At 39.9% G+C, this 144,179-nt stretch overlaps 2 protein-coding genes across 5 annotated transcripts in view; one reads left to right on the top strand and one right to left on the bottom strand.

The window, feature by feature from the left end:
• MERTK (MER proto-oncogene, tyrosine kinase) overlaps positions 1–43,791 on the bottom strand; it is a 59,973-nt gene extending 16,182 nt beyond the window's left edge. The window contains exons 1-11 of the mRNA XM_063302224.1: positions 43,354–43,791; positions 41,932–42,032; positions 39,904–40,077; positions 31,420–31,506; positions 28,365–28,480; positions 23,199–23,382; positions 22,189–22,340; positions 13,414–13,567; positions 9,642–9,798; positions 5,574–5,659; positions 3,694–3,789 (exon numbers count right to left, since the gene is read on the bottom strand). Coding sequence (XP_063158294.1) covers positions 3,694–3,789; positions 5,574–5,659; positions 9,642–9,798; positions 13,414–13,567; positions 22,189–22,340; positions 23,199–23,382; positions 28,365–28,480; positions 31,420–31,506; positions 39,904–40,077; positions 41,932–42,032; positions 43,354–43,730 — 1,684 coding nt within the window. The 5' untranslated portion in view covers positions 43,731–43,791. The remainder of the gene's footprint in view (positions 1–3,693; positions 3,790–5,573; positions 5,660–9,641; positions 9,799–13,413; positions 13,568–22,188; positions 22,341–23,198; positions 23,383–28,364; positions 28,481–31,419; positions 31,507–39,903; positions 40,078–41,931; positions 42,033–43,353) is intronic.
• Positions 43,792–77,722: 33,931 nt separating this feature from the next.
• Positions 77,723–136,443, top strand: ANAPC1 (anaphase promoting complex subunit 1). 4 transcript variants are annotated; one of them, XM_063302214.1, is made up of 48 exons: positions 77,723–77,861; positions 78,854–79,090; positions 79,527–79,688; positions 81,034–81,085; positions 81,251–81,354; positions 81,577–81,659; positions 82,442–82,515; positions 84,947–85,092; positions 85,443–85,663; positions 86,362–86,565; positions 87,805–87,900; positions 88,420–88,510; positions 88,611–88,680; positions 90,053–90,186; positions 91,545–91,685; positions 93,343–93,403; positions 93,816–94,003; positions 95,330–95,404; positions 97,426–97,691; positions 99,248–99,339; positions 100,171–100,319; positions 101,254–101,332; positions 101,457–101,493; positions 102,257–102,327; positions 102,771–102,949; positions 103,436–103,662; positions 106,901–107,019; positions 108,327–108,598; positions 110,014–110,248; positions 111,426–111,517; positions 111,717–111,851; positions 112,781–112,863; positions 113,624–113,702; positions 115,811–115,885; positions 117,068–117,144; positions 121,788–121,878; positions 123,790–123,843; positions 125,142–125,335; positions 126,462–126,548; positions 127,452–127,569; positions 128,801–128,878; positions 129,145–129,212; positions 129,888–130,026; positions 130,973–131,059; positions 134,224–134,319; positions 134,652–134,850; positions 135,314–135,448; positions 136,076–136,443. In XM_063302214.1, the coding sequence occupies exons 2-48, from the start codon at positions 78,878–78,880 to the stop codon at positions 136,189–136,191; spliced, it is 5,844 nt and encodes a 1,947-aa protein (XP_063158284.1). In that variant the 5' UTR covers positions 77,723–77,861; positions 78,854–78,877; the 3' UTR covers positions 136,192–136,443. The 4 variants fall into 4 exon arrangements, with proteins under 4 accessions (XP_063158284.1, XP_063158269.1, XP_063158277.1 ...); XM_063302199.1 differs by having other exon boundaries at positions 102,254–102,327; XM_063302207.1 differs by having other exon boundaries at positions 84,944–85,092.
• Positions 136,444–144,179: the final 7,736 nt, after the last annotated feature.

Genomic DNA, 144,179 nt, shown 5'->3' with positions numbered 1-144,179 from the left:
GCTGATAGTGATCTTTTGCCTAGTGAGGACATTAAGCCAGAAAAGCAAACTGAAGATCTGTCTGATGAGACAGATGCTTCTCAAGAAAGTGATAGGAGTCACAATTTAAGCCCTGTATTACCTTGCAGATCTCAGAGGAGTAATAAAGGCATTCCTCCATCATGTTTTCAGGCTGAAACAGTAAAGGCTTTTCACATATTCACAGAACCTAAGTCCTTAGAACAAGTGAATGATTTACTACCTGAGAATGCACAAAATTGGCATTCTGCCATGCAACAGGAGTTAGCATCCTTGAAAGAAAACAAAACATGGAAACTGGTAAATCTACCTCCCAGTGAACACTGTCTAGGTTGTAGGTAGGTTTTCAAACTGAAAAGGAATGCTGAAGGCAAAATCCAAAAATATAAAGCAAGGTTGATTGCAAAAGGGTTCACTCAAAGGAAAGATTTAGACTTTGATAAGGCTTTTGCACCACTTACTAAAGGTGAATCAATTAGATTTCTGTTAAAAATTGCTGCACTCAAAAGAATGTCAGTTCATCACTATGACATTCAAACTGCATTTCTCTATGGTGATTTAGACCACAAATTATACATGCAGTAACCACCTGGCTATGAGGGGAGAGTCTGGTCTGTGAACTGCAGAAATCAATCTATGGGTTAAAACAGGCTGCTAGATCCTGGAACCAAAAATTAGATGAAAAACTGCAGAATTTTGGTTTTGAAAAAGGAAAAGCAGATCCATGTGTATATGTGAAGAAAGACAAACAAGACTGTATCTGTGCATTTATGTTGATGATTTGCTGCTGTTCACATCAACAGAAAAACAAAAACTTGATTTTGAAGCCTGCATGAAAAGCCATTTCACATTAAAAAGCCTTGGAACAGTAACAAATTACCTAGGCTTGGAAATACACAGGGAGAAGGATGGTAGCTTTTTGTTCAGCCAAAGGGGAAATAATGTTAAAATATTGTGAATCAAAATACATGATTGCTGATATTTTAACCAAGCCTCTTGCTCTACCAAGACATACAGAGTTGACAGAGAAAATTGGTTTTGTGTCTTTTGTTGTTTATTCATTTAGTCGCTTCCGACTCTTTGTGACTTCATGGACCAGCCCACGCCAGAGCTTCCTGTCGGTCGTCAACACCCCCAGCTCCCCCAGGGATGAGTCCGTCACCTCTAGAATATCATCCATCCACCTTGCCCTAGGTCGGCCCCTCTTCCTTTTGCCCTCCACTCTCCCTAGCATCAGCATCTTCTCCAGGGTGTCCTGACTTCTCATTATGTGGCCAAAGTATTTCAGTTTTGCCTTTAATATCATTTGTGTCTTACTCCTTAGCAAAACAAAGGGGAGTGTTGGCATTTCTTTGTTTTTGCTCGGACCAAGCCATTAGGTTACCATGGTAATTGAGTACTTCCTTAAGTATCGGCACAGTGAAGAGGTCGAACTTAATTGTCCTCAGTGTTAAAAGCTGCATTGCCTGGGGAAGGAACCTGCCTGGACTTGTTTACTTTCCCTTTTGTAGCTTTCCAGCACAGCCTCCTCCCAGTCCTCTCTGAGCACATGTGAATACACAGCTTGTAAAATATGTTTTTGTGCTTTCTGTAAATAAATTTATTTTTATAGAAATGCCTGGTGTGTGATTTTTCTAATCTCTTGGGCCAAACACTTACTAGCACTCTGACAGAAATCACTTAATTGCAACCTAAGGTATTGTGGACTTTCATCTAATGTGTAATCTCAATGGGTTTTGAACAGGCCATGTCAACATGCTAGAGATACTGACCTCCAAAATAATTTCAACCAGTCCTCATTTTACTTTATCCCAGTGAGACCAGAAAAAAGCACTACACTTGCCCATTATTTGTTTAATATTTTCTTCAAAGATACCAGGAGAGATTTTACATTGGCCTGCTGTAATTCCCTTCCCCTTGCTTGTTTGGAGGGCAGGTTTTGCAACATTTTTTTAAATATAAATTTTATTAAGTTTGAAACAAAGATAAAAACTACAAAAAAGCAAAAAAAAAACTATAAAAGAACTAAAACTATTAACTCCTATCTTTGTGAGTCAAGTATCTAGAGGGCACCATAAACTACTGTCTGAAACATAGAGGATTTCAAGGAGACTTTTTCAGAGTCCCATTGTGAGCTTAAGCAGACCTTCAAAGAGATCTTTTCAGATTTCTGTCAGGCTATTCTGCAGAATATTCGGGACACTGGGGAAGATATTATTTCTAAAGTGTGTCATCTGGCTGAAGACATTATGGAAGAAGATGAAGATTTTGGCAAGGATGGAGATGTTTCTACTGACAGCGAGATTGAAGTAATGCCAGGCAAAGATCACATTTTGGGGTGAAGGTGTTAAAGCAACAGTCTGAGCTGCAAATTACAAAGGGAGTTGCTTTTCTGAGGGAATGTTATGGGAAAGAAGAGGTTCTGTTCTGTGGGAGGTTTTCTGCTGAGAAGTCTGAGTTTTTAAGTGGGGCAGTTGGGTTGTTTGGTTCTTGTAAGAAAAATGCCTTGTGTGTAATAGGGAGATATGTAAATGTTTTGGTATATTTCAAAGTGGGGTAAAAAGTTAAAAATGTTTAATTGGATTAACAGTGAGGCTATTATGATTTCATTTCTCTTTAATTATTTGGATTAAGATTTATTGGATTCTTTTTAAGGTTTGTTTGATTTGTAAGATTTATAAGATATCTATAAGGTATAATAATAATTGTTTGGTTTTTAGGTTTAATAGGGTTAAGATTGTTGTAGTATTATTAATTATAAAAGTAGGCAATTTATGTGTTTTTATAATTTGATTTTTATTACAGTGGACAGAAATAGACTAGTGATAGGAAATAATTAAATAAATGTTGCTTTTTGTGGGAAGTTGATTTTGAGATTTATCTCTTTTTTTTATAAAGGGAAAGAGCAATTGCATTTAGTGATTTGTATGTGTGCTAATGGAATGATTTATAGAAATAATGAGATCTTGGTTTGATATAGAGTAAGGGATTGATTAGGGAAATTGCTGTATATTCTTGTGGTTGAAAGTTGGAAGTCACTTCTTTATATAATCTTCAAAATTATTTTTTTCTTGGGTTTTGCAACATTTCTAAAGAACAGCATCTCTACCATGTGGTAAGAAGGAAATTGAAACCATAGGTCAAGTACTGCTGCACTGCTTATTTTATAGAGATATTTGGGTGGGACTGAAGATAACTATATCAACCTCCTGTCATCTGATCATGTAGTGAAGATCTCAGGTAGTGCAGCCAGAGTCTGAATACTGGCTACAATGGAACATAAATTATTGTTTCAAATGGGGAAAGTCTGAATGTTGTTTTATGTTAAGATAATTTTCTGTGTTCTGCTATATTTTTAAGTAATGTTTCAATTTTGAAGTCTCTGTTTTATTATCTTTATTTTATTTTTAAGCTGCTCTGGGCCATGACTGTAATAAACTAACAAGCTAAGTCATATAATAAAAGTTGATTTTTTAATTTGTAAGGCACTCATCTATTTTAATACAAGCTACAATTCTTTGGAGTCTATCTGGTCAGTAATGGTCTAGAGGAGTTAGTTTGCAATTGACATGCTTTTTCAAACTGAATTTCAGTTTGCTTGACCCAGCTTACGCAGGGCAAGGAAAGATGTCTTGCTTGGCACTTGTGACAGCTGCATAGATGGACAGTACTCACCTTCTCCCAAGATCTTTCCCAGGGCCAAGTTGTTCCGGATAATCATAACATCCTGAAGTTTCTCCTGAAGTTCTTCACTTACTCCTAGGCTACCCACTGGGAAAGTGATACAAATGAGATAGAAGTTTAGTGCATGAGTTTCCTGATTGCATGCTTGATACAGGAAGACCCCATCAAATCATGGGGTGATTAATTTAGAGCTATTCAACATATGGGCACAAATGCACTCAGTACCGTACAAGTTTTCTTTGTATCACTTTAGATTGCCTGTTTACTAAATATTTATCTTTAGAGGATGGGAAGCTTTCCTTCTTATAGAAAGCCTGATTATTAATGAAGAAATATTCCTTCCAGTGTGTTATGTGTGGTAAATTTTCCTGTGGCAATTCATTCAAAGAAGTGTTTCCCACCTGCAGTGTGAAGAGATACAGTCTCTCTAGCTACGATCTGTTTTGCGGGAGAAAATCACATCTGGAAACCATGAACCATTTCCTTTTTTGGAAGATTTACTTCTGGAAAACTGTTGGATCATCTCCAGAAAAATTGAATCCAGAAAAGAAATGGAATGTTCTGGTGTTTCTTAGAACATTCCATTCCTGGAATGGGGAATTTTGCATATCTATAATTATATAGCATGCATAGGCTTGCTCTTTAACAGCATGAGTTAGGGATATGAGTCCATACAAATGTCACAGAAAATGCCTGATCCAGAAGCGAGGGAAAGAATTCTGAATTTCCTCATGTTTAGAAAACAGATTGCAGTCAATAACTTTTGTATATTATTCTGTCCTACTATGAGACACCTAATCCTCCTCTCTCTTATCAAGGGAGAGCCTAAAAGCAGCCATCTCTTACCTGGGTGCCCTTCAAGTATGTGACTTTAACTCCCAGAATTCCTCTGCCAAGATCGTATTGCTCAAAATTCTGAGATTTGAAGTCCAAATATCTGGAGGGTAAATAGGTTGAAGAGGACTGTCTCCATGCACAGAGGGCAATCATCTTCAGGATGTTTCAGGAAAGATTTAACTAACTTCCATTTCATACCAAAGGAGCATAAAAAACTGCCAGTTCTAGAATTACAGGCTGAAATGTTTCCTCAAGTAAAAAATTTCTGAATACTGGAATAGTCTACCCATCTTGGCTAGCCATAGGCTTTCCTTGTCAGGTAGGAGATATAATTATAGTCTTATAAATCCATCTAATTGTGGTTTATTTAATAATTAATCATGGTTTAATATGAGGTACAAACAGACAGTGATTGGGTTTATACACTGTACTACAAGTGGCTGATTTACACATACAGTATGGATCTCTGCAGGGGGAAAGCTGAGGCAAGTGATGAATGAGTTGTGATGTCATTTGCAAAGTCATGCAAGTATGTAATTTACATCATGAAGTCATGACACATACAACATTGTTTTGTTATCATTATTTTTATTTTATTTTATTTGCATTTCTATTACCATCCATCTCCCCCCCAAAGGATTATGGCTTCTAGCAGATACCTATGACTGCTAGCCAAAATGAAACAGATCACATTATAGCTTAGTACAGGTGTGTACCCATCCTTTGTCTGAGAAATAAGCTTTTATTAGTTCTTGGTTTTTTCATGGTTCTGTCTGACAACTCTCCAGCAGAGAAAACTTCCCCTGCCATTTAGTTTGATCCAAGAAAGCTGCTTACATTGCTGAACTGCTGAGTTAATAGATCATTCAACTGATGATTAACTGGTTATTTTATATGTGCATGTAGTGTGTGTGTATGAATACGCATTTGTCCATAATCCTCCTATCATCCTAGAAATGCTGTTTTGTAAGTGGTCTCCCTCCCTTCCCCCCTTCCCATAAAAGAGAAGATTGTAATGCCAGTCTAAAACTTACATGTGAGTTCTACAGCTCTGCGGCAGTAAGATTTCTTGGCTCTGTAATCTACAGCCAGTTCTGTCTCTTCCCTGCTAAAAGCATACCTGGGGGATCAAAGAAATACAACATGTTAATGCCACTATCACTTTATTCCTGTGAATTCTCTGGGAAGCACGGGGATTGCAGCTGCATTAGGAGCAAATTATTGTCTCCCTTTGGGTTTGTTATGGGCAGGTGTTTGGCTCACGTTGAATCAAAACAATGAAAAAGGAAAGGAAATTCCAGCCTTCCCAGTCATGTTTCATTTTTTCCCCTGAGTTATATGATACACTCATTTCCATTCATTTACCTCTACAAATGCTCAATAAATAAACTTAACTTCCATATAAGAGAAAGGATGAGTCATTCAACTATTTTGGTGAGGTGGGAAATTATTCTAAATACTCATTTAGAAAATGGTGTTCATTAACAGCAATGCAGTACCTAACATTTTCATGTTCATACATTTACTTAATTTCCCTCACATGACTTACAGTTCCAACATTTGAAAAAGAAATCAGAACTTCTGAAAGAGAAAGAGGCCAAGACAATAAATGTGTATGCAATTAAGATTCTATTTTAAAAACTGCCAGCGGAGAAGTAGCTTCAGGACTACAGTTCACAAAAAGCACAATCTCCTCCCTTCTTCCTCTGTCCACAGTCCCATGAAACTCACCCCTCTCCCCAGCTACTTCTAGCCCCATGAAGGAAATGCCCGTATAAACTGAGATTACCATCCATTGGGTCAGCATATCCAGTTGACTCAAAAGGCACTTCCTCTAATGGACTAAGAAAGCTTAGTCCAGCAAACAGAACTTAAAAACACCCTCATTTCACAATTTCAATCTACTAAATGGAAGGGAAATATATAACTAACATATAGATAGCATGTCAGTAGGTTATATCCCTTTAAAGGCGCCTCCTGTTAACAAAACAGCTTCAGCACTGGAGAACCGGCTTGGTCTAGTGGTTAAGGTGCTGCGCTAGAAACCAGGAGACTGAGAGTTCTAGTCCCGCCTCAGGCATGAAAGCCGGCTGGGTGACCTTGGGCCAGTCACTCTCTCTCAGTCCAACTCACAGGGTGGTGGTTGTGGGTAAACTAGGAGGAGGAAGGAGTATTTGGTATGTTCACCACCTTGAGTTATTTATAAAAATAATAAAGGTAGGATACAATTAAATAAACAAATAGGGAGGAAGAGCCATTTCCTCTGCCTACATTTAGGGTCTTTGCCCTCAAATCTTCTTCAGGGCACAGTTTGGGAAACAAAATGCTCTGGGATGAGAGAAGAAGAAAAAAGAAAGTTCAGCTGCATGAGTTAAAGTTTGTTCACTTGATAGGAGATTGTGCCCACTATCTTTCTCATTAGAGAATCATGCTGCTAAAAAGAGCTGCAGTTATACTTTAATAAGGTAACCTACGGTAGGATTTAAAATATGACAATGTACAATTTTCTAACAAAGGAAGAAGTACCTACAGTCTGTTTCATAACTCTAAAGGAATAAAAATGGTTTTCAAATAAGATCTCAGCAGAGCTGAATTCCCAGAAGCATGCTATGAAAAAATATTGTTGGTACATTTAGAACAGCTAGTTATTTCAAAAGTTTAAAAAGAAAAGGGCAAGAGCTGATCACAAGGTTTGTGAACTGAGAGTACAATAAGTCTTTGTTGCTCATATAAAACAATCTTCACATAACATAACCGAAAGTGGCTCTCCCAGTTTGGAAAAAATTAGAGATCAAAAACTTACGTGCTGAAAACAGGATATAACCCATCATATTTTTAAGCTGATGTACCACATTAGTTTATCAATACCAGGATGTTTGTCAAGGATTATTTTTTGAGTGATCTCTGTAATTATTTTACATGCATCTACATTTTAATATAATTATCAACTTCTGTATTTTATGTAATGCATCCTGGTCTCAGTGCTGATACTTCTTTCATCTATGTGTACATTGCCCTGAAAATGCAGATGTACTTGAAATAGCAGAATCAGGTCCCATAAAGGTAATGTGAAAATAAATTATTAAAGGAGCACAAGTCTCTTTGGTTGGCTAAGCTAAATGCAGACACATTACTTTATGGTTTAGCGCAATCTGTGAATTCAGTAACTCAGGCTCATTCAACAAACCATGGTTTTAAAAAGCATACCATAGCATGATATGCAAATCTGGCTTTGTTGCTTCAGTCTGTATCTGACCCTCATTTGCAGAATTTCTTTCACAATTCAGTTAGAAATGATGTTCCCAAACCACAAAACTCTAGAAATCTTAAAATATTAGCATGTTAAAAACACTTAACTGTCCTAGAATTTTAGCAGCTATATAATAAAAAATTTCCCCAAAACTTTCCACATGTCAAGTTGGAAAAGGAAAGAATCTCAACAAGCTACTAGAGAACTCTTTCCTCTACATAATCTTTTGATTTCCTTCATGGAATGCTGTGTAGAAAAGCCCACAAGACCCAAGACTGTCAGCTTGCAAAATCTGGCAACATATAGCAGGAGATGAGGTCGCAACAGGTTCTCCCACTCCTTCCTTCTCCGCACTATTACTCTTTCCTTACTTTCTGAACTAAGAACTCCCATGGGAAGGAAATAGTAGAAAAAGGAGTGGGCGGCTGAAGGAGCAGAAGAAGAACCAACAGGTGATTTTGGAACTGCCTTACTTCCTGATGCATGGAAGTACATTTAATGGTACAGTTGGATTTCTGGATTGCAACATAGCAATCCTTTTCTAGGACTGCAATGGCAACCTTTTGTGTGTGCGTGTGCATGTGTGCACATGCACCTTCAAGTCATTCTTGACCCCTGGTGACCGTCTGGACTAGTCCCTGCAGTTTTCTTGTCAAGATTTTTGGAAGTGGTTTGCTATGGTTTGCTTCCTATGGCTGAGGGAGAGTGACTGGCCCAAGGTCACCCAACTGGCTTCGTGTTCAAAGCAGGACTAGAACTCGGAGTTTCTAGTCTGGTGCCTTAACCACTACACCAAACTGGCTCTCAAAGGCAAATACCCATCTTACCAATTTACTGAAGGAGTCATCAGTTTGAGAAAATGGAATAGAAAGGTCAAGAGTTTACAGAGTTTGTATGGAGTATTTTGCAGTGAAAGTACGAAAGAGAGATTAAGTTACTTAGTGTGTACAAAGCTGTTTCTAATCCCATGCACAAATGAATCATGCTTCACAAACATTCTGCACAGCAGGACCTCTGTTATCTAAACCTCCTGATTATATGAATTCCCACTCTCTATTTTCTCTTATTACTTTTTCAAACATTATTAAAGCAACATTTTTCTTATTCTAATCTTAACGATTTTAGTACAAGAAAAGAAATTCAGTGCTCACAACCTGCAGTTGTTACTATATTAATCTGAAATGTACTTTTGAACAGACATGCTGCCGCCTTCCATTTTAAGAGCATCTAACTTTGGCTAAATCAGATCTTTTTACCACACTTAACATTCAAAGAACTTTGGCCCCACAAGAACAACCTTTGAGTTAGATTGTTCAGCTTGGTTAGTTGTGTCATTGTTATTTCCAATACACAGATGAAGAATTAAGCATACTAGCATAACACTCTTATGTGTGATTACTCAGAAGTAAGTTCCACTCTATTCAAAACAGAACTTACATTGGACTGCAGCCCAATATTTAGTCTTAGTCCACACCTGGATTTTAAACCAAATTCAACATAATAATACACTACACTGTCCTTTATTCAAAGATCCTGTTTAGTATAGAGTTCAGAAGTAGCTTTTGCCATTGGGAATTGCAAACACTGAAGATCAGCCACCTTCTAATTCTAACTCTCTAAATGTGTTAGATTTCCATTCCTGTATTCTCTGGCTAGGAAATGCAACTCTACATGGAATTGGATCCATTTGATCATGTAAGGTAAACATGAACGTCAGCTGTCTGGAGGAGTGTTTCTGCAATTAGTGCCCCATCACCCATCAAAGAACTGCAGATAAACATGTGAATAAAATTTTAGAAACCACATTTCAAGGATTGAGTTACTAACCTTACGTTTTTGTTTAGGCACTTACCCAAATTTGGTCTCCTCTGTAATTTTTTTCCTGATAATCACAGATATGTACAGGATTAGTCCAATGACAACAACTCCACATATAACTCCAAGGATTATTGTAAGTGAATCTGTATTTCTAGATGCTAGTGTCGTAGAAGATGCAACAGATATCAAACCTATAAGAATAAGACAAGTTACAGAGAAAAGGAGACTGCCATCTTGTTATAGCTAGGGGGCATTATTTGCAGATTTGAATGAATGAATGAATGAATGAATCTTTATTATAGCTAAAGGTCACAGACAAAAGGTACAACTGAAAACAACTAAAAACAATGCAAAATAGAGCACTATAGGCAATTATGATAGTTGATATGAAAAGTATGTTACAGTTGTGGGAGACCTTTCAGCAACTGATGCCTGATTTTCATGACTGCTGCACAGTAATTTGCTATGGTCTGAGTTATAAATGATTTACAATCTTAAAAAAGGTTGACTATATAAGTATTGTCAGGTTGCCCAGGGTACTGATGTAAAAGAGGCAGAATACAGACATTACAAAAATCCCTATAGATAGTACAATAAAATAACATGGATCGGATGGTTTCAACATCTCTAGTTTCACATGGGCAAACACACTTCTCAAATGGGATTTTAGAATATCTTCTCTGTAGTAATGCTGAAGACAAAACATTGTGCTTTGCCCAGAAAAAAGCTCTGCTTAATTTGGGGAATATCAGTAAGGAGAGATAATTGACTATTTCCCAAAAGCCCTTTGTCACCCAAATCCTATTTCTCTGTGACAAGCTATTTATTGCTGCTTGAAATTCAGGGCTGTTGAGTTTTTGAAGAAGTGTGTGTTTGGTATGGTCATAGCCCAAGGTTCATACAAACTCTGTGATAACCCACAAAATATTAGTTTTGTACAATGGCATTGTTCCAGCTTAAGGGGAAATCATCAGTCATTATTAATTATAGTAATCCTGAGAGGAAGAATTGGACCTTCAGCCAGGAGTTTAAAATCAATCTCCATGCCCTAACCTCAATATTAGGCATCTCTGTTTCTAACAGGCATTGGCATCTCCTCTGGATGCTGCAAGTACAGATCTTAGAAATTTAGTTTGGAGGACCTCAGGGGCATTATTCCTAGCATAGAGGCCCACCTGGACTCCATACAATACTTGGGCTAAGATTTTAGCTTGCAAAGTTTCAAAGCAGCCGATAGTAATTTGCCTCCTATAGTAAAATAGAATCATTTGCTGGCATTTGCAGATCTTAATGCCAACTGAGAGACATAATCATGATGGGCCCTCCATGTTCCCTTGGAGTGGAAAACCCAGGTATTTGAAGAGGTGAACCTGTTCAGTTGGGGTCCCCTCTATGCTCCAGCTTTGAATTTTGATTACTTTGGAAAAGACTATAACTTCAGACTTTAGGAAATTTAGAACCAACCTACTGTATTTTCCTTACAAGACTGTACTGTAGCATTCATTGCCTTTTTAAGTCTTATGGGAGAATGAGAAATAAGGACTGCATTGTCTGCATACAATAATATTGAGGTTTTGTGGCCTACTAATTTGGGGACATGAGTTTTTCATTGATTCAGTCATAGAATTAATGAACGGGTTAATCAGGGAAGGGGCCAGCAGATTCACATAAACAAGTTTTACACACCTTGAACTGTTGTTTTTGTTGTTATGCCATCAGACTCCTAGCAATGCTGGGTTGACAGTTAGGTTACTTTACTAGATTTACATACTCTGAGCTAGTTGGATAAATGTTTCAAGATGTAACTGGGTTAACATAACATAACATCTCTCTTGATTTAGTAATTATTCCTGAAGTATGTTTCAGCCAATCAAGAGATCTTTCAGTTGTGATGCCCAGACTTCCTTCCCACAGATGGAGATGTACCTCATTTCTCTACCACTTACTTTTAAGTGGGCACTGAAGACAGCATTATTTCAGAAGCATTTTTAGTTAGAATAAAATGCCTCTGCTTTCAATATTTTTATATTTTTGTATTACTTAATTGCATTTAAAACAATTTATATATTGTTTATTTTAAACAGCCTAGAGAGATATTGATTTAATAATGTGACACACAGAAACAGACCCAGACACACACATGAATGTATAAATATATATATAAGCATGCACATATATACAGTTTCTTATGAGCCAGTTCATATGTTCTATTAGATAAATAATTTCCCCAGCCCCCAAATGCCCATGCAGATTTTTAAACTGTGGCAAGTGATAAGAATACCCAGGAAGATGGAGCAGCCATAAACTAAACATGCTGCTCATGTAGACTTCACATCTTGTGAAAGAGTTGTTCCAACTTCTGCTTATGAAAACAGATTGCTAATGCAGTGTTATTCGTGATAGATCTATAAATGGGTTGATGTAAATGGGAGTGCATGGGGTAAAAATATCTACTAAAAAAAATATTGTCCATTTTCTGTCCAAATTCCTCATATTTGGTCTACCTAGTGTATCCCACTCAAGATTTTTCCTGGTTCAGGATGATACTTCAAGAACACATCCCTATCAAGGCTTTAAATTTGGTAGAGTATTAAAGATGCTAAATATTAATTTAAGGAATATATTTAATATATTAACCATAAAAAGTAAATGGGTTTGAATTCAGAACACTGGTTCTTATAAGACACATGTGTTTCTAACAATATAGAGTTACTATCACCACAGTCCTATGTATGTTTACTAAAAGTAAACATACTAAATGCAGTAGAAACTTATACCAAATTTGCTATCTGAGGTCACAATGTTATACCCACTGCCTAGGAGAAAGTTCCATTAATCCACCTCCCAAAATACCCAGCCAGCAACATCTGGAGGGCCACAGATTATCTGTGCGGCCTAATATAAAAATCTCTGATGTCTGGCAACATACTTATAGGGGTTTACGTTGTTCATGAAAAAAATGCTGATTTACTCCTTTGAAATCCCATCTAAAAGCCTTTTTCTAGTAAGAAAGTCTGGCTCCAGTCCTGATGTTCAAGAATTAACCAGCTGACGAAGTATGTCTCTCTCTCTCTCTCTCTCTCTCTGCCAAGATGGAGAAATACAGAAAAGTCCCTATTTTTAGAGTGATGCTGAATTTTAAAGACTTGCATTGTAAGCAAAATGGACTTATGCAACAGCAGAACATTTTGACTTAGCTGGAAAAGCTATTAATTTTCTTCACATAACTTTTAATCCATGTTGCTAAGCAATATAAAGTGTTCTTTAATCCATGTTGCTAAGCAATATAAAGTGTTCTTGCTTAAAAAGACTCAGCTAAATCATAAGCCACATTTATTATCAAACACATCCATTAGAAAAGATTGCTGCAACATTGGGCTCTAGAATGTCCACATGTTTTCCTTCCTTCCTTCCTTCCTTCCTTCCTTCCTCCCTCCCTCCCTCCCTCCCTCCCTCCCTCCCACTCACCAAAGGCATGCGCGCACGTGTGCACACACACACCCACATTTTTCTTCCACAAAATTCAAGGCAATTCCTAGGCAGTCTCTCATTTCCTGGACCGAACCTGGCTGGCTTCTCTAACATGTGTCTTCTTGGAATCTCTCCTGTAAAACAGATCACTGACTACAGCAGTATAGATGCTGAGGACCTGAATTCATACTGAATTTGGAGCTTTTCATATAAAAAGCTAGTGCTCTATTGTTAAACTGTGGTCACATGGATGGATTGGTTTTCCTCCAACATCTTTATGTCGCATTACTTCTGTTCTCAGAGTTAACTCGTATCACTACATTAATCTGACTTACCATTGCCTGGAATGAAAAGTGCTACTGGGTCGCTGAAAGGCCCAACTCCACCATTAGTGACAGCAGCTACTTGCACTATGCAGGTGGCATTTATGGCCACAAATGGAATATGGATGACATTCACATCTTTACTGGTATGGGAAGAGAGATTCATCTGCGAAGAAGAAAAAAAATTCTCATTCTACCTAGTGGACAAATTTCATAGGAACCTGACAGATTGGTGCATGAAACTTTTGTCCTCATTTGCTTACATTAACAGATACTTGCTGATGCTAATACAGTAACTATATATTTATGTACAGTAACTGTCTCGGTAAATATAGCACTTCAAGCACCGGATGGGAACAATGAAAAGCTGACAATTTATTTAAATCCATTTAACTGCTGTATGGAACACAAGCTAAATTTTCTCCCATTGTAACAAAGTATATAGCTGTGGAGCATCAGAATAACTCATTACAAATCTGTCATCTGATTGGCAAAGACAAAATATTAAGACAGTATAACTTAATAACAAAAACAAACAAAGCATATTGTGGAAAACAGTTTGTACAATTTATTTCTTTTTCCATGCTCAGTCTTCTGTCCTCCCTACCCTCTCTTGCCTTTACAAAGACAGAAAACACCTTGTTTGCTTCCATCATGCTAATTCTGTAACCCTTGATGGTTTGGAACTGATGTGTCATTTAAACTGATTCCCGGTGTCTTACTTAAAAAAGAAGCAAAAAGCAACAGATCCAATTTTTACAAAATAGGAAAACAGGCAAAAAAAGAAAGAAAGAAAAGAAAAGAAAATGAGCAGGCAAATCTTTGGGGAGCCCCAAGATAGCTTAATATCATAATAAAAGTATTTGCCCATGGTCATGTGATAAAGCTCCTGGGATAGTGTGCAACCTCTGCCTACTTACTTGAGAGGAAGCCCAACTGAGCAAAATAGGATTTACAGTACTTCTATATAGACATGGACAAGATGAAAATGGCAAGAGCACTTATTAATGATCTGAAAATCTCAGATATTTAATACTGTATAACATATAGCCAATGAGGATATTATTTCAAATGACTAGTAGCTACTAAAATTGGGACTTGTATATATGCAAATGAATCAAAGAAATATTTAATTATATCCTTTTTCTGCCTTAAATGTCACCCTTACGGAACGCCTTTAGTGATGAAATGGGCATTTGGAGATTTCATCTACTTGGAGTTATAATAGAATCAAACAGAAGCAGTGTAAACTAATGTATCACCCTCCCAATTAGGTGTGGGTTCCATCTGATAGCATTAGCATACCCAGTTTGAAGTAAGAGATTTCCGTCCCTGTAAATTCACTATAATTTCCTGTAGAGCCTATGAATCAGCTGAAGACCTGGGGGGGAAAAAAAACCCAGTAGGCACCACCTACTAGTAAACTGTCTCCTAGTCCCCACCCTCCACATTTTCTGTGACTCACCATGCAGCTGACAGGCTAGCGTGTCAGTAGCTTAGTAGGGTAACATGCTCAAGGGACAGAGTTGGTACTGATTAAACCAGTATAAAAATTCTCTGTAAACAGGAACTCAGCAAAAAATGACTAAGGCTGCAGCCCTGAAAGGTTGAATTTGTCAGGGATATTTCAAAAAGGAAAATAAGTTAAAACAAAAAACAAAAGGAGAGGCCGTAACAAAAGCAGAGGCTGTCCATTATTAGGAAAAGTATGACAAAATGGGAGTAGTTAGGTTTTGTCAACTTAAATAATTGCATCTTTATTTAATGCATCCAGAATAACTTCATAAGTTATAGTGATAAAATACCCTTTTACGGTGGACGTTTATTCAAAATTAAATTCTGCTATGTTGAGTGGGTTCAGAAGTAAAGACATCAGTTTAAAAACAAAGGTGCATCTGATTCACGCCATGGTCTGCTCAATTGCCACATATGCCTGTGAAAGTTGGACATTTAAAAAGGAAGATAGAAGAAGAATTTATGCATTTGAATTGTGGTGTTGGCGAAGATTATTGAAAATACCATGGACTGTCAGAAGAACAAACAGATCAGTTTTAGAAGAAATACAACCAGAATGTTGCCTCGAGACAAAGATAACTAGGCTTAGACTCTCATACTTTGGGCACATCATCAGGAAAGACCGATCGCTTGAAAAGGACATCTTGTTTGGTAAAGTCGAGGGCCAGTGGAAAAGAGGAAGACCTTCAATGTGATGGATTGATACAATTATCGCAACAATGGATGCAAACATTGGAACAGTCAGGCATACGGCGCAAGACCGAACAGCATTTCGTTCTGTTATACAGAGGGTCACCATGAGTCATAAATGACTCAACGGCAACTAACAACAACAACAACATGTTGAGTGGGACATACTATAGCTATAGATCATTCCTTGACCAATAATTTGTTATAATTTTTTAATTAGAATGGACATGAAGACTTTTCTATTTTACCCAAATCCCACTGTGGTTACAGTACAGTAAATACCTTTATTCTGTGACTGGATTCACACATCATTCTAAACCATCATGTGATCTCTCTGGGTTTGGTTTCTTTCTTAGGAACAGTGGCTGCAGCTCAAAGCTCTATTTGGAACGCATCCGTCTATCCAGAAGACAATGGGAAACTGAATGAGTTGTGCATGCTTCAAAATGATTTGGAAGAGGTGCTTCAGAGCTCGCATGGGTTCTTCTGCACTAGTAGTCTGAAAGAAGGTGCCACTGCTTTAACAGTCACAAGACGTACTGGCTCCTTAAAGCAGACACACTTTTTTTCATTTCATATTGAAGCCTGAGAAAAGCTGGGCTGCTTTAAGGCATAGTAGCGAGATGCTAGGTCCAAAGCTCTTCTTCCAAATTAATTTTGAAATGTGCATAACCAAGATGACTCATATGGTAGAGAGAGGCTCCTGAGGGGCTAGAGTGAGTGGACAGCAAGGAGCAACTTCGCCAGTTTGTCTTCTGATAAATGTTTTGTGACCAGCCACACAGAATAGGACAACCATACTATGAGAGTATTCACAACATAATTTCAAAGTTGTGAATGTACCAAGCCAACACTAAAAAAAAAAGTGGAGATCACTGATTTGTGGCTTAGTATGACGTATAAAGGGGACGCGGTGGCGCTGCGGGTTAAACTGCTGAGCTGCTGAGCTTGCCGATCGGAAGGTCGGCGGTTCGAATCCGCGTGACCGGGTGAGCTCCCGTTGCTAGTCCCAGCTCCTGCAAACCTAGCAGTTCGAAAACATGCAAATGTGAGTAGATTAATAGGTACCGCTTCAGCGGGCAGGTAACGGCATTCCGTGTAGTCATGCCAGCCACATGACCACGGAAGCGTCTACGGACAAACGCCAGCTCTTGGCTTTGAAACGGAGATGAGCACCGCCCCCTAGAGTCGGACACGACTGGACTTCATGTCAAGGGAAACCTTTACCTTTACCTTATGACATATAAACCAAGCCAATTGTGGCTTATTCACAAATTATAATTAAGTAAACTATGAGTTACTCTGAGGTGTGACCCAGTAATTGTTAGAATTCATTTTGCTATGCTGGATGGAATTAAGATATGGTTACCACTTAATGACATTTAGAAGTTCTGAAGTGATAAATCAACAGCCTGTTCTGCTCTTGTGTAGGTGTTGCCTTAAGTTAGGAACCACTACCCCTCCAAACTTCTGGTAGGTAAATGACAAAGGGCATTATTAACACAACAGCAATCCAACCATCTGTAACCTGGCTGATGAACTCTAAATCCCTACTGCAGGGCAAAAGTGTCCTATGGGAAGTGCCTGCAGTCCATTCTTAAAGTTGCTATAGCATGTATCACAAAAAGTATGCGTAAAGGTGGGGGGATACTGTTTTTAAATGCTGTCTACATTAAGAAAAAATAAACCTAATTGAAAGCATGTAATTAGCAGAAAAACAGTATCATCTGGATTCCCCCCCCCCATATGCTGATTTTGTTGTTTGGAGGTAACTCTGATTCAACAATATGTAATCCCACTGGATTCAGAAATATTGTGTCCATTGTATTACCTCCTTGTCCCAACTGGCAGTTAACAGTCATGGACAATGAACAACTAAAACTGTGCCAAAATTCATCTGGGGTATTCAGGGCAAGCTTTCTCCAAACTATCAGTGCTACATAATAGGACATTAGTTTTGTAGCCAAACATTGTGCTGTTGCCTTTTTCTTATTTGTTTATTTTACTTTAATCACATTTATATAGCCACCCATCTCACACAGTGACTCTAGGCAGCATACATCATCTTTCTTGCTGCAAAATGACTATATTCTACCCCTATACTTATCCACAATTAATTGAACCACAATTGACTGATTTAACCCAGTTTTCTGATTTCATATAACACACTGAAACATAAATTAACCACATGGGTTTGGCTCACAAAATATCTAGGATAAAATGTAGCTGGCTAGTTTGCAGTCCAATATGCCATGCATACCCAACCAGGGTATTTTCTTTCCCAGTCTTTCACAGGGTAGCAGTGCTATGACATCATAACTTTCAGTTCCTTAAAGAGAGCCCAGACTGGCATTGAGGGTACATTGCCTCTTGGAGGAGGAAGGAACCTTCAAAATTAACTGTGGCAACATTTTTGCAGAAGTATGCTTCAGTCAAGTATTAGCAAGTCGATTAGCAAGTATTAGCTAATCAGCCATTGGCAAGCTGATTAAAAACGGTAGTCCTGAAATCACATAACTGTCCAACAGGCCGGTAGAAGTCTCAATCTGTAAACAGGAGAATAGATGGAAAGTAGATCACAGGACCACATGTTCCCCCCTCCCCAAGTCATCTATCTGCTCCAGTATCTCATTCTCTTGAAGGAATTTTAATCGTCACCCATCATTTAAACCATAGTTTTTTGAACCCAGTCATTATGGACTGTTTGCACACAATGAGCCACATATCATAATTTATAAATTAGAATGGTTAGTGTCGCATACCATGCTAAAATAAAACTAAACAAACCACATTATGATTCAGTTAATGTACAAACTCTCTTATAAGGATGTAAATTTGGTTTAGCATTAATTGGAGTTATATTAGTTCTGAAAAGGCTTAATCCAAATAAAAACAAGCAATATTACTTTTTAGAACAAGAGAAGATGGCTGGAAAAGTGAAACTGACATTACAGTATGTCCCATTTCCAGTATCTTAAAAATGTTAAGATTAGCAATACATATACAAATATACAATGCATACATCTGCATCTTGTCTAAAAGATTTTTCTCCTAATGCATTCCTCCTCTTCTTAAAAGCTAACTAAACCTTTGGAAAGGCTTACTTAAGAATGTTTCACCTGACACCTGACTTAATGTTCTTACATAAGGATGAAAAACAAATAACAGAGCTAACTTTATTACATCAAAGAACAGGCTGAGCCCAGAAGTCGCTGCAGAAGGGGTCAAGGCAGGGGCAAAGGACAAAATGAGTGTGACAACAGGACAATGCTTGTTTTCATCTTTTGACAAAAGCACTGGATCCTGTGGATGCTTCTGGCTGAGCCCCATCAGTTGGAGAATGGGGCAGCCTCTTCAGGCAGGGAAGTATTAGCGGCCAAAGCTCTGTGAACCACACAGCTGCCCAGAATTCCCTAAACTTGTATTTAAATGCCATAGAGTAGACTAAATTGTCACTAGTGTCCAAATCAGTTTCTGTTGCCAGTCCAGTTGACCTCGTTACCAGTTAATGTCTTACCCTTGGTCAGGCAACAAAAGGATTTGAGGCAGAACTCTATTAAAAATAATGCCATATATGAAGAAGTTTTGGCGTTGCACATTTTATTGGGAAAGCTAGACACATAAATTTATATCTTGTCCTGAGAATCAGGGCAGCAACCTTTGGCTTGTCATCTGTGACATAAGTTGATGAGTAAGCGTCTCTACTCTGTACTAGTCAGAAGACCGTAACACTCCTGTGCTGATTTCGGTGTCTTTGGGCCGTGATTTCTAAATCCGAAAAATAAACCACTTAAAAAGGGAACAGAAAGCTAAAGTCGTATAGAAACAAACATAAATCATCTTCTATGGAAAATGTATAGATATTTAAGTTGTTCAGTGTAATAATCTCTGAGTAGATATGTACAGAATGTGTAACGAATGTACAATATATCTTCTGTGCTACAACTTTGGATTAGAAAAGTCAATTTAAGATAAATAAAATTATTTGGAGTAGAGAGGTGGAAATTTAAAAAAGCAAGGTCAACTTTTTTTCCTGCTTACCCAGAAAACTTTGTTTTGCTAGCATAGCTGTTGTTTCTCTGTTGAATAGCCCATTTAACAGAACACTGAGAATGGCTACACTCAGAGGCAGTTTTTGGAGGAAGATTCCCAGCTATACAAGATTTTCAGGTTCAACTGGCTTTATACAGTGCTTTGAAAAGCACAGCGGCAAAACACATACAAAAGTGAACAGTAATTTATGCCCCTACTGTCCTGTGTTTGGATTACTGCATTATTATCTACATGGGGCTGCTTTTGAAGATAGTTTGGAAGCCACAGCTGGAACAGGATAGGCCAGCCAGGCTACTAGAGGAAGAAATTCACTATTGCAGAATTTACTACAGTACCTACACAAGAGATGAAGGGGGCATGATGAATCTCTACTAATAAGCAAGCACTATTGAACACCATATGAGTTATTCTTAGATACAGGACTGTAATCTTAATCTTGTGACCACAATCACAATGGCAAAGGGACTCGTTTCTCTTTAACCATAGTTAAAGGAGAGATCAGCACCACCTTAAATGTGATTAGTGCTAACAATTCCCTGTAAAACAAGGACTACTGTCACTTCCTAAATAGAATGAAAGAGAAGTTAATTACCATTCACCATGATATCCTTTATGGTGGCTAAGATATATCAGTTAGGAATTTGCTTCAGAAAATAGAGTTTATAAACCAGGCATGGGGAACATGTGTGACCAACCTACAGTAACTCAAAGAATTATACTGAAAAACTGCAAAAAAAAAAAAAGTACTTAGGCCTACATGTATATGAAATTACTTTTTCCAGCATCAATAAGACTGAGTTTTCAATGGCAGGAATGTGCTACAGGTTAGGAGGCAAAAGCCTTCAGTGTGTAACTGATTAAGGTCCTGTCAATTTCAGGCAGCAGCAGAAGCCCTGGGGAGGGTACTGATCAACTGCAGGTAGTCCTCAAGTTACTCATTCAGTAACCATTCAAAATTACGATGGTGCTGAACGAAGAGGACTTATGACTCGTCCATGAAGTTGCCACTGTTGCAGCATCTCCACAGTCACATGATCATAATCTGGTCACATGAACGCCAGTTGCAACCTTCCCTGCCAGCTTCCCACAAGTAAAGTCAATGGGGAAGCTGGCAGGGAAGGTCGCAAGTCACTCCCTTAAGTTGCTCCCGACACTTTTTCTCCTGAGGAGCCCCACTACGGAGCACAAGCTCCCAGCTGGCCCACCTGCACTTCTCAGCACCCTCTGCCTGCCTGTGCTCTCCAGTGCCCGCCTGCACCCTTGCCTGCCTGCAGCCCTCACTGGCCTACCTGCACTCCCTAGAGTCTCCCCACAGCACCCACGCCCACTCCTTACCTGGGGCTCCTACCTCTTCCCGCTTAACAACCCACATGTCCTGGGGTTACAACAGCAACCAGGACTGCTGGGATTGCCATCGCTAAGCAATGAAGTCACGTGATATCATGCTTTATGACCACGTTACTTAACAATGGCAATCCCAGTCCCAATTGCCATCATAACCCAGGGACTATTTGTAATTAAGGTCACAGAGCTGAGCTTGTTAACTTGCAGTTAGCACTTATTAGAGAAGTGCTGCACCACAGAGAAAAACTGCTCAGGAAGAGATACTCAAAAAACTGGACAATATTTGATTTTAAGGCATGCCTGCTGGACGGAGGACATGAGGACAAAAAGGAGGACATGTCCTTCTTTTTTGTGGGAAGTCTGGTTACCCTACAGAAGAGCCACCTGTTCTTTTCAAGGTAACTTGCTGTGTAAGGAAACAGGATCTGAGAGAGAGAGAGAGAGAGAGAGAGAGAGAGCGAGCAGAAAAGGAGGTACCAGGAACAGAGAGAATGGATGGCCCACTGTTCTTGACACTATCCCTCTATCACTTGCTTCAGCCCTGTGAACCACTGGCACACTATGTATCCCTTGACAGAAAGCAGAGTGTTTACATCTGCACTGTTCTCATTGCATTTTCCAAACTGAAAATAGATCCTTTGCAAAGTCAAATTACAATCATGGTGGGTTCTGTCGCACAGCTCTTCTGAACCCTGCTCTCATACATGTACATGAACTTCCACACAACTGTGTGTGAGGGTATGTGTGTGCATATATACACAGAACACTTTAATATTAAACAAAAATGCAATATTTTAAAAATTACGTATATCTATATCAATATTTTAAAAATTACATACTTTCCTGGAAGAACAACAATTAATATTCAAACACAATTTCTTATTGATCACTTTTCTTTTATATCATAGAGCAATATAAAGTGATCCACATTTGATTGCTTCTTGGCCTTTTGGCAAAGATCAAGTGTAGGGGAAGGAAAAAGATCTTTGCCTGAGATTCTGAAAAGCTGTTGCTAGTCATAGGATAGAAGGCATAATTAGATGGATATATCCTGATTCTTGATTAACCAGCTTCTCATGTTCATAATATATTTGTTATGCTACTTAAAATGCTGACAGTGGTGCAAGTTAAAATATCCTTTCTTTTGGATAGCCAGTATTGATTTACACATTAATTCATACTTACAGATTGTTCTGATGTCTGCCATACATGAGAGATCCTGTAGCTCTGCAGTTCACCATTCATCTGTGAAGCAGGGGGCTTTATCCACATGACTATTACAGAAGAACTGGAGTCATTGATAGAGATTGTGACATTCAAAGGGGGGGCAGATGGAGCTTAAGAACAAAATATAGATACAAACAAAAAGACTGATTAATCTTTTGGGTGGGAAACAGAAAAAAACAGACACCAGAAACAAAAACCATCTCTACTGGCTTAGTTCTCTAGATGAGGGGAATGATACCCTGGCTGCGACTGACAGGGATACAAATTTTAGCAGGCTGCCTTTTACAAAGAAGGCATTTTCCCACGTCCCTTTCCATATGCTCATTCCTCCCTAAATTATAGCTCTGTGAACGATAGCAGGATCAAAACATATATTTAGATTAAGAATTACTTGTACTAAAGATCTGAGGGAATGGAATAAATATCATTCAAAAAAGAAAAGCAAGTGAATGACAAGATAATTACTTGCAGATCATTATCTTGCTGAGTCCATAGCCTTATCAGTGCTTTTCATTGTAGAAAATGCTTTTAAAGAGTTATCTATCATGCTGCCTGCATGATACAGCTTGCAGATAGTCATACATCAACAGAATGGCACAGGCATGGGTGGGGCTCATTACTCATTGCCAGTGATGTCACTGGCATGAACCACCAATTGTAGTCAGATGTATAATTGTGGCTTAGGAAGGCAGATATTGAACTATGGGACAAAGTGCCTCTGAGCATTCAATCAGCCCAGGGATTTTTGGTACCACAACTGGAGCATGCATCTATCTCATTTCACACACATTTATTCTTGTTTGCCTCTACCTTTCTTGATTTTAGTAGACACATTTAAGGAAGAAAAGGTCTTACTGCTAAACCATAGAGCATCAGAAACTTTAGCTGACCTATAGCAAATCTCCTGGAGACTGACCTTCCACCCCTCTACCCACCACCATCATGCTGCATTTGTTCATCATTCTTACCTCCTTCAGTTGTACTGGCCATAATCCAAGGGCTGAAGCTAGACCAACCTACTTCATTCATACAAGAAACACTGATGTTATAATCCTTCATGGCTGATAGATTCTGAATATGATACTGATGAGGTGGTATGGGAGTGCTAAAAATCATCATAGAAGTGTTACTTGGTGCAGCAACATCCTTCACCTGGTTTTAAAAAAAATGTTAAGCAAAGATGGTTAAGGAAGGAATCCCTCTGAAAGTATGCCTGTCAATATCCATGCTTAATTTAAGTATGTCTGTCAATATCCATGAAAGTATGTCTGTCAATATCCATGCTGGCTGGGGACTTCAGGGAGTTGAAGTCCCCACATCTTAAAGTTGCCAAGGTTGTGAAACACTGATCTAAGCTTTGCTTATTTTTATAAAAGTTGTTTAGAACTAAAGTCAAAGAGACTTGTGTGGGATTGGGTTTATGACTGAATTTTTTTTTAGTAAGAGTTCTAAGTGGCCCCAAATGTTCATATATTCATGTTTTCTGACTATGACTCCCACAAAACTCATTGCCTTTAACTTGCTGTTTTACTCCATTCTGTTGCAGGTTTTGATGATTGGTTTTATAGAATTGTATCATAAAGGAGGCCCTTCTCTCAGGCTACACATCAAGGCCATCAGGGATAACATAACCAGCGAGGCAAGGTCATATCACTGTTTAGCCAACCAGATTTGACTGTATGACATCATCAGAGAGCAAAAGGATGGCACTGCCTCACACTCCCACTTGCAGTGGGAAACAGCTTTGCTCCATTTTATAGGCTTTTCAATGAATTAGTCTCAGTGAATAAGTGAAGATACATTTCACAGGGTTCCCATCCCATTCATTAGCATAGACACACATGCATTTAAGCATGCACAAAAATAAGCACCGTTTCAGTTCAGTCTCTTTTCAGCCTTTGCAGGATTCTATAAATAATAGCTTTAAATACTATTGTACTCTCTGTAAAGAAAAGCATAATAATTCAATAATGTTACAAGATGCTTTGGCAAGTAAATGGAGAGGTAATTATAACCAGCTGTTCCTATTTTTGGATTGTTTCATTTATAAGAGCCATAAATATACCTCTGGTTTTTAATTTCCCACATGTAGTAAAACAGAGGTGGGAGAAGCTACTTGATTTTAGCATAGTAACCAAACCATGATATCTTTTAAAATATCAACATTTCAGTAATTTTAGCCCAGTCTTTGAGTCTCACATACACTGCTCACATACACTGCTTTAAAAATAGATTAGCTTTGGAACTTAGATTCTTTCTGGGCCAGAAATCTATTCCTACAGTTTTCATTTATGCATGAAATAGTTAATACAGAATATTAACATTTAGAATGATGTTGATTTTTTAAACTCTTTAATTTATTTCCAGAGCTTCAGTAAGAATGCAGTATGAATACCATCAACGTGACACATCCGGAAAAGGAAGGCATTTCCCATCCGCTATTACAGTCCCTAAAAGCTGCTTATTCAGAATGGTTAAAAATTAGTGAGGATGGCTTAAATGGATTTTGTGCCTGTATCATAGGAAACTGAAAAGCCAGGCTCACCTGCCCGTAAATTTGCCAGGAGCTCTTTCCTTTCCTTTCATGTAGATGCTAAAAGAAAGGAATGCCTGTACTGAAAGAAGAAGTGAACATTTGCCCTGACCTTTCTATGGAATGAATCAAGCTTCAGGAAATCCTGATGCTGCCTGGCTATCCAGAGGAAAGACACTTCCTTGGCAGCATGAAGCAATTATTTAAAACCGTAGCATGATCTCAAAGGGTGAAGACTGCAAACCTACTGTGCGGAAGTGACCCTGTGCCCTTGCATTTTTTGAGGACTTTGGCTTTCTGTTTATATGCAGTCTTTACTTTGCCACCTCTTTGGGGTTTTCCATTTGTCAAGAAAATGAAACAAATAAGGAGCAGTAGTCTTAAGGCTCCAGTCCAACCTACCTACTCAATTGCAGTAAACCTCCAGATGTTTTAGACTCCACTTCCCACAGCATAACCAACACCATGAGATTGGAGATATTGCTGAGCTGATCCCAGTAGACATGGGAGGTCACCTTACAATATGTTGAATTAGACCACTAATCCAGCTAGTCAGCAGCAGTTCAGGCTTTCAGATAAGTCTCTTTCTCAGCCATATTTGAAGAAGTTAGGAACTGAATTCAGTGGTTTTGTATACCCAGCAATAGTGATTCTCAATGCATAACATCTTAATAAGCATTAGTCATACATTATGACAGCATATTTTAGGGAGTATTCATTTATTTTACACTTGCTGTTGTCTTTTTTGGTGGTAAAAAAAATCAAGCTCAGCTTAATGAGCCTTTCACAATCACAATAAACATAAAAGAAATATTTAGAAAATCTACCTTGTCTGGAATATACTTTCCATTTTTAAAAATGCTTCTTTCCCATTTTTAATTTATGCTAATACAATTAACATAAAAAAGACTCAAAGATATGTTGAAAACTATGAGAAAAAAAACTATTGTCATCTTGTCAAAATGCTGAAGAATCTCAATTCTTTTAAAACACAGCTGCTGCGAGGCAACTATATGTGCAAAAATGGAAAGATTCTGAAATACCCACAATGGAGGAATGGTTGGTGAACATGAAAGATCTAGCAGAGATGGCAAAATTATCTTGTTTGCTTAGAAAAAGATCAACTACTACATTTATTAGCGACTGAAAACCCCTTATGGACTTCTTTGCTGAAAAAAGAAAAAATGGACTGATGACTTATGGGTTTGACGATTAGAAAGGGTAATCATTTATATATTTATAGAGTTCATTTACCACTCATGAGCTATAGACAGACTAGGTCATCCTGACAGTAGGCCCAGTGAAATTATAGAATTAATTGCTATGAGTCTGCTGCACTACAAGTAGGATTAAGACTGAACCTAACTCTATGGCTGCAATCCTGTGCAATCTATAATTAGGCTACGTTCTCCAGAAGTCAATGGGATTCAAGGAGTTAACTGTGCAAAGGCTGGCCATCCTCACCTCCAGGAATGTCATGTTACTGCGAAGCCAGAAGTTTCAAAGAAGCCAAGAGAAAAGAAGAAGGAAGTCTCCCACTTTAGAAACGAAAATGATTGGGTAGCACTCATTTACACAGAAGAACATTTACACAGTTCTTCATCTGACATGACTGGACTGAAAACAAAAATTTACACAGCAGTGCTGTGAGATATTTAAATGTTAGGTGGCCACTGCCTAAGCTTATGCAACCTTTGATTATTTCTATGGTTTTTTTCCCTTGTTGATTAGAGGAATCCTGTGGGATAGAATACAAAAGCAAAATGGATAGATTTTCAAAAAGTTCATTGATTCATTTGTTGAGGAGCTTATGCAGCAAGCATTCCAGAATGTGGAATGCAGTTAAATCCAGCCTAATAAACACAATAGCAGTGGAAAAAGGACATGGCATTCAGAAGCCAGCGTATACAACATGCCCCCACAGACCATGTGGCAAATAAAGATTCTGATACAAGCAAAAGCATTTAAAGGGAAAGAAGGAAAATGGATTTCTTGAGTTAGAATGGGGCACAGTTGCAAAGAAATATAGAGACTTCATGAATGCTGACATCTATCTTCCTATTCAAATGCTCATTGCACTGGATGCTAAGAGGGATGGACCAAGATCATGATAGCTGCCCCTGACTTGACTTTCATGACTCCAACTGTGATTTTCAGAGGAACTCAGATCTATAAATCTGCATGGACTCCTTAGGGTAGATATGATTCAAGGCCAACATTCAAAGGCCCACACTTCGGGGTAGCAGTGTCACTATATACTCACCCTCTCTTGCACATTTTGAGAAATGGCACTGATTGGATTACAAAGAAGAGGCAAGTAAATAGGTAGCGTGCAACATCAGCAAAGAGCTGGACCTGTTCATATCTTGTCAAGTACTCCCTAAAACACAGAGGCACGGAAAATGCCCCTGCTTGAATTTTCCACAATGTCTTCATTTTTCCTTAAGCCTACCTCCTGTACCCCAGAGCCACTACAGCTAGCAGAGTCTTCCACCACATTCAAGAGACAGTTCTGGGTTTGGGGACAGTTCTACAGATTGGGAGTATAGAGAATAAAGGACTTTCTCCCATTCCCTTCTGCAAGCAGAAGCAGACAAAGGAATTCATCTCCACTTGACAGAAAGGATAAGGGAAGTAAGCCTCTCAGGGAATTTCATTCTTTTTGCTAAGATTTTGTTGTTGTTGTCATTATCCATCTTCATCTCAAACCTTCAGGATGAGGAGTTACTGACATTTACCAAGCCTTAAAACACATTTTAACAGTTTTTTAATGTAATTAAGTGTTAATATTTTACAAATATTATGTTTTTATTATGAACTATTGATTATGGAGTGGAGTTGACAGCACTTTTGCTAAAAAGTGGAGTTGACAGCACTTTTGTTCCCCTGCTGAAGGACTACTGTCTACAGTAGATGCACCATCCTCAATTATTACAGTGGAGAAACAGAAAGGATAAGTATAGGATTCCCAGCTCTGCGCAGGCAAATTTTCTCTTCACCTCTGAACTGGATCATCTCTGCTTCCTAAGGTGCTACAGGGTTCTTCTTTCCATTCAGGGCAGTGTTTCTCAACCTTGGCAACTTTAAGCTAGGTGGACTTCAATTCCCAGAGTTCCTGGTAAATTCTGGGAGTTTAAGTCCACCTATCTTAAAGTTGCCAAGGCTGAGAAATGCTGATTCAGGGTATCCATGATATTAAGATCACTCTTTTTCCCTGAGGCAAACCACACTGGTAACAACACATGACAAAAGGGAATGTTTTCCTTTTTTCATAACTTTCTATTTTCAAGCTTCCTTATGAGAAAAGGCAGCTATAAAACTGGGGATTTCCCCACCTCATCTCTCACTGGATCACAACTTGCATCATTCCAAGGCAACACAGCCATTGGCTTCACTGACTGGGGATGGTGGGATTGGAAGGCTGGTTTAGCAAAAAGAAGAGCTCAGTCCCAATTTTCAGTAATACACTCAGGAGAATCAGCACTTCACCCATCCCTTATTCTACAGCCTTGCTGCTGGAAACAGAAATAGCATCTAAGTATTATACAAAACTTCACATAAAATGGCACTACAAACATGTTAAATATAATTTGCTATTTACCAGAACACTGCAGGAGCTCAAAGGTGAATAACCGTCAAACCCTGGGACCCAGGATACCACCACTGTGTGGGCCCTTGCATTCAGAACCTGCACCTTCATAGGTGGGGATGGAATTCCTGCATTAGAAATAAAAACATATTCAGAAATAATTCATGATTTACAGCACAAAAAAATACATGACACTGAAAGACATTTTAAACACAGTGCAAAATCAGTAGGATCATACAGGGGATAAAGAAATGAGAATGAAACTGAGGCAAACTAAGTTGTCAGCTTGTCCAAATTGTGTTCTGGAGCCATTGGGATGGATGTTCACCAACTTAACAGCTATTTGAAAGCTTATTGTGTTCAGTGAATCTTAATTTCTTATCAAAGTATTTACTGTATCCATAAAAAAATTTTTTTGGTGCCTTCGAGTCATTGTTGACTCCTGATGATTGCCTAGACAAGTCCCTGCAGGTTTTTTGGCAAGAAGTGGTTTGCCCTTGCCTGCTTCCTAGGGCTGAGAGAGGGGGACTGGTCCAAGGTCACCCAGATGGATTCATGCCTAAGGTGGGACTCATGGTCTCCTGGTTTCTACCCTGATGCCTTAACCACTAGACTAAACTGGCTGTCAATATTCTTTTACTATACTGTATATTTATTTTCCTCCTGGCTTTTCTTCAAGGAGCTCAAGGTGATGAATGCAGTTTTCTCATTCACTGTTACTTTGCAACAAACTTGTGAGGTGGGTTGGGCTGAATGCCCAAACTTATCTAGTAAGCTTTGGGAGGATCTGAACGTAAGCTTATCTGACAAAAATCCAATATCCTAGCCCAGCCTTCCCCAAGCAAGCACTTCCCCTCAGCCAACATACTATCTGGGGATGATGGGAATTATAATGCACAACACATCTGATGAGAATCAAGTCTAAGAAATTTGCTCTAGCAACCCTACCAGATAGCCCAGTCAGGAAAAAAATGGGAAGTTCACACCACTGTTTGAGCACCAAATCTGAACTCTGCCCCTACCTGGGGCTTTGATTTTTATTTTAGACTTTTCTCCTGTGGTGAGCAGGAGAAACTATCCAACTAAAAATTTAAACAAATATTGAACAATGCAGTCCTGTACAGGTCTACTGAAAAGAAAGCTATTCTGAGTTCAGTCAGGTTTCCTCCTGATTAGCAGAATAGGATTGTAAACTGAAGATTTATTCTATATGACTACATCAAATAAGGCATTCTGAGAGTCTGTCAGGCCAGCCATTACACGGTCACACATTGTTAATGAATATGTCTCGACCTGGGGTGTTTTTCTTTTTTTTACATTTCTGTTACTTTCCTGAGAAGGCCAGAAAAGCCAGGCTTAACAAGTAAAATCATGAAAGCTGTTCTTTCCAAGCCAAAAGCGGCTCCTTCTAAGGCAAACACTGACAGAGAGTGGAATGTTTATTAGCTAGTCACAGAGTTCAAACAGTTTGCTCTCTATCCTTCAGATAAACCATTCCCAAAATGATGCCTTCCTGACATGTTAGGATTACAGTCCCAGAATTCCCAACTAGTATGGCCGAAATCCTAATGCATTTGTAGGACATGAGGTTGGGAGGGCTGCTTCAGGCAGAAGAGGAAGAGGAAGAAACCAGCAGCAGTTAACAGGTTTACAAGATCATACATTCCTACACATATATAAGTCCTGCTAACTTAGTAGAACTTATTCTTGGGTAGGTTCCATTGAATTTCATGGAATTTGCTTCTGCACAGACTTGCACAGGACTCAACATTATTGCATTAACCCCTTCCAGTGATCTTATCAGATTTCTAATAGTATTGGTACAGCCTTGCAAAATAAATCGGAAAAAATAACAGAAAAAAAACACTAGGATGGACAGTTTCGGGAATTACAGCATAATGAATGGCTTACGTAACATGCTGCTCTTTGCATAGCAAAATAGAATTTCTACACCGATATGGCCAAGAAGAACAATTTACCATAAGATCACATTCTTTCTTAACCTTTCTTAAGATCAAAGATGGAGAAAAAAGGGGAAAGGAATCTGTTTAGTCTACTGCTGAAAGAAGTTCTGTAACAAATCTGAGTGCATCTTAAAAGCCAAAAGCAACCGTCTCCTATGTAGTGTTGGAACTAGGAACTGGGGTGGGATGGTCTACTTTTATCCACGTTTGACTCTGGCCAATTAGCTACATTTGGAAAATATCTATCTTAGCCTTCTCCAACCTGTCACCTTCTTGTCATATTCTAAGAGTTCAAAATTCTTAGCATCTAGGCCTGCTGGCTAGGAATGTTGGGAGCCAAAAGCCCAACTCACCCGGAGTACAGTATACTAGGTTAGAGGAAGCTAGACTAAATCAATCCATTTAATACCCAGAACCATTCTAAACCAGCCAAGTCTACATACTCAGTCATGCTCGTAGTATCACTGAACATTCAGGAGAAACTTTAGTACGGCTCACACAGCAAATATACAGCACTGAGGAAGAATAAAATCTAACTGGGAAATCTCATCCAACAAGTGGACCTGCAACAAATTCTTGCAACATGAAACTTTCATTTAAGGTTTTCCAGCCAGTTATGCAACAGCCATGCCTTCTTTTTCCAACACATCTGAAAGGCAACAGTTTAGGAAAAGCTGGTCTAGGCTTAATTCACACAATAAACTAAGCCATAAACCACTTGCCTGCTTAATACATTTCATGAATCCACTGCTAGTATTTACTGAACTTTCCTGTACTTTCTGAGTCTGACTTGTGTCTTTCAGGTAGACCACAATCCGCTGGGAAATGCAAACTATTTAAAGAGGCAGGGCTTTTTCAGTACTGTTCCCACACTTATAGAACCCCCTCTCATAGAAAATACACATGTCTCCCTTCCCCATCAAAACACTGGAAGGTAGATTTAAATTTAAAAGGTTTTTTAAAGATTAAGTTATGAAACAATTATGGCCAGGAGTAATGGACCATGGTTGAACTCAGCAAGAAATGCAACTTGGTCTCTCCAGAATGTGTATTAACAAGACTTTAGCTAGAATAATAAAGATCATCTCACTCATAAGACTGACCCTTTATATTGATTCGGGCTTCAGACGATGTTGCTAATCCTTTCTTGTTATGTGCTTCACAGTGGAAAACAGCAGCTTCATTAAGACCTGCAAACCCAAATTAAAATAAACATACAAACTGAGAATGCAACAAAGTGAGAAAACATGATCATGGCACACAGTAAAATAATTTAAGACTTAGGTTGGCTTCCTTCCTGAACAAAGTCCATGAACAAAGATCCAAGTGTTATTTTACATTTTGAGCAAATCTGTCTTGAAGTACAGCATTTCTCTGACCGCAAGGGCAACATTTAAGGGAAAGCCTGACTTCTTTGGGTTTTTGGGTTTTTTTTTTCTTTTAAAAAGGAGACTTTCCTTTACCAAAAATGCAACTGAATTCTTTGACAGAGCTATTTTAATGCCTTATTCTACAGCTCTGGGCCACAACAGCAACGCCCGGGCATGGAAAAGTTCAGCAAACCAATTGCACTGAATAGTTCCAAAAGAAACCTACACAACAGAGGTAGGCAACCCATTGTGCACAGCCTGCATGCAATGCCACGAACCTTTTTTGAACCATAGAAATTTCAGCAGCAAACTGATGAGAAACAGAAGTGCAATTTTCCTGCTAGCTTTTGACAAAAAGAGGTATGTGTGGTGAAGTTAATAATTAATACACTAAATATACTAAAACCACACACTTTCCCAACTGCTAGAACTTGACTTTCACATTCCAGCCCTGCCTTTCTTCGATGACTTCACCATGGCCTTGTCCCAGATACAGTGGTTGTTTGCCACTCAGCTGGTACTAAAGCATGCTTCTTAGTTGTCAAAAGGTTACTCAGGACTGGGCTATAGTTGTGCTCTCAAAAATTACAATAGTTTTACTTGTGTCATGAATTAAAATGCAGTTGTAGGCTCTGTGTATATGTACAGCAATCAAGGTACAGAGTATAATTTCACACAATGTAACTCCTGAAGTATATTTTAACCCAAGGATGACCTAACAGGGGACAATCTAGGTTTTCCAAGTATACCTTCTTCATCCCAAATATCATCCTTCTTCTCGTCTATTCAGTCTAAAACCAATGATCTCCAACTATATCTAACAACAACAAAATAATAATCCCTGGTTTTTCCCAGACTGCTGCTCAGGAAGAGTGTAGCGCCTTGAGTGCAAAAGGTCTTTGGTTCAAAACCCTAGTAGATCCAGACAGAGCTGGAAAAGACCCTTGTCTGACAACCTGCTGTCAGTTGCTGGAATGTCTGACACTTTGCTGTGGGTTACCACATTTGGGAGACTAAACTGCTAATTGTGCCACAAACAAATTAACAAATTAACTATCCTAGCATCAGCCTCTATCCTTTCTGCAGCATTAATACTTCTTGTTTTGTTTTGGGGGGGTTTTCCCCTCTCAAATCAATGTTGACTCCTGGAGACTGCAGTTTGCTTGGCAAGATTTCCGAAGTGGTTTGCCCTGGCCTTCTTCCTAGGGCTGAGAGAGAGTGACTTGCCCAAGGTCACCCAGGTTTTATAGTATTATCATTTGTAAAAGAAACCAAGAACCTGTGGCCTGATCAGAATTAGATCCACCATGCTTGTGCTGGGGAAGGCTAATCTGTCCCTGAATCTCTTAGTTTCTCAAAAGGTGTGCACAGGTAATTGACAAACAAAAACAGAGCAGCAGAAACCCTGCTGCAGACAGCTCTGCTTTGTGGCTACTTTCCCACCTCATATCTTTTTTCTGGACTACAACTTTTCCTCAGAAGAAACCATGCGACTTACCCTGAGCCATTGTCCTCCTCTTCTATTTACTTTGCTGGAGCATTATACTATTCCTGCCTCACTGAAATGAATGGAAACTACACAGCAGCAACTCTTAGTACTCTTTATCCTGTGGTTGTGTACTGGTGGGAGATGCAAGGCATATTCACCTTGGTTGATGGGAGAAAAGAATTATCTGTGGACTATGGGAGAACTGGGCTTTTCACATAGCAACTTCCTTAAAAGAAATGCCATTCTTAAGCAGCAGTTTTAAAAATATCCTGCTGATTTAAGACTACTACAGTGGTTCCCAATCTCGGGTTACCAGATGTTGCTGGACTTCAACTTTCATAACGCAAGTTCTTCAGTGGACAGGGGTGCTCACAGTTATACTCCAACTACCTCTGGAGTCCAAAGTAAGGAAACGTTGTTCTGTAAGTTTTGCCAAAATATCTCAAGGACAGGCTTTTAACAAACATCAGTGTTGTGTATTTTTTTAATTGTGTGTTTGTTCTAGGACCATATACTTTAATAAACTACCCAAATATTTATCTGTATCTTCCTAAGACAACTTCCACATCACCAGAACTCTATGCTCGTAGTAATTGAAAAAGGCAAAGATGCGAATGCTGCAAAACTATTTTAGGCATGTTTCTTTGGAACAAAAATTTGGCAGGGCAGCAGCCTTCTGTTTAGGCACATGCCTGTAGTGACAACAAATGGCACAGCGGTCTATATCTATGCAGAAAAAAATTGAAGTGACCACCCGAAGGAAGGATAAAACTCTCCATTCCCCATCTTTAGTCCCCAACAAGTAAATAATTTTTCAGTGTTGGGATGAGCAGGCCATTACATAATTTCTAGGGAATTTCTCCAGGAGGAAGAACCAGACTCTTCATAGAACTGAGATATTGAAAAACGATGTCCCAATTTGCAACCTTGCTCATGAAAATCACATAAAGGGAGGGTATTATTTCCTGGGTTTTAGTAATGAAAGCATTTACTCATGTATCAACCCCCATTTAGTTTAGCTGTAGTTGTTTACAGAGCCACCAAGGCATTTTCAATCAACATTTATAGAGCTACTATATCTGGGCTGAAAAACCTCATATGAGCACTAGATGGCAACCATAAATCACAGAAAACTCAGCTCTTTGATGTCATCTGGTGATTGTCCAGATCTTTGCAGCCCAGTTATTGATAGCCCTTCATACTGTTGCTGAGTACTTCTTCTGCCTTCTTAGATTCGGTGAGGCTTCAAATACATTTTTGTTTTATAAAATGATTTTTTTATTGTTCTATAGAATGATTTACATTGAGAAGAACCAGCCACCCTCAGTTCATATCAAGGTGCCTTGTGGCTGATCTTACAACATTTAAAATTTTAATTATATGCCATATTTATGATCTTAAATTTATACAATAAAACATAATTTCAGCACAACAAATACAGCCATGTAAACTTATGTTGGGAACTCCAAATATGCAACTTCGACAATATGTACCCTTGGCTATGGAATGTGTTTAGCAATACTTCCTATTTCAGTAGGCAGTGTGATGGGTGGAGATAGGAGGAAAGTGAGTGAAATCTATTTGCATGCATTATACAGTATATGCTAACAATCATCAAAATGGAGACAAAAGAAGGTCTGAGATTTACAAAGGATGGATAGCAGGAAATAATGAGTATTCCTGGAAAAACTGGATGTCCCCAAAATGTACCTGCTGGTCTGTTGCACAGAAAGGTAAGTGTTGGTGGGCTAGCTATCATTTGAAGTATCTTGTCCTCCATTACCTTATACTGCAATGAAATATCTGTGGTTTTTCCCAGTGTTGTTGGTTCTCAGTTCTTGTCAGCTACAATCACTGGCCATTATGATTGGGGTTAATGAGCTGATTATTACTGAGATGATTAATATTAATATTTCTATGAAGATGTTTAGCCTATTCTTCATCCCCACAATGATATGAGTGACTTATATACCAGCCTCTGACTGAGACTTACAACTTAGAACACACACAATGGAAACAAGGGGAGCGACTGCAAAGTTCCTAAAACAATATTAATGGTTCAAGAAGAGGAAGAAAAATGGTTGGCCTCTCAGTAGAGTTGATAGCATGACTGTATTTTCCTTCCCTCCCTGACCTCAGACTGAATGCGGCTTTCTAATGTTGGCATACTCTCTAAGTATCATTTCAGGAAATACAAATATATAGCCATGTAATAACTTAGGATTTCATATCTGGAATAAAGAGAATTTAATATAACTAAGGTATCTGTAGAGCCTCGTGTGGCACAGAGTGGTAGGTGGCAGTATTGCAACTGAAACTCTCCCCACAACCCGAGTTTGATCCCAGCAGAAGCTGGATTCTTGGGTAGCCAGCTCAGGTCACTCAGCCTTCCATCCTTCCGAGGTCGGTAAAATGAGTACCAAGCTTGCTGGGGAAGGTGATGACTGGGGAAGGCAATGGCAAACCACCCCAATATAGTCTGCCAAGAAAACGTCGCGAAAGCGGCCTCCCTCCAAAGGGTCAGACATGACTCAGTGCTTGCACAGGGGACCTTTCACACACAAGGTATCTGTAGACTGCATTTTCCACAAATACACTGCACTCAAAGTAGTTAAAAAATAAAAAAATTATCAAATTATATTACATTAATTATACTTTATTTGAAATTACTGACAATTAAATAAGTATTAGACATGGCATTAAATTGATTACAATATCCAACTTCCGAAGAAACCCCACAATGTATACAAAGGCAATCCCTGGTGCCTGTCAAACTTTTGAATCAGGAATAATTTATTAAGAAACTAAACTTTAAAAAAAAATGGCAGTGGAAATGCTTGGCACATTATGTAATACTGAAACAACTTTCACAAAGGTTTTGGTTTAAAAAAACAACAAAGCCACTTGGAAGGATAACACCCTTTAAAACAATCCATCAAACCAAGGAAATTATATGATTCTCTGACATTATTTAAAAATACCTCAAGCCCCACATAAAAGCTTTCAGCAATAGCCCTGAGAAACCTCAAGTGTGGAACTACACATTTCCCAGTCCTGCCAGTTACTGACGATTCAGTTTGAAGGTGTGTTTTCTTAGGGTTCTGAGATCATTTCCCACAATACATGTTTATTGTTTCTTTCTTAGATTTATATTCTGCCTTTTTTCCAGGTACTCTCACTATTTTACATGAAGATCTCCCTTCATTTTACCCCACAACAACAATCCTGTCAGGCTGACAGACCCAAAATCACTCTCTGAGCTTCCAAAACTGTGGGTAGATTTGAACAGATCTCCAAGTCCAACACTCTATACTGGCTCTCTCTTAAATGCATCTTTAATTGATATGGGGTACAGATTATGTCAAACATGGAAGTCCATGGCAAATGGTAAGGTTAAATATCAATCTACTAATGCTCACTTTGTTAGTAGTAGCATCACTAGTTATTTTAAAGTATGTTATCTTCTAAGGGTATGTTATCTACTAAAGGATTTAGATTAAACAACATCAGGGCCAAGATACATCCTTGTCTGACACCTTTGTAGGTGGGTATGCTCTGTGTAAGAGAACCATTGACTCCAGTACAGACTTTCAGGCATGTGTTTGTATAGAGGGTCTTTATCAGGTATAAAAGTCTGGGACTGATTGACTGCTTGATTGATAACGTTTGTATAGCTGTCCATCTTAAAACAACTCTTTAATCTGATACAATAGTAAATATCCTACTTGTCTTTTTACTATGAGACATCACTAATTAAATCTAGGACCATCTTCATGGTCTATCTGTGGAGTCCTGGGTGCTCTCTGAGCCTTGTTGTTTTCTTACAGACATTTCATTGCCAGAGTAGGCAACATCTTCAGTGTGAACAGGGAGGGGGCCTTGCTCTCAGTTTATATACCATGGCTTGCCCTGCTTGTGTTGGTAGGGGTGTTGTTCTCTTCTTGGGAGTTCCTTGATTGGGCTGTTGTTTGCTGCTTGGTTGGTTGACTGAGTTAATAGTTCCTTGATTAGGGTGTATTGTGGTGTTTGGTTGTCCATCTGGTGTTAATCCTAGTGTTGATTTTTGCATATGTGGATGTTGATTGCTGGCGAGGTGGTGTTCTGGTCTTTTGGCTTTTCTATTGTCTCTTTTGAATGGTGTGTAAATGTTGTTTTCCTCTATGTGTCTGTTGATGGCTGCTTTGTCTGAGTGCCAAGCTTCCAGGAATTCTCTAGCGTTTTTGGATTTGGCTTGGTTTAGGATGCTCACAGTTTCCCAGTTGAAAGTATGGTTGAGTCTGTCCATGTGTTGTGAGATCAACACAACACCTAAAGATGGACCAAACTATCATCCTTCTCCCAGCAGACAAAGGTTACACCACTGTCATTATGGACAGATCACAATATATACAAAAGGCCAAAGAATTACTTGAGGACAAAGAAACCTACACCCCAGTAAACACCAATCCCACACAGAAACTGGACAACCAGGTCAAAAGAACTCTCAACAACCTCCCCAAGAAAGGCCAAATCACAAAAGAAGAACAGAGGTGGATGAAAAGCAGTGGACCCATCCTCCCATGCTTCTACAGATGCCCCAAAATGCACAAGCCAGGCATTCCACTTTGGCGAATTGTATAATTACCAGGGACTCCCACATACAACATAGCTAAAGAGCTTACAAAGGAACTTAGGCATCTGACAGAGGAGAGTGAATATTCTATCAACTCCCCACTACAGTGCCTCCAGAAAATCAAAAACCTAAAAATAGAAGAAGATGAGATCATAGTGTCATTCGACGTTACAGTGTCTTCACATCCATAGACCCAGCACTAGCAAAAGAATCCATGGCCGCAGTTCTGCACAACACACCTGACCTAGCCAAATACACCAAAATAGAAATACCCAGGATAATGGACCTCATCAACCTCTGCCTCACAACCTACTTTCAGTTTGATGGACAAATATACCAACAGATCAAAGGAACACCTGTGGGAACACCTATTTCAGGACTCATAGCAGAGATTGTAATGCAGCGTCTGGAAAGGATAGCACTCCCACACATACAACCCAAAGTATGGACCTGGTACATGGATGACACTTTCGTCATAATACAAAAGAAACAACTGGAAGAACTCATGAAACCATCAACAACATCTTTAATGGAATAAAATTCACAAGGAAGGAAGAAAACAACAACGCACTCCCCTTCCTGGATATCCTCATCAGTAGAGGAAATGATGGCAAGTTAGAAACACAAGTCCACCAGAAAGCTACCCACACCAACCAAGTGCTCCATTACCAAAGTAACAATCCAACCTCCCACAAGAGAAGCTGTGTAAGAACATTATTCAGATGAGCACTTACACACTGCAGCAACCCAGAACACCAGAAAAAGAAAACAGATCATCTGTACAGCATCTTCCAGCAAAATGGATACCCACTCAACTCTATCAAAAAGTGCCTCACCACCCAACCCACTACAACCCAACCAACAGAAGCTATGAAAAGGATAACACTGCCATACATCAGAAACATTTCAGAAACTACCAACAGACTGTTACAACCACATGGCATCACTGTAGCACATAAACCAACTAAAACTCTTCAAAACATCCTAAGTAACCCAAAAGACCCAGTAGCCCAAGAAGAAAGAACAGGAGTCATCTACAACATAAAGTGCAAGGACTGTAACAGCCACTATGTAGGACAGACAGGCAGAAGACTAGCAGTGTGCATCCATGAACACCAACTAGCAGTCAGAAGACATGATGAAAGCTCCTTAATCTCACAACACATGGACAGACGCAACCATACTTTCAACTGGGAAACTGTGAGCATCCTAAACCAAGCCAAATCCATAAACGTTAGAGAACTCCTGGAAGTTTGGCACTCAGACCAAGCAGCCATCAACAGACACATAGAGGTAAACAACATTTACATACCATTCAAAAGAGACAATAGAAAAGCCAAAAGACCAGAACACCTCCTCACCAGCAATCAACACCCAGATATGCAAAAATCAACACTAGGATTAACACCAGATGGACAACCAAACACCACAATATACCCTATCAAGGAACTATTAACTCAGTCAATCAACCAAGCAGCAAACAGCCCAATCAAAGAACTCCCAAGGAGAGAACAACACCTCCACTAACACAAACTGGACAAACCACGGTATATAAACAAAGAGCAAGGCCCCCTCCCTGTTCACACTGAAGATGTTGCCTACCCTGGCAATGAAACGTCCGCAAGAAAACAACAAGGCTCAGAGAACACCAAGGACCCCACAGTTCAACCCTGAGCTACAAATATTCACTTTGATAAATATCTAATAGGAGGAGGAATATTAAGTATGTTTGCTGCCTTGAGTTATTTATAAAAATAATAAAGGCAGGATAAAAATAAATAAATAAATATTTATCTGCATGCATGTGCATACACACACACACACACACACACACATGTATACTGCTGACTCTAAAAAAACTCAATTTTCTGTCACTAAATTATCCCATATAGCAGTCGGTAAAAGAAAATTAAATTGTTTTATTCCATTTGGGCTAATCCCTTTATAAAATAAATGTATAATTAATTTATCCCTTTATAAAATCAAGCCAGAATGTCCAGGATTCAAGTATACTATCAATTACATGCTTCTGTTATATTTAATGTTCCCCTGTTCCAATGCAGAACAGCAAATCATTCATGCTAGATTTGTGACAGAACAAATGGATTTAACTCACCTGGCATGGTCAGCACAGATGGAGAAATGTCAGTTTTCTTTGGGATTTGGCTGCTATTCCAATGCCAGCGAATCTCAACAGGCTCAGGAGGCCCCACAGCATGACACGTGAGATTGAATGGTTTATTTCGGGTAACATTCAGCCCCTGGGGCTGCTTAATGAAATGTGGCAGTCCTGCATGCAACAGAAGTAAAAGCACTACTAGAAAGTTGAAAACAAGAGACATGTAGAACTACAGTGGCCTCTCCAACCCATGATGGTCTCTTCATCATGAGACTGAGGGTAACAGGAGTTATAAGCCATAACATCTGGAGTTCCTTGGATTGGAAAGCCTGGACTAATAATGATCAAGTTTTACACCCAGTAGTGTGTCATTCATGACGGTGTCATTCAGAGGTATTGAACCTGAGATGGTGAATTCCATATTTCATAGCTTTCCAGCTTCAAAGCAGAGATAGGCAACCTTAATATGGTCAAGGGACAAACACAAGTGTTCCGTGTTTCTCAAACTTGGCAATTTTAAGTTGTATGGACTTCAACTCCCAGAATTCTCCAGCTAGCACACTGGAGTTGAAGTCCACACATCTTAAAGTTGCCAAGTTTGAGAAACATTGGCTACATTTTTTTCTCCAGCAGTGAGGGTTGCAGTGTACAAGGCCACATAATACAAGTGGATGAGATTGCATTTTTCTGGTCTTTTACCAGATCATTTTTGGTGGGGGTGGAGGAGGTGCAAGAAGTTATCATTTTAAGTCTGCTCTGATGCTTAAAACATTCATATTATTTTATTAAAATAGCAGAAAAATTATGCTGCCATTGGTACCAAATGGTGCCACTGGATGGCATTCTGATGCAGCAAAAAGCAATTTAAGGGCCACATGGAGCTTCACTATATAGTTTCAGCTATATATTTATGGAACAAGACAATTTAGAACTATCAGCAATCCAACCCATTACATTTGATCCTCAGAATTCTTAAGACATCAGATGAAGAAAAATGAAAGAAGATAATGGCTGCTGTGTCAGTGAATTTGTGGTGTCATAAAAATATTTTAAACAGTAGTAAACTTGCATTTACTTTGGAACACGTAATCAGTTTTGTCCTGTGCTCATAGCAGCTTAAGCAGTTTAAGATAAGTTAGCTAAAAAAAGTGGTGTCTTGTGGTTCAAGCCAACAGTGTCAAGGATCAGGCGTCAAATACTAGCTCTCGGCTTCTTATAATAAGCCGATTAAAAAAATGGTGTCTTGTGGTTCAAGCCAATAGTGTCATGGATCAGGCATCAAGTACTAGCTCTCGGCTTCTAGTAACAGCAGATCTGAAGAGGGAAGTTTGTGGATTGGTGGTAAATCTTCCTGCCCAATATTGGCAGCAAATCATCAAATGTCATACCATGATGTACCAATTTGAAGCTTCCCACAGCTTCAAACTGGTGCATTAGGAACTACAATTCCCAGTATTCCCAGCCAGTGAACTCTGAATAATCTGGCTGGGGGAATTGTGGGAGTGGAAGACCAAACATCTTAAAGTAGTCGAGGTTGAGAAACACTGTTCTAAGCCATTGCTTCCCTGGCAAAGGAGAATATGGGAAGGTAGACGGTGATACTATTTTGCATTTAAAAACAATAGTGCCTGCCTGTCTTTTTTTTTTCTTCCCCTTAGAACTGATGTGAGAAACCTGGGTTTTTCCCAGGTGTTGCTGAATTACAATTCCCTAGACAGCAGTGGCCAAAATGAGGGATGCTGGAAGTTGTAGTAAGTAGTGGATGGCTGGGTGGGTGAGTCAGTTTCCCACTTATTTTCTAGAAGATGATTGAAAAAAGAGAGAGATTTTCTCCCACAACTTCAAGGAATCAACCTGATGAGAAACACCTCAACCATGTACCTCTTTACTTATTCTATAAATAATTTCCCAGTTTGATCCATTTCTTCTCTATCTTCGGTTCTCTAGGGATTATCACTGTCATATTGTTCTGCAAAACCACCCCACACTTTAGCCAACAAGGACTTATTTCAAATCTAAACTTACCTTCTAACAAAACCAAAATAGGATCTGATTCAATTTCATCATTCTTAACTTTCAGTTTGCAGCTATAAGACCCATTATCAGAACGCTGAGCATTGGTTATACTGCAGGAGAAAAGAAAAAATGACTTATAAGGCCATCAGTGTTCACTCTGTGACTTAGCCAAGGCTCTGGAATTCCTTGTTCATATTGAAATAGATGCTGCAGTATTTTAAAGTTTATTAAAAATAAATAGGGCAGGAAGGCAATCCACAAGGGAAATAACCCTGGGATTTTTTTTTTGAAGAGCATTCTCAGCACTTAAAAATGTTTCCAAGTACTGAAAATACTTCAGTGTATCCCCTTCCTCATAGTCCCAAAATGGGTGCATGCAAAGGCAGCTCTCATTAGCTATGGTAAAGGAGCAGGTTTGGGGACAGGGTGGAGTTTTAAAGCTGTGGTCTTCAGAAGGGCCCCCTGGGCTAGATGTAGTAGCAAGCCAGATTATGCCCGTGGGTTGGAATGTCATTTTGCTTGGTATATAGAGAGGGAAAACATGTGTGTGTAGTAGGGGAGGGGTGTTAGCCTTGTGAGCGAGTCCAGACAAGAAGCACACCCAGGAGTACTAGCTCTATGCTTATTGTAAGGCATTAACAGAATCTTGAAAGTCTAAAAGTATCCCTCCCATCCTTCACTTTTACTCTCCCAAAAACTAGGGAGGGTCCCTTCTGAGAAGCATTCGCCACCCCTCCTCCTTCAGACTCAAATTTTGTTTATCAAACCATTGTCTAGGCTATGGTTCTTCCTCCTATCTCCCAAGGTCATTCCCACGTACCATTACAAGGGGGCATCTGCTCACACAATCCAAACTCAAAGTAATGCTGGGTTTAGTTAGAAGCTCTCTGAATGTTTTTTATGCAAACGCAATAATTACATTCATCACATAATGTACAGATATATTTTAGCAAGAGAACCCTTTCTGCTGTGTTGTAGCTTCTGAATCTCTTCATTCTTAAGGATGTTCAGAGAAATAAATGCTCCACAATCCAGGAAAAGGAGAGGATGAAAACAACTCACTCAGTGTCTCTATTTTGTTTCATCTTTGAACCTTTTACAATAGTTCTAAAATTAGATTTCTCAAACGTGGTGCCTTCCAGATGTGTTGCATGTGAACTCCCAGAATCCCTAGCCAGCAAGTGTGTGATAGTCTCAATATATCTGGAGGGCACTATGTAAGTTGATTTTAGGATCACTGAAGAAGACTCATGAGTACAACCAGTCGGAAGAAAGAAGGCAACAGGTTTGGAAAAATTGTCCCCCCGGGGGGAGGCTAAATAAATAAATAAATGTGAAAATTATCTGCAATCTTAGAGTACTAACATTCCATATATTCTTAACTGCAGAACATTTTAAATATCAAAATTAAACAGAATAAACATTAATTACCTGAAAGTCGATTTCATAGTGGTTACATCATTGTCATCAAACTGATAATAGTGGCTGGCTATTCTGTCAGCATCAAGAATTTCCTTCCCATTCTTCCACAAGGAAATAGGTGGGAAGTCTTGGTTGACCAGTGACTTGGGAACACTGATAGAGCAATTAAATCTGATGTCCATATGTTCAGCACTTAGTATAGTTCCTACTGTAGGATTAAATTTAATTGACTGGAGAAGGTGGCCTCCTTGATCTTCTGATGAATTGAGCTTATTGATCTTTACAAGACTGGAATCCATAGGAGGTGACAATGCACTGAGTGGAGAAGTATAATTTAATTGGTCCAAAAAGGACTGGGCTACCTGTTGTACACCGACTGAGTCCATCTCATATGAATGTGACTTTGTAGATGTTGACAAGCCGTATTCCTTTGTTTCTTGTTTTCCACTAGCAAGACCTGTAAATTAAAAGGTATGGTTTTGTCATTGTGTTTTGTTTCATGTTTAATTTCAGAAAACATTGCTGTCTCCATGTTCTCTTCAAAGTTTCTTATTGTCTCCATCATATTTCAGCAAAATAGTTTTGGCTTTGGATATGTTTGCTAGATTTATAATAATACCTTTTATAACAGCTCTTCATAAAAACTCTTTTACAATAGTTTTGTAACTATTCTTTTTACTGTATTGTTTTTCTTGATCATTTTCTGATCTGAAAAATTATTACTGAGCAATAGCTGGGGTATTTGTGTGTATGTGTGTGGAGGGTGTGAAGGTCTTTATTAGTCCTTTGTTAATCCATGGGTGCCTCTGGTGGTCCATATCCTACTGGGATATGGAGGAAGAAGTCATCTGCCAATTGTGGTAGGGGCTACGCACACACCCACACACACCACAGAGTCTTTGAGACATTTATTAACAATTTTTCTCACCAAAAATGTGCTTAGATTGCAGTGCATCTAAACATATGCATGTTGTGAAAACATAAACAGCAAATACTGTCTTCAGCCAAACTAAAGTGCCACATGACAAATACATAATGCGCTCTACATGGGGCTGCTCCAGAATTAATGTACAGCTTTATTGTTCTATTCTGTTTTTCACACATACACTATTTAAAAAAAGGGGGGGAGCTCATTCATTGTCTCTGCTCATTCCTAAGAAGATGTGAAGGCTGAGGCTGAACAAATGTAATGTGCAGAGATCATGTCCATGTGATCAGGAATCCTGCAGAGGTAGTGTGCCTAATCATGCACGTAGAGCCCAGTGCAAAGGTTTTATGTTCAAGAATTGACTGAATTAAGAGAAGTCAGGAATGGGGAAGTTGTTCTAATCCTATCCATGCTCTCCATCTACCGATCCCTTTCTTTCTTTTTCTTTCTTTCTTTCTTTCTTTCTTTCTTTCTTTCTTTCTTTCTTTCTTTCTTTCTTTCTTTCTTAATTATCTGTTCAGTCATGTCCAATTCTTGAAGACTACCTGGATGAGCCCCTGCAGTTTTCATGGCATGTTTTTCAGAAGTGGTTTGCCATTGCCTCCTTCCTAGGGCTGAGAGAGAGTGACTGACCCAAGGTCACCCAACTGGCTTTGTGCCGAAGGTGGGACTAGAACTCACAGTCTCCCAGTTTCTAGCCTGGTGCCTTAACCCCTACACCAAACTGATTCTCATCTCTTTATAATCCTGATTAAAAACTATAAGCAGGGCTGGATCTATACACCAAGATTACACCCAGTACCAAAGGCCTAGTGATTGTGAAAGCAATGTAAAATTCGGTTTCTGGGTACTTTAACTTCTGTGTTTTAATGTAGGTCTGGCAAACTTTTTGTGATTAGGGGAGGGGCAGCAGAAAAGGTCTAATTTTTTTTTTAAGTATGAAGTGGATCCTGATTTCTATAGCCCTAATTCTGCTCAATAAATGGGCAACAGGATTTGCTTGTTAATTTATCTCTATCCACAGTTCTATTTAGGTATTAGCTTATCTTTTTGGATCTTTGATTAAGATATCCAGAGCCTTTTCTGTTTAAAAATCCCTTCCTTTTTGATATAGAAAGAGCAGCTAAATAAGACCAAAGGCTACTTTCAGAAAGAGTTTATTAATGGCTGCTTGTCTAACCAACAGCCACAGAGTCTTTTCCCCAAATTAGAACTGTTTTTGCATTTGGGACAGACAGATTTCATATTCCCACTGGTCTGAAAAAAGCATTAAAAAAAAAACAGGATTCCTGCATTGCTTTATGGGTTTATTTTGCAAATCCAATCACGTCTATATTCTATTGGACTGTATGTGTGAAACCTTTAACTCACTGTTTTAAACACAAACATTGTGATTAATTAATCTTGCATATTTGCAAACTTCATCCAAGAAAAAGTTAATTGAACTTTCCATAGTCTACCCTCCAAAGTCACAAACTTCTGCTTTAAATGTTGCCAGAATGCAGAGAAGCCAGACAGGTGCTAGAGTGGGGCGTGTACCTTAGCCTTTTCCTTTGGAATTAACTGCATTTCTTCATTATTTATTCCTCAGAATCCATGATCTTCTGAACTGTTGTATTCCCAGAATTTGCCCCAGATATCTTATTTTTTTAGGAACTGTTGGTAGAGATTTTACAAGTTTCTGTCAAAACTTGACTGTATTTTCAGTTGAGTTCTGGAGTACAGTTAATGTCTCATCTTGTTTTGGAGATATGATGTGACTTATTCAATAATAGGTGGGATTAACTGCATGCATAGTGCATAAATTAATCCCACCTATCCCCATCACTATTTTGCCCTGCAGCAAGGCTGAGATCCAGTACTGTGTTTGGCATGTGCATTGGAAATGCATGCCAGCTCGTCCCATATCTGAAGAAAAATGTGCCAGAGAAAAATACAGACAGTGCTAAAAGGCTAATATAACCTATTCTGGGGATAGGAGGGAGCGATCCCTAGAGACCAAAGCTAATTTATTCCTTTGGTGCATGCTTTAAAAACTCCTCTGAAACACCAAAATTATCATACTGCATCTGGATATATGCTTTTGGAAGTTTTGGGGCAAAGCTGGAACATGGGCTTCTTCACCCTTTGTTGTTTATTCGTTTAGTCGCTTCCGACTCTTCGTGACTTCATGGACCAGCCCACGCCAGAGCTTCCTGTCGGTCGTCAACACCCCCAGCTCCCCCAGGGACGAGTCCGTCACCTCTAGAATATCATCCATCCATCTTGCCCTTGGTTGGCCCCTCTTCCTTTTGCCTTCCAGTCTCCCTAGAGACACATATGTTGTTAAACATTGGTTTGGTTTATGCAAACCAAACCTACATTTCTTTGTATATGTTTTACCATTCTAGTTCATCACATCTGTATCCAAGAAATGTAGAATAATGCTTTGTGAGAATAATTTTGTGAGATAGGTAAATCTGAGAGGCAGATAACCTTATGAGGTTCATGGATCAACCAGGATTTAAAACTGGGGTTCCCACATTGTACACCATTTAACACACTGCAGTGAATAAAAGTGTATTGTGGGACATTGTCCACTGGGCAAAAAGGCTGAAGTTGGTAACTTATTCCCAGTTCTTTATTTTCATTAGAACACCTAGCCAGTAAAATCAATATAAACCCAGTTTATACATTTATTTGTGTAAGACCTAAAATTAATCATAAAACTAATCTAAGTCATATCTCTGTAATTAGGACATTCTGTCCTTTATGGAAAATAATTCAATAGAATAAAAACAATTATCTCTGTACACATCTCAGCCTGACCAAATGATTTTCTAAAACAGTGTTTCTCACCCTTGGCAACTCTAAGATGTGTGGACTTCAGCTCGTCCACACATCTTAAAAGTTGCCATGGTTGAGAAACACTGCTCTAAACACAGAACTTGGCTTATCTGGCACAAGTTTGTCTTGCTCAAAATAGGTATAAACAAAACATTCTTCAACAGCCCGATCTGCCACTATCCTTTAATGATTAAGCTGCCTTTTTGAACGTTCACACGAATAAGGAACTAGAGGAAGTATTTAACCAGCTTCAGCCCCATCCATTGGGACGGGCTGCAGAGGGGCTTACTCTGCAGATGTCAGCTTCCTCTCTGCAGCCTCTGCGAGGGCGCCAGTTCCCTGCTGCCCGCCGGGCTCCACACCGCCTCGCAAAGTAGCGCAGCCTGAAGATTAGAGCCCCATCCCGAGCAAGGAAGGAAAAGAGGCGCCGGGCAGACAACTGTCTTCACCCTGCGCATCCCCCGAAGAACATCGCGCCCCTCCGCCGGAGGTCTGCGTTTGGCTCCGCGGAAGCATCTCAGACCTCGGCGCGTTCAGAAGAAACCCCATCTTACTTTCTGGCTCTGGCAGTCCTGCCTCCGCGGCAGAAACTAGTCAGGAATACTTGGTATGTGGGAAATGGAAAACGGCGTTCGGTGTACGTGTTTTTGAACACCCTGCCTTGAAGGGCTGTACTCTGTGCGGCGAAAGAAGTCGCGTTCCTTCGGGGGGAGCAGCTAGTAGCCTGTCTGCTTATACAGTTGCAGGTGTCAGGTCGCGACCCACCACCAGCCCTCCACCCCCGTCTTCGCCAGTCTCTTGGGACGCCCCCTTACGTTTAGGATCGCCCCCAATGAGGCACTGCGTCTTTCTGCCACTTGTGCTGGGAACCGGGGAGCCGAAAGACCCGTTGTCCCTCCGCCACCTCCGCTCCGGGGGGAACCAGAGATTGCTCCGGCCCCGCCCGTGGGAGCCAAGCAGGCGGGAGGGACGCCTTACCTTCGGCGGAGGAGGCCGACGCCAGCAGCAGTAGCAGCAGCAGACCCCGAGCCCCTTCCATGGCAGCGGGGCAGACTTCTTCAGAGTCGGATGCGGGCACCCCTCTCCTGCCTCACCGCCCCGACCACCCGCACCCGCGGTCCTCTCGGCGCCGCCAGGGGCAAGCCGTTCCCGGGCGCTGAGCCGCCGCCACTAAACTTCCCTCCGGCCAGATAGTTGGCCCAAAACAAAAGTTCTCGGACAACTCGCGGAGAGGGGGAGCCAAGGAAGAAGCCCCGCCTCCAGCTCGGTGCTTGTGGCGAGAGGTGGGGTACGCGAAGTAGGACGGGCCTGCGGCTGAAAGCTGGTGGGGGAGGAAAGGGCTGGGGTGGGATTTCTGCACAGGGATTGCGGGGCCTGATCCAATAAAGAGAAGTGGCATCCAAAAGTCCGATATGGAGTCCAAACCACCTGAAAGGCAACAGGATGGGGAAGCTGTTTGAGAGAGGGAGGGAGGGACGGAGGAACTGGGGGAGCTGTAACCACCTGGTGACTTCCGTTGCGCCCCGTTTCCAGCCGGCACAGCCAAAAGTTGGGCTGCCCGGGAAGGAAGATAAGCGTCCTGGTGATCCGGAGGCTCTGATTGCAGAAGACTGCAGCCAGGGCTAACTTCGTGAAATGCAAGCTACTGTTATTGCTTTGCCAAGCTTAAATCTTTGTATCTCCTTGAGCTTGTTATAGAAATGAACCCTGAAAATGTTAACTGAATTTCCCAAGGTTTTTCAAATCCTCCTCCTGTATGCAGCATAAATGTATGAGGTCATTTTAGCATCAGATGAAAGGCCATGCGTTGGAAAGAACCCTTGAGTCTCAGCGATTCTTTTAATAGTCTTGGAGATAAAATTGTGGGGAGTCACTGATGGGACTTAATAGACTTGGTTCAGATTCCTTCTACTGCTCCTCTGATAACTTGAGGATGATTTCTCCATATCCTGACATCTGCTAAAAGATTACCTTTCTAAAGAGCTATATGGTATTCTAAATTCTCTAGAACTTATGAAACAGGTTTTTAATGTGAAATTCTACAGGGCATTTAATACAACTTGTGAAATTCAGAAGAGGCAAAACTGAACTCATGCAATGGTCTTTGTAATCAAAAAGAAAGTCATTTCGAAAGAGTCCAAACAGAACTCTGGATAATAATACTTCCTAACACATGATATCATAAAAAGCATGTGCCTCTCCACTGAGCTACAACCCTGGCCCTATAAAGTGATCTATAGTTTAGCTACCATCTTAAAACAAGTTTTCCAGAGAACTATAAAGTGATTCAAATGGGACTCATTATACAAATCAGTGTTGTCCTAAACCTAATTCTTGAGGTCTAACAGTCCTCTTTCTAAAACGTCCCCAGAAGAAGACTTGAGGGTCTTCAAATCTAAATTATAAATCAGGAATGAAAACCTAGCAGGGAGTAAATGGTTAAAAGCCCTCTCTCAGCTTTCACATTAAAGACCCAATCTGCATGAAATCCCCATTGCTTTCTTTTCCATAAAGTGGGGGGGGGCATGCAGGAGGGGAGAGTGAGAGGCATGATCACATGCTTATTAATGGCACATTTAATTTAAATCTGATCTGAACTTTGATAGAATCTGAAATGTTTATTTTTTAATGGGAAAGTTTTCTACAATGTTGGTCGGCGGTTCAAATCCGCGTGACGGGGTGAGCTCCCGTTGCTAGTCCCAGCTCCTGCCAACCTAGCAGTTCGAAAACATGCAAATGTGAGTAGATTAATAGGTACCGCTTCGGCGGGCAGGTAACGGCATTCCATGTAGTCATGCCGGCCACATGACCATGGAACTGTCTACGGACAAACGCCGGCTCTTCAGCTTTGAAACGGAGATGAGCACCGCCCCCTAGAGTCGGACACGACTGGACTTCATGTCAAGGGAAACCTTTACCTTTACTTTTCTACAATGTTGGTAGATTAGCATTCAGTTAGGTATCCTTGACACTCCATTTAGTAATAAATGTATTAGTCTTTTAGGGGGGTTCCAAAACTCTTCTGTTATAACTGCTGCAGTGGATTAACACACCTTTCCATCTAAAAACAAAGGGAACATCAAGGACATAGGGCCATATAAAGTGGGTTTCAAAAGCAAACAAACAAATTAAAATGGTGAAGGGAAACTAGTACATTCTTCCTTTTAACTTTTGAAAAATGCTAGATTCAGTATATATTCCAAGCTGTACTGCTGGCAATGTATTGAGTTTCTGCTTCTCTCCTTTGGCCCTAGCAAAAGTTTAACATCTTGAAGTAATCAGCAACTAAGAAAAGGCGCACGCCGCTAGCAAGGAAGGGCCAAGCCAGAAGTGATGGCAGCAGCTATGTGTTGCTGCCAGGTTCCTCTGAAACAGAGGAGGGGAAAATAAATATAAAGCACAGAGCCCAGGGATGGAGGGGGACTGTTGATCCCCCTCAGAATTTCTTCTTCCCAATCCCAGCTATTTTTCTCTCAGTGAGCTAATCTATACCATAAGGAGGGAAATGTACATCTTGGGAAAAGCAGTTTCAACCAGAAAAAGGCAGTTGGGGAAGAGGTAACTGAGCACCCACTCTTGTGCTTTAACTTCCCTCCCCCTGCTTTGTAGGAAATTAGGCAGTGATATAACACTGACATGCTGGCCCTCACAGATGAGAAGTCTACTTAACAAAATAATTGTAAAAACTATGATGACCTTTTTCTTTTCTTTCCAAATTAGGTTCTCAGTTTTTCTGTGCTCTTCTTGGGAGGAGAGTAGTGACATATCGATAAAATAGTTAAGAGCAGAGACATCACACTGACAACAAAGGTCCGCATAGTTAAAGCAATGGTGTTCCCCGTAGCAACATATGGCTGCGAGAGCTGGACCATAAGGAAGGCTGAGAGAAGGAAGATAGATGCTTTGAAACTGTGGTGTTGGAGGAAAATTCTGAGAGTGCCTTGGACTGCAAGAAGATCAAACCAGTCCATCCTCCAGGAAATAAAGCCAGACTGCTCACTTGAGGGAATGATATTAAAGGCAAAACTGAAATGCTTTGGCCACATAATGAGAAGACAGGACACCCTGGAGAAGATGCTGATGCTAGGGAGAGTGGAGGGCAAAAGGAAGAGGGGCCGGCCAAGGGCAAGATGGATGATATTCTAGAGGTGATGGACTCATCCCTGGGGGAGCTGGGGGTGTTGATGACCGACAGGAAGATCTGGCATGGGCTGGTCCATGAAGTCACGAAGAGTCAGAAGCAACTAGATGAATAAGCAACAAAATAATTCTCAAGTATTCGTATTGGAGTCTAGAAAAATCCTAAAAGCCAACTAATTTATTGTTGCTGCTGCTGCTGCTGGATGATGATGATGATGACAATGATGATGACATTATCAAAGGAGACACCAACCCTAGACATCTTAAGGTGGAAGAAATGTGCATATCAGAAGTAGATAAGAACTGCCTTCTACTAGGTCAGATTATTCTTCCGTCTAGCTTGAAGTAATCTATGCTGACTGTCAGCAAGCAGCAAGTTATCAAATCATATTGGGGATAATATTATCCTTTTAACAGGAAACCAAACTTAATCAGCTTTTGGAAACCAGAGTTAATCAACCACATGCATTTGGATATTTCCCATTAGCAGGCACCCCCTTCTCACATTCACACCTGTATGTGCAGGTGTATGGACTGATGCTGGAATGTAAGAACTTTTATTTATTTTCTATTTATTTATTTATTTATTTATTTATATCCTGCCTTTATTATTTTTATAAATAACTCAAGGTGGCGAACATACCTAATACTCCTTCCTCCTCCTATTTTCCCTACAACAGCAACCCTGTGAGGTGAGTTGGGTTCAGAGAAAATGACTGGCCCAGGGTCACCCAGCTGGCTTTCATGCCTAAGGTGGGACTAGAACTCACACTCTCCTGGTTTCTAGCCCTGCACCTTAACCACTAGACCAAACTGGCTTTTCATAAAAGTGTGATGTGCATAACAGGTTTATTCAATAATGCACAGGTTACTTTTTGAACATTTTGAGGAGTTTGTTCAAATTCTTAATCAGATTCACAATCTGTGGCAAATGATTGCCACAGAATTAGCATTCATGTTTTATAGATGAATACTTTAGAAACTCAACCGCACATACAAAGGCAAAAAAGCAAAATGAGCTACTTAGAATGCCCATCCCCTAAAACTCAGATTACTCTGCATTTTTAAGGCAAACATCTCTCTGTAGGTATCTGAGGCCATAGCATGATAAAAAGAAAAAAAAAGCCTTCAAAGTAGGGTGAGGTAATAGAGTAGAGTGAAGATAATGCCAAGTAAGAACCACTAGGTCCAATTGTTGAGACCAACTAGTCTCCCTGGATTAATAATGTGCCAAGCCAAGATAGAGAGAATCTAGACTAACCATACAATCTTGGACAAAATCTACAAAGGACTCAGTGGTTCAAGGGCACTTGGAAAAGGGCCAGAACAAAGAAAGCAATAGATGCAACTTGGAAAGTAAAAAAATATGGAGAGAAGCTATGTTTCTTTACTGTATTTTAATCTAAATAACAAAGCTTGCTAAAGATAAAAGTGGCTCACTGTAAACAGTAAAAGGATTCCATTGAGCCCTTCAACTTCCTGGCTTGCTGGTTATGGGGTATTAGGGTTGTGTTTGTGTCTATGTTTCAGGGTTGGGCTATTTTCCTCTGAGGGCTCAGGATTAACAAGTTCAAAGGTTTTCTTTATGAGTTTATGGCAGAGTTGTTTATTCGTTTAGTCGCTTCTGACTCTTCCTGACTTCATGGACCAGCCCACGCCAGAGCTTCCTGTCGGTCGTCAACACACCCAGCTCCCCCAGGGACGAATCCATCACCTCTAGAATATCATCCATCCACCTTGCCCTTGGCCCCTCTTCCTTTTGCCTTCCACTCTCCCTAGCATCAGCATCTTCTCCAGGGTGTCCTGTCTTCTCATTATGTGGCCAAAGTATTTCAGTCTTGCCTTTAATACCATTCCCTCAAGTGAGCAGTCTGGCTTTATTTCCTGGAGGATGGACTGGTTTGATCTTCTTGCAGTCCAAGGCACTCTCAGAATTTTCCTCCAACACCACAGTTCCAAAGCATCGATCTTCCTTCTCTCAGCCTTCCTTATGGTCCAGCTCTCGCAGCCATATGTTACTACGGGGAACACCATTGCTTTAACTATGCGGACCTTTGTTGTCAGTGTGATGTCTCTGCTCTTAACTATTTTATCGAGATTTGTCATTGCTCTTCTCCCAAGGATTAAGCAGAGTGGATGCTTGCAATTAGATACACGCTGTCCGATATTGCAATCTTCCTGGAAATTTTCCTTTTAATCCAATTAATGGAAGAAGCACACAGTTTGAATAACCATAGTTCACCTCTTGTAAAGTACTGTGGCTTTTGTTCCTTACAGTTCCACAAGCCTTTTTTAGCTTGGCTTTTTCCAGAACAAAATGAAAATTTGGAGCCAGAATATCTTAATCATGTCTGAGAAGAATGACAGGCACATATTACAGAGTTTCTCTGTAACACCATTTGCAGCTTGTTTCTTCCACACATCACAGGGTGGGGGAAGAGCCTTCAGATAAAATAGTGGCATTTTTAGACAGATCTAGGGTCCAAGCAGGCACCTCTTTTTATAAAACAATGCCCGCTGTTAAAGATATTATGGAGTATCTGCTGAGCTGCAGGTTTGTCCATATCATATACAGTATGTTACTCCAAATGGAAACAGAACAATATAGGATGAAGCCAAAGGGAAAGTACAATAGTTTTAACAGTATGGAAAGTAAACTGCAATTCCTCCTGGATCTTACGATGGAAAACCAACGTTTGAATACTTTATAAACGACTAATACAGAAGCAGCTTCCATCTACTCTGCACAATTGCCAGTGAATTTCTACTCCATATCACAGATGATTTTCAAAAGTGTTTTTGCCTACATGTTACATGAAAAATAATGGAATTCTACCTCTTGAAAATTTGAAACCCCACATAAGTACAGATACTCTGCCATTACAGATTTTCTGACAGAGAGAATTCCTATAAAGTTTCTGGGGGTCCTGCAGGATTTATTACAGCACAGTATGAAAACTGTTTGGTTTGCTGCAGGGAGGCAGAGAAAGAAAGAATTTGGATTAGTTAATATTGCTACACAAGCAAGTGAGCCACATGGAAAGAAGCATGAATCCCTAACTTACATAGGTAGAAAATACAATAGAAGATTTTAGACCAAAACATTAGGAAATATGCTGAGGATGAAATCTGCTATCTCCGTCCTTCCTTAGTACATGCACAACAAAATCCTGCCTGAAAGCAGTAAAAGTAAAGTAAATTAAAAACCCACCATGGCCATTTATACCATGTCACATATGAAGAAGGGTTCCACAAGATTCAGATCTGGGCCTAATAAAGTTCTAATAAAAACTTCAAAGTTTTTACTAATATCTTAGATTAGGAGATGGAGGGAAATCTTACCAGATTTGCAGATTATACAAAATTGGGTGGGATAGTTAAAACTGTACCGTACAAGATAGAACTAAAATTCAAAATGATCTTGATGGGCAAAAAGGGATGAAAACAGCAGAATAATACTCAACAGAAACAAATGAGTTATGCACTTTACCCAGAAATCAAAAACCCACAGTGAAGGATACCTAGTGACATAACAGTCCACAGATATTGAAATAGTATTATATTATAAACTGAATATTGTATGAATGAGCAGTGTGATGTAGATGTTTAAAAGACAAATATAATTTTAGGCTGCATCAACATACATAGAGATTTCTAAATCAAGGGGAAAAAGTTATCACTTCATTCTGAGTTAGTCAGACACTACATTGAATCTTGTTTCCAATTCTTGGCACCACATTTTTAAAGGATTAATATAAACCAGAATAGATTTAGAATAGTGCAACAAGCACAATTTGGGAACTAGGAACGACATTTTAGGAAGAGAAAGTGGAGAAATTGGGAATGCTTGTCTTGAAAAGAGAAGACTCGGTAGGATTGAGGATGCCTCTGATAACAGTCTTCAAGTACTTGAAAATATATCACACAGAAGAAGGACAAGGCATGTCCTCTATTATTCTTACTGTATGATATGGAATAATGGTCTTAAATGAGAAAAACAAAGTTGAATGTTATGGAAATTAGTGAGAAGAGTTCAACACATTTACCCAGTGAGATGGAATGCTTAATTTGGGTTCCTGCACTGAAGAGAGAGTTGATCTGGATGGCTTAGATCAGTGTTTCTTAAACTTTTTTCTCTCAGGACCCCTTCCCACTTTTGAAAATTATGGAGGACCCCAAAAAAGCTTTTGTTTGTATGAGTTATATTGATATTTGCCATATTAAAAATTAAAATTGATGCATTCACTCACAACTGTTTGATGGGATTTTAATATCACATTAGTTTTTCAACATAGGCTGACAAATCATTTTTATTTTGTGGGCCACTTGAGGGTCTTGGGGGACACCAGGAGTCCTAGGACCACACAGTGTTGCTTTGATACTAACCTTGCTTTCTTTTCTCACCACTATTGTTTTAACTTCTATAGAAGATTTGTCAGGAAGGAAAATATGGGTTGCTGCACATATATTTTGAGAAGCAGACCAGGAATTGTTCGTCAAGGATAAAAGTCCTTTAGTAAGAAATCCTAGGGCGTGCTGAAGGTTGCCTGACACCTAGTGGAGATGCATTTAACTGTTCATTATTTCATTGCTTATTTCAATTCTGCAGTTTTTGAAAGTCACTAATAGGAATGTGTTTACTTGCCAGGAGCTGCAAAGAATTTAATTTCATTAATATCCTGAAAACAGATTAAGAGTCTGGTGACAAAAATGGAATTAATATTTTATTCAATGGAGTTTCTACACTGGACTTTTTTTCTGGAATTAGTGTCATCTGTAGATTCCAGGGTTTTTCCTTGTTCTCTTGTCAAACATGCAGTCATTTTTCTGAGTTTCAGTGCTTTTCATCTGGGCCTGACAATATGATATTGATACTCTTGACATGAAGAATTTGCTTGAAGCAAATGACAAATTGATGTGTTTTTGTTTTTTAGTGAAACACATTTTATTACAAACAAAGCTGAAAATGATGCTAGTCTTGGCATAACCCCAGGCCTACATCTTCAAGCCATGGAGCTGTTATGTCTGGACATAACCCTGTTGCCATCAAGAAAGCCCTTCCCTATACTGGAGGACTTACTTTTCTACCCTGTTTAAGACATTTACTGAAATTCTGCTTGATTTCCAAGATTACATGGCAAATAACTTTCTACATTTATGGAACTCCGTAAAGAACCAACATTTGAAAAGGAATCTAGTCATAACCTACAGAGATCCAAATGTCCTCAAGTGGGGGTTTCTTTTTTATTTTCATATAATTTTATTACAATTTTTAAGAAAGAAGATAAAAACTAATAGTATCTTATACAGTAGAGTGAGAAAAAGAAAGAAAAAAAATCAAAGAAAGATTAAAGTGCAAGAAAGAAAAAGAAGTAAAAAGAAAATAGCAAAGAAAGAAAAAAGATACAAAAAAGTAGCTTCTGATATTCTTTACACCAGTTATAAGTACAATTATAAATTTACCTCTTGTTCTATGGTTACAACACAACTCTCTTTTTTCTATAATCTATTCTATCTAATCATCAAAACCATAAATCCTAAGTTCCTTTTTTTTCTGTTTTATGCAAAAAGTCCATAAGAGGTTTCCAGTCAGCAATAAATGTAGATGTTGTCTTTTCTCTGATCAAAGAAGTCAATTTAGCCATCTCAGCAAATTCCATCATCTTCACCAACCATTCCTCCATTGTGGGTAATAATTTAATCTTTCCATCTTTGTGCATATAATAATCTCGCTGCAGTTATTTTCAGCGAGTTTCCAGTTGCGCAGCCTGTAAAGTATACTAGGTCCAATATTAGAAATCACTCAGACACATTAGCCAGAGTTAAGAGTCTATTTACATACATACAGCTGTGTACAGAAGCCTTCTGCTAAGCAGCATACAGACAGTTTCCACAGCACAGTTCAGTGAGACAAAGTAACAGCATCCAGTGCAAGGTGAAGAGAGAGAATACACAGACTGTCCTGACAAGCAGGAACCACGCCGAGACGAGGAATAGGTCTTTAGTGTTTTATTACTGCTACAGTAGACAGAAAATCCTAACAAACTGAAGAAGCATGAGAAAACCCATACAGATAAACTCCAGGCAGGTCTGTTCTGTGTCTCTTTGAATGACAGCTCAAATTCTCGCTACTACGCATGCATTTTCCCACCTGGATAGGGGCCCCCTCCTGCTCACCATCAGTGCTCATGACATCACCCTCCCCTCCAGATTCACATTCCATTTCAGCCCCCTCCTCTCCAGAGTTCCCTCCTCCCTCCAAAGTCTCATGAGAGCAACTCCCACTCCAAGCTCCCACGGGAACTGGGCAACGATGGAAATTCTTCAAAGGAAAACTCCTCCAAGGACGAATCACTGCTGCTCTGCAGTTCTGATGACGCTTCTGGCCCAGGTGGCTGCCTCTGGAAAATAGCTAGATAATTAGAAGATTCTTCCCCCCTCCCCCTTGGGAAATGCAAACCTGAGGTGGAGGGCTGCGCCTCCCCCTCTTCCTTTCCCTCTGGCCTCAGAGCCTCTGGCGAGGGTGGAGGTTGCCAACTTACGAACTCCTCTGCTTGAGATTCCTCTGCTTGCTCAGCCAAGTGAGGAATCTCTGGGAGAGTGTGAGGCTTGGGTTTGTGAGGGAAAAGCTGATGGCATCGATGAACCAGCGCTGGTGTGTGCACATCTCTGGCATTTTCCCATGTGTGCTCTTCCTCAGGGTACCCTTTCCAATGTATTAAATATTGGATGCCCCTACCCCTCCTCCTAGAGTCCAGAATTTCCTTGACTTCGTATTCCTCCTCCCCATCCACAATTACTGGAGGTGGGGGGGGGTGCATTTGCGATTGTAAGGCACTTGGAGGGTCTTTGGCTAGCAAGCCTCTGTGAAACACTGGATGGACTTTCATGGATGCTGGCAGCTGTAAACGATAAGCCACTGGATTTATCTGCTGCACCACAGTGAAAGAGCCTACAAACTTAGAGTCCAACTTCTTGGAAGGCCTGGTAGAAGTCAAAAACTTGGTAGAGAGCCACACTCTGTCTCCTACTGCAATCGCTGGCCCCTCTTGTCTGTGAGCATCTGCAGCTCTCTTGTAAGCATTCTTTGCCCTGTTCAGCTGCTCCTTTAACAACTCTTGTGCAGCTTCTTGCTCTTTAAGAAAATCAGCCGCTGCTGGAACAATTCCCTGCTGGGAGGAGGTGGACAACACCTGAGGGCTAACCCTGTAGAGTGCTTGGAAAGGAGACATCTTGGTAGAGGACTGCACAGAGTTGTTACAAGTAAATTCTGCCGTGAGGAGTAGGGCTGGCCAATTGTCTTGCTGATAAGTGGTGTAACACCTGAGATACTGTTGTAACCATTGGTTAATTTTCTCAGCTTGTCCATTACTAGCAGGATAATGCGACGATGATAGGTGGATCTGGACCCCTAATGACTGGAAAAGTGCCCTCCTGAACCTGGAAGTGAACTGAGGGCCTCTTTCACTCACCAAGTGATTTATCATGCCTCTATATCTAAAAACATGGTCTATAAACAACTGTGCTGTGGCTTGTGCAGATGGGAGGCCCTTGCAAGGAATAAAATGCACCATTTTAGTGAAAAGGTCCACCACCACTAGTATGGAAGTCAGCCCCTGGACCAGGGGTAAATCAGTGATGAAATCCATGGAAACTGTATCCCAAGGCCCACTGGGGGTGGGTAGGGGTTGCAAGAGTCCTGCGGGCTTCCCTGGGAGAGGCTTGGCTCGTCTACAGGTATGACAAGAAGCTACGTAACTCTTTATGTCTGCAGTCATCTTAGGCCACCAGTAGTCTCTCAGAGCTCTATGGAGAGTTTTGAAAACACCTCCGTGCCCTGCCATTTGATGGTCATGGCAAAGTCTCAGTACTTCTTCCCTCAATGAGGAGGGAATATATAATCACCTACTATGCCAGAGGATTCCTGCTTCCACATTGAATGGGGATGCAATGTCTTATAGACCCCTCTGGAGGTCATCCATCCTGGCCCTGGCATATGGGTCCTGTTGCTGCTGAGCTCTGACCCTTGCAAATAGGTCCTCTGTTTGTCTGCCTGCTGCTAAAATCTCTGTCTGGTTCCCCCTCATAGACTGATCAAAGTTGTGAGGTTGTAATATAGTAGCCTAGACCTCCTGGTGAGTAGTGGGGGTTGCCTGAATGGATTGAGATGAGGCATCTGCCAAACAGTTCTGCACCCAGGGAACATAAGAAATAACAAAATTGAAATGGGAGAAAAACTGGCTCCATCTGATTTGGTGTGGGGTGAGTGATCTGGTGTTTTGTAGAAGCTGTAAATTCTTGTGATCAGTGCAAACCTTCACAGGAAAGGTTGCACCTTCTAGCCAGTGCCTCCACTCTTGAAATGCTGCTTTAATTGCCAGCAATTCCTTGTTAAAAACATCATAGTTTCTTTCTGCCGGCGAGAGAGTGTGAGAGAAAAAGGCACAAGGAAGCAATGTCTTCCCTACTTTGTCAGTATATTGCAATAAAACAGCAGCAATAGCAAAATCTGAGGCATCTGAATGTATTATGAATTGCTTTGTGGTATCAGGATGCTTTAAAAGCGACTGGGATGCAAAGAGTTGCTTAAATTCTTGGAAGGCTGCTTGATCCCTCTCCCCCCTGAAGGAATTTGGATCCTTTCTTCAAAAGCTTTGTGAGGGGCTTGGCCCTGTCACTAAATTTATGTATAAATTTTCTATAGAAATTGGCAAATCCTAGGAATTTTTGTACGTCTTTCACATTGTGTGGGGGTTGCCAAGAGAGAATTGCCTGGACCTTTGAAGGATCCATGGATATGCCTTCTGTTGATATTCTATAGCCCAGGAAATGTAATTCCGTTAAGTCGAAGACACACTTCTCTAGCTTGGCAAACAACTTGTTCTCTCTCAGTCTTTGTAAGACATTACGTACATGGATTACATGAGTTGTAGCATCCTCAGAGAATATTAATAAGTCATCTAGATAAATGACCAGATACTTATCTAGTAAATCAGAGAAAATTTGATTCATAAATCAGGAAAATATGGCTGCCGCATTCGCTAATCCAAAAGGGACCACAAGGTACTCAAATTTTCCATACCTGGTATCAAAGGCAGTCAGATATTCATGCCCCTCTTTCATCCGGATCAGATTGTACACATTCCTGAGGTCCAACCTAGTAAAAATGTGTGCTTTCTGTAAGTGATCCAGCAGGTCAGCTATTAGGGGAAGTGGGTAATTTTCCTTGACCGTGACCTTATTGAGGGAGCTGAAATCATAAACAACTCTCAAGGGTGCCTCCTGAGCTGCTGGTGCCAACGGGTCAGGCTTCTTTGGTACGAAGAATGTAGGAGCAGATGCTGGGGAAGTAGAAGGTCAGATGAAACCCTTTTGGAGATTAGAATCCAAGTAACCTTTCAAGGTGGCTAGTTCCTTGGGGGACCTGGGATATTGTTTCCTTGCTGGAATCTTGGCTCCTGGTATCAACTCAATAGTGCAATCACAGTCCCTATGGGTGGGTGGGTAGTGCTGTGGCCTCTTGTTTGCTGAAAATGTCTGCGAAATCTGCATACTTGGCTGGCAACTGGACCCCCCCTGCTTCGATGACTGCGTTGGTTGCTGGAGAGAGAAGGACGGCTTGAATCTTGTGGTGCTGGCATTCCTTAGCTGGGAAGGAGACTGCTCCCGTAGTCCAGTCCAACAATGGGTTGTGGAGCTTCAGCCAAGGTGTGCCCAGGATTATAGGCACATTAAGTGATGCAGTAACATAAAGTTGGATCCACTCAGTGTGGTCTCCCATTGTTAGTTGCAAAGGTTTTGTGAATCTTTGAATCAGTCCTGCCTTGAGGGGCTGGCTGTCAGTGGTCTCAACTTCTATGGACGTGGCAATTCCATGGTCAGGATGTTCAGGTCTTGTACTGTCTGTACATCAATAAAATTGGTGGAAGCTCCGGAATCCACGAGAGCCTCTAACTTGACATGGTGCTCTGGGTTTACGTGCATTATGACTGGTAAGTAGAAAAAGGATTGCCTGAAATCCTCGGAATGAGCTCTTCTTAATTGATTGATGGTGTCCTTGCTGAGCTCTGTGGAGGGAGACCGACGGAATTTCCCTGGTTGGAAGTAGAGGCGGGGGTGGCTCTTGGTTCTGCTGCTTGCCCTGGGGCTCTTACAGAATTTGCTTGGTTTCTTGCTGGGCAAGCTCTCACCATATGCCCCAGGGCTACGCAGTAGAAACAGAGGGCTCTCTCTCTCCTTCTCTGTCTCTCAGCCTTGGAAGTAAGCCTCCTACTTGCCCCAATCTGCATCGGCTCCTCTGGTCCTGGGTAGAGAGATGCTGCAGAGAGAGCTGGAAATCCTGGAAGCGCTCTGAAGCCCCTGCCTCTCCTCGGCTGTGTCTGTCTGAGCTCTTCTAGCCTGGCATCTATGACCACAGACAGCTGATATAAACCTTCTAAAGTAGCTGGTGTTCCCTGGTGCACCAATTCATTTTTTATTTCCTCATCCAGCCCCTGTTTGAATTGGTCTTTCAAAGCACTCTCATTCCAGTCCAGATCTCCTGCTAACAGCTTGAAATCAGCAATGTAAATTCCCACCCTCTTGTTGCCTTGCTTGAGCTTCCGAATTTCGGCTGTCAGTGACCTCTCTGATCAGGTTGTCAAAGCGTGCTCGGAACCCTGCCAGAAAATTCTGGTAGTTATCGAGAATTGGGTCATTGTTCTCTACCATGGGAATAGCCCATTTGGCTGCTGGGCCCTTTAGCAGACTTAAAATGAAGGTGACTCTGGTTCGGTCTGTTGGGAACTCTGCCGGTCTGCTGTCAAAAAACATGGTGCACTGTGTAAGAAAGGTTCTCAACTGTCCTGCTTCTCCTCCAAAATTCTCTGGTAAACTGCCCTGGGATCTCAAGACTACTGGCGGAGCTGTTGCTGCTGCTGCTGGCACCGGTTGTGGGATGATCAGAGCTGGTTGTTGTAACTGCTGTAGCATAGCTGCTTGTAATGTGTCGACCTGGAGATCTACTTGTTGCTGGTGTTGTTGCAAGGCTGCTGCCAGTTGTTGAATGGCTGGCTGAATTTCCTGGTTTTCCGAAGACATTTTCCCGCCCCCAATTTTTTTTTTCTTCCCTCCCTCTTTCAATGGGAGTAGGAGTTTGTTAGGATTGATGTCCTGACAAGCAGGAACCACGCCAAGATGAGGAATAGGTCTCTAGTGTTTTATTACTGCTACGGTAGACAGAAAATCCTAACAAACTGAAGAAGCGTGGGAAAATCCATACAGATAAACCCCAAAAGTCAAGGCGGGTCTGTTCTATGTCTCTTTGAATGACTGCTGAACTCCTCACTACTATGCATGCGTTTTCCCCCCTGGACAGGGGCCCCCTCCTGCTCACCATCAGTGCTCATGACACAGACCATAGTATACTCTTATACAATCTATGTCCAGTAGAATCATACATTACATCTTCTCATTACACCATGCAACCATATTACACATTTCATCATCTTATTTCATCAGCTTCTTCCTATGTCATCAGCTTCCTACTCAGCCATAATGACACAGCTAAATTGCAGATCAAATGACTCAGCAATTTCTATCATAATAGTTTCTATTCTGTTGTGTAAATTCTGATGTATATTTTTACAAACATCAACAGTTATCATGTATAAAAACAAAGTTTTAGGACTGTCTCCTAATGTACCTTTGTGGTTGTCACCCAGGAGCCTTCTTTAGAAGAGAGATGATGGGGAAACCGATTTGGATGAGATACACAGAGGTGTTAACTTTTTTGGAAGGAAAACCCAAATTTAAAACAAGGGAACAATTAGAATTGGAAAGTCATATCTGTCATTGGTTTACTTATGCACAATTTATAGAATTGATGGAGTTTTTAAATGTTAATAAAAGAACTCCAAGCAGCTAACAGCATTCTTGCAGAGTAGAAGCGTAGACCAAAAAAGAGAACTTGCACATCAAGATTAATTGCATTCAGAAATGAGTTCAGTCCTCACACAGCAGTTAAAAGAAAAATAAAGATAGCTTACTTTATTCAGCAGATCTGGATACAGGTAGGTTCATAGTAGAAAGGCACTTCATCACTGGTTCTTGGACTTTCTATGTGGAGTAGAAAGTCTGTGTGCAAGCAAGATATTAGAGGACGAGGCCTGCATTATACAGTCCTCCTGCCTGCATGTCTGCCCATGAGGTAAAGATGGAGACTGTGAATCTCCCAGACCAAGAAGAAGGAGGAAGAGGAAATCAGGTGACCCATGTGACTTCTCCCAAGCACAATAGAAACACGCCTACCAGACAAACCCTCTTATTATGCTCGTGGGACAATGCTGAGTTGACCCCTGATAATTCCAACAAGAATTTTATTTATTTATTTATTTATAAATTTATTCACTCCCCAGTTCCCCCTCATGGGAGGGGGATTTAATCTGGATAAAAAGACTTATAATTTTGTTGATGAAAAAACTCAATTTGAAGTGGATTTATATACTAATGATGAGCATGTTATTACTAAGTTGTCTAAAATATTATTGCAAATGAATTTGGAAGATTAATATGTTAAAGATTATATGATCAAATGGGCAAAAAATTTTGGATATACAGTGATATTATGCTTGATCAATGGGAGAACATGTGGAACAAAGGTTTGAAATTCACATTGCATTATAATTTGAAAGAGAATTTTTATAAAATGATGTATTTAACATCTGATAAGTTGTCAAAGATGTATGAAGGGGTGTCAAATATGTGTTGGAAATGCTCAACCAAGGTGAAGGTACTGTTTACCACCTTTGGTGGACTTGTGGGAAGGCTGAGAAATATTGGGAGCAAATATGTATTATAATTCAAAAGATTCTTAAAGTGAATATATAATTGAAACCAGAACTTTTTCTTATGGGCTTGATGGACCAACAATTTGAAAGAAATGTTGGGACTCTGTTTCGGTATATGATACCAGCAGCAAGACTTTTGTATGCGCAAAGATGGAAAGATGCACAAATTTCCACAATGGAAGAATGGATGGTGAAATTATTGGAGGTGGTGGAGATTGCAAAATTGACAGCACTGATAAGAGAAAATAGAAGCTTTGTTTCTATGTGCAAATCACTTTTGGACTATTTGCTTGCCTGAAAATAATGAAGGTTTGATTTTGGTTTTGATGATTAAATTATTTTTGATAGAAATAATGTTTATTAAAGTTAAGAGTAAGAGATCAAAGTATCAATATTTGTATTCATATCTTTGTTGGAGATGGTCAGAAGTCACTTTCTCCATATTTCTAGTTATTTCTGCACTTTTTTAGTTTTTCTTTTTTCTTTTAGTTCTTTTCTCAAACTTTTCTGTACTTTGTATTTTATCTGTATTTTGAAACTTTACTAAAGTCTTAAAAAAAACTTTCTGGCTTTTTTACCCATCCACTAAACATGATAAAATGTCCCTTCTTATTGTTCACATTTCCAACATAAATTTGAAGTACCTTTACACATTCTAGACAACTTCTCTGGTGACATATACCAACAAGACATCATTTAATAAAAATTCTCTTTAAGATTATAACATTTAAAGCCCTTCATGGCTTGGGACTGGGTTACCTGAGGGACCGTCTTTTCCCAGTTGTCTCTATCCATCCAATCTGGTTCGGCAGGATGGGCATGCTCCGGGTCTTTACTGTATAAGGTATGTCTTATGTCTCTATTCAGTACTTCAGGAACCAAAATAAGCAAAAGAGGGGACAATGGGCAACCCTGTTTTGTTCCTTTTTGTACCTCACAGGGTCTCCCTTAAAAATTATTTGTGCTTTCTGAGAAATGTAAATCGATCTTACCCATTTTATAAAATTCTTTCCAAAATTCATATCTTCCCAAACCTTGAACAGGGAAGGCCTTCTCTGTATCTAAGAAAATCAGTAAGGCTTGTTTTTCATTATGTCGCTCCAAATATTCCAAAATGTCGAACACATTTCTAATGTCCTTTAACTGTGTTTAGGTAAAAAACCAAGAATAAATTATTGCAAAATCATTTTCAGTCTATCAGCTGGAATGTTGTGAACAACTTGTAGTCATTATTCAATAATGGTATCAGTCTATAATTTCTTGTCCCTCTTTAGGTATTAGTGCTATATTGGCCTCTTTCCAACTCTTTCCTCCCTGTAGGATAGAGTTTATCATGTTTTGCAGAGGTTGTAAAAGTTCATTCTCAAAACATTTATTTAATTGCTTGTTGAGGCTCTGCTTTTCTGTATTTCCTCTGTCAATATATTTCATTTTCACTGCTGAACATGAGCTAGTCATATGATGTGACTGCAAAAAAGAACAAAATACCTAATACACAAATAGAATAGCAGCATCTAAGTCATGAGAAATAATAGTTCCTCTTTACAAGAGGTCATTTGGAGAATTGTGTTCTAGTTCTGGACTCCTCACAAGGAAGCAGAAAACATAGATTCCGAGGAATGCAACAAAGATGAATTGGGATAGGAAAAACAATCTATGAGAAGAAAGGTTGAAGGAAGAAGGGAAGACATTATATCTGAATGGCTATCCCGTAAGAAAGGACAAGGATTTACTAACTGCTGCTCTTGAGGGCAGAACCCCGACCAGGGAGGCTTAGTGATAGGAAATGAACTTTTGGCTGAACATTAGGAGGAACTTAACTGAAAAAGCATTCATCAATGGAACTAATTATCAAAGCGGATATACATTTTCCTGTCTCCAGAGGGATCTTACTGAGGGAAGATGATTAGAGCAGATCTCAATTTCTATTCCTCCATCACTTAATATTTTGCATAAAATTATTTTTACCTTTTCTCTTTTCCTATTTAAAATAAAGCTTGTTTCTATTTATCTCTTATGAGGATGATTTATCTCCCTACAAACAAGAGAGGGACTGATTTCTCTAGATATATACTGTACCTCAGTGCTATATGGCCATAGCCTTACAAAAGTTATTTCCTTAACTTCCTCTTCTCTTTAACTTTCCTTTAATAGGAAAGCACATAGGAAGCAGGCGCCCTCTCTCTCACATGTGCATTGCTGTGGGCAAGATGCTAGGCAAAGGTACCCCTATGGAAAATAGGTACTAAACCAAGGCAGGAGGTGATGCTCAGAAGCTTTCTGGGAGAAGAATTGAGACCTCTGAAGTTTCACCCTACAAGTTAGCAGTTTCACTCATCATCTATTAAAGATGCTGTAGTTCTGGATTTCTTGGATTGAATTATATGATTTACAAGACCAATTCCAACTTTATAATTCCCTGATTTTTTAAATTAAAAGTCCTCAAATTAGCTGTTTGGCAGCATGAGACTAAACTGTGACTCAGATTTTTATTAGCCTTTGCATATCCTTTTTGTAACATTGTGCTACAATTATTTATTCTGAAGAATGCCTCCTTCCATTTATAATGGGTCAGCAATGGATATTTGTTTATTCTTAATTTGATTTTATTCTTAATTTATTTATAAAAATAATAAAGGCTGGATAGAAAATAAATAAATAAATTCTTAATAAAAAAAAATCCTGAGGACCCTTTAACAACCAAGGAAAATGGAAGAACATGTAACAAAGCCTGCCACATATTCATTGCTGATAGCAAGAGTTTCCAGTGGCTCAATGAATCCAACGAAGGAAAAACAGGAAATGGGATGCTAAAACTTATGCCATATCCATTCTTGCCCCAATCATGCACACACACACAAAAGTATAAAAACACCATTGCTTCGAACAGTGCAGTTTCCAGGGGAAGATAATTTCCATGTTGAAGAATACTTCTCTATGGTACATACTAATTTGGTGCCAGAGTGATATACTTCAGAAAGCATCTTGTACAAACTCAAAGATCATAGTGGAAAATTGAGTGGAAATGACCTCAAATGCAGGGCTTGATTTACTGGTCGTTGCAACATCAGAAACCAAGCCTAGTAACATGAATTGAGTATAGACATTGAAATAGCAGTGAAATGTTTTTGTGATCCATCTCTGTCAAAAGAAAAGTCACAGAATTTTGCATCTGTTGAAGCTTCCAAAAGGTAATCAAGGGTTTTCCAACAATAACAACAACAACAACAACAACAGGGCAATAATCTTGCTTTGAAGTTATTATTGGGCTGCATCTCTGTGAAAAGGTTATGCTTATGCTTAAAATGACTATTTTATATTGAGTGATTTAAAATACTGATCCATAGTTGTTAAGTTATTTAAACTTATCGTACAAGAAGTGAGATCAGCCCTCTCTTGGGGTCATGTACTGTATAAACTGCTGTTATATTCTGTAGCTTAGTAACCTGATCGTCATTCCTAGGATCAGGTTGATATGAAAACTTTAATCTATTTGAAACAGAGCAGTCCAACCAGCAAAGAATCTTGTATCATTTAAAAACCCAACACATTTATTATAACACATGTTTGCACAGTGTAGAGCTTACATCAGAAGGTATGTGGAAAACTATCTTCAGTGTCAAATGCATGCATGCAGAGGGAAAAAATTAAAACAAGTCAGATGGATGCGATGTGCAAAAAAAGAAAAAGAAGAATGCACTGGAGGTGGTAAGAATCTCTGTTGTTTTTGCTGAAACAAAGTAACCAAGCTATACCTGAAGAAAAAGTAAAATTCCTTTCTCTCGCACATGATACCAAGTTACCACTGATGGTCTCAAAGTTCCTATAAAGGGGGAACTATATTCTGTTCTTGGGTAATGAACGAAGAGCATCAGAGTGTGAATTTTTGAATGTGTTCTTTGTATTTGTGCAAAGTGAATTTATTGGTACATTGAGTTCTGCTCCTTGAGGATATGAAGTAGAAGAAAAATGTTTTTAATCAGCTCATTGTTTTACACATTGCCTGTCACAGTTATACAATTGCTAGTGCTCTGGAACTGAATGAGACTGCTCCTGCATTACAGTAATTGATTTATCCCACAAGTTCTGAATGAGATGCCTCAGTCCAAGGCGCAAATTGCAGGAGGCATTGCTTGGCATATTAACTTGCTGGATGACCTCCAGGGACTTGTCACTAGGAAGAGGGTTCTTACACAGCTGAGCCTTATTAAATGCTTGCATAATTGTGGCATTTGTATTCATTTGGCTGAAAACAACTTGAACTAATAATATAGTGTCTGGGAAAATAATGAGGACTTGGTTTGATGGGTTTGTTGAAATTTGAGAGGCTTGCTTGTTTGCCTTTTCCTGGAACAACAAGTCACTGAATATTAATTTAGTATATGTGCTATTACAAACAGTGGCAGAATAGTGCACTTTCTAAAAATTGTTATTAGCTATTTTTACAATCTAACAATTAAACAAGATATAATTGCAAAGCATATTTGGTTTGTTTGCTTGAATACAGTTTGATTTCTAAATTGCATAATTTAGGGCTGTGCTGAATATTCTGTAGGGTTGATGTTGACTAGAATAATTTCAGTGGGGTAGAATTCCCCCATTCCAGAAAGTCTGATTATATGATTATTAAGTCTTTACAATATTGCTTTGTGTCGTTGTTTTCCTGACCTTGCTGTAACAGGTTTCCAGAGAAACAAGGATGACCACAGTTAGATCCTAAGAGGGTTTGCAACATTTTGGATTCAAAAGAAAAGAATTGCTTCTGGGAGTAGGGTTGGTACATGCCTAGCACCTGCTGCAACTTCTTAAAACCAAAAACATATTTCCCTGGGATCATACTGCAACTATATGATCGTGGAAAAATATTCTTACATTACAGCACTCTCCTTGCAGAGTACAAAGTAGAGTATGATAGCACTCAGTCCTTTTGAACCAAAGAATGAGACTTTTCTCTATTTAATTTAGATGCTCAAGATATGCAGTGCACAGCTGAGATTATCACTGAAGCCTTTATAATACAAAAAATGACAGTTAGTATACATTTCGAAGTAGAGGTAGTAAGCTCCATGTATGATGTCCCTGTTCTTCTCTATTGCCACAGCTACTGAATTATAGCCATTACTAGTTTGGCCCTTACTATTTGCTCAAGATTTCAAGAGTTTACCATCCCTATCATTCAATGAGAATTCCCTGTTTTTATTTTGAAGGCCTGATAGGCCTTGACCAAATTGTCCTATGTAGCTTCTTAAGAAGTTTTGAGTCATTTTTTGAAGTGAAAATGTAAATTTAAGCTTTTAGTATACAGAATCTTACAGTAATGTTATAAAAAAAAATCCCCTTCTCACCCCTATGGGTGGTATGTGTCTTCCTCAACCTCAGGTCCTCTACCAGAGGCCTGGAAATTTGAGGGTTCTGCGCAGTATCTTAGTTGTTCCAGCTTAGGAGTCACAGCCCCAAGTACTCCTACCACTACTGGGACCACTTTGGCCTTCGCTTTCCACATCCTCTCTAGTTCCTCCTTCAGGCCCTTGTACTTCTCCAGTTTCTCATACTCCTTCTTCCTGATATTGCTGTCACTTGGCACAGCTACATCTATCACCACCACTGTCTTCTGGTCCTTGTCTACTACCATGATGTCAGGTTGATTGGCCAGTATCTGCCTGTCCGTCTGGATCTGGAAGTCCCACAGGATCTTAGCCCTGTCATTCTCCACAATCTTCTGTGGAATCTCTCATCTGGACTTGGGAGGGTCAGGCCCATACATTCTGCAGATGTTCCTGTATACAATGCCAGCTAGTTGGTTGTGCCATTCAGTGTATGCTGTTCCTGCTTGTATCTTACACCCTGCCACTATGTGCTGGACTGTCTCTGAGGCTTCTCTGCACAGTCTGCACCTCAGGTCTTATCTAGTGTGGTAGACCCCTGCTTCTATGGATCTAGTGCTTAGTGCCTGTTGTGCTGCAATGATCAGCACCTCAGTGCTGTCTTTCAGTCCAGCCCTTTCCAACCAGTTAGCCTGTACAAAATTAGTGCGCTATACTTTGTGGAAATATAAGGTGTAGTAATATGTAATAGAGAAAAGGCAGATTGGAAAGGGAATTCAATTTTTAGAATTTGTTTCATTCTATTATAAATAATTTTCCAAAACTGTTGGGCTTCACAAAATTGTCAACAAATACAGAATCATCATCCAACCTGATCATTACATTTCTAACTATTTTTAGAAAATTGTCAGTTTTAGCAATCAACTCTGGAGTAATATACCATTTGTAAAACCTCTTATACCAATTTTCTCTAAGTGTGATATTCATTGTAAATCTAATACAGTGTGTATCTTCTATTGAAATCCACATTATTGCATTTCAATTTTTTTCTTCCTATCGTATTCTGCATTTCAATTGCTCTAAATTCTGCATCCATTTGATCATACAATCTTTACTTTGTTCAGTTTCAGTTTCATATTTCATCAACAACTTATAAATAAGACCCAGCTTTGAGTTCTGTGTTACAAGGTTTTCAAGTTCAGTTAAGTGTCTATGTATTTCACTTTATTGTTGCAATTCCTTTAGAAACATACTTTGAAGATATTGAAACTGGTCAGGTGCTTCTGATTATTCTAAAGAGAAACTCAGAAGGTTTCTACTTTATCTTCTTAATAACTAAATATTTCAATCTATTCTATATGATTTATTATCTCTCCATTGATCAAATTTCTTTGCAGTTCCATTGCCATGATAATAAAAAAACAAGAGGTGATGAATTTGGGCTAATTGTTTTTATATTTATCCCAACTTTTAATATACTGTTTATTATTGAACAATCTCTTATAAATTGTCTATTTCCATTTGAATCAAGCCAAAGGTATTTGTGTAAATCCTCTGGAAAGCCTGCTCCCTCAACAAAAGTAACCCAACCATAAAGTGATGCAATCCAGTCTGTCATCCATGTTAGACAACCAGCTTGATAATACAGTTTGAAACTTGATACTGCCAGACCACCGTGTCCTTTTAAATCTTCTAGTATCTTAAATGTAATCCTTGGTCTTTTATTGGATCATATAAAGAACGAGAGGCCCTCCGAACAGTCACTCACGCCCTGGTCATCTCCCATATAGACTACTGCAATGCGCTGTACATGGGCCTACCCTTGAAGAGTATCTGGAAGCTTCAGCTGGTCCAGAATGCAGCCGTGTGGGCCATTTTTGGTGCCCCTAGGTCGGCACATATAACACCTTTGCTGCGTGAGCTGCACTGGGTGCCAGTTTGCTTCCGGGTCCAATTCAAGGTGTTGGTTATCACCTTTAAAGCCCTACATGGCATGGGGCCAGGTTACCTGAGGGACCCTCTCATCCCCATTACATCGGCCTGCCCCACCTGATCATTCAGAGAGGGCATGTTACAGACCCCGTCCGTAAGAGAATTTCATATGGCGGGGTCCAGGAAACAGGTGTTCTCTGCAGTGGCCTCCACCCTTTGGAACATCTTGCCCCCAGAGGTGAGGCAGGCCCCTTCACTCCTGACCTTCCGGAAGGCCCTGAAGACTTGGTTCTGCCATCTCGCCTGGGGCGGGAAAGTGGGTAACCGTTCTTGGGGGTGGCTCACATCCTAAAGGCCCTCCCACCAGCTTGGAATTTTATACCCTCTTGGATTTTATATTTATTTATTGCATTTTATAATAATTGTAATGTGTCTGGTTTTATGAGATTTTAACGTTTATGATTATAGTTTGATTTTATTGCAAACCGCCCAGAGTTCCTCTTTTGGGGGAGATGGGCGGTAATTTAAATTTGAATAATTAAATAATTAAATAAATAAATAAATAAATAAATAAATAGTCTCTGCCAGTTGTTTAATACCCTATCTTCAATTTTTATTGGAATAATTTGAAACAAAAATTGGAGCCTTGGCAGAATATTTATTTTTATGGCTGTGATTCTTCCTAGCCAAGATAATTTTAGCTTTCTCCACCTTAGGGTATCTACTATTATATTTTTCTAAACTGGTGAATAATTATTTTTAAATAGTTCTTTTTTGCCAAGTGTATTCCCAGTGATTTAACCTATTTAGTAATAATATTAAACCCCATTATTTGTTGCAGATACTTTTCTTCTTCAGATAAATTCCATCTTAGCATTTTGTGATAGCAGATCCTTTACTATTATATTGGCTTCTTGTTCCTTATAAATACTCTCTCTTCATATACAGAAGTTCAGGCCGCAGTTCATCACAGTTCACAATTAGAAGCATGAAAGGACATTCCAAATTATCAAAAGCTTTCTTCGCATCAAGAAAAATCATAGTTCGCCTTCTTTTTTCCCCTTAATTTATATTGTCAATACTGTAGTGTATTTTGAATGCTATTGTTCTTGTTAATTGACAGTCTAATATTATTCCTCAGCTATCTCTTTGGAACAAATCCAGACTGACTGAGATGTATTAAATTAAAAGCCCATTTATTTTCTTTGCAAGTACATGATTTTGTTGAATCTCATTTACTATCTGGGTTGATAGGGTTAATACTCTACAGTTTTGTGGGGGAGGGATTGGATGTCTTTTTAGTGCATAATCTACAGCAGTAATTAACAGATTAGTTAACTACAATATGCATTTTAAAACTATCTCCTCCTTAGAGGAGGCTTCAGTATCTGTCATACGTAACAGCTGCCTTGGCTGCTTCTTTAAATAAAATTTCTGTGCCCTGAGCAGCCAGATACAGCTACAATTGCATTTTTCCATAATATCTCTGACACAGTGCCTCATTATGGTTAATGTGAGAATCTAAAAATAGGCTATTTTAATAGCTGTCCATGCACGAGTATCACCAATGATACACCTAGTAAGATCTGTCAGTGGAGGAAAAGGCTCTTCAAGTTGTACTTTTCCCAGGGTGCCCTAAATCTTTAATTTCTATCACTAAGCGATGCGGCCATTAAAGCACAATGTCACGTGACCGCACTACCTAGTGACGGGAATCCCATTGGTCCCCATTGCCATCGTTAACTGAATCCCATAGGTTGTTAGGTGAGGACACACCCTGATCCAAGACATTCCTGGTTTGGTCCCTCCCAGCCCCAAGCCTTCGTAAGGTAAGGGACTGCCTCCTCTTGAATTCCCCCCACCTGCCTATCTCCCCACTACCTCTGCCCTTTTGGCTGCCCTGCACAGCATCATACCTCGGCAGCAGGCCTCTACTTCAGCCCCAGCATTGCCAGCTCTGCCGGCTCTGCCAAGGAGTGCCTCAAGCCCCGTCCCATGGCCAGCCACCCCAGCACCACAGTGCAAAGCCTCAGCCACCCCCACTGCCCTGAGGTCCGCTGGCCCCATCATGCTCAGCTGACTTTCACCGTCTTCTTCCTTCCACTGCTGACAAGGTGCGCCTGGCCCGGCCCTAGGTGAGGCAGCTGCTGGCTGTGCCAGGCCTTCTTCCTGAGGCCCCACACACAGTTCTCCAAATCGCGCATGCCCTTCTTACAAAGCTTTGGAAGGCTTCTGAGTGTAACGTTTGCCCATCCTAAACACACTCAGGCTCACAAGCAATGGCTTGAAACAAATCTGGTTTATTTAGGAATAGTGTGCAAGTACAAAGAAAGCTGAGAATGAGCAGAAGCGCGCCAAATACAAAGTAAAAACCCTCGGTGCTAATGTAAGCCCTCCCCCCGTACAACCGTTTCAAGCTCCCCATCCCAGGTGCCCCTAATGAGTTCAGCTAATCAACGGGTAAAAAGACCTAGAACACCAACGATAACCCAAACACATTCCATCCCCAAGAAAACAGATATACAGCCTGGTACAAGGTCTCCCAGCAGCTCCCTCCCAACTGGAACGCGCGTTGGCACCATGGCATGCGAGATGTTACGATGTAAATCAAACATTGCAACGGTGAACATGACATACCGCCCCCCCCAAAAGAAAGCAAAGCAAAACAAAATTAACAACGGTGAAAGACAGGGTCAAGCCGCAGGCTTGAAAGGGTAAGCCAGGTGAAAGCGGCTAACTAAAGCAGGAGCATTGACGTGTCGAGCAGGCACCCACTCAGGGTGGGGGAAGTGCTTCCAGCGAACTAGGTACTGCAGGAAGTTGCGAAGCTTGCGGGAGTCGAGGACCTCTTTGATTTCAAAATGTTGCTGGCCATCAATCATGATCGGTAGAGGTGTAGGAGGGTGGGGATGCTAGTGAGTGGAGGAGCAAGCCGGCTTGAGCAAGCATATCATCCTCACGCCCATCTTCCTCCACCTGCCCCAGGGCGCTGGCGTTTCCCGCCAGCTCTTTTGCCTCTTCCTCAACCTCTGCGTAGAGATACAGGGCTTCCTCCAGATCCGTGGCTCCTTTGGCTGCAGTCGTCCGGCGTGACGGCTGGGGCGATTTAACCGGGGCTCTCATTGTCCGCTCTCCAGACTTGAGCTTCGGGCATTCAGCGGCTCGATGTCCTCCCTTCCCACAACGGAGGCACTGCCCTTGCGCGTAGCGGCGCTCCTTCTCCTTGTCTCCAGCTCGGTGGCTCGGTGGTGCAGCTGTTGCTCTGCTCCGGGGTCCCCGCAACCAGGCTGTCATCTTCTCGGTTCGACGGGTCTGCATGTATGTGCGCTGAGCATGCTCAGCTTTTCCGGCCAGACAGATCCGCTCGTCCAGGGACTCCGGATCATCTCTGCCCAGCGCCCACCTGAGGACGTGTCGGTTGAGCCCTTCTTTGAATCTCTCGATGAGGGTCGATTGTGACCAGTCGGGAACCTTGCCCGCCAAAGCTTTGAATTCAAGGGCATAATCAGCTACCGACCTGGGTCCTTGGGTGAGGACCTCAGCACCTCCTTAGCCCTGGCTTTGGCTAGGGGATCTTCAAAAAAAAGCTTCAAGGCGAACATGAAGTCGTCAAGCGACCCGAGCTCCGGAGCGTCCGCTTTGGTCAGTTGGACATACCAGTCTGCTGCTCTACCCTTCAGCTTAGGGGTGATGGCTGATATCTTAGCCTCTTCTGAGGTGAAGCACGACCCATATTGCTTCATGTAGTTTTTCGTGTTGGTCAAGAAAAAGGAAAGTTTGGTGGGGTCCCTGTCAAATTTGACTGCAAAGTCCTTTGCCACCTTCCCGGTTGGAGGGGACTCAGTTGCTGGTTGAGTTGTAGGAGCCCAGGACACCCGAACGGACCCTCTCCGTGGTGAGGCCCCGTCGCGATGTCTTCTCCGACCCCGTACCAGCTGCGGTCTGCTAGAAGGAGGGGAGGAGGGCTGTGGAGAGCGAGGGCTCCCGTCGTGGCTTCCCTGATCAACTAGCGCCATGGATAGGGTCTTCAGTAGATCTTCCACCGACTCCATCTTCGCCTTCAATCTTCTCACCCTCTCGGGGGTCAGTGATTCTTCCCCTCGTTGGGTGTCCAGTCGCTGCTCTGGGGCCACTTTGGTCGACTCTCCCTTGGGAGTCAAGGGGAATCTATACTTCCAGGAAGTCCCAGCCACCTTCTCCTTGGGTTCCCCCTCATCTCTGGATCCCCCCAGCTCAGGGCTTGAGCTGGAGCCCCTCTGGTAGAACAAAAAGTCGGGGGGAGTGGGAATGGGGCTTTTCAGTGCTGGACCAGCTTGCGGTTCCAGCCCCTCGGATGTTGGTCTTGATTCGGTCATCGCTAACTAATTTCCTCGCAAGGAATAACCTTGGAAGGAGTTAACGGGAATTACAAAGATTCTCAGCTTTATGTAATGTTTGCCTATCCTAAACACACTCAAGCTCACAAGCAATGGCTTGAAACAAATCTGGTTTATTTAGGAATAGTGTGCAAGTACAAAGAAAGCTGAGAATGAGCAGAAGCGTGCCAAATACAAAGTAAAAACCCTCGGTGCGAATGTAAGCCCTCCCCCCGTACAACCGTTTCAAGCTCCCCATCCCAGGTGCCCCTAACGAGTTCAGCTAATCAACGGGTAAAAAGACCTTGAACACCAACGATAACCCAAACACATTCCATCCCCAAGAAAACAGATATACAGCCTGGTACAAGGTCTCCCAGCAGCTCCCTCCCAACTGGAACGCGCGTTGGCACCATGGCATGCGAGATGTTACGATGTAAATCAAACATTGCAACGGTGAACATGACACTGAGTTACTAGGAAGTTGCTACTTTATATATATGTTTTCTTTTTTTATCTGTACTGTTTTCTGTACTTTTTATCTTTTATCTTAATTTTTCCTTATATATTTTCATGTTTATCTTTTACCTATGTTAAAATCTCTGTGTTGAAAAATGTGTTTGTGTGTGTTTGTGTGTATGCATGTATAAATAACTATGAAATTGCTGACTTCCTTGCAAAAACATGTAACTTGTCCTTCACATTAGATAAAGTGCCAGGAGACTGAAAAACTGCCAGTATGACATAAATTTTTAAAAACAGATTGAGGAGAAATCCAGGAAATTATAGGCTAATTAATACAGTATCTGTTTCAGGCACATTGGTAGAAATAGTAATCAAAGAAATAAATTACCACACACGTAGAGGACCATGCCTTGATTAAAAAAAAAAAAGACCCAGCAAGGATTTCATTAAAGTAAACCCTGCCACACCAAACAACTCATTTTTTTGACAGTGTCAATGAACATGTGGATGGATGTGGTATTTTATAACAATATTTTGTGTTTGGATTTTTAAAGGCTGTAGATGAGGTTTGAGCTTTCTCTAAATAGGAAAAAGATACTGGGATTATAGTGCTACCTGGAAGAATAGCAAATAGCTTAATGAAGATGTTGACTTGGTGTATGGCAGTTTGACAAAGGCAAATTTGATGCTGAGGAATCAGTAGGAAAAGAATTGAACATAAAACTGCTAACATTAGAATGCCCTTATACAAACTACATATATCTGCATCTACAGTATTGCATACAGCTCAGGTCGCCACATTTGAAAGAAAATACAATATAGCTGGAAAAAGTATAGAAGAGGGCAACCAAAATAATTGAGGGGCTCAAATACTTCCATTAGAAGAAAAGGCTAGAATGTTTGGGCCTCTTTAGGTTGGAAAAAAGACAAGGATCAGGTGTGTAAAATCATGCATAGGTTTTGCTGCATCTTATGAGCTAACGCATTTATTATTGCACACCCATTCATGGTCTACAGACTATTTCATCAGCCAATCCAATTTTATCCATTTGCCAAGATTGAGAAACACTGGTGTAGAAGGTTCAAGAACAGATGACTTCCTGCAGTGCTAGTTTTCTAGTTGCAGGAGGCTTTTATCTGGTGGAAACCAAGATTAAGACAGTATGTTTTCCTCTCCTTCCGCATTAAATGGTACAGTTCATTCTATTATCTCAGGTCAATATTTCACCAGTTTGCACGGATCACTAGTTACATATCACCGACAGACGGGAGGACGTCTCTGAGTTCAGTAAGCGTACATTGGACTGTGCTATAGCCAACCATATTAGTCCTTCCCTATACCCAGCATCCTATTGCCATAGAAACAGCTGAGGGTACAGTATCATCACCCCGCTCATAATCATAGTAACGGCCGAAAGACTCAGTTCCTTCGATCGCTTCTTCATATCCGGCGCCCTGTTTCCATAAAGACGGGACGGAAGAAAAGTGACCTTCTACGCTTTCCCTTTCGCCGACCCTAGAACCTCACCAAGCCCCGCTGTAATCCCGCCCCTAGGTCCTCGCGGGCGGTGATGGGAATTTAAAGATGGCCGCGCCCGCTTGAGAACCTGGAGGTGGTGGGGTTTGTTGCTGCAACTGCTACCGCTATCTGAGAAGAGACACGGGGAGAAGCCGCTGCAGCTTAGGCCCGCAGCCGATCGCCCTTTCCTGTGTCACTCAGGTCCGTGAGTCCCTATATCTTAGGTGCTCGCTTCCCACACCTTCTTACCACAGTTTAGTTCCCGCCTTCCTTTAGCTTCCCAGTCCATCAAGGACTGGTTTCCACGCTGCATGCCCAGGGAGTCCGCCGAGTGCTCCTTACTCCTCATCCATTCATTCATTCATCCTCAGCAGTACTTGTCACGTTCTTAGATCTGTGCCCTCACAGTAATCACTGACATAGAAAACAGTTGCAATTATTTTCCTTCTTTGTAAGTTGGCATGTGTTGGCATTTTCAGGCTTTCTTTTCAAAATTTTCAAAGGATTTACCGAAGAGGAGAAAAAGTAGAATGACAGTCTTTTTATTTGAAACAACAAACGAGTAATCCTGGATAGAAACAATACCAACAGTTGTACTGAAAGGGAGATAGGAAGAATCTCACTGTTGCAATTTTTAAAAATAATATAGGCAGTAAAAAGGTGTAACAATTTGGCATTATGCTATAATTTATGCCCGTTTACTTGGCAGTAAATTTTATTAACTCACTGGGTCCTTCTTCTGAGTGTATGTATATAGTTTATGATAGGCAACTTCTGCAACTTTGTATCTTAGCATATCTATCAGCAGATACTGTTTTATCACATCTCCAAAGGATTGTCCTGCACACAAAATAAGTGGTATGTTAGTATAATTACTTTGTCAAATGAAAGGCATATAGCATCTTTTGGAATTCAGCAATTACATTTCAAATGCTTACTCTTAGTCACTAGAGACAATTTGCATCAATTAGGTGGAATTTTTAGAAGAATATTTTGGTTGATAATTTCCAGTGCAATGAAAAGATGGACTTAAATGCAAGAGATTTTAGTTCAGATCCTTCTTTAGTTACAAACTTATGATTTTCAGAAGTATTGAGATCAATAAGGCTAACAGAATCAGTAAGAACTGCATAGTATTGTGTATGCTCTGAAGCATCCGGTGTAATCCGGTTTCTGTTTTGGACTTGCTTTAGAAATAATGTTGATATTTGGAACTCATGTCGAACATCTATGAAGAGAGGTTAACAATGATTGCAGCAGGGGATTTGCAGGAGTTTGTCCCTTTTGGCCGTGACCACTGCAAACATCATCCTAATGCGCTGAACCTGCAACTACGGCAGCTGCAACCGGCCTCAGAACTTTGGTCATCAGATGGAGCAGCTGGTTTGGTGGGGTCCCTTCAGGAAGTTACCATCCATGAGAAACACAAGGTAGAAATGCTTTTGAAAGCAGTATTTTAGATTTAGCAAACATGTACTTAGCAAAGAACAAGAAGTGGTAAGGAAGTAAAGTGGACAGGATGGGAGAAGTATATTCTGTTAAATATGTTTCTGAGATTTTGGAAATACATAGGTAAACATTGAATATGTATCCGTTCAATTATGTCCAATTCTTGGAGACTGCCTAGACAAGTCCTTCAGTTTCCTTGGCAAGGTTTTTCGGAAGTGTTTTGCCATTGCCTTCTTCCTAGGGCTGAGAGAAAGTGACTGGCCCAGGGTCACCCAGCTGGCTTTGTGCCTAAGGCGAGACTAGAACTCACAGTCTCCCACTTTCTAGCCTGATGTCTTAACCACTACACTAAACTAGCTCTCAAATAAGCATTACTGTACAGTAATAGTAATATTTATTCATTTTTTTTCCTTTTAGGAAAGTTGGAAGTTAAGGAAGGGCATCAGTGAGGTTGGGGAAGAAGTAGAATATGATGAAGAACTCTATGTGGCTGGTAATATGGTCATTTGGAGCAGAGGAAGTAAAAACCAATCTTCTGCAGTTTATAAAGCCTTTACTGTTGACAGCTCTGTTCTGCAGGTACGAAAAGTGGTACTGTGTAGAGTTTGTTTAGCTGTGCATTGCCAAGGAAAGTTAAGGCCATGATTGTCTTTATGCTTTATGCTCAGGAGAAATTTATTTTGAAAATAATGACCAGAGAATGGAGAAAAAGCTGCATTAGCACAAACTGCTTAATGTCCATGTGATCTATAATTTCATTTCCTAATTTTTTTATATACTTCAGCTTAAAAAACATCTGTCTGGAGGCATGTGGCATATGAGAACAAGGCTGCATGACTGAGAAAAAGGGATTTTCTTCTCAGCAGGTTGTTTCCTGCTTAAAATAATTTCCCCTGAAAGGGTTATCGCCCTGCTAATAATGAGTGCTTTTTTCCTTCTACTTCGAAAAAATGAAGCATGAGATACAAATGATTTCCAGGAGGAAAATAATGAAAAAGAAGAGGATTTATCCTTTCATAAAGTCAAAGCCCTGATCTAACTTCACTGCCCCACATCCTTGCTTTAAAAAAATGTCAGGCAATGCAGACAGTCCTCATTTCATGTCCACTCATTCATCAACCATTCAAGTTATAATGGCACCAAATGAGTCCTCATAGTTGCAGCTGTCACAGCATCCCTGCTGTCATGTGATCATGCTTCGGATGCTTGGCAACCGGCTTGGAACTATGATGTTGCAGCACCCCGTGGTTATGTGATCACCATTTGCAACCTTCACTGCCAGCTTCCAACAAACAAAGTCAATGGGGAAGCCGGCAGGAGGTCTCAAATGGCAGTCATGTGACAGTGGGACACTTTGGCCATGCAGGATTTGTCTAACGATGGCAATTCTTAAGTTGGTGTGGTCGTAAGGATGTTGCACCTTATCACTGTGTTGCTTAGTGATGGAGTTCCTGGGCCCAATTACTGTTGGTAAGTGAGGACTACCTGTATCCTGCATATTTGGCCCTTAGTCTCCAAAACAGAATGTTGGTATTCCAGGCTTAACCAATGGAATTGTAAGAAAAGCATACAGCTTCAGAACAGGTTTTCCCCCTTCCCCCATCTGGAGTAGGAGTGATGTAACTGGGTGAAGCACCAGGTTACTGGGTGGATTGCAATGTTTTTGTGGGGTGAGTGGGTAGAAGAGTTTTTCTCCTTTGGGATATTTTTCTCCTAAGTTTTTTTCATTTTGCTTTGCTTTCTAATATCTCGCTTTTGTATATGGATGGTACCATTTTAGCTGAGTTATTCTCAGCCCTGCATTTGTAAATCGAAATGATAATAGTGTATGTGATGATGTCTGGTTGTGGACATATAGGAGTATTCAGAACTTATACAAAAACAAAGCAAAATATTTCTTTCACTGATCATTTTTTTATTTTAGGCATTGTGGTGTGACTTCTCTATACCCCAGGAAAAATCTGAAAGAAATGAAGGTAAAAGTAATGTTTTAGATCATTTGATTTGAGATCTGGAATAGGAAAAGCATTGTCCACATTGACATGAAGCTGCTTCAGAAATCAATGCACAAAATACAGCCTTTTTGTGACAAAACTAACTGAATGGAAGATAATTTGAATCTCACTTGTCTCCCAATTTAGATAGCTGTCGGGTAGTAGAAAAATGTATCTGCATATTACAGAGCTCTTGCATAAATATCCACAGTATTGAAGGAAAGGATTACACTGCTTCCTTGCCCTTTCAGGTAAGTTGCATTATTTCACTTCTTTTCTAACCAGAAAAGTAGCTGTAGTAGTTCCTTGATTTTTTTGAAATACTTTTTATAGTTCAACCGTTTTGCTAAGGGACAATTTTTCAACAAAATAGAAATTACAGATGAATATTTAAACATTAAATGATTGTTAGCTTGATAAAAATGGGTATTTCCCCACTATAATTAAATATATTTTAATATAACTTTTTATAGGTAGCGAATGTCTGGCCAACAAAATATGGCTTGTTATTTGAACGTAGTAGTTCATCACATGAAGTGTCTCTAAGTCCAAACAGGTAAGGTAACATGAATGACCATTGCTTACATAATAGTAGAATGAAACCCTTATTTTCACTGAAATGGAATAATGATTCACCAAAATGGAATGATGATATCTAGTTCTTTGCATGTTATGTTTTTGACAAGATAATTCCATACCTGTTGGTGTGAGTGAAAATAAAAATTAGTGATTCAGAAAAATTAGATTGAGGCAAACCTGATTTTAACTTTCAGATGACTTTCATTTATATTTCATTTTCTGCTAAAGATCCCATGACATATGAATGCAAACTAATGCATATTAACATCTTGGTTTATAAGCTGTGACCAGCAAGTCAGTAGTGGTCAAGCCATTCACATCCTCAATCGACCATAGAGCTCACTGGATGACTTTTGACTTTTGACTCTCTCTTATCTTAACACATCTCCCAAGGTTGTTGTTGCAGTGATAAATGAGGAGACCCTCCCAAATAAGCTGCATGAACAGTCAGAAAAAAAGTGAAATATAAAGGCAATTAATATATCATAATTACCATATTCCCACTTTCCAAATTATAGTTCAGAAGAATGGATGGGAATTACGCAAATGTGCATGTGTGTGCATGGGCTCATATTTTCTTCTATCTTAACTTGTATGCCTAACTTATTAGAACATTTCTGATCAAATCACAGTCCAGTGTTAATCTGCAAATTGTTACATTGGAGCTTATGATTATTTTGGGATGTGGCCTTCAATTTTAAGTTGTTTATCAAAGCACTTGTGGCAGTATTTAGAATTTTTGTTCATTTTTTTTTTTAGAGAACCTTTGCCTACCATGTTCAGCATGCTCCACCCATTAGATGAAATAACACCAATGGTTTGTAAGTCTGGAGGTAAATTGTGTAATGCACAAAAAGAAGAAAAATAATTTTAGACTAGCTGTAAGCAGATACACTTAGCTATATTGATTATTCTTTGCATTTGGTAGTTTTTAAAAGTATGAGATTTGGGATAATTACTGAATTATATATAAATATGAGTTCAGATATTGTCATGAGTACTGATGGTGAGCAGGAGGGGGCCCCTATCCCGGGGGGAAAACGCATGCGTAGTAGTGAGGAGTTGAGCAGTCATTCAAAGAGACACAGAACAGACCCGCCTTGACTTTTGGGGTTTATCTGTATGGGTTTTCTCACGCTTCTTCAGTTTGTTAGGATTTTCTGTCTAACGTAGCAGTAATAAAACACTAGAGACTTATTCCTCGTCTCAGCGTATTTGATGTTTATCTTGGAATTGAAGATGTAAATGATGGGAATAGTACGCTCTGAGTTGTTTAGGTTTCCTCAGTCTGGTGCCCTTTAGATATTTTAGATGACAAACTCCCATAAGCCCAGTCACCATACTCAGTGGTTTGGGATGATGAGAATTGTAGTGCAACACATCTGGAAAACATTAAATTGGAAAAGGATTACCAGAAAACATCTCAGCAGCTGGCTAACCTTGTCAGAAGCTAAGCAGGATTAGACTTGGTTAGTACTGGGATGGTAGACCTCTAGGGCAGCCTTTCTCAACCTTTTGACCTGGGAAGAACCTTTGAAATATTTTTCAGGCCTCAGGGACCCCCTGCACATTCAGGCTCAAATATAGGCCAGAAGTTACAAAATTATTATATTCGTTTCATGTGTAGGCCTGTATTTATTTATTTATTCATCAATCAATCAAACTTTATCACCACCCATCTCCCTCCCAAGGAGCGACTCTGGGCGGTTCACAATAAAATGGAATTAAAACCTGAACAGTTATAAATATAATAAATACAATAAAAATAAGAATGAGATGGAATCTAGATGGCCAAGAGTTCCTTATCAGGCCGTGAGTATAGTAGGTCCATCAGAAGTCACTCTAGGGCGTTAGCCATCCCCAGGTACGGCTATTCCCCCTCCCATTCCAAGCTTGCTGACAAAAGTCTTTAATCTTTTTCGAAAGTCCAGGAGAGAGGTGGCCTGTCTCACCTCTGGGGGAAGGATGTTCCAAAGGGCCGGAGCTACTGCAGAGAAGGCACATATATGCATTAACAGTGTTCTTAAACTAAAAATAAAGAATGAAACTTACCTCTTTAATACGAAGTTGCACAGACTTGAAATAATTTTTTAAATAAATCATGATCTCCCAGGGAACCCCTAGTGACCTCTCACCGAACCCTAGGGTTCCACAGAACCCTGGTTGAGAAACTCTGCTCTAGGAAATATAGGGCTGTAAACGAAACTGGAAAGTTGAAAAAAACATTCTTGAAAAAGACGGTGGCAGACCACTTCTGTATTGTTGCCCAGAAAAACAAACAAAACCATGGGCATGTCCATGAAATCACCCAAAGTCAGACTAGACTTGGAGGAGGCTAGACTTCACTTTTTATAAGAAAATATTTTGTTGACAAAGATTGTCCCATTTTTTTCATTGGTGGAATTTAGTTACAAAAGAAAAAGGGAGATAACAGTCATACAGAGGAGAAAAATTACAGGAGCATAAGTTGAACAATTGATTTATTTCATTTATAACTAATGCTACTTACAAAATGTTGTAAGGTATACAGATTTGAAACAACAAGAATAATAAATCAGGCTCTTTTTAAAATTTTATTCTAAGGAAATACAACCCATAGCAATAATGGCAGAAACAATCCTAATACCTCCTTCATTTTTATTAAGATTGAGCCAGGCAGGTGCCAATCCAGCCCTTGATACCAGTGTGGTTGGGGAAAAAAACAATATGCAAGAGTAATCCAGAGTTTCCTCTTGGTGTTACTGGCTAAAATAGAAAAGTAGCTAAGTAAGTAAAAAGGAAAGTAAAAAAATAAGGGAAGAAGGTATCTAAGGAAGAAAAAATTGTAGATGGCTTAGGTCCTTCTGCCCTTCCTTAGCTATTAAAGGCCACACATTGATTCAGGCGTCATTAAAATTTATAAGAATTTCATTTTTAATTTAATGGGTAATGGGTTTGCATTCTTTGGAGTGCAGTGCATTAACTCCAGTACCACACTTTATAGTCTGTGAATGTTTAGAAATGCAGTGCACTCTCTCCAATTTGGGTGACTGTCACCTGCTGTCAAACTTACACAAATCCCATGTTTCAGTTAACTGAGTTCCTGCTCAGCTTTTCATGACAGGATTGATGAATACATTTTCATGAAAGAAAAACAAACTTCTGCGTTCTGTTGTAGGCAGTAGATAAGATATCTATGGGAATTTCAGATATTTCTTTTGGGATATTGTTCTTAAATCAGGTCTCTTGACAAGGAATCAGTTTGATTCTCTCTCTACTTAGCAGGTTTGTTTGCCTCTGCCAGGATACAGTATGTTGCTGACTATTCCATGAGAATTGTTTTCCTCAATGCTGAGCCCTCCATTCTCATGACGTATGATGCCACTCAGTGCTTGCATTCCATCTGGGCCCTTCGAAGAGTAAAAGCAGAGGTAAAAAAATAAGGGTGAAGCAAGCATGGTAACATTGAAAAAAAGGAGGATAATTGATGGTTTGCCTATCTGTGAGCAGTTGTTGTTCTGTGTAGCTTGTCATGTTCGTGGAAACGTGGGGTTGTAGAGCTAGATTTATTTATTGGACAGAGGTCAGCAACCCAGTGGCCTCCTAAGGTTTTAGATTATAACTCCCATGAAAAGTGATCATTGGCTGGATTACTGGAAATTTATGGAAGGGATCCTTTGGCACATCTGAAAGGCAACTGTTTTTTTAATACTGTCTTAAAATGTGATGTTATGCACATGGTTATTTGAATCACACGAACGCATTTCTTATTTATCTGTAGGAGCAGAGTGCAGTCTTGAAGGTCTCTGAGCAGGCATGGACCCCACAGCATGCAGCTGCCAGCAGTTCCTTCACTGTCCATCTTAAGAATCTGTCTAAGGGTGACTCACCTATGGCTTCTCCATTCCAGAACTATTCCTCTATTTGTAGCCAAAGCAGGTCAGCATCATCCCCCAGCATCCACTCCCGTTCACCTTCCATTTCCAACATGGCGGCTTTGAGGTAGGTTGTTCGCATTCTGCTGTCCCACTACTTTCTCTTATTTCAGGATTATAATTATAGCAGGGATCATGCATGCTGCTGAGATCTAAGTTTCCTTTATCTGTGGTTATTTTGTAAACTATGAAACTAAATGGAATTTCCAAATTTGTAATTTTTAGGAGTTTCTGCTTTAGAGAATCATATGTACTTGGTCTCTTAATTTCTCCTTCTCAGTTCTTGAGTAACCCTGAATAATTTCAGTGTCACGGTTATCTTGTATTTATATAGTGCCATAAATGCATATCGTATTTTATTTCATTTATTTTATTATTGGTATACAGAAATCCTTGTTCTATAGTAATAGTTAACATGAAGTGTGGTGCTGCCTACCAGTTTGGCTGGCTTCAAAATAGGGTTGGACCAATTCATTAAAGTCATGGGGATGGTTGTTAGCCTTGATGGCAGTGTGGCTACCTCTAAAGGCCATTTGTTGGGAGACTAGTGGCTTCCTTGTGCATTTGGTTGGCCACTGTGAGAACAGACTAAGTGGGCCAGGGTTCCAGTCCAGCAGGGCATTGCTTATGTTCTTATGTTATGTTCTTAGTTTATAGTGCTTGAAATCCTAAGATATAAGAATCTCAGCCTCTGGTGGAAAGGGAAGCTATATGCTGTACATGTATTCTCATAGGGAAAATAAACAAAATTCTCTGTCTTTGCAGCCGATCCCATTCCCCAGCCTTAGGGGTACATTCTTTCTCGGGGGTGCAGAGATTCAACTTCTCCAGTCATGTTCAGTCCCCTAGGAGGCACAGTGCCTGCCATTCTCCGAACAGTGCTGAGTCCTTTCTTGCCCCAGAAACTGAACTCATTGTTCCAGAGCTTTGCATAGACCATCTTTGGACAGAAGCCTTCACTACCCTGAGGTTTGGAAGAATCTATTCCATCAAAAAGTGCTCTTTACAGAGTCTTGACTTCCTTAAACCAAATGGTTTAACTTTCAGAGAAGGATACTTTATGTGGCCATATTTTTGCATTTGGGGGTTAATAATCAGCAATGTGAAAGAACTTTGAGCTTTTCTTGCTTGTGGGTATAGGAAAACAATGTGGAAAAGATAATGTAACATCTGAATCGAAGAAGATACAGGTAGTCCTCACTTAACAACCATTTGTTTAGCAACTGTTCAAAGTTTCAGCAGCGCTGAAAAAAAATGACTTGTGACTGGTCTGTCCTTGCATTTGGTGCTAATAGTAGAATAGTGTGAAACAGGTGGAAAGTGGCTTCAAAGTACTTAAGAAAAATTGACACAGTATGTTGTTTGTTTCATGGTCTCACTGCAGCTAATAAGGAATCAAACTGATTCTTGTTTTGTCTTTGCTGAATTATGATAGCACATAACCCAGATATCAGAATAAGTATTTTGTTTTCTAACCTACTGAACAATCTCAAGACATTATAATATATAAAGATTGATGTGAGGAACCCAGACCTAATTGAAATGGGCAGGATAGAAATGACGTAACTAAATGAAATGTTGTTTCTGTCTACTCAGAAGTAAACTCCATTGAAGTAATTAGTGTTTACTTCCAGGTAAGGAGATACAGAATTGTATCTTCAGTCTGACTGAACTCAATGTAACTTCCTTCTGAGTTCATACAGGTAGTCCTCGCTTAACAACCATTCATTTAGTGACAGTTCGGACTTACAACAGTGCTAAAAAATGACTTACGGCCAGTTGTCACACTTATGACTGTCACAGTGTCCCCGGGGTCACGTGATGATGATTTGGGCAACTGGTTTGCATTTATGACTGTTGCAGCATCCCATGATCATGTGATCACCATTTTCGACCTTCCTGGCTGGCTTCTGGCAAGCATAATCAAAGGGGAACTGTGTGATTCGCTTAACGACCATGTGGTTCGCTTAATGCCCATGGTAATTCTCTTAAAGACCACAAAAAAATAGAAGGTCATAAAATTGGGTTGGATTCGCTTAACGACCGCTTCACTTAGCAACCAAAATTCCAGTCCCAATTGTGGTTGTTAAGCGATGGCAACCTGTATATATAAATGTATATTTAGTGTTTAGACTGATAAGCTAAATAGTTAAGTTTCTTTCTTGAAGAAGCCTATATTTATTATTTTTTACTTATAAATGTTAATAGGGAGAAGAATTCTCAATCCTCCAAAGTATTTATTACAACTGATTTTTGTGGGCAAAGATTTTTGTGCTATTTAGTGGAATCCCAGCTCCAGTTGCGGTAAGTATGTTTTGATGTTTATTTATTATTTGTATTTATTTTATAAATTTAAATATACAGCTTAGTTTTCCAAATGCATAGGAAAACCATTATTTGAACTTTTTACCCATTTAATGTATTAATTTGCAATTATCTGGGTGAATCTGCTCAGAAGTTTCATTTTGGGGGCTAAAGTGGTGATTTACCATTTAGTTATCATGCCAAACTATACTTAACAACCCATGGCTTATAATCTATGTACCAATCATGGCTTCTGATTCTTGGTCATTGCCTAATAGCAAAGCATAACCTGCCAATTCAGACATTTGCTCCAAACCAGAGGTAAGCTCCGTTATTCATAACGTCAAGGCTAAATGCATTCCATCTTAATCTGATGCTTTAGGTCAAATAGCAGTATTTATGCATATTGTACTATATTTCATTGATAGACATTTTAGGTTTCTAGAAAAATGACAGTGTGAATTTCCTCCTATTATTTTTATGTAAAATTGTTCTGTTCCCCCCACCCCCAACTTTTAGTTGTGTAAAGTTTCAACAAAGTAATGACAAGTCACAGTTGATCTTTGGTGCCATTACCAACATCCAGGCAAAGGATGCAGCTCCAGTTGATGTAAGTATAAGTACGTGAACCTCATGTAATTTATATTAGTTGACAGCATTCACCCAGATAATTGAGATTAACGTATTCTCTTCATTTGATGGGTTTACAGAATGTTGATACAATGCTGGTTCTGGAAGGCAATGGAAACTTAGTGCTGTATACTGGAGTGGTTCGAGTAGGTACATTATTTCTCTTCATTAACAACTTATGTGTGTTTTATCCATAGGTTCCTTTGTAACATTTCTCTCTTCTTTTCATCTTACGTGAGCCTTTTCTATTCTGTTTATGTGCCCTCTCTTGTGTAAAAGCAGCTCTGTTCTTCTTTCCATTTCCCTTTCATTATATCTTGTATGAATCTTGCTCTCTTCAGATGTACTCCATAGTACTCAATTGCCTCTATTTCAGTGAGGCTGAGGGTCAGACATGTGATACATCTGTTTTTCCCTCTCCCCTATCCCCACTCGTTTTTGAAAAAAAGAATGTAAGTAATGGGAGCTGTAGTCAACAGTAAAAGAGGGAGTGGCTTTTTAATTTTTCCACCCTGAGAGAATTTTTTCTTCTTTTATACTATCCCTCGGGGAAAATCAACACAAAAACGGCAATTTCCAGTAGAAATTGTGCCAGAAGAAGAAAAAGAATTAAAAGGAGGGAAAGGAAATTCAAAAGCTAACCACTAAATCAGCTACTGAGAGGGGATGGCAATGGTGTACCTGAATGACCTAGGTCCTCTGTTGTACGGTAGAGAATATCTATTTCTCTCAACTCAATAATTTGAGAAAAATAACCAAAGCCTCATGAGATTTTTAAACATACATTCCAGACATACATTCTTGCATAATCTCAGAGTGAGAGGAGACAGATCCCAAGATTTGGTGATCTTGCCAGATTTGGGGCTCTGTCTGTCTGTCTGTCTGTCCATTTATTTTGCTATGACTTGGGTGTGCAAAGATTGCCAGTCCTTTGAGTAGGCACTACTAGGCTAAGTAGTAGCTAAGGTAGAATCTAAGGTAGCTTCATATTGTCAGGCTTCATTCAGACTGATACTTGAACTAGATTTGCAGCTAGAGATTCAAGAGCACAGCTTGATAAAATACCTTTATTGCAGATATTAGAAAAATCCTTAACAAAGAAAACCCACTAATGCAGATTCTTAAGGCTTAAGCTCTATATACAGGAATCCCAGGTTCTTCCTCTCATCCTTACATTGTAATGAACTGAGAGCTGTTCATTTCTCAGTGGGAGAAGTGGTTGGCACCTGTATATGGTAGATCAAAAGTCTTTGCTTCAGATTTTGCTAGTTTTTGCTCTCACTTGTGAAATGTCATCCAATTCTACACGGACATTTCTCAGTACTCAGTTTATTAGTTGTTAAGTATACATCTTGCTGGCTGGGGAATTTTGGGAGTTGAAATCCACACGTCTCAGAGTTGCCAGGTTTGAAGAACACTGTTCTAGATTAGTTGCTTAGGCTTGTCATCTTAAGAATATTTTACCCTTTAAAAGCTACATGTATTGAAACAACTGTCTGCTCTATTTCCTTTAAAAAGATAGGAAAAGTGTTTATACCTGGTTTGCCAGCTCCGTCAATGACGATGTCAAATCAAATGCCTCGTCCAAGCACTCCCCTGGATAGTATCAGCACTCCTTCCAAGCCTTTGAATAAACATCTTGGACCCTTAGATGAGGTAAGGAATAATGGCAGTTCTTCTGCTGACAAGGCTTTTATTGCCTATTTGTCCACATCTCTGTATATTAATGTTAAAGAATTCAGGAATTTTGCCTTACTGGGTGGTTGGTTTTTTTTTTTTGCTTAGGGTGGCTTTTTTTAGGGTGGCAGTTACTCAGACCTCTTTGTATTGTACATAGATGCCAAATCGCCCACTCCAGTTTGTCAGTGTCCAAGATTGTAATTAATCTATACCAGTGTTTTTCAGACTTGGCCACTTTAAGATGTGTGGACTTCAGCTCCCAGAATTCCCAGCCAACATAGTCCACACATCTTAAAGTGGCCAAGTTTGAAAAACACTGGTCTAGAAACAAAAGAGAGGTAGAAAGAAGAGTGACTTCCAGCTATCTTCAGTACAGATACAACCATAAAAAAACATCAACCTCTTACTCTATTTTATCTAAAAACACATTATTTCTATATTCTTTTGCAATCCTAATCATCAAATCCCAAGATTAAAACTTCATATTTTTCAGTTTCAAGCAAAACGTCCAAAAGTGGTTTCCAAGTAGAAACAAAGTTAGATTATTTTCTTTAATCAATGCAGTCAGTTCCTTTCTTCAAATTCTTTCTATTATTATATTGTTTTACTTATATTCTGAAATTAAATTTTAAAAAAAGAAAGACATGGGCCTATACTGAGGATTACACACAATTTTTTATTGTGAAAGGTGTAAGGTCCCCTGCGCAAGCACCGAGTCATGTCTGACCCTTTGGAGAGATACTGCCTGTGTGATGTTTTCTTGGCAGACTATAGCGGGGTGGTTTGCCATGGCCTTCCCCAGTCGTCACCTTCCCCAGCAAGCTGGGTGCTCATTTTACCGACCTCGGAAGGGTGGAAGGCTGAGTCGACCTGAGCCGGCTACCCGAGAATCCAGCTTCTGCTGGGATTGAACTTGGGTTGTGGGGAGAGTTTTCGGTTGCAATACTGCTGCCTACCACTCTGCGCCACACGAGGCTCTCAGTTTTTTTATTACCAAGTCCAAAAAATACAAATCTAGGCCTAGTTACAGGTTAAGAAAACTACATGGAAGTCATCAGAAGCCAAACTCAACTAGGACTTTATTAGTGTTAGGCAATATGTGCTCCAGATATTGGTGGACTGCTGTTCCCATTGCTACTCACCATTGAAGTTCAGCAAGTTCTCTGGAGCTAAATGTTACTCATGTTTGATTCAAAAAGCAGTCAGTAAGAGTTGCTATTTGAGTGAGGGATGAACTACATCATCTCTGAGATTTTTTACAACTCTGATTTCCTGTAATGTTTTTTATTTAATACTGTTATTTTATAATTACAAAACATTTTCTCCTTTTACAGCAAGGTGTGCTGTCTCCTGTTCCAGAGTTGAGGGATGCCTCCAAACTTCAAGAGTCCTCTTATATTGATGACTGCACTTTTCAGCAACCTTCAACTTTTATTCATTCAGTGAGAGATCCTGTTCAGAACAGAGTGACTCTGGTAAGTTTTACTCTTTAAGTTGAATGATTTGCTCAAACACCACTTGTATCTGAATCTCTAAAATATGGTTTGAAGGATTTACTCAAGCTATTGTTGGTGGTTTGGATGTAATTATTAACCCAATGTTTCTCTGTTAAACTGGGTTGTATCTGGAGGAAATAAGGGATTTACTAACACTGGGACATGCTTGGAGAACTGGAAACATATATAACTGCTGTCTAACAGGTTGAGCCTAAAACTGCTTTAGAACTAGGACATAATGTACACATGGCAAATATCCACTGTGACTATCTGAAAAAGAAAGATCAGAGCATTTGAGAGTTTTGGTCCAAGGAACCCTGTCTGTTTCCTTGGCATGCTAGTATTTAGGTACTCATGCAAGTTTCTTTTATCTAAGTGAATTTTATGACATGGTATAATGCAGTGAGTGATCTATTGTTATAGGATTGATTGATTTTTAATTCCTCCAATAATAAAAGTTTCCTGTAATCAGCAAATATAAAAAATACTCTGTGTTTGTAGTAGAGAAGTTGAATGGTATGCCTTACTAGGGCTGAAATCAAGGAGAGTATAAAGATGAGTGGCTAAGCAGCAAGTATATCATTGTATTCAGGTTCTTCATCAAAGGAATGCAATGTAAATGGAGCTTTAGGTTCTGCTTTACCTTATAAGAGAACCAGGGTACTTCAAGAATTCTAAGACTCAGTAGAACCTGTCAGAATTTTAAAACAAAACAACTTGTGTTATTTTAAAGAGGCAGTCTGTGACCTTACCACCAAGCTTCTTGTAACGTATACGGTTTTAATGATACCCACAAATTTGCAATCAAAGATCAAGTATGTTGTTGTCTGGAAGCCTTTTCCAATTTGGCAGTCCATAGTTATGGTGGTCTACAGTCCTTGTAATAGCCAGATAGCTTTTGCCATATTGACTAAGATTTCTAAAAATTGAAGTCCAGCATATTGGTACAATTGATATACAGATAGTCCTCGTTTCGTGACTGTCTCATACAGCAACCGTTCACTGTTATGATGGTGATGAAAAAGTAACTTTGTGGCTAACCCTCACATTTTAATTTATTTATTAAATTTATATGCCGGCCATCTCTCTGTATAAGTGACTCTAGGCGGCTTACAAGTAAAATTTATGACCGTTGCAGGTCTGTAAAGCAAAGGAAAGCTGAAGTAAGATCGTAAGCACAGCCACAATTTCACTTAGTGACCGCTTTGCTCAATGGCTGAATTGCCAGTCCCAATTGCAGTTGCTAAATGAGGACTACCTGATTTTATTTTTATTATTACTATTAAATCAGCCAGGTCTGAATTTTGGGAATTGATTTTTATTCTACATAAAATTGTTCTATGGGTTGTGTTTTTTGTGGTAATATTTTGCTCTGTTGAGCTGTTTTATGTCTGTACCATTAAATTAATTTATAAAGAGATGCCTCCTTGTGCTTCAGTTTGCTTGGCATATTAGCTGTCTTGAACAATTATAAAGGCAGAATAAAAATTGAATCGTTTCTAACTAAAACCTACACAGCAACTTTCTAATGGCCTTTGGGGATACTTTAAATCTGCTATAGTTTGTATAACAATATATATTACAGATGCTGAATGTACTTCTTGTGGGATGATGTAATCTATCTATCTTCTTCTAGGAATTTAGTAATGGCTCAATGATTAGAATCACCATTCCTGAAATTGGAACTTCAGAATTAGGTATGATGTTAACTCCATATTCTCCTTTCCCTTTTTATTAAAACCGGCTATGGAATCGAGCAAATTAAAAGCCAGTTTAGAACTGCTATGGAATCTGAGAACCTTAACACCTCATTGCTCTGTCTAACTAACTGCAAAATGAAAAAAAAAAAACTGCTAATGTTAAAAAAATGCTATTTTTCATCTTACTTCCTCTTGGAAACCTGTCACATTTCTTCCACATGCAAGGTGAAGTTTAGTCACCTTGATTTCGTTGAAATATGCAACCTGATCTTAATGCTGAAATAATTTTATTGGCCTTGTATATGCCAAATGCAGCATAGAATCAGCCTTTGTCTTACAAATAAGTGGGTTCTGGATTACTAATTTACTAACATTCTTTTTTGTGTCCTTCCTGCCTTACCTTGAATAGTCAGAACATGTTTACAAGGCATTAAGAGTATCCTGCCCAAAGAGGTTGCTGTCCAAATACTTGTCAGATGGTATAATGCCTACAATGCACCTGGAGGGCCAAGCTACTATTCAGAGTGGACCTTATTTGTGACCTGTCTCATGAACATGATGGGTTATAACACAGAGAGAGTGGCATGGACGCGCAATGTAAGTGACCTTGCAACCTTATAACGTGACAGTGGCTGCCTTGGAAAGTGGTGATGGTACCTTTGCTGTAGGTGTTCAAACAAAGACTGAATGGCCATCTGTCTGGGATGCTTTAGTAGTGGTTTTCTACTAGCAGTGGGCAAGGGGTTGATAAGATGATCTTAAGGTTCGTTTCTAATCCTTACATCCTGTGATTCTGTGACTTCTGTGACTTCTAGCCATCAGCTAATATAAGATATCATTTGGAAAAGTCATTCTCTACAAGTGCTTATTATTTTCAGATACCCTCAGTAAGATACGACATGCCTTGCTACTATTAGTAAAGGATACTATTCAAATAATGTTGTACTCTTCTTCCCCCTGAGTTTCCATTTCTTCCCCCCATTTTGCTTTGGAGCCCTATGTCTTGCAGAAATATTGTAATGCTTTTTATTTGACAGAATATACAATATTATTTGGTTTTACATGGATCTTAGATTAAAATAGATCTTAGCTGTGTATGTGTTGCTGAAATGCAGTTCTATTATAGGAGCATTTGCTCATAATGATTTTTTTGTGCATGAATGGAAATAATTGATACATAGAGTTACTATTCATTATTTCGAATTTAATATAAAAGTATAACACTGAAACATGAATTCTCTATTTTTTACAACTTACAAATCTTTTCCTGTGAGTGAAACACAGGAAGATGCTTTTGCAAACAACAGCAGCAACAGTCTACAACTTGATTTGAGTTTGGTGTGTTGTCAGAGGTCAGATCTCATCTGCAACCTTCCAGTGGCCATCCCTTAAATATGTTAGCATGTTAGTCTTACTAGAAATTTGTCTCTTACTGCACTAGTCATTAACACCAAATTTGTGTTACTGTACCAAGAATTGATATGTGGAAATAAATTCATAAACTGCCTTTTTTACATATATAATTCTGTATCCTTTTTTGTTGCACACTTCGTTGTCAAGAGCCTATGTAATAAATTGTTCTCCGGAGGCAATTCACTACTTTCAGTTAAGGTAGAATATATCTCTGATTGCTTCTCCATAGTCCCATTGTGTCCAGCTTTTTTATTTACAAGTTGGTTCCATTAAATCGGGGGTGTTTAGTTTTTAAACAGAGCTGCAAGGGTCACTGAATATTTTGAATCCTCATATCCATAATTTGTGGACTAGGAGATACAGTAATTTATTCATTCCTTGAAATTATTTGAAGCAGAATATATGTAAAGGAATAATAGCAAATTGTGTGTGGAAGTTTTGCATTTCATCACAATTGGCTGTGTAATATACAAATTCCTATGTGATTATTTCTTTTTCTGTTCATTTCAGCTTGATTTTGAAGGATCTCTTTCTCCAGTCATTGCTCCCAAAAAAGCCCGGCCTTCAGAGACAGGATCAGATGAAGTAAGAGAAGAATTAATTAATTAATAATTCCAGACAGGTTAGAGATGTCTGAATTCATATTATTCAGGATTTTTTAAATGAATTATGTATATACACAGCAAAAAAAAAAAGACTTGTTTTGGTCTTAAGGCTAATATAATTTGTTGATTTATTATTTAATGAGTAGCAACTTCACTTGAAATCTTCGAAAGAGATTCCATCTGTTACTGATGGAAATTTTTAGTTAGTTATTTCATATTTCATCACCGCCCATCTCACTAAGAGTGACTCTGGGCGGTTTACAATAAAATTAAAATCACAATAAAAGCAAGTGTATGTATGTACTGTATATATGCATGTATTGTACCAAGTCAGGCCATAGTCCACCTAGCCCAGCAGTTTTTACTCTGACCTATAGTAGGGAGCTCTGCCAAATTTTAGGGAAGTCTTGCAAAACTCTACTATTTGAAATTCAGGCATTTCAGGAGAGCCAGCGTTTGAAGTCAAAGAAATGAATGTTACAGGCTATGGTTCCCCACCATCTTGCAGATGTGTAGGACCAGCTCCCTCAATCCCAGCCATCTTAGTGAATAAGCTATGATGGAAGCTGTTTTCCAAACTATCTAGAAAGCACCATTTTGAGAAATGCTATTTTAACTAGTACACTCTAAGCATTAGGAAGAGCATGCTTGACAATGCAAGGAATTTGTCAAGGAAAATTGATGTATACAAAATAAAGATAACTCATTTTTGCCAAATAGCAGCTGTGTTCCATTACTTATAAAATGCTGTCTGGTTCAGAGCCTGCAATAATGACAGTTCCAATTGTGGAGAGTAGAAATGTGTTTCTGCAATATGTAACTTGAAACATGCCTCCATTTGATTGGTATGATACGTATGATTCCAGAAGGAAAGGATTGAGCAAACTGAACATGTATTTGTGTACTTGTACAATTCCAACTAAGTCCTAACTGGTCACACTTCTGATCTCACCATTATAAGGAGCCCATAGTTCTGAACTGGACTAGAGAGAATCATTAGGTATTAAAAAGATAGCAGTATCTAACAAATAAGACTCTTCCCAGCTTCATCTGGTGCACTAGTTGTGCTCTTTCCTAATTTGTGGGCCCTTCAGACTGTCGCGCATGCCTTGCTCACCTCATGGCTTGACTACTGCAATGCACTCTACATGGGGCTGCCCGTGAAGACCACCCAGAAGCCTCAGCTGGTCTAGAATGCAGCAGTGTGGGCACTGATGGGTATGCCTCAGTATTCCCATGTAACACCTCTGCTTCGCAAGCTGCACTGGTTGCCAGTTTATTTCCAGGCATTATTCAAGGTATTGGTCACTACCTATAAAGCCCTGCATGGCATAGGGCCTGGTTACTTGAGGGACTGCCTGTCCCCCCATAGTACCTGCCTGGCTGGTTTGATCTAGCTGGGTTGGTGTGCTCTGGGTCCCATTGATTAAACAATGCCACCTATCAGGACCCCAAAAGTGTGCCTTCCCTGTAGCAGCGCCTGCCCCCTGGAATGAGGTATCCCCCAAGAGTCAAACAGCCCCTACCCTACTGGTATTTCGAGGGGCCCTGAAGACGTGGCTCTTCGCCCAGACCTTTGGCAAGGACAGTTGATGCTCCTTTTCTTCCTTTTCCTTGTTCCTGTCTGGGTTTGTTTTCTCTGCCATCGCTGTTCTTTTGTTTTGTGCTGTTTTTGTATTTTTGTATTGTTCCTTGTTTTAAACATTTTTAACAATTTGTAAACTGCCCAAAGTTGCTGGGTGTTGGGTGAAATATAAATGTAATAAGTTGTTGTTGTTGTTGTTGTTGTTATTATAAATGCCATGCTGCAGTATGCTAATTATAGTTAAGATCCCTCAATCTTTTTTTTATATTTTCAAACATGTCATACTAGTATGTACCTTTTAAAACATCATTGCTGTTATTGCTGACCTCAGTTGTCACTGTGCCAAAATGCTTACTCATATATAACATAACAATCCAGTATGAGCACTCTATTACCTGTTATGTTTGTTTTACCAGGATTGGGAATATTTGCTAAATTCTGACTACCATAAAAATGTTGAGTCTCACCCTTTGGCTAAAGCTCTGCAACTGGATCCATTGGAAGCCAAATTCCCTAAGGATAACCTTTCACACAACCACTGCTTGGATTCCACCACTCTTCTCTTCCCCCACATCCCAGTAATTTTCTGGGTGCTCCATTTAATCTATGAGGAACTCAAGCTGAACTGCTTGATGAGTGAAGGAATTCGTTCCCTTGTTGTTCTTCTGGTACAACTGGCAAGGTGCGCTCTCCTTGAAACAAATTTGGGCTAGTTGTGTTCTTCAGCAGCAGTTAAGTCAGTTTGGAGTGAGACTTGTAAGCAGAGATAACTCAATTGGAGTTACATCTGCTACATTTCAGTCAGCAGGAGTTTCTTCTGTCAAAGAGAAAGGGAATAAGGTTTCTTTTGCCTGGGTAATTTGGTTTGCCCTGTCATTGTTATAGGATGCAATCCTATAAATCTTGGACATATGCCCCACAGGAAATAAGATTCTGGGGATCTTGCTACCCACAGACTAGGAAAGCTGTTAGTGCTCCACCTGTGGTGGTGGATGTATTCCAAAGGTGAGACAGAAGTGGATCCGGAATGGTATTTAATCCCCTGAATTTAAAAACAAAAGCCTCCCATTCTTCCAATGTACCTCTGTAATGGGAGAACAACTATGGTGGTCCTGGAGCTGACATACTTACTTTCAAATGCCCTGAGACTGATAGGAAGGAATGTGATAAAAAAATGTAAATGGCCTAAACAGAGAGGGGGAAAAATAGCCCTCTGCCTCAGCAGTCTAAGCCAGGATGGCAGAGTGAATGGTACCTGTCTTCAGTGAAACCTCCTTTTTTTTACCTTTCTTGAATTACTCTTTTAATTAATGTTGCTAGGTTTATTTGACCTATTGTAAACCTTTGTAAGTATCAATGTAACAGGATATAAACCCTGGAAAAAAACAAGAATGTTTAGCTATAGAAATACAGCTAAAAGGTGCCTATAGCATTGAGCCTGCTTCTGCACTGCAGGAAATGTAATGTTAGGTGTGGTTTATATATGGTGATCTTCAGGTGGAGATCTGTTGAAATCAGTCAGAAACCACAGGGGTGTCCCTACTGCTAGGTAACATAAAGACATAGTTTTAGTTACTATAAAATGGCAGAAAATTGGCAAGTATGTTTTTTGATAGCATGAGCTATCCGTTGGCATTTCTGCCTTGTGTGCCCAAATATCAAGGACTGCCTGCTCTTGCTTTCTGTCCCTGTGAGCTGGAGTTCTGAAAATAGCTGAATCCCCATTCTCTTCTCCCCTTTCCCTAATTACCTGAAGAAGCATCTTCTCGGATACTGACCTACCTGGAACCTAGGTACTTCAACCAAGGTCTTTTCCAAATGTCCCCTCCCAGTGAGACAAGTCCCCTCCCACAAAAGAAAAGGCTATGTCAGTAGTGTCCCAGAGAGCCTCATCTGATGCCTTCATTATGGTCTTTCTGGCACCAAGAGAATACTTTTTTGTTTACCCAGGCATTTTAGAAAACCATTTTAGAGTCATTGAATATTGTTTTGATCTAGTTTTATTATAATTTTAGCTGTTGCATATTATTTTATTACTGTTGTAATTACTACTTTTTATCTTTGTAATGCTGGTATTTTTATTGTAAATCGTAGTTTATATGTTGCATACTTTTAGCAAATAGGTACACTAACAAGGGAAGTATCAGATAATTTAAAAATACAATAAATAAGTAAATAATCACATATCATATGTCTCTTAGTATTTATCAATCAGCTTTTATATTATTTTCCTTTTAGGGATTTAAAACTGGAAGCTTATCTTGATTATTACTACAGAGACTATCCCATGCTTGTCAAGGATTCCAAGCAAACATGCATAATTGATCCCAGTAAGTCTCAAAAAATAGTTTGAATTCTTGACAGAAGATAGTTCATATTATTAATAATTTTAATTAAAATATTTGAAATAATTCTTTCCAGGTTTATCATAGAGGTATTACAGTAATCTAATCTCAGCTGTCATCAGCTTTCTTCCTGAGTTTTGCTATGCATGGAAATCTAGTAACATCATTTTATTAACAATGAAGCTGAACAAGAAATCTGTAATGTTTTATGGCTATTACAACCCGTCATTATCTGGGGCTGTTCTAGACAACGTTTATTATATTTCTTCTAAACACACACACACAAACATACACAGTAGGTCTTTTCCTTTGTTTTAAATCAACTGCTGCTCTCAGGACTTTTATTTCACAAACTTCAATTTTTGGAAATGAGAACCTTGAGGAGGTTTTTGGGGTGACACAGTTTTGCCTTCTTAGTAAATGTGGGAGAAAGCTCAGCCTTTTCAAAGTCTGTCAGTAAAACAGCCCGTCTTACCACAGATGATATGAATAGTTGTTATAATTTAAGAATGTGCCCATGCTGTGTGTGGTAGGTGATACCCAAGAAAAGCTAACAGATTTCCATTATAATAATAGCAGGGAAGATATGTGCCACTGCTGTCAAGGGAGTTATCACTAGCATGCTGGCTGGGGAATTCTGGGAGTTGAAGTCCACACATCTTAAAGTTGCCAAGTTCAAAAAACACTGGTTTATACAGAGAAGGTCCTCTACTGCCCAGAAAAAGAAGTTCTGTTCTCTGTTTTTACAGGTAGTAAGGCAGTCTTGCTATAATTTTTAATATGGTGTGTGAGTGACTCCTGTTCTGTATGATTAAGCCCAAACAGGCCTCATGCATCATCCTTCCTTTTTTTCGGCTGAGCCTCCAAGTATCTTTCAGTGGCTGTGTTCTTGCTTGAAGGGAGAAAGTGTGCCTCCCTATCCTTACCTGCCTGGAATCTGTGAAAGGAGCAAGCTGGTAGTGTTGGTATGTATCAGACACCTAGAGAAGTGATCTGATTTGGTGAATACGTATTCACATGCTTAAGAAATAAATGAAGTATTCCTTTTCTCTCTCTTCTTAATTCAACGTTTTGAATTTCCTTTGCCTTGTCCTTTGAATTTCCCAAAGAGCTCCTTTACAGGGACAGAGGAAGTTTTAAGCTGCGAGCCACCTACAGTTCTTCTGGATTCAGGAAGTAGACAAATTGAAACAAAGATTTATTATAGTTGATCAGATTCATAATGTACCTTTAAATAGGTTTTTTTTTTCATTCTCTATTTCATTCTCTGAGAGAGAAATGGTGGGTACAGGAATTTGGAATTTCAATATAGGAACACACCTGTTTTTCCTTAATAAACAACCAACAAATATATTCATTTTGAATAAGATTTTGAGCAGTAACATTGCATCAGGTGTGTGAAGCCAAAACCCTGGAAGCATCATTTCGGCATTAGCATGGACACCCTTTCATAAATTAAAGCACTATTATGAGAGCTGTGAAATTGATGCCTTTAGTATGGCAACAGGATGTGACTCTCCAGCAGTGGCTCCTGTGTACAACAACATCTGCTTTGTGTACAGATTGCAAATACCACTCTTGCCATTACCAGCTGAAATGATCTGAAGATGCAGAGTTAGAAAGACTGCCTAAGCCAGACAGTTACTGCCTATAAATAACATTGGTCTTAATGGGTTAATAGTCTGAATCTGTATAATGCTGCTTCATATCTTCATATAAAGTTGCCACTGAGCCTTGCTTATTTAGCCTTGAATATAGAGGTGCATCCTCATGTAAATTTGATCAAGATCCCCAGATATTTTTAAGCCCAAGTACTGGCTCATCTTTCTTCCTGCTAAGATGATTTTGCTGGCTCTTACGTAAGCAGACACTAATACAGAATTATTTTCTTCTGAGCAGAGCGTTGTACTGTATATACTTGGTGATGAAAGTGCTGTTTCAGATGAAGCCTCCAACTACTTGTCCAGGATAACTTCAGGTAATATAACTTCAGAGCTACACAGGTTCTAAAAGGGATGTTTTTACCCATTACTTGTTGCATCATCCCTGGTAAAAACAGATAGGAATGTTGCATTTCCATTGTTTCTCCTTTTCTCTTTTAGGACAGCGAAAGCAGCAGACTGAACAGGAAGAATCTCGGTATGTTACTTGGTGGATGAGAGAATGTTGCAATTTGGAGGCTGTTCTCCTGTGTTTCTTCTCATGAATAACATAAGAAAGTAGCTCTAAGGACATTTAAGATGTTCCCTTGTGTTTTTGCACCCTCTCCAGCTTCTTCCTTCACTATTTAAGTATGCTGTACTTCTTTTCCCTGCCAGGCTGCAAAATGCAGGACTCACTGAGATTTTCATGGTGGATGGAGAGACTGAGACTCACATATACTACTGAGAGGAGGGATCTTGCCCTTATTCTTCTATGCTGGCTTGCAGGACTCCATCCCTATGGTTTTTTTTCCTTTGCTTTTCAGGCAGTAATTAAAAGTGTTGGGACTCAAGCCTTCTGGAAATTGTAGATTCTGACTAGTTACAATTACAGTCCCTCTTAGCAGCTATCTTTTACCCAACAGTGGCAAAGCTAGGAGGAAAAATTTGCCTCCTGCCCTTTTTAGCAGCCTAGATTCCATTGTTATAAGTGCTTGGATGTTTGTGTAACTGCCTAAGCATCACTGCATTTTCTTTTCAGGCATTCTGACTTACCTTGCCCTTATTTCCCATCTGTAAATTTCTGGCTACTTTGTTTATTCCAGAAATGTTGTTTTATAACTCCCATAATTCCTGGCTAGCACACATAGGAATTAGGGGAGTCGAGGTCCTTTTGAAGGGGCAACATATTGGGGAAGGATGCAGCAAATATATCTTTGGATGTCAAAAGAATCAGGTTATATTTATTTCCTTCTTAGCAGATGCAGTATGAGGAACAGCCCATCTGCTTCTAGTCTTGCAGAAAAACTAGTTGTCTGGATGACAAATGTCGGTAAGGAGATCTTTATTTATTTATTTTTTGTCAGTGGTAAGGATTGTGTACATCAAACCAAAGACATTTGAATGGGCTTGGCATGCAGTGTTAGACTTCCTGAGATATATAGCCCTGGAGACTGGAAATGTCCTTTTTAAGCGGCTGACATCTGAAGCTAGAGACAGGCAGTCACTTTTCAGGGAACTGGTGGCAATTTGAAAGTTGGACTGCTGCTTGTAAAACACCCCATTGTTGTCACAGGCCGAAACAGATTTTGTAGTTTAGTAATTCCAATTTGGTATTGGACAGTGGTGGGATAAAGGGAATCCATATATCCAGCTCAAAAATAGCCTTTGAAGTTCTGTTCCATGGGAAATTTTCTTTCTCTTTGTTCCTGGAGCTTTGAATGGATTTATACAGTATGTCCATTTGTGTGAAATGATTCTCATTCTCTGTTAAAGGGTTCACTCTAAGAGACCTGGAGTCTTTGCCATTTGGAGTTGCTCTTCCTATCAGAGATGCAATCTATCACTGTCGACAGCAGCCTGCCTCTGATTGGCCAGAAGCAGTCTGCCTTCTGATTGGTCGTCAAGATCTTTCCAAACAGGCTCGTGAGGGAAACCTGCCAAAGTGTAAAGCAGTAAGTAACTGAATTTCAAAAATGCAAAATCAAGATCATTTCCAAGTATAGCTTTCTATAATTTGATGTAAAATTAGTTAGATGTAGATTAGCTTTTTTGTCATTTAGATAAAGGTTAAATTTTGCTGGAAAGAAGGGCGAACACATGTTTCAGTGTGCATCCCTGCTTTCAGCTGTTCAGTAAAAGTGCCCATCTGTAGAGATTAAGGAAGATTACCTTGATGGAGATATGCAGGAGCTGTTGCCTAGGCAAGAGGGGCTGAAGCATTTTTTAAGTCCAAAACAGCCAGATGATATTTTGAAGCAACTGAGAGATGCCTTCCTAATTCACTGAACTGCAAGCATGAGGAGGAGGTACAGCACAAACAGACTTCCAAGATTCTGTTATAATAGCCCATCTCAGTAAAAGTAGTTTTAGCCTTCTTGTGGAGTTGATTTCCTGGTCAGGTCCATCTCGTGGGGTGACACCATCTTTCTTTTCCACAGTCTGACCCACAAATGTTGTCATCTGATATGCCTGCAACAGTGGAGTCAGAGGAGGAGGATGATGGGATGAATGATATGAACCAGGAGGTGATGTCGCTGATATGGAGTGAAGACCTGAGAGTGCAGGAGGTGCGCAGGCTTCTACAAAGCTCCCATCCAGTCCGTGTCAATGTAGTTCAGATGCCAGAAGTCAGTGACCATGAATATATTGAAGAAAAAGAAAATCGGTAATGTTTTTGGCTTCTAAAGTTTCTGTACTTTGTACAAAGTACAAAGAACACTGTACTTTGTTGCATTACAGAATATTATACAGGGAAGTACTGGTTCTGTTGCCAGAGTAAATCTCCATCCTATACAAGGCACTGCATATGGGCCTCCACTACGGCAGTTTCAGCCCTTGCAGTGTTAAGAAGTTCTCCCCACTCTTTCCCTTGGCTGGTTAGTCAGCAGAGTCCACTGGCTGGCAGAAAATGGATCTCTGTTTTGCAGCTGCTGTTAATAGAAGGAAACCCAAGCAGTCTGATCCTCTGATTCATTGACTGGCAATGAACATTTTCTCCTGTTGCCAAAACAGAGACAGTGACATACAGTGAGCACAGAATAATGAAGCTACCCTAGAAACTCAGTCTCTCTGGGTTTTTTTTATGGCTAATGACCTTGCAGGGAATTGGAAAATGGGAAGAAAGAGGTGGATGGTGAGTGAACCATTTCCACTACCACCCACAATGGCACCATCCTCAGTTGGTCCACTCCCGTTGGCTTTTGTGTCGGGGGGAGGACATGCTGGGGGACAGAGGGCAGAGGGAGAAGGAGGAACTAACAGCCTCCCAAGTCCTGGGAGGACTGAAAATAGGTATTCCCCTTTTGACAGAGATGATGTGCTGCCTGTGCATGGGGTAAATCTTTATCTCAGGGAGCAGCTAATTTGGTCTTCTGGGTCATGCAGACACCGCCGAAGTTTGTCTGAGGAAGCAAATGGGTAAACTTGAGGTTACAACACCTTTTAAAGCCTGCAGATAAAAAGTACACTCAAGTGACAATAGCAGTGTTTACACAGCACAGTGAATCCCAAATCTGTCATGTTTCAGCCTAGCATGTTGTGGGAATCTGGCATAATATAATAGAGCATAATATAAACATTATGCTAAATAGATTAAAACTCCATTAGCTTTGTTGTCATTAGATGTTTTTTAAACATTTGACAAAGTAAAAAATAACTCTCTCAAAAAACTGATTTGGGAAAAGGGATTTTGAAATAAGAGTCTTTCTATAATTAGTAATAGTCACTATTAAAAGCAGCAATTGGTATCAATGAATAGAATATGGAATATTTTCAGATATATGGAGGTAACCAACAAAGATGCCAATTGAAGTATTAGCAAATATTTGGAGAGTTATTCAAGGCCTTAATATAAAACTGAAACATAAAATTAGTGTTTGCAGAGTATGTGCTTATTTTTTTAGGAAGCTTGGTAGAGATGCACCTCAGGGTTTTTTTTAAATCTGTTCAGTCGTGTCCGATTCTCAGAGACTGCCTGGACAAGTCCCTGCAGTTTTCCTGACAAGGTTTTTCAGAAGTGATATGCCATTGCCTTCTAGGGCTGAGAGAAAGTGACTGGCCCAAAGTCACCCAGTTGGCTTTGTGCCCAGGGTGGGACTTGAACTGAAAGTCTCCCGGTTTCTAGCCTGATGCCTTAACCTCTGCACCAAACTGGCTCTTATGCACCTCAGTTGCAGTTTGAATTAAACCAATAACCTGATTATGTGTCATGAGTAAGGATGGCGAGCAGGGGGCTCCCACCCAGACTGTCAAGCGCATGCGTAGCACTGAGGAACTGTTCAGCCATTCAAAGAGACACAGATCGGGACCGCCTTAACCCTTGGGGTTTATATGGCTGGGTTTTTCCCATGCTTCCTCAGTTTGTTAGGATTCTTGTTAAGTACTACTAATAAATATTAGAGACCAAGTCATAGTCTCAGTGTGTTTCCTGGTAATCAGGACATCATGGGTTATGTTTGAGGGAGTCAGAACATCATGTGGGCATCCAACTGGTTAGCGTAGCTTTACACAGATGATGTTCCATTTGCAGCAGAGAAGAGAGAGGAGGTGGTTCACTCAGCTATACTTATGGCCCAGTTAAAACCTTCTGAGAGGGGAGATAGTTAGGGAGAAGCAATCTAAGCAGCATTCAAGGATTTTGAAGGGTGTTTATTATAGGAAGTGTGCAGAATTATACTGAGCTGCTGAGATAGCATGAGAAGCCACTGTCTGCCTGTCAGGACTCATGATGTGACAGCTCCCCTCCCTACCTTGGAGGCGAGAGCATTGGACATGTGGAGAAGACCCATGGTATGGACACCTTCTGCCAGATCCAGGCCTTTGTGCAGTATGAGAAGACTGTGGGGAGAAGTTGCCTGAAACAATCCTCACCTTGCTCAGGGAGAGGTGCCTTCAGTATTTCCTCTTATGTGTGGTACACTTTACCCTTGTAGGTTTGTCATTTGATGATTGCAACACCAAGTGATGACTCTATGTTAGGATGTCATCCCTGCAGACAGGTGCTCACCTTAAGCATCATTTCTGAGGAAATCAAATAATTCTGTAATGGAAGTCTCTGAGCATGAAAATGTCTATTTGCAAAATGTTGTGAGACCAGAAGATATATACATTTCTTGCATATCTGGCAGGTGGGGGTGCAACATATCCAAGAGGCCCCACCTTAATGTACTCACTGATAAATGGGGGGGGGGGCTAAAGTACATAACGAGTTTTCAAGATTCCTTTCAATAAATTTGATTATTGAGATTCTGAGAATGTAACTCACAATCTCATTAAGAGCCTCATGTGAGCAGCTGGGAAAAACTAAGATATGCATATTCATGCATCAGCAACACCTAGATTCAGTCTTCCTTTTAAGTGTTGGGTGCAGTTGTAACGCAGCCTTTTAGACTGTTAAATATTTTTCTTGCTTGTTTGTTGTTTTGTAGTTGTACTTTGCTCTCTTCCTACTTTTTATTCATTCATATTGTTTCTTTAATTTTTTTTAATAAAACATTTCTGCTTTTTCCATTCAAAAAAGAACTTGCTCAAAGCAGCTTACAAAATATACATTTTAAATGGAACAGCTTTGACACGGTCCATATATAAGCTGTGTAACATATTTATTGAGAGCCAGTTTGATGTAATGGTTAAGGTACCAGGCTAGAAACTGTGAGTCTAGTCCTGCCTTAGGCACAAAGCCAGAAGGGTGACCTTGGGCCAGTCACTCTCTCTCAGACCTACGAAGGAGGCAATGGCAAACCACTTCTGAAAAACCTTGCCAAGAAAGCTGCAGGGACTTGTCCAGGCAGTCACCAGGAATCAACAATTACACAGCCCTCCCCCCACCCCCATATTTATTAATATCAACAATTGGCCCTTAAATGTTTTAAACATTGTTGCTTACACCCTCTTTTCTGCTACAGGCTTCTGCAATTGTCTCAAAGAACTATGGCTCTCCCTTTAGGAAGAGGGATGTTTACTTTGTTCTCTTATCACCCAGTTCCAACGGAGCCATTGCCTATTCCCAAATTGAACCTGACAGGTATGTTTGGCAGTACTTAGCACGATAATTTGATGCATACTTAGGTTAAGACTTGAAATTACTTGTGCTAGCACAGTGTTTTTCATCCTTGGCCACTTTAAGATGTATGGACTTCAACTTCCAGAATTCCCCAGCCAGGTGGGAAATCCTAAGTTCCAGTGAATAGCAGTGAATCCTAGGTTCCAGTGAATAGCATCCCTCTCTTAGGATGCTGTTAGAGGGCGAAAAGGAGAGAGATAATTTCCCCTCTACATCCCACCCTGATCTATTCTGGTATTGGCCAATAGTGGTACAAAGGGAATGGAAGACTGACAAAAACTACCTTCTCTTACTCATCCACCTATAGTCATTGCTGTTTGCCTAACACTCTTCCTTTCTGTTCATGCAGGGGTGGGCAACCCCCAACCCCATAGCTGCATGTGTCTCCTGTACCTTGTTGTGGCCCTCAGAACCCCCTCTGAGAAAGATTGCTGAAAACCGATGGCAAGTTTTCCTTCCATTTTCACTAGGAAGCTGATGAAAACTATAGTGTAATCTCCAAAATGGGCATATTCCTGTTAAGGAACACTCCAACCTCCAGCTTTACCTACTTTGCAGTGCCAGCCTGCCCCATGTTAAGTGCAGCCACTGACTACCACCCCTTTGTCCATCCATGCATTTGTGGAAGGGGCATTTAGGAACCAGGATCTTTAGATCTTAAACTGACAGATGCTCCGTGAGGGGGAGCCTGCCAAGACAGCTATAGCAACCACCAGATCAAATGCTGAAACCATTTTGTTTCTGTGTGGTTTACTTGCTTTTGGGACCTGAGAGTTGTTTCATACCCTACAGAATTAGGAAGTTCTCCAGCGTGTATCCCCACGGTACCTGTGATGCATGGAGGATATACTTGCCATTCATTATGCCACCTCTTCCTGAAATGTGCGTGTGCAGGATGGGAAGAAGAAACTGCATCCAGCCCTGCCCTATTATACAGAGTTAACTCTAACATTCCTTCATTCTCCTGTCTTGTATTTTTAATGCTCCTTTTTTCAAAGAGTACCAGTGATTTCCCTTTTTCCTTTCCCTTTTGTATTAAATAACCTTTGGGCTGTTTTCTTTGTTTTGTAGTGCGTATTTTTGAAGCACTGAAGTCCCTTTTGTTCAACAGAATTTCTCCAAATAGGTTGTAAAGGGCTGCTGTCAGAGCTTTGGAAACCTGTTGCACTTGAAGAACAAAATAAGAAATGTGTAAAAATAAAGCTTGTCTTTCTTGTCGTTTTCCGCTTCATTTATTTATTTTATTTTAAATTTTATCCTCTATGTAGGCCGGGCTCCCCCTAGGAATACCACAGTGGATCTCAACAGTGGGAACATAGATGTGCCTCCCAATATGGCTTGCTGGGCAAACTTTCACAATGGGGTGGCTGCTGGGCTGAAGATAGCTCCAGCTTCCCAGATAGACTCGGCGTGGATTGTCTACAACAAACCCAAAAATGCTGAACTTGCCAATGAATATGCAGGCTTCCTCATGGCTCTGGGTTTGAATGGCCATCTCACAAAGCTTGCAACACTCAATATCCATGACTACTTAACAAAGGTGAGGCCGTAGTTCAAAAGTAAGAGGTGGAGGATGTTTTCTTTGGGCCAATATATATGTTACCTTTTTTATGTTGGGATAGATTGGAATATCACACCAAAAGCCACGCCATAAGCTGAACAATGCCGCTGATCAACTGAGTGGTGAACTTCCTAACCATTTCATTCACTGTAGTGATAGGCGCAGAAGTTTGTTTGTTTATTTATTTATTTATATTTCAATTTTCTATCACCGCCCATCTCTCCTGAGAAGGGGACTCTGGGCAGTTATTTAAGTTAAGTTACATTAGTTGTACAATTTTAGTTACATTATTAGTTGCAATGCAGAATCTGCTCTGTAGGCAGTTTTCTTGTATTGAAGGTAACATGTGGACGGTTCCTGATGGTTCAAGCTTCTATGCATCTGTTATACTGCATCTGTTATACTGAATATTAGCTCTTTTGTAAATTTTTACTGAATTTTCTGTGCTGCAAGTTTGACAGCAATTTTTATATTTGTGGTTGATGTTCAGATGTCATAGCAAACTGCTACTTTTGCTAACCAGTTTGCAACCTGAAAAACTGTATTAATTTTCAAATATGTAGCTGTGGTCCTTCAGTTCAGACGTTGCACTAAACCAGGGACTCCCAAATTTTCTTGGCTCATGATATCCTTAGTGTCTTGGTAATGATTCTGTACTCTCTGGCAGATGTTGAGTATTGCTGTGTTTCCCTCAAAAAATTAAAATATCCCGGACACCCTGGGGTGCTGCAGCACGGTTTAAGAATCACATCACTAACCTATAAAATAAGCTCTTGGGTTGTTTCCAATGGTGGCTTGTAATGGTAAAAGTACTTCTGTTCAGGCAAGATAGGGTATCTGATTTTTATGGATCCTCTCCTCCCAATTGTGGTCTTTCCCCATCAGAAATCTCACCTCAGATTTTTGATTCATACAGATTCAGTGCAAAGAACTGTAATTGTTTCAGCAGAAAGGTAGAGATTGTTTCACCTTACATGAGCAGAAGGTGTCCCGTGGGCCAAAGGTTCCCCATTGCTCCCAATGATATATTAATTTTTAAAAGTTAATAATAAGCATTTTGTGGTGAGTTTTCAAGTGTATGGTATGTGTGTGCTTCTGTATAAGGTAGTCCACATTTAGCTACCACAATTGGGACCATCAGCTTGGTCGTTAAGTGAAGCGGTTGCTAAGTGAAACTGTGACAATACCTTTGATCTTACTTCAGCTTTCCTTTGCTTTACAGACCTGCAAAGGTCGTAAATGCAAGGATTGTTCGTAAAGTTACTTTTTCATCACTGTCATAACTGCGAACTATCAGTAAATGAGGCAGTCACTAAACAAGGACTACCTGTAATGTCTTGGATTCATTCCAAGTGAAAATGCTTCTGATCAAGATTTTTTTTTTCTAACGGCAGGGTCATGAGATGATGAGCATTGGGCTGTTGCTGGGAGTTTCTGCTGCCAAGTTGGGCACAATGGATATGTCTATCACTCGACTGCTCAGCATCCACATACCAGCTCTTTTGCCTCCGACTTCCACTGAGCTGGATGTTCCTCATAATGTGCAAGTGGCAGCTGTGATAGGAATAGGCTTGGTGTACCAAGGGACGGCTCATAGGCACACTGCTGAAGTTCTCTTGTCAGAAATAGGTAAGGAGGAAGCTGGTTAGGATTATATCTGTATTCTACGCAAGGCAACTGTGATATGAATGATTTAAACGCTACTGTCTAACAAAGTAAAGGTGACCAATTAGGCTAAGCCAAGGAAAACCCTTCAAGTTGCTGAGGTGCATGCTTTACTTGGTCCATCCCAGCTGCTTCTTCCATTTCCACTGTTCTTCTTTCCTCTTTGCCAGTTCTTAGTATTTCCCCTGCTTGTTCTTAATTTTCCACTGTTGCTCTATCCATCTTACACTTATTTTCTTCTTGTCAACTATCCTATAGTTCTATATATTCATCATGTTAGTGCTTGATCAATGAGCCCTCTGGCCAATTTGTATTACGAGTTTATTTCTGGCAGTCCTGAAGAGGGCAACTCTTGAAACCTTCAGGCATCCTTTATGTAGCTCCTGAGCCACACCTCACTGGCTTTGTTTAAAAGGATGGGTTAGTTAGCTTAATTGATTTTTTAATAGTTCTGATGGTAGAACATACTGATGTCCAAGGGGTTAAGCTAGAACACCTGGTTATAGTCCAGAGATTTTGGATTGAATGTTTCTTTTGTTTCATATAGGAAGACAATTTATATTCCCATCCCTCTTTCAAAGAAGCCCTCTTTTCATTGGGTTGAGAAATTCTTATAGCTTGGTTTACTGATAATTTAAGTTACATAGTAGCTTATGTTTACACATGGCTTAGTCCCATTGATTAATATACTATAATATTTGCTTGAAAGTAAGTCTATATTCAGTAAAGTTTACTCCCAAATAAAGACACATAGGATTGCAGCCAAAGCTAAAATGTTTTGGTTTGTGTTTTCTGATATAGTTTATAATACAGATTGCGTTATTTGTGATCAAAATTGGCATCAATTGTGATTTATTTGTAATTGTTTCTTCCTTTTTTTAATTTGGTGCAAAGTATTTTGCATAAAAATGCAAGATTCTCTCATTTTATCTAGATTTTGAAAGAGATGTTGGCTTGCTTCAATTATCTTGTAAAATGAGTTGAAATGTGAAAAGTGGTAATGGTTAACACACCTTTCTAAGAGCCTTTCTAAGCTTTTTAATAGTAAAAAAAAGTTCAGATATATTGAATAAAAGTGGAGTGTTAGGTTGCTAATTTTAAAAGTTGATTTATAGTTGGATTTATTTATATACTTGTTCAGGGCGTCCCCCAGGTCCTGAAATGGAATATTGCACGGACAGAGAGTCTTATTCACTGGCTGCTGGCTTAGCTTTGGGCATGGTTTGTCTTGGGGTAAGTGGGCTTTTTTCTGTCTCAGCTTTTATGTCATGCCAAATTGTTTGTAGTATTTTCATTCAGAAATGGCAAAGGTCTTTTGCTGAACAAGTTGCATATTTCAGTTTCCCTGCAAATGTATGAATTGGGTTGGGCCAGGTTATGTCCGATTACAGAAGATGAATGGAATGCTTAACACTGTTGGTTTGTCTCTTAGCTTGGCAGCAATTTGATAGGCATGTCAGACCTGAATGTGCCTGAACAGCTCTACCAATATATGGTTGGTGGCCACCGGCGTTTTCAAGCTGGAATGCACCGTGAAAAACACAAATCTCCCAGTTATCAAATTAAGGTGATGCTTTTAGTTTTCCAAAATTGTACCTTACAGAGAATCAGATTATTGGTCTATCTACCTAAGTATTGTCTACACCGCCTGACACCAACGCTCCAGATATGGTAGTATGGGCAAGGCAGGTCCTTTATGCATTTCTGCTGTTCGTCCCATTCACCTTTTTGTTAGTTATACCTTTCATTTTATTTGCACGTGCCACAAAGCAGTTTCATTGGATCATCCACATTACCACTTGTGGGGCTCAGATGTGTTTTATTTCAGGTGTGGAACTTCCTCAAATACCTCGGAACGTTCCTTGTTTTCAAAGCCTTGGTACGTTCTACCTGTAATGGGCTGTGAGAATAACCTCGAGGAAAAGGAGGAAGAGCCGCAGCCAAGGCAACTGTCTGATAAGAGAAATCTGAGTCCAAAGCAGGAATGAAATTTGAGGAAGTGTCTCAAACTTGACCCTCCCTAGTTCTCTTTGGGGTAAAGGCAGGGAGCAGGGAGGCACATTCAGAGTTACAAGATTCTGTTACTGTAACCCTACAATAAAATTAGTTTTAGTATTCATGCCTTTGGTGTTCAAGTCTGGTCTACCTCGAAGGGCTAATGCTACCTTATTTAGTCATCAAATTGTGATTTTTTTTTAAGAAGAACCGCAAAACATTTTGCAAGTTTATGCATTTTTGAATGCAGTGTTTGTTACACACATTTTTGCAAGCACTTTCCTAATTACAGTAAGACATACATATTTGTATGTAATTTTGACTGGAGAACTGCTTCACAGATTTAACGGAAAAGTACAGAATATTTGTACTTTGGTTCCTATATTGAATTAGGAAGTGTACATTAGTTCATAGTGAACTAAACGAATGTCTCCCTCATCCATAGTTGTCTGCAGTACCCATTGCTTCAGGACTTAAACTGAATGTATGTTTTATTAACAGGAAGGAGATACTATAAATGTGGATGTGACTTGCCCAGGTGCAACTTTGGCATTAGCCATGATCTATCTCAAGACCAATAACAGGTATGAGGGTAGGAGTTATGGCTAAATATATGGCACACGTAGGATCACAGGATCAATCCAGTCTCGTATTTAGTCAGACCACAGCAAGCTACAATAGTGCAAACTTTTGTGTCTTAGGAAAAAAAAATGCCATGTTACTCTTCTCAAGCAGTCTATCTGTTCCTAGCCCTAGTTAGCTTTAAATCAGAATGGTAGCTGTTTGGGCTCTGCGTTGGTTGGATTCGATTTCATAAATCTGCTTCAGAGCATGCTGGAGCTCAAGCAACTTTTTAAAGTGGCAATTTTTTTTTCCTGGGATCATGTGGAAGGTATACGGGGTAAATGGGTGCAGTACTGAAATTCCCTAGAACATTCATTTATACAGCATTTCCTCTGTTTATTTTATACTAGTACTATATCCAAAGAGTATTTTGAACCACTGCTGCATTTTCATTAAAATGATAGTTTAATGTATGAACGCATAATGCTTAAGGGTAGTTCCACCCATCAGAGCATTCTCTGTGGAATATGTTGGAAGCTATAGCATTCAGTAAATATAAGGAATATTTGCAATTTAGGCTGAGCAAGAAGCACTGACCCCATTGTATCTTTCTTAATGTGCAAGGATTGTAGTAGCAGAGCAGTGGATCTGGGAGATTAAAGAAATATATATATAACTATAGCAAACTCAGCCATTTAAGCTGTGTTGAAGCATATCCCCATGCTTCATTAAGCAAGCCATTCTAATTTACAGCTCTGCTTTTATGTTATATTTTGTTAGGTCCATTGCTGATTGGCTTTGTGCTCCAGACACGATGTATTTGTTGGACTTTGTAAAACCAGAATTTCTTTTATTGAGGGTATGGTTATATTTTGCTTTTGCTCTTCTATTATAATGCAAGCAACTCAAAATAATGTGATAGTGTGCACTGTTGTAGCAAATCTATTAAAATGTTTTAAAAATTATCTTGCTATGTAGTCCAATCACTCATTCCAATGTTCCTTTTTAGGCTTTTTATTGATTATCTAGTGAGCTAGACTTTAAGCACACAGGGTTTCATCCTGCCACAGTTAAGGCTCATTTTGCATATTACATGCAAGACTAGCCATATTACAGGGGGCTAGCAGAAATAATATGAAAAACACCAGAATGTCTGTGATATCTTATAATCAGATTCTATGTGACTCACTCAGTACAGTTCATTGCATACCATTTAAGAAATCATCCTTTGAAGATTTTCAGCAACATAAAGTTAAATCAGATAGAACTGCACAGCTTTATTAGTTAAATCTAATAAAGCTGTTGCCTGAAAAATAAAGCATCAAATATAGTGTATTCCAAAATGTAAAATGTATTTCTATGACCTAATTTGATACTACTGCTTGGCAAAATTATGGTGGATCCATTCATGTCATTGCTCCTGTGTCTGTGAGCCTTCTTTACAAACACTGTGAGAGAGGTCTAGGATTGGCACAATGAAGTTTATGCTCAAATTGAGATATGCTTAAATTACACTTAAGAAGGGTTCATTGCATATTTTAAAAAAATATGTTGGCAATGATAGAAGTGTATTTAAAACCTTTTTTAACAATACACATTTAAAAACTTTTCCCCACTATGATGTTGGCAATTTGTCTTAGTTTTCCCCAAAATTTTCTAGATAATTCATGACACTTTGATATTTCCATAAAATGAGAAAAGAAGCAAAGCAATGGGTTTATTCTAATAAAGGGCTTAAATTTAGGCAGAAATATATCATTATTTGTCTAAAAAACCCAGTTACGATTTGATAATAATAAACAACTCATATTTGCTAATTAACAATGATCAATCCAGAAAGTTCAGAAAGAGTCTAGTAACATCTTTTCAAATTAACATATTGAATGGCATAAGCTTTTGTGAAGTGAACTATATTTCACAAAAAATATATGTCTTTTAGTGAACTGTGTGAGCCTGAAAAGGTGTTACTAGATGGCTCCTAATTTGGGGCTACCATAGATTAACATGGCTCTCCTTCTATAATTTACAAAATGAAACACTGAGATAGTATATGTTGAAAGGGGGGACCCGAATTATACAGATTTGGGGCATTTTTCATTTATAAGTGTAAAATGGGTATTCTAACCCTTTTCATCCAAATGAACCTATTTTGATTTCTTCAGTTACATGGACTACCAGGAGAAGTACCATGTGACTGGTTTTGTTCTATTTGGGTTTCATGAGTTCAGTTCTCAGTAGAGAGCCTGAACTCCATAGAATAACATCTGGCTACTTATGTCTGAGGGACGCGGTGGCGCTGCGGGTTAAACCGCTGAGCTGCTGATCGGAAGGTCGGCGGTTCGAAACCGCGCGGCGGGGTGAGCTCCCGTTGCTCGTCCCAGCTCCTGCTCACCTAGCAGTTCGAAAACATGCAAATGTGAGTAGATCAATAGGTACCGCTTCGGCGGGAAGGTAACGGCGTTCCGAGTCGTCATGCTGGCCACATGACCCGGAAGTGTCTATGACAACGCCGGCTCCATGGCTTAGAAACGGAGATGAGCACCGCCCCCTAGAGTCGGATTCGACTGGACTTTACGTCAAGGGAAACCTTTACCTTTACCTACTTATGTCTGATAAGTCCCAGATAGGACGACAGTGGTCACATAATGCCAGTCTCCTAGTGGGCAGTGTAACTGAAAACACCAAATAGGATATACACTCTGCAAAAATGGAGAAATTTCCCCCTGCCCCAAAGGGTGTGTGTGTGTGTGAGTCTGAAAATAATGTACAACTCTGTACATGGGGGCATGTACAGAGATAATGTAACAACTGTATCTTTTTGCTCTGAGAGCTCAAGGAAAGGTGGACTATATATATCATTCTGATAGATTTAATTTCTTCTGATTTCTTAAATCATTGTAGTTTCTGACCTCATTATCATCTTTAATTTTTTTAACCCTCTTTTGATTGTCATTTTTTTGCTTGAAGACACTTGCTCGGTGCTTGATTTTGTGGGATGATATAATGCCCAGTTCGAAGTGGATTGACAGCAACGTGCCACAAGTAAGTTGCAGTTTTCAGTATGCTTTTCATATATAGTCAGTGATGTTTGGATTTTCTGCCTTCCAAGAATGCTTTGTTCACTGGTGTACTTAGACCTTCTTGAATATCTGCTACTGAACCTCAACCTACTACAAATGAATAGGATAGGAATACTCCATGGCACTTGGTTAGTTCATGTGAAAAGATGTCCAGCTTCCTTAGGTCTTAGCTGAATATATGCATATACTGAAGGTCCACTTTAGAACAGCTCATATGGCTGTGCATAGCAGAAATGTTTGAGAGCCAGTGTGGTTAATGGTTAATAAGTTTGACTGGCATTAGAGAGACAAAGGTTCTGGTCCATCCTCAACCACGGAAGCTTACTGGGTGACTTTAGGTCAGTCACTCCCAGCCAAATCTACCTGGCAAGGTTTTTATGAGTAAAAATGGGAGGATGGAGAGCTTTGTATGCTGCCTTGAGCTGCTGAACAAATGTCTGGATATAAATCTAACAAGTAGACAAAATTATTTGGGCAACAATTGCACAATCTCTGTTAATCTTCCAAGAAACTCCAGTATTTCTTTCAAAATAGATTGAAAATCCCTTTTCTTACATAGAGGCAGCTAAGCAATATTGTACATAAGATCCTACTGTGATTGTGGCTGTATAATGCAGATTTGGATGGCTCTTGCAGGATGCTGAGAATCTCACTTTGTTCACTTCTTGATAAACAGTTCATAAATTAAAGAAAATGTGAGTGATGCTTCAGCAAACTTCTAGAGATCCAAGAAACCTGACCATCTTTTATTTTTTCTGTGTCTTAATAGTACAGTTGGAAATAACAGGTTCCAGACTATGTTGCTTGCATCACTCAGACACATCCCTGAATGGAATTCCAGCTGGCAGAAATGGGAGAATGTGATTTTTATTTTTATTGATTTCCCCTCCCCCAGAGATATCTTCCTTGCAGAGGATGATCTGGGGTAGGAGTGGGAAGAGAGAATTTATGAAAATTGCTTCCTCCCTTGCCTTTGACAATCTGGTATCTTCCCAATATGTTGCATTGCAACATGCACCATCTCCAGCCAGCCATGGAAGTCTGGTTTATTGTACACTTTTTAATAAAAGAAGATTAATTTAAGACTGTGGATGCCTTTTGCAAAAATGAGAGTCATCAGCTGCAATTATTACATTTCTTGCAGATTGTTAGAGAGAACAGTGTCTCCCTTCACGCAACTGAGATGCCTTCATCAGAAGATCTTAATTTGGAGACATTGGCGTAAGTAATTGGATTCATTCTTGCAGAATCCTTAGGCAGATAAAATAAAGGACAAACGTCAGGCTTATACACATTCATTTGCCATGTAAAAACTGCTACAAAGTGGCTGTTTTAATGCCAGAAACCTGAAAACATTTGAGAACAGCCCCATTTTGAAATTAGGGCAGTGATGCCATGTGGAGTAAAGGCAGGGCAGCACCTACTATACTGTAAATACAGTGTGAAGAAGTACCCTTGGAGATGATCGTACACAGGTATTTCTGTTTCTTGAATTTCTGGAGGAGAATAATAATAATGCACTGAATTAATGCCTTTGCCCTATATTAGGGCCTTTTTTCCCCATCCATGGAGTTTGAAAGGTCAGCTACATTCACCAACAATGCATAAACCAAGGAAATCTCCCAAATTACAATAAGTTTAAAATCCCATTCATAATTGCCCTCAGTACATCTTAACTGTAGCCAGTATGATACTTTTCAAATGTTATTGCTGAGTAGGGAGACGGACTGATTTCTGGCTTCATCTCATAGTACAGCTGGAAGGGTCTCCCAATTCAAACAGGAGGTTTGTGCACTACACCTGATAGTTGAGGTGAGGACTCATGTGAATCCCAAGTCCCTTGTTTTCTTTCATAGTTCTCATTGGGCAAAGAAAATCTTTTCACAAGGAAACCTTCTACTAGATTGCATACCATTTAATTTGAGGGTGAGGGTAGACTTAGTCTTTCAGACTTAGGCACTGCATGTGATTTGTAAAATCCAAACCTTTTAGCTTCAGCAAAGGATCGTTACCTTGTGGTACTGGAGCTTGAGCACCTCAATGATGCCATGAGCTAAACCGTGAAGGGCCACCCAAGACGGGAAGGTCATGACAGAGAGGTCAGACTAAATGTGATCCCTGGGGAAGGTAATGGCAACCCACCCCAGTATTCTTGCCATGAAAACTAAATGGATCAGTACAACCAGAGATATGTCAGTATACCATCAGAAGATGAGACCCCCAGGTCGGAAGATGGTCAAAATGCTACTGGGGAGGAACAGAGGATGAGTTCAACTAGCCCCAGACGTGATGACGCAGCTAGCTCAAAGCTGAAAGGACGCTAGCTGGTGAACGGCGAATCCGATGTTCTAAGGATCAACACACCATTGGAACCTGGAATGTAAGATCTATGAGCCAGGGCAAATTGGATGTGGTTATTGGTGAGATGTCAAGATTCAAGATAGACATTTTGGGTGTCAGTGAACTGAAATGGACTGGAATGGGCCACTTCATATCAAATGACCACCAGATCTACTACTGTGGACAAGAGGACCACAGAAGAAATGGAGTAGCCTTCATAAGTAATAGTAAAGTGGCTAAAGCAGTGCTTGGATACAATCCAAAAAACGATAGAATGGTCTCAATTCGAATTCAGGGCAAGCCATCTAACATCACAGTGATCCAAATATATGCCCCAACCACAGATGCTGAAGAAGCTGAAGTAGAGCAGTTCTGTGAGGATCTGCAGCACCTACTGGACAACACTCCTAAAAGAGATGTTATTTTCATCACGGGAGACTGGAATGCTAAGGTGGGCAGTCAAATGACACCTGGGATTACAGGTAAGCATGGCCTGGGAGAACAAAACGAAGCAGGACATAGGCTGATAGAATTTTGCCAAGACAACTCACTCTGCATAACAAACACTCTCTTCCAACAACCTAAGAGACGGCTTTATACGTGGACTTCACCAGATGGACAACACCGAAATCAGACTGACTACATCCTTTGCAGCCAAAGGTGGCGGACATCTATACAGTCGGTAAAAACAAGACCTGGAGCTGACTGTAGTTCTGATCACGAACTTCTTATTGCACAATTTAGGATCAGACTAAAGAGATTAGGGAAGACCCACAGATCAGCTAGATATGAGCTCACTAATATTCCTAAGGCATATGCAGTGGAGGTGAAGAATCGATTTAAGGGATTGGACTTAGTAGATAGGGTCCCGGAAGAACTATGGACAGAAGTTCGCAACATTGTTCAGGAGGCGGCAACAAAATACATCCCAAAGAAAGAGAAAACCAAGAAGGCAAAATGGCTGTCTGCTGAGACACTAGAAGTAGCCCAAGCAAAAGGCAACAGTGATAGGGGAAGATAGGCCCAATTAAATGCAAAATTCCAGAGGTTAGCCAGAAGAGATGAGGAATTATTTTTAAACAAGCAATGCGCGGAAGTGGAAGAAGACAATAGAATAGAAAGGACAAGAGACCTCTTCCAGAAAATTAGAAACATCGGAGGTAAATTCCAGGCAAAAATGGGCATGATCAAAAACAAAAATGGCAAGGACCTAACAGAAGAAGAAATAATCAAGAAAAGGTGGCAAGAATATACAGAAGACCTGTATAGGAAGGATGACAATATCGGGGATAGCTTTGACGATGTGGTCAGTGAGCTAGAGCCAGAAATCCTGAAGAGTGAGGTAGAATGGGCCTTAAGAAGCATTGCTAATAACAAGGCAGCAGGAGACGACGGCATCCCAGCTGAACTGTTCAAAATCTTGCAAGATGATGCTGTCAAGGTGATGCATGCTATATGCCAGCAAATTTGGAAAACACAAGAATGGCCATCAGACTGGAAAAAATCAACTTATATCCCCATACCAAAAAAGTGAAACACTAAAGAATGTTCAAACTATCGAACAGTGGCACTCATTTCACATGCCAGTAAGGTAATGCTCAAGATCCTGCAAGGTAGACTTCAGCAATTCATGGAGCGAGAATTGCCAGATGTACAAGCTGGATTTAGAAAAGGCAGAGGAACTAGGGACCAAATTGCCAATAACCGCTGGATAATGGAAAAAGCCAGGGAGTTTCAGAAAAACATCTATTTCTGTTTTATTGACTATTCTAAAGCCTTTGACTGTGTGGACCATAACAAATTGTGGCATGTTCTTAGTGGTATGGGGATACCAAGTCATCTTGTCTGCCTCCTGAAGAATCTCTATAACGACCAAGTAGCAACAGTAAGGTTCCGTGACCATGGAACAACGGACTGGTTTAAGATTGGGAAAGGAGTACAGCAGGGCTGTATATTCTCACCCTACCTATTCAACTTGTACGCAAAACACATCATGTGACATGCTGGGTTTGAGGAATCCAAGGCTGGAGTTAAAATCTCTGGAAGAAACATTAACAATCTCAGATATGCAGATGATACCACTTTGATGGCTGAAAGCGAAGAGGAACTGAGGAGCCTTATGATGAAGGTGAAAGAAGAAAGTGCAAAAGCTGGCTTGCAGCTAAACCTCAAAAAAACCAAGATTATGGCAACCAGCTTGATTGATAACTGGCAAATAGAGGGAGAAAATGTAGAAGCAGTGAAAGACTTTGTATTCCTAGGTGCAAAGATTACTGCAGATGCTGACCGCAGTCAGGAAATCAGAAGACGCTTAATCCTTGGGAGAAGAGCAATGACCAATCTCGATAAAATAGTCAAGAGCAGAGACATCACCCTGACAACAAAGGTCCGCATAGTTAAAGCAATGGTGTTCCCCGTAGTAACATATGACTGCAAGAGCTGGACCATAAGGAAGGCTGAGAGAAGGAAGATCGATGCTTTTGAACTGTGGTGTTGGAGGAAAATTCTGAGAGTGCCTTGGACTGCAAGAAGATCAAACCAGTCCATCCTCCAGGAAATAAAGCCAGACTGCTCACTTGAGGGAATGATATGAAAGGCAAAACTGAAATACTTTGGCCACATAATGAGAAGACAGGAGAAGATGCTGATGCTAGGGAGAGTGGAGGGCAAAAGGAAGAGGGGCTGACCAAGGGCAAGGTGGATGGATGATATTCTAGAGGTGACGGACTCGTCCCTGGGGGAGCTGGGGGTGTTGACGACCAACAGGAAGCTCTGGTGTGGGCTGGTCCATGAAGTCACGAAGAGTCGGAAGCAACTAAATGAATAAACAACAACACAAACCTTTTAGAGCAAAGGTGGGCCACCAGTGGCCATTAACCTAATTTAATGTTTCAGTGAATGTTTGCAGATGGCTTTTGAAACAAATCAGCTTCAGATCTTTGGAAACAGCCATCTGTGTATGACTCAGCTACTCTCTGAACAAAGACAATGGTAGTAAGTAGTAAGAGAAAAGGAGGGGTAGAGAAAGTAGATACATCTCTTAACCGATTCCTCTGCAGCAGCAGCAAACAGTTTTTCCATCTCTTTCTTTAGGACCTCTGTTTCTATATTGCCTTAGATGAAATCAGTGCAGTTATTGTAGTAAACTCTGTGAAAAAGGAGCTAGGTGGCTCTCAATATTTCATTTCCTTGTTTTCTTCCTGGACCATTCTTCATTCTGTTTCTCCTTCTTTTGAAAGCCAGGATTTGCTATATGAAAAGAGGACATATTGGTCTTTATCTGATTCAGTAGTCACTGTCTCTTGTACAAGCAAAGCTATTTCAGGGCATTTCTTCAATGGCTCAATTCATTCCTTTTAGTATTCCCCTCCAGGATTTAAGAGAATGCAGCATACCTACTGTAGAAGGAACTGGAGCCATTGCTGTTTTTTCCCTCTTTTTTAGCAATTGAGGAAGTGTAGGGCACTATGATTATATAATCTTTCACAATATTTCAAAACTTTTATATCAATTTTTTTTTCTAGGCAGGCTCATGTCTACATCATTTCTGGGGCCTGTTTGTCTCTGGGTTTTCGATTTGCTGGTTCAGAAAATCTGGCTGCATTTAACTGTTTGGTAAGTAGATTGATAGCTAATTAGTATTCGACATGATCTACACAGCTGAGAAATTTTGCAAGTCCAGAGTACTTCATTATGATTCCAAGAACCCTGGTTCCATTTGGTTGAAAGACGAATGAGTGTTTCAGGCTTCATGAATGCAAGGATACCTGTGGAAATCTAATGTCAGCATGCACAAAAGATGAAAATTGTTGAACTTGGCTTGCTGTCCCTGCTTATGCCATGCATATAGTTTTACCAAAATAATGATGATGCCTGAGCATCTCATGACTGGGACAAATGCTCACTTATGCTCTCTGCTTACTTATAACAACCAGGGACGCGGTGGCGCTGCGGGTTAAACCGCTGAGCTGCCGATCGGAAGGTCGGCGGTTCGAAACCGCGCGGCAGGGTGAGCTCCCGTTGCTAGTCCCAGCTCCTGCTCACCTAGCAGTTTGAAAACATGCAAATGTGAGTAGATCAATAGGTACCGCTTCGGCGGGAAGGTAACGGCGTTCCGTGTCGTCATGCTGGCCACATGACCCGGAAGTGTTTACGGACAACGCCGGCTCTAAGGCTTAGAAACGGAGATGAGCACCGCCCCCTACAGTCGGACACGACTGGACTTTACGTCAAGGGAAACCTTTACCTTTTTACTTACAACAATATTTTTAAAAGTTACAGTAGACAAATCTATACCTCTTTCTAAGGAAATTTATTTATTTATTTGCTTGATAGTATTATTTGCTTGATTTTTCATCAACTTTTGATCCTGAAAGTTTTGCTAGTTAACTTAGATAAAAAGATACTTTATACATCCGATTCTCTTGATACATAGCATTTGTTCTATAGTAATACAATTGCCTTCCTTTAAACTCTTCTCTCTCTATTCTCAAGTAGGGACGCGGTGGCGCTGCGGGTTAAACCGCTGAGCTGTCGATCGGAAGGTCGGCGGTTCGAAACCGCGCGGCGGGGTGAGCTCCCGTTGTTAATCCCAGCTCCTGCTCACCTAGCAGTTCGAAAACATGCAAATGTGAGTAGATCAATAGGTACCGCTTCGGCGGGAAGGTAACGGCGTTCTGTGTCGTCATGCTGGCCACATGACCCAGAAGTGTCTATGACAACGCCGGCTCCAAGGCTTAGAAACGGAGATGAGCACCGCCCCCTAGAGTCGGATTCGACTGGACTTTACGTCAAGGGAAACCTTTACCTTTTTACCTCTATTCTCATTAGGTTGATTTGGCTCCCCCAGATCTTTTCCCCAATGATCAGTTAGTTCAGTTTTCCCTCGTCAAATTTCCTGCTGTCTGGGCATGGTGGAAATTGCAGTCCAGAACATCTGGAGGACACTGAGTTGGGGAAGTTGGAATTAGTCCTTTGACTAGCTGTATGTGCCTTGAGCTTTCCTAACAGAGTCATCTAAAGACAAAAAAAGACAAAAAGACAAAACATAGCAGCAACATTTCTTTCCTTCTTAATGTATAATTTGTATTTGTTAGACATCTATACAGCATACGTTGCTAGCTATCATAATAATCTGTTCCCTATCAGCCAACATTTTAAAATGGAGTAGTAATGACAATGCTTATCTGTCAGTATATTTAAAAATACTGTACTGCAGAACCTAGAGTAGGATACAATACTGTACAGCTGAGTATCTGTATTTGGTTTGGAGAGTTTCATGAGATTGGGACCATAACTGAGAAGACATTCTTCATCTGCCTGATGGAGATTCTTGTCTTAGCTAGACGATCCTTAGATAGATTTAACACTGATTCTATGAAAGAGGGGGATTTCCTTATCCTTATGGGTGGCACTGTAGCAGAATGGTTGGCTTGCATGATTTGAATCTCGTGAGTTCTCTCCCCATTCCATGCTTGCTTTTTCATTGCCACAATATATTTGCTCATTTTGAATTTCTCTTTCTAGTTTGCATTTGCAAAAGACTTCATGAAGTGTTTATCATCAGCTACAGCTTCCATTGTAAGTTTCTTCAAATTCATTACGGTATTAGTAAAAGTGAAGGTTTCATGCCAATGTTCTTGTTTAAATCTGTTAGGGCTTACTAGATCATCAACCTGGCTCACACAAAGTTCTGTAGTGCCTTACCTTTCCATGTGCGTGCACACATACTTAAAATTCACAGAGTGTAATCCAATCCACCCCCTGTACTGCAGCATATTATACAGATCCTGTGAATAGCTTTTCGAATGAATGACAGAGGGTTTGTGGCAGGAAGCATCTATATTCTGAGCATGTTTTGTGGGAAGGATGATCCCCTAAGAGCATAAATTACACAAGTTGCTTCAGTTATATGAATGTAAAAAACAACATATTCTTTCTGGAAAGTATCAGTGGATAGGGTGTAAGCCATCTACTAAGAAACAGGCTGTTTGATGGCTTAACACTATTAATAACACTGTGCCTCCACTTTTTTTAGGGGTAGTAACTTTGGGGGTTCTATCAAGTTATTAGGAAAGCTTTATTGTACAGGATAATCCTAGTAAATAAGGTTGAGGTCTACCAGAGATAAAGCCAGATGCCATATAAAGCAACTCCTGGGGAGTAAGAGGCAGGAGGAATGAAAATAATGCATTTGAGGATTTATCGGGCTAGTATGAATTCATACTCCTCTCAAAAGGAATATCTACTCACTGTTCTCTTCTTTCCAAGGGTTCTTAATTATAGCAGCTTTGTTTATAATAAATAACAATATTAATATTGCTCCTGTTAAACTGTTGGCAGCCCAAATCACTTGACGATAACCAGTAGAGACAAATCTGTCTTCTATCTGCTCTTTGCTTAGATTGGGGTGAGCAATCTTTGTTGGCTGGGGACTGGTATTTTCTATTATTTTTACCTGTCAGGGGCTGCAGATATATGGCATTGATGCAGTAACATTATTAGAATTGTTGGGGGGCTAAATTTTCAACTTTTTTCTTTTTAGTGCTTAGATGATAGGGGAGAAGTTTAACATTTAATATAGAGCTTGATTTGCCCCCACAAAAGGAAAAGGTTGACTGTTAAAATCAGTATTTTCCCACTGAATGTTGATGGAGTGATCCTGGGCACTCAATTTGGGTGTACAGGATGTGGTTTGCTTATTCTTGGTATAAATGAATTTTTTTTTCTAAAACAAGTATACCGGAAGTTGGTGTGCTTTGTATAGTCTGTTATTTGCTAAAATTAGATTCCCTAAAGGTTGCAATCTTGCCAGCTTAGAAGCTTATTTAGAATGTGCAAAAGTAGGTATAAAAAACAATCTCTTCCATATTTCTTAGGCTGGCCACTATAACCTAGAAACTTGTCTGAGCGTGGTGTTGCTTTCCCTTGCAATGGTGATGGCAGGATCTGGGAACCTGAAGGTCCTTCAGCTCTGTCGTTTTCTACACAAGAAGACAGGTGGAGAAATGAACTATGGATTCCATATGGCACACCATATGGCTCTTGGACTCCTCTTTTTGGGAGGGGGAAGGTAATCTGAGATTTGGGAAAGAATCCTCTGCTCTTTAATCCTTTATATTTCCATGCGTATGAACATCCAGGATGCAAAAATCACTGAAGAATCTAAGAACTCTTTGCTGTTAACCTTGGTATGCAGAAAGTCTGCAAGGGAGGGTATATCTTCGTGTCCACAGTATAGCTTAGTTATACAAATTTGGGATAATCACAGCACTGTGAGAACACCAGTCTTTAGTTTGGTTGTTTCTAAGAAAAGTTCTTTCTGGTTCCCAGGAGGAACAAAAACATGGAAACACCAAAAGGGATCTTAGAAGGGCATTTTCACTAGCGGCACTTGTGAAATCCCTTGCTGGCGCTTTCCCTGATGGTCTTTCGCTATTTGGTTAAGACTTTACTTAATAAGTCCGTGTATAAGTTTTATCTGATATTTTTATTTATGTGTTCTACCTTCTCACCTTTATTATGTAATTTTTCTTGATAATTTTTGAAAACCACATTCCCTTGTATTGGCTCTATTTGTTTATCATTATGCTGTGTAATCGTAAGTACTAGAAAGGTAGGATATAAATTATCATGTCAAAAAAATAAAACCTGGAATGCAGAGCAGGACTGAGTGATATTACAATGGCCTGGAAGTGGAGCTTAGATGATCCAGATCTTTGCATGCGTCTTCCAAATCCTTTCAAAAGCTAGTTCCTATAAGAAAAATAAAATATGCAGAGTATGCTTCTGTAAATACATTTATCTAAAGCAAGCCAATCATGGAGAAAAATCAGTCTGTTAGACTTTGCTAAGGGTCGACAATGACTTGATGGCATATAATCAATTTAAAAAAGCAAGCCAATGGGGATTGAGCTATTCCTCCATTGTAAAGTCCACATATTTTGTTTGCAAATTCTGAATTTAATCCCTGTCATCTCCAGTTAAAAGGCTTTTGGCTAATAGGGCTGAGTAAACCTTTTTCTGTCGCGCCTCTTAATTTAACTGGGCAAGATGATTCAGTAGCCTTGTAGCTCTTTGTAGCCTTTCATTGTCAGAGAACTAATACTAGATCATAGATGTTGGAAATTGGGATTGCATTTTGGCTTGACAGGGAAATGCTTTTTACTGTGTCATGAGAAAATACTGTTTCTTTGCAGATACTCACTCAGCACTTCAAATTCATCAATTGCTGCTCTTCTTTGTGCACTCTACCCTCATTTCCCAGTTCACAGTACTGATAACAGGTAAAGAGGCCTGACTAGTTAAAACATAAAGTTTAAGAATAGTTTGGCCTGATACGTTTGTCATTTGAGAAACATGGTTTCAACTTGTAAATACCAGGTGCATGCAAGTTTGTTAAAAGCACAAATCTTGAAATTTTCATTTAGTGATTTCAGTGATCTAGAGAAAACCTAACGATCTGATACTTCTTTTAGGTCTTCGTTTATATATTTATATATTTATTAAAATTTGTTGGCCACCCAATTCCATATTTATCAAATACTGTATGATAAATGAGATATTTTTCAGCATGTGTAAAGAAGACTTGGGACAGATTGTAGAAGGAAGAGGAAATATGAAGAAGCTTTAAAACATCATGGAATTAGAAATGTCTTAGTTTTTTCCATATGCACAGTGCAAAGAGAGACAGAATCTAAACTAATGACACTGAAGTTCTACTGTTGGAATAGTCCCACTGAACTGCTGTGTGCCAGACTGGCCAATGATATTCTCTAACTCTGAAATTCAATTAAATACCCCTCCTCTGCAGTCTATAAATACCAATACACTAAAACCGCAACAGTTTTGTGGAAAGCAAGGTGTTTTTTTTCTGAATCTCTCTATATAAATTAATGAAGCATATATTTTATTTTAGTTATATGAAGGGCTGAAGCCTATTGGTCCCCATGCCAGCATAATTGTCCTCTGGCCAAAGAGCAGATGTTCTTGTTCTTGTTCTTGTTCTCTCTCTCTCTCCTCTCTACCTCTCTCCATATGCAGGAAAAAGAAAAGCTACACAGAATCAAGACCACATCTGTCCCGAAGTGGGAGGGGAAGGATCTTTAAGTGGGTCTTTAGTTTTTCATGAAAGGTGGATGGATTCATACAGAAAGAGGCATAGCCTGAGTCATTTCTTCTATGCATAGATATCACCTTCAAGCCTTGCGGCATCTGTATGTCCTGGCAGCTGAACCCCGGCTCCTTGTCCCTGTGGATGTGGATACAGATACCCCTTGTTATGCATTGCTGGAAGTTACCTACAAGGTATGGGAATTCTGGGACACATGGAAAAAGAGAGAAGGCATTATTCTCTGAAGTGTGGGGAAAGACTTCTCTTTCACCATTGTCCATTCTTGCTAGGCCAGGTGAAATTACTGCGCAATGCTGCCTGACATGGAGAAAACCAAGCTCTCTAGCTCAGTTTTTCTCAACCTCGGCAACTTTAAGATGTCTGGACTTCAGCTCCGAAAATTGAAGCTGGCTGGGGAATTCTGCGAGTTGAAGTCCAGATATCTTAAAGTTGCCAAGGTTGAAAAACACTGCTCTAGCTATTCTTAGAAAGAATGGAAGGGGTGGTAACTCACTATTGCTGTTCTGAGTTGGAAATTAAAAAGGGTGATAATCAAAGGGAATGTAACATATTTGTAAAACATTAGGCTATCAAAATGGTTATATAGCTGGGACCAGTTTAAACCACTATCCACCACCAAAAGTCAATACCAGAGAGCACCCTGCCTATCTTGGAACATTTGGCGCATTCCTTGTGGAAAGTGCATTATCTTAAAGCAGCCTTCTCAATCTGTTTATCCTGGAAGAAACTTTGAAATAATTTTTGGGTCTCAAGAAAATGCTGCATAAAAATGATTATATCTACAGTTCACAGCACATTAATGTGATCACTAAGTTGTAGATATAATCCAATAGTAATTGTCAATGTGTAAAGTTTTAAAAAATCTATTTTTTTTTTCAATTACAATCTCTCGCAGAACCACTGGTGACCCCTTGCAGAACCCCAGGGTTCTGCAGATCCTGTTAAGAAAGGCTGGCTTGAAGAAGCAGCAACAACCAGGAGTTTAGTTGCTCCTCCATACATAATTTAGCACAGTCTTAAGATAAATGGATGAAATTAGGGATATGGTTTTGAACAACAGAGAATATCTGCAGGTTCAGTTCATTATTTTGTAGTACTGAGGGGTAAAACAATTCTGTGTGACACCTTCTGTGTCAGAAATACCCTGTGACAAGGAATCTTAATAATGTTTGATTCAAATTGTTAGATTTATCCAGTTAGTCCATATGCTTTCTTGAAACCTAGTTGTTTCATCCCACAGGACTTAGGAAAACATCTTTCTATGCTTCATGCCTGTAATGAGAAAGGTAGTAATTTGAATTTGAGATAGGGGCTCTACACGTTCCATCTAAGCTTATGTGGTTTGTGAGTGTTTTCTACATCTACATTTCATAATTTTTGGCTAAACTGTTTTGTATTTCAAAGGGAACTCAGTGGTATGAAGAAACATCTGAGGAACTCATGGCACCCACCCTTCTCCCCGAACTTCATTTACTGAAGCAGGTACATAAGGCAATTCTGTCTAAGAGTTTTGTAAAATGACTGAGATCTAGCTCCTAAAGCCCAGCATGTGCAGACAGCATTTCTGAGAACGCATCTTTGAGAGGGTGATATTTTCTTCTACGGGCAATACTTCATGTATCAGACTCCCTTGACCTTGTCAAGGGGAGGGATTCTTTGGAAAATACAGGGACTTCTGAATTAAGAGACTTGAATTTTTTTTTGTAATCCTATCCAATATGTACAACTTAAATTTGTTATGCTCCTAGATCAGAGTGAAAGGCCCCCGATACTGGGAACTGCTGATTGATTTAAGCAAAGGAGTGCATCATTTGAAGTAAGTAGTCACGCTGAATATTCTGCAATTTTAGCAGCTCTGGAGAAATGTCAGAACCCAAAAATAGACTGCTGTTTGCTTTTTAAGCATGCTAATATATAAGCAGGATGAAAAGGGATAAAATCATGTAATGGAAACAGTTAACTGATTATTTGTCAATTCACTGTTAACTCATCAAAATTATTTTCTTGCGGACCGAGAAGGGGAATAATCTATCAGCAAGGAAACTTGTTATTCCTTCCTGAAATAGTTTGAGAATCTATCTGCAGTAATAATTTCACTCCCTTTGATGCTGATTTTACAAAAAAAAAATTCTGGTTTAAGGGGATGGTGAATCAGATGAATCAACTAGCTTGCTCAGTCTTAAAGTAATCTGAATGGGGATAGCATCTGGTGAGTGATCATCTGAGATCTCTGTATAAACTGCGTTTCCTGAAAGTGGTGTATAAATCAATCAAGTAAATATGAGTCTGCATACAGTATTTTTCAGAGGCATACATGGAAGGGAACAAAGGGTAGAATCTGGAATAACTTCAAACAGAGTATTCTGAAATATTTGTGGTATAATATCTATTCTTAAATTATATGAACCATGTAGAACATATCTTCTTGCACTGTTTATACAAAAAAATAAATAAAATAGTTCAACTCAGTATTTCCCCCTTTTTTTCCCAGATCAATTCTTTCCAAGGATGGCGTCCTCTATGTAAAACTCAGAGCTGGACAGCTTTCATACAAAGAAGACCCCATGGGCTGGCGAAGCTTGCTGGCACAGACCGTCACCCACCGAAACACAGATGCCCATGCAGTGAAGGTAGCTCTTGTACTCCTTTGAAATTACCATGCTATGTGCTGCCATCTAATCATACCAGCAATAATGCTAGAAAAAAACATCATTTTCCGTTTTGAAAAAACTTTTAAACTAAAGGTCGTTTCTTACAAAGCTGAATTTCATAATGGGAAATGAATTCAGAGATACAGTAGAAAGACAGTCACCAAAAGATTAATAGTACCTGCGAAGTTCCATATTCTGCATCCCAACAGAAATTTCTACTGTCCTGCATCAGATCCCTAGACAGAGATACCTGTTTTTATAATGTAACTTAAAATGTGTTTTGCACTTGTTTGTCTAGAATCAGTTTAAATTGATAACTTCTCTGATTCCCTGTATAGTCATTACAGGAGTTGGCAACCCAGGACCCCAATTAGTGGCAAAATGGCCAAATTTGGTAGTGAAATTTTTGGCTAAATATGTGAGGGGGGGTATAGGACTCTTCAAGAAGACCTGCTATGATTCCCATCTTCAACTTCTATTTATCCAAATTTCTGAAATTTGGAAAAATTTCTGAAACACACAAAAAACCTGGCTGAAGTTTTTGCCTCATCCCTAACTGCAGTACAAAGTAAGATCTTCATTTTGCCCTTTAGCAGTATTCCCAGGGAAAAATATGTGTCCCCCTCTTTCCGTCAAGTTCAACTTCTACTGAAATCATGACCCATTCATATAGTTTCCTTAGCAACAATACTTTGCCATTATTTTTCCCAGTATTGACTTACAGAGTTGTGTTGTATTTGCTACTACAAATAAACAAATAAATAGTAGAACAGAACAGGCAAGACAAAATAACCTAAACCTCAAAAAATATCACCAAGTCACTGTTTGCAATGGTGCGGGGCATATAAATTGTAGTTTCTCATACAGAATAGTAGTAACCAAAAAAAAGAAAAATATTTTAATTTCAAACAACATTTGCTTTCAGCCAGAAGCTATTTCTGCTTTCACATCTGATCCAGCGCTGCTTTCGTTTGCTGACTATTTTTGCAAGCCAGCTGCAAGTATGGGGCAAGTACGTTGTCAGGTGTAAAACCTAGCTGGGAAAACAGGGGAGGGTGTGTGTGCAAGGGGGAATTGGCTATATTGGTAAAAAAAGTCTGAAGTGTCTGATGACGCAGATCATCCTTACCCAACCTGGTATTCCCTGGCTAGATTGGAAAACAATTCCCATAATTGGCAGCCAGAGGATATACTGGCTAGAAATTGTGGGACCTGTAGTCAAAGATATAGGGATGGCCTCACATTGTTCTCCACAGGAAAGCATACAAGCAGGGAGCTGAATTCTTAGAAATTTTGAGCAGAATTTAATATACATAAGAATATATTTTTATTTAAAAAGAAGTACAGTTGTACTGCTTGTGATTGGAGACTGGAATGCCAAAGTTGGAAACGTTGAAGAGGAAAATGTAGTTGAATTGTATGGCTTAAGAAATTGAAACGAAGCAGGAGACTGACTTAACAATTTCTGCCATTCCAATTATTTCTCCATAGCTAACACTGTTTTCAAACAACCAAAATGACACTTCTATATGTGGATGTCATCAGATGGAGTATACAGAAATCAGTTTGACTATATTACTGCTAAAAGGTGGCGGAGAAGCTCAATTGTAGTATCAAAGACATGGCCAGATGCTGACTGTGGAACAGATCACAAACTGCTCATGTGCAAGCTCCATGTTAAGCTGAAGAAGAAGAAGAAAGCCAGTCAGTTTCCACAATACTATCTTGAACATATACCCACCATTTTCAAGGAGAACATTAGGAATTGCTTTGAAGTCCTGAACCTCATTGGCAGAGAACCAGTGGAATTACAGAATGGACTTAAAGAAGTTATTAAAGATGAATGTGAAAAAAGACTGCAAAAAATGAAGAAAGAGAAGAAGGCAAACTGGATGTCAGAACAAACTGTAATTGCCAAAAAGAGAAGCCAAAGCCAAGAAAGACAAAGATCTCAGAAAGGAACTTGAAACAGAGTTTCAGAGAGCTTTTGGAAGAGACAAAAAGTATTACAACAACATCTGTAAAGACATTGAAGATGAAAACAGACATGGAAAAACAAGGAAGGTCTTACAAAATATCAGACGGAGGTTCCAACCTCAAATTGGTATGCTAAAAGATGCCAATGGACAGATAGTAACTGATTCAAAGGAGATGGGAGTGTACTGAAATATTGTACAATAAACATGTCAACATCCAAGATATCTTAGAAAATATTCTCCACTTATAAGAACCTTTAGAACTAGAAAATGAAGATAGATCAGCACCCTGGTCATTACCAAGTCAGAAGGCTACAGGAACAGATGAAATACCCATTGAAATATGGAAAGGAACAGAACAAGAATCAGTAAAGGTTCTAACCAAGCAATGCCAGCAAATCTGGAGAACGACACAGCAGCCAACCGATTGGAAGAGGTCCATCTACATTCCAATACCCCCCAAAAAGAGAGACTCTGTTGAGTGTGTAGACTATCATAAAATAGCCTTGCAATTTCATGTGCTAGCAAAATAATGCTTAGGATAATCCAAAACAGATTAGAGCCCTACATGGAAAAAGAGATGCCAGATGTTCAGGCTGGCTTTAGAAAAGCCAAGGAACATGAGACATTGCTTGATGCATGCTGGATTATTGAGAAAGCCAAAGAATAACAAAAAAGTCACTATTTGCTTCATTGATTACAGAAAGGCCTTTGATTGTGTCGATCATATCAAGCTGTGGAATGTTCTCAGGAAAATGGGAAACCCAGAACATCTTATTGTCCTCATGAGAAACTTATATACAGGTCAGGAAGCCACGGTACAGACAGAATATGGTGAAACAGACTGGCTCCAGGTTGGCAAAGGAGTGTGGCAAGACTGTATACTCTCCCCTTGTTTATTCAATCTATATGCTGAATATATATTAAGGGAACTTCGATTGGAAGAAGATGAGTGTGGTTTTAAGACTGGAGGAAGAAACATCAATAACCTGCATTATGCTGATGACACTACCCTGATAGCCAAAAATGCAAAGGAGCATAGTGAAAAAATGGGACTAAATATAAAGACAACCAAATTAATGACAGCAGGTAGAACAACCAGCCCTAGAATTGACAATGAAGATACTGAAATGGTGGCCTTTTAGGATCAACCATCAACAGTAAAGGAACCAGCAGTCAAGAAATACGTTGCAGCCTAGCACTTCTTAGAGCAGAATGAAGGCCTTGGAAAAGATATTTAAATGCCATGATGTGTCTATACCAACAAAGATTGGAATCATGCAAATCATGGTATTCCCTGTGACACTCTATGGAAGTGAAAGTTGGACTTTGAAGAGACAGGATAGGAAGAATATTGACACTTTTGAACTTTGGTGTTGGAGAAGACTCCTGAAGATACCATGGACAGCCAAACAACAAACAAATGGATTGAGTTGAACAAATCAACTCAATATGCGAAGACCTAACTCTGTAGAGAAGGCTCTAATGCTGGGAAAAGTGGAAGGAAAGAGAAGAAGATGATCAGCAACATGGTGGATGAGCACCATTGGAAGACTTGAAAGGCCAGGTTAGGGACAGATCGTCATGGAGAAAGTCTGTCTATGTGGTTGCCAAGAGTCAGCAGTGACTTCATCATCAAAGTTGTAAAAAACTCCATGGCAATTAGGTTTTCCTAAAGTAGTTCCCAGCCGTGATGAAATAGTTAATATCTATGCCAAAATGCATTTTAAATAAATAAGAGAGTTGCCATTTTGCATTTAATTCTGATTTCCTAGTATTGGGACACTAAAGAAGAACATGTAATTCAAGTCTGAAGATGGTAAATCTTTTTGAAATTAATGTTGTTTTCTATATAGTCTAAAATAGAAAATACTTTTCAATTGTGCAGAAATAGAGAGCCAGTTTGGTCTAGTGGTTAAGGCACCAGGCTAGAAACCAGGAGACTGAGAGTTCTAGTCCCACCTTAGGCATGAGAGACAGCTGGGTGACTTTGGGCCAGTCACTCTTTCTCAGCCCAACTCACCTCACAGTGTTGTTCTGGGGCAAATAGGAGGAAGGAGTATTAGGTATGTTCGCCACCTTGAGTTATTTGTAAAAACAATAAAGGTTTATTTTTGAATTGGGCTAATTAGAAAAAAAGAAAAGTAAATGTTAAAAAGAGTAGATAATGTGTTTTGTAAAACACATTTTCTTGTTTCAGAAACAGGAAGTTTTTGACCTCTTTTCATCCATTCTGTATGAGTGTGTTACTCAGGAGAATCCAGAGATGTTGCCAGCTTATATAGCAATTGATCAGGTATTTTTTTTTCTCCTCAGTAAGTGTTCTTATTCATGTAGATACTTATTTTCCAGTTTAAAGAAAACAAATGAGTGCATTTGCAATATTCAGTTATTTTGATCTTTTGAATTATGCTTTGAAAAACTACTTGTAATAATTTATTCTCAGTCACATTTTACTTTATGCCTTCTAGAATTCAACATGTTTCCATTATTGTCTATGAAGAACATGTATCTGAGAAAAATCAAATTCAGTGAATAATCAGATCACCTTGTGTCAATTACCTTGCACATACCGTCTTTGCTCCTACAGTATTGATTTCATTCCATTGTCATTTCCTTTTCTACTAGGCTGTGAGAAGATTAGAAAAAAAGGAAATGTCTGAGACATTTGATTTGTGGCAGATAAAGTTGGTGCTAGAGTTTTTTAATTCCAGAAGTCATCAGGAAAGAATAAGGAAAAATCCACATGCGGGGCTTTTCATGAATTCAGAGTTTTTACCAGTGATGAAGTGTTCTTTAGATAATACCTTGGATCAGTGGCTGCAAGGTAAAGTATTCATTGTTTACTGGTAGAAGACTACAGTACGTTCTTTAAAATGAAAAAGGTTTCCACTTCAATTTTCACTGTTATCCTACAAATGAAGGAATTTGACATGGTAATAACAAACTGAGTTCTTCGTTGGTATGTATTGAAGATGGAGGCATAGGCATACAAGAGGGGAAGTATCAGTGGGCACAAAGTAAGCCTAAGTACAGAACACTTGAAAAAAAAAAATCAAGAGGTGCTCCTCCATAAATGATGGGGACTCAATAATGAATGCTTTCTAACTGGTAGTAGAGAGAAGAAACAGGAAATGTTTCTGTTCTGTGATGGTGATAGTGAAAGGTATGAAATATCACAGAGGAAAATATAGCTGGCTTGCTGGGATCTTGAACGGAATTCCACATACCAATATTTTGCTGCAGATTCCATTTATATCCTCTAAAATATCTCTCCTTGTGTATTTCAGCCGGCGGTGATATTTGTCTGCATTCCTATTTAAGTGGACAACCTATTGATGAATCTCAACTAAGTATGTTGGCATGTTTCCTTATATATCATTCAGTCCCAATTCCAGGACAGCTGTTAGCTGGAGGCTTGGAAGGTAAAATTACAATTTTAATCCATTTTTAAACATTTTAACACTAAGGAAACTCTCACTGTATATTTGGAACAGTTGCCAACTCTACTGACTTGTATCAATTTAGACTATCTATCCCTCTAGCTCAGTGGTGTCTCAGCTTTCAGACAGGCTTTTCTCAGCATTTCTTGAACATACCAGGAACTGAAGCTAAGCAAATCCAGTAAAAGTTATCTCACTGAGCTGCAATGCCTCATTAAATAAACTATTGTAGATGTTCATTGCTTTCTGAAGCGGTTCCTCACCTCTTACAAGAAAGAGAATGAATTTATGACAGAGCAGATGAAGACTGAATTCGTTGTCACCATTTAACTGATGTTGGCTGAGTAAAACCTAATAGGCTGGAGAAGGCATAAAGCATAATTTTTAAAGCATTATGTGTTTATCCAATACACTAAATGCATTAAGTCATAGTAAGATCTGTGAACCCTGTCAAAATGTGACTATTGGATATCTGTGTATTTTAAATCATAGGAAGATTAAAACTGCTCTATACCACCAAAGGGCTACATTTGTTTCTAAAGCACAGCATTTGGATATGTGTGTTCTTATAGCCGAAAAAATAATTGTTTTCTCTCAAATATTTTCTAGGTAGTACAAGTTTCTCTGAGCTCCTCTTGAAATTCAAACCTTTGAAGATGCCAGTTCGTGCACTGCTGAGGCTTGCACCTCTGTTGCTGGGAAATCCACAGGCAATGACTTTGTGAAAGCAATCACTTAAGATTGACTCATCTGAGTAACCAAACACAGTACCAGTATAGTATTTGACATGGAATGAAAGATGCATTAATGAAGCAGCTTTGCTTTCAAGGTCACCAACTTACATCTAACACATTTTTCATTCCCTTTTTTTGTTTTCTGAGTGATCAAGAGAGATTTATATATTGTTGGACAGTTGACATGCCGGTGCAAATTAATACATTTACTTTTGTAAATAAAATTTGTTTGCAAAAAAAAAAGTCTTGATGTTAAACTTGAAAAATAGACCAACTGGAAGTAATTTACCAGTTCCATGCAGGCCAGCATTCTTTGGCCAACAGCATTTAATCATATCTAATTGTAACAAACAACATACCCTGCAAAAGAGATGATTAATAGTTCAGAATATCCAGTGGGGAAAATACAGACACCAAGCAGCTCATCTCACTGTCTGAAATATTATTTCCATATAAATTTCCAAAGTCTCAGATTGCTCAAAACTAACATGGGCAGTGTCCTGTGCTATTTACAGTTGTAATTGAAATTATTCAACCCCCATTGCAAATCAGGTTTATTGTCAAAATGTAGACTTTCAGCTGTTTGCAATGAACAAATCAAATAAAAGCAATTCAAATAGCTCAACACAATGAATGCTTCAAGTGGTGTCCCCAAATTCAACTGAAAATGCAACTTATCATGACTTCTCCAGTCTCAAAATTATTCAACCCCTTCATGGCAAGCATCTTCAGTACTTAGTAGAGCACCCTTTTGCTGTTATGACCTGCTGCAAACGAGATGCGTAGCCAGACACCAGCTTCTGGCAGCGTTCCTGAGGAATCTTAGCCCATTCCTCATGAATAATGGCTTCCAGTTCGGTAATATTCTTGGGTTTGCGTGCTGCAACCACCAAATCCCACCAGAGATTTTCTATGGGGTTCAAGTCAGGTGACTGTGATGGCCACTGTAGAATCTTCCAGGACTTCTGCATCCAAGCCTTAGTGGAATTTGAGGTATGCTTGGGATCATTGTCCTGTTGGAAAGTCCAGTGATGCCCAAGCTTCAGCTTCCTTACAGATGGCATGACATTTTCTCCTAGGATTTCCTGATACTTCAATTAATCCATCTTGCTGTCCACACGCTGCAGGTTTCCAGTGCCAGAGGATGCTAAGCAGCCCCAGAGCATCACCGAGCCACCACCATGCTTAACTGTAGGCAGAGTATGCTTCATTCTTCGTCCTCCAGACATACTGCTGATCCATCGGGCCGAAAAGTTCCAGTTTTGTTTCATTGCTCCACAGAACAGAACCCCAAAACTTCTGTGGCTTATTTATATGATTTTGAGCATATTGGAGCCGACTTTTTTGGGTCAGTGGTGGTGTATGTCTTGGAGTTCTGGCATGGAAACCTTCTGAGTTTAGTACGCGCCTTATTGTGCTCACTGAAACCTCAGTGCCTGTTGCCACCAAGTCTTGATGCAGGTCTTTTGCAATCACTCGAGGGTTTCACTCAACCTGCCTTCTCAGAAATCTGGTTGCAGCCATTGGCAGCTTCCTTTTTCTGCCCTGTCCAGGTAGTGTAACCACTGTTCCTAGAACTCTGAACTTGCGAACTATGCTTCCAGAGGTGTCTCTAGGAACATTCAGTCCCTTCGCTATCTTTTTGTATCCTGTTCCTTGTTTGTGAAGGGCGATGATCTCTTCTCTTACCTTTTTGGACCATTCTTTTGACTTAGTCATACTGTAGTTCTAACACGCAGTCAAACGTGACACTCAACAAACCCCTAGCCAGTTCAGGTATTTCATGTGTTCCAGCTCAAGCACCCCTGGTGCAACTGCTGAAGCCCTTGATTAGTTGCATCAGGTGTGCTTGAGACAACACCTGTTTTGCATACTGTATGTGTGCTGTTGTGATGGAGCCTGTTCAGGGGGTTGAGTAATTTTGAGACTGGAGAAGTCATGGTAAGTTGCATTTTCAGTTGAATTTGGGGACACCAGTTGAAGCATTTGTTGTGTTGAGCTATTTCAATTGCTTTTGTTTGATTTGTTCATTGCAAACAGCTGAAAGTCTGTACATTTTGACAATAAACCTGATTTGCAATGGGGGTTGAATAATTTTGATTACAACTGTAAATAGCACAGGACACTGCCCATGTTACTATATTTCATACTAGTTTTGAGCAATCTGAGCAATTTCATCTTTCACAAATCCCCAGAAGAGACCATTTCTGGCAGCTAAAATTTAATTTGACCAAAATACAGTACCAAATCAAATCTTTATTATGGTCAAAGACCAGCATAAAATGCGATACCTTTCCCAGTGATCAGCTCCACTCCATTTCTCTCTATTCAACTGCCAGCTCTGAATTAGTCATTTTTTACATGTGAATGAATTAGTGTATGCAAATATATGTTGCCTTTGGGTGGTTACTAATAGTGATCTGTGGCCATGATCAAGGCTAATGTTTTATGGTCGCTGAGTTAATGACCATACAAAACTGCCTCATACTGGGTCAGATCTTAAGTCTTCCCAACTTCAGCACTCTCCAAATGTATGGATTTTCAGGAATAGCCATGCTGGTTGGAGAATTCTGGGAATTTTAATCCTTACATTAGAGGACATCTGCATTGGGGACAACTGGTCTAATTTAATATTGTCCATTTTTTAATTGGTAGAAGTTCTCCAAGGTCTCAAGCTGCAGTCTTTGACAGCCCGGCTACTAGATATACTTTAACTGGAGGTTTCAGAAATCAGATGGAAGACTTTAGGTCTGTGTTTTATTATGGCATTTGCCAGAGAAACTCACCACATGTCCTGATGGGATATGAAGCCACAAATTGCTTTTAAAGCAATAATGAAACCAGAGGGATGGGCAGTCTTGGAACTTTTTTTAAGCCTCCAGAGCAGCAACCACAAGTGCAAAACATCAGCTAAGTTGAAGCTGGGAATATACAAAACCTGGATTGTGCTGCATAACTCCACATTTCAATACTTCATATGCTATATTGCCAAGGCACCCAAACACAACACAGATTTATGTATAAAGGCCACCTTTGTGGTGGCCACCCATGTGCAGAAGCTTCTACAAACTCAAAAACCTTTGCTAGTGCAGGAGTAAACACAGACACACTGTTCCCACAGAGGACTGGAGTTAATACAAGGTGACCCAGGTGCTCACAATTTGTACCTAAATATGGCTGATTTACCTAAAATGGTGAATAAATGGTACTAATATAAGAACTGAAATTAACGTAAGTTCTTACTACAGATGCTCCAAGAATGGGTTTAATCAGCAATTATTCCTAATTGCTTACAAGCAAGATGGTACACAAATTGATAGCACAGTGTTATACACATGTATTCAGGTCTCATTCATTTACTTAACCATAGTTTCCTAATAACTCAGTGTTTCTTACCATCCTAGTGTTGTGTATTGGTTGTTAGGCCTGATTTCAGTCTAGCCTCAACCATAATGGCTCATTAGATGACAGCTCAACCTACCCCACAACCTTGTGGAAAAAATTGAGGGATGGAATGTTATGATGCCCCCTTGAGTTCTTGTGCAAAAGATGACCTATAAACCTAGCAAATAAACTGGCCATACTTTTCAGAGTTTAGACAAGATAATGTTAAACCCTTCAGCAAAGGATCGTTACCTTGTCATGGTGCTGGAGCTTGAGCACCTCAATGATGCCATGAGCTAAACCGTGAAGGGCCACCCAAGACGGGAAGGTCATGACAGAGAGGTCAGACTAAATGCGATCCCTGGGGAAGGTAATGGCAACCCACCCCAGTATTCTTGCCGTGAAAACTAAATGGATCAGTACAACCAGAGATATGTCGGTATACCATCGGAAGATGAGACCCCCAGGTCGGAAGATGGTCAAAATGCTACTGGGGAGGAACAGAGGATGAGCTCAACTAGCCCCAGACGTGATGATGCAGCTAGCTCAAAGCCGAAAGGACGGCTAGCGGCTGACGGTGCTGGTGGTGAACGGCGAATCCGATGTTCTAAGGATCAACACACCATTGGAACCTGGAATGTAAGATCTATGAGCCAGGGCAAATTGGATGTGGTTATTGGTGAGATGTCAAGATTAAAGATAGACATTCTGGGCGTCAGTGAACTGAAATGGACTGGAATGGGCCACTTCACATCAAATGACCACCAGATCTACTACTGTGGACAAGAGGACCACAGAAGAAATGGAGTAGCCTTCATAATTAATAGTAAAGTGGCTAAAGCAGTGCTTGGATACAACCCAAAAAACGACAGAATGATCTCAATTCGAATTCAGGGCAAGCCATCTAACATCACAGTGATCCAAATATACGCCCCAACCACAAATGCTGAAGAAGCTGAAGTAGAGCAGTTCTATGAGGATCTGCAGCACCTACTGGACAACACGCCTAAAAGAGGTGTTATTTTCATCACAGGAGACTGGAATGCTAAGGTGGGCAGTCAAATGACACCTCGAATTACAGGTAAGTATGGCCTGGGAGAACAAAATGAAGCAGGACATAGGCTGATAGAATTTTGCCAAGACAATTCACTCTGCATAACAAACACTCTCTTCCAACAACCTAAGAGACGGCTTTATACATGGACTTCACCAGATGGACAACACCGAAATCAGATTGATTACATCCTTTGCAGCCAAAGGTGGCGGACATCTGTACAGTCGGTAAAAACAAGGCCTGGAGCTGACTGTAGTTCTGATCACGAACTTCTTCTTGCACAATTTAGGATCAGACTAAAGAGATTAGGGAAGACCCACAGATCAGCTAGATATGAGCTCACTAATATTCCTAAGGAATATGCAGTGGAGGTGAAGAATAGATTTAAGGGACTGGACTTAGTAGATAGGGTCCCGGAAGAACTCTGGACAGAAGTTGGCAGCATTGTTCAGGAGGCGGCAACAAAATACATCCCAAAGAAAGAGAAAACCAAGAAGGCAAAATGGCTGTCTGCTGAGACACTAGAAGTAGCCCAAGAAAGAAGGAAAGCAAAAGGCAACAGTGATAGGGGGAGATATGCCCAATTAAATGCAAAATTCCAGAGGTTAGCCAGAAGAGATAAGGAATTATTTTTAAACAAGCAATGCGCGGAAGTGGAAGAAGACAATAGAATAGGAAGGACAAGAGACCTCTTCCAGAAAATTAGGAACATCGGAGGTAAATTCCAGGCCAAAATGGGTATGATCAAAAACAAAGATGGCAAGGACCTAACAGAAGCAGAAGAGATCAAGAAAAGGTGGCAAGAATATACAGAAGACCTGTATAGGAAGGATAACAATATCGGGGATAGCTTTGACGGTGTGGTCAGTGAGCTAGAGCCAGACATCCTGAAGAGTGAGGTTGAGTGGGCCTTAAGAAGCATTGCTAATAACAAGGCAGCAGGAGATGACGGCATCCCAGCTGAACTGTTCAAAATCTTGCAAGATGATGCTGTCAAGGTAATGCATGCTATATGCCAGCAAATTTGGAAAACACAAGAATGGCCATCAGACTGGAAAAAATCAACTTATATCCCCATACCAAAAAAGGGGAACACTAAAGAATGTTCAAACTATCGAACAGTGGCACTCATTTCACATGCCAGTAAGGTAATGCTCAAGATTCTGCAAGATAGACTTCAGCAGTTCATGGAGCGAGAATTGCCAGACGTACAAGCTGGGTTTAGGAAAGGCAGAGGAACTAGAGACCAAATTGCCAATATCCGCTGGATAATGGAAAAAGCCAGGGAGTTTCAGAAAAACATCTATTTCTGTTTTATTGACTATTCTAAAGCCTTTGACTGTGTGGACCATAACAAATTGTGGCAAGTTCTTAGTGGTATGGGGATACCAAGTCATCTTGTATGCCTCCTGAAGAATCTGTATAACGACCAAGTAGCAACAGTAAGAACAGACCACGGAACAACGGACTGGTTTAAGATTGGGAAAGGAGTACGGCAGGGCTGTATACTCTCACCCTACCTATTCAACTTGTATGCAGAACACATCATGCGACAAGCTGGGCTTGAGGAATCCAAGGCTGGAGTTAAAATCTCTGGAAGAAACATTAACAATCTCAGATATGCAGATGATACTTTGATGGCTGAAAGTGAAGAGGAACTGAGGAGCCTTATGATGAAGGTGAAAGAAGAAAGTGCAAAAGCTGGTTTGCAGCTAAACCTCAAAAAAAGCAAGATTATGGCAACCAGTTTGATTGATAACTGGCAAATAGAGGGAGAAAATGTAGAAGCAGTGAAAGACTTTGTATTCCTAGGTGCAAAGATTACTGCAGATGCTGACTGCAGTCAGGAAATCAGAAGACGCTTAATCCTTGGGAGAAGAGCAATGACCAATCTCAATAAAATAGTTAAGAGCAGAGACATCACACTGACAACAAAGGCCCGCATAGTTAAAGCAATGGTGTTCCCTGTAGTAACATATGGCTGCGAGAGCTGGACCATAAGAAAGGCTGAGAGAAGGAAGATAGATGCTTTTGAACTGTGGTGTTGGAGGAAAATTCTGAGAGTGCCTTGGACTGCAAGAAGATCCAACCAGTCCATCCTCCAGGAAATAAAGCCAGACTGCTCACTTGAGGGAATGATATTAAAGGCAAAATTGAAATACTTTGGCCACATAATGAGAAGACAGGACACCCTGGAGAAGATGCTGATGCTAGGGAGAGTGGAAGGCAAAAGGAAGAGGGGCCGACCAAGGGCAAGATGGATGGATGATATTCTAGAGGTGACGGACTCGTCCCTGGGGGAGCTGGGGGTGTTGACGACCGACAGGAAGCTCTGGCGTGGGCTGGTCCATGAAGTCACGAAGAGTCGGAAGCGACTAAACGAATAAACAACAACAATGTTAAACCATAATCTACAAATCATACTTGTTGGGTTCACAGCACATTAAGCTTCGAGCCATATTTAGGCTTGGCATGCTGTTTGAACTCAGCCATGATATTTACTTAGGGAAGCATATACAGGATTTCCCCCCCCCCCCCAGCATTATGCCTTTCTACTGTTTGTTGTCAAAGTCTGAAATTAAGTGTGCATTCTCAATTTGCTACTAAGAAATATCAGAGTCCATGAATTATAAATTAGCATCATTTGTGGAAAATGTTTGGGGGAAATAGGGAAGAAAAGTGTAAAAAACCCACAAAGAGTTTTGTACATGTAGTCTTAAAATGCATCAGAAAGACAGATTCCTTCCATTTTTGAGAGAGATTGGAATAAAAAGCACCAATTTGGTGTTGCCGTTAAGGTGTTGGGCTAGAAACCAGGCGATTGTGAGTTCTAGGCCTCCCTTAGGCATAAAAACCAGCTGGGTGAGCCTGGGTCAGTCCCTCTCCCTCAGCCCAACCCACCTCGCAGGTGGTGGTTGTGGGGAAAACAGTAGGCAAGAATATTAGGTATGTTTGCTGCCTTGAGTTGACCAAATATATACATAAAAAGGCGGGATAAAAATATAACAACAACATGAAATAAACACATGTTAATATAATGATATAAAAATAGGTGCCTACGGTTCTGTAAAGTAGCAGCTTCCAGTTTCCCGGGCATATTCGTTCTCACGTGAAATCTGCACGTGAATAAAATCTCGGGTCTGGCGCGTTGCTGCAAAGGAGAGACACTTCCAAAAATAAACGGTGTGGAAGTGCTCCCTATTCCGCTTAACGTGTTTTCAGAAAACGTGACAAGTGAAAAGAGCTGCGCGCAGCCCCAAGAGGAAAGCTTCCTGTTTCATTTAACAAATGAAGAAGCAGCTGTCATCAGATTTGAAAGCAGCCGGTAACGTGGCCCGGACCAATGATCGGGGCCGGGAAGGCTGTTTCATTTCTGGCGCCCGTTACAAACGCTGCTATTGCGCTTCCTCCGCACACGTGGAGAAGGCGCCCTTCTGCTGCTCGCTCGCCTTTTGGTTTTTCCAGGCTGCGCTGAAGATGAACGGGTCGACAGCAGCTACGTGCGGGTGGCTGGGGGATCAGAATCCCTTAGGAGAAAGCG

The sequence above is a fragment of the Candoia aspera genome, chromosome 1, assembly GCF_035149785.1.
Source record: "Candoia aspera isolate rCanAsp1 chromosome 1, rCanAsp1.hap2, whole genome shotgun sequence".
Lineage (NCBI taxonomy): Eukaryota > Metazoa > Chordata > Lepidosauria > Squamata > Boidae > Candoia > Candoia aspera.
This window is presented reverse-complemented; position numbering and strand designations above follow the sequence as displayed.

What these genes read in the sequence shown, in the direction of transcription:
- ANAPC1 (XM_063302191.1), top strand. Translation starts at nt 78,878, where the DNA reads ATGTCGAACATCTATGAAGAGAGGTTAACAATGATTGCAGCAGGGGAT. An exon ending in AGTTCTCTTGTCAGAAATAG is followed by an intron (nt 110,249 to 111,425) that starts GTAAGGAGGAAG and finishes ATACTTGTTCAG; the next exon opens with GGCGTCCCCCAGGTCCTGAA. An exon ending in TGGCTGCATTTAACTGTTTG is followed by an intron (nt 121,879 to 123,789) that starts GTAAGTAGATTG and finishes TTCTCTTTCTAG; the next exon opens with TTTGCATTTGCAAAAGACTT.